Raw genomic sequence first — 121,896 nt, 5'->3', positions numbered from 1 at the left:
TAAGTGAGAGGCTTCACATATATAACTATAGGGAGAGGGGGGCTGCACATATATAACTATAGGGAGAGGTGGGCTGCACGGATATAACTATAGGGAGAGGGAGGCTGCTCAGATATAGCGATAGGGAAAGGGGGCTATATATATATATAACTATAGGAAGAGGGGGGCTGCTCAGATACAACTATAGGGAGAGGGGGGCTGCTCAGATACAACTATAGGGAGAGGGGGGCTGCTCAGATACAACTATAGGGAGAGGGGGCTGCTCAAATATAACTATAGGTAGAGGGGGGCTGCATATATATATATATATATATATATATATATATATATAAAACAATAGGGAGAGGGGGGTTGCACATATCTAACTATAGGGAGAGGGTGGCTGCTCAGATACAACTATAGGGAGAGGGGGCTGTTCAGATACAACTATAGGGAGAGGGGGGCTGCTCAGATATAACTATAGGGAGAGGGGGGCTGCACATATATAACTATAGGGAGAGGGGTAGCTGCACAGATATAACTATAGAGAGAGGGGGTGCTGCACAGCTATAACTATAGGGAGAAGGGAGGCTGCACAAATAACTGTAGGGAGAAGAGGGCTGCACAGATATTATTATAGCTAGAGGGGGACTGTATATATATAACTATAGGAGAGGGGGAGCTGCACAGATATAGCTATAGAGAGAGGGGGCTGCACAGTTATAACTATAGGGAAAGGGGGGCTTCACAGATATAACTATAGGGTAAGGGGGGCTGCACAGGTATATAACTATAGGGAGAGGGGGGGTGCACAGGTATATAACTATAGGGAGAGGGGGGCTGCACAGATATATATCTATAGGTAGAGGGGGGTAGGGGGAGCTGCACAGATATATATCTATAGGGAGAGAAGGGGACTGCACAGATATATATCTTTAGGGAGAGGGGGGCTGCACAGAAAAAACTATAGGGTGGGGGAGGCTGCATATGCAAAACTATAGGGTGGGGGGGTCTGCACATACAAAACAGCTATAATGTGTGAAGCAAAGGAAGGGGGTGCTATAATGTGTGAGGGAATGGGGGGGCTGTCTTAATAGTACATGAGTGTTAGGTTTAGTGGTGGAGTTTAGGTGGGAGCTAATTACTTAATGGGTGCTATTTCATTTGTGTGATGGTGGGGCAATTTAATTTATTGGTGGGTCCTATTAAATTAAGATGGGAAGGGACCTTTAATTTAATGCTGGGGTGGATAGTTTGGAGAGGAGGGCTATTTAGTGGCCTAGTGGTTAGCACTTCTGCCTCACAGCACTGGGGTCATTAGTTCAATTCCCGACCATGGCCTTACCTGTGGAGAGTTTGTATGCTCACCCTGTGTTTGTGTGGGTTTCCTCCTGGTGCTCCGGTTTCCCCCCACTCCAAAAAAAATATACTGGTAGGTTAATTGGCTGCTATCAAAATTTAACCTAGTCTCTGTGTGTGTGTGTGTGTGTGTGTGTGTATGTTAGGGAATTTAGACTGTAAGCTCCAATGGGGCAGGGACTGACGTGAATGAGTTCTCTACAGCGCTGCGGAATTAGTGGCGCTATATAAATAATTGATGATTATGGTTTATTAGATGTGAATATTAATTATTTAATGCCAGGATGGTTGTGGTATATGGTTATATTAAACTTAAATGCTATTAGTTTATTTCTTGGGCTGTTCGGATGGAGAGTAAAAGGTCTATTTATTAAATGGGAATACTATAAATTTAATGTTGGGGCTATAGAGAGGCTTGATTATTAAATGTGGGTGTTATTAATTTAATGCCGAGGTTTGATTGGAGTTTTCTAAATTTCATTTACCCATTTTTTTTTCAAATAGGGCCTCCAACATTCCAGGATCCAGACAAGCAGCAACTGATCTAAAGAAACCAGAAGCCACAGGTGGTGAATGTGACAACAACAGGTAGGAAAGAGCAGGACAGTCTGCCAGCTGTCCTGAATCTGGTAGGACAGTCCTGAATTTGTGTGACTGTCTTGCTTAGTCAGAATTTGGCCCGACTGCAAGGACAGTTGGGAGGTATGTCCCACTTCACTTCACAGTGTACTACTTATGAAGGTAGAGCTGCGTGCACCTAACAGTAGTGCACACAGTTTTGCCTGTGTGTTTGTCTAAAATGTATCTAAAATAATAACCCCCCTATTTTAAGAGCCCCAGGCCCCCCAGAGCCTTAATCCAGCTATGATGATATTTTAGTGGTTCTTGCATTGATTCAATTGCTTGCCTTCTATATTACACTGATCCCATTCTCAGATCACTTTGTTGAACATATGACCAGCCCCCATTGAACAGACAATATCATTAACCCTGTCTCCTTTGAACTTAGTATATCAGTTTAATCATAAATGAAATGACAATAAGTGACCAATTATATCATCATATAAGAAATCACTGATGACCTCACAATGGGTGACATCAAAGATGACATTACGATAGGAGACATCACAAATTACATCACAATGGGTAATATCACTTAAGACATCATAATAAATAAAAATTATAGATGCCATTGCAATAGGTGAGATCAATGAGGACTTCACAATGGAAGAAATAATAGATATCACATCTGGTGACATCAAAGATGACGTTAGAATAGGTGCCATCACAACTGACAAACCAGTAAGTGATATCCCAATAAGTGACATTATTGATGACAAAATTTGTCAAATCATAGATGACATAACAATAGGTGAGCTCACCAATTAATTCACAAAATGTGAGATCATTGATGATCTCACAATGGAGAAAATCAATGACAAAACAATTTGATCACATCTCAATAGGTGATATCACAATTGTTAACATCATAATATTTCAAATCATAGAATGCCTTACAATAGGTGACAACACCAATTACATTGCAAAACATGAGATCACTGAGGACCTTACAATAGGTGAAATCTTTGACATCACAGTGTGTGACATTATAGACAGCATTACAATAGGTGACATCACTAATGACCTCACAATGGCTGACATTAAAATGGGTAACATCACTGATGATATAATGTATTAAATAATAGGTGACATCACAATAAGTGATTTCACAAATTTTATCACAGATGGGCACAACATCCATGACATCACAATTAGTGACATCACTGATAACAACGTGTCAAATCATAGATGACATCACCATTTACATTACAATGTGAGGGATCAGTGATGATCTTTGAGAGGATGAAATCTTTGACATCATAATGTGTGATATCATCGAAGACATTACAATTGGAGACATAACTAATGACCTCACAAAGGGTGTCTTCACAAATTACATTACAATGCGTAACATCACTGATGACATCAGAATGTGTGAAATCATAGATAATATCAAAATGGGTGACATTAAACAATGCATCACAACGGCTAGCCATACACTGGGTTACATAACAAATGATAATGACTGATAATGAGTGAGATTCCTAATGACTTCACAATACTTTATGTCCCTGATTTTCTCTGATTTCCTCAGAATGGCTGACAACAGTGATAACATCACAACAAGTGACATTAATGATTACATCACAGTGGGTGACATCAGAATTGATGACAATATATATGACATAACAATGAATAAGATCACAAATTACATCACAATACGTAAGACCATTGAAGACCTCACACTAGTTGACATCAGAAAAGGTGACATAATAGATGACACAACAAGAGTTAACATCACAAATGATATCACAATGTCATTATTATAATAAGTGAAATCAGCAATCACATCACTATACATGAGATCAAGGATAACCTCACAATGGGTGACATAATTGACATCACCATCTGTGAAATCACATATGACATTACAATGAGTGACATCACAGAAAACATCATAATGGGAGACCACACAATGCATGACATCACTGATAAAATATTAATGTGTAAATATATACATAACATATATACATTACATTAGAATTGGCGAAATCACTAATTATATTCCAATACGTGAGATTACTCATGACTTCACAATGGGCGACATCACAGATGACATAATAAGTGACATCACTAATGACAGCATAATTGGTGAAGTCACAATGGGCAACATAATGTTTCAAATTATAAATGACATCACAAAATACATCACAATATGTGAGATTACTTATTACATACAATGTGTGAAATTATTAGCATCACAATCTGTGACATAAACAATCACAATATGTGAAATAACTGAATGTGTGACATCACAGATGGCACTACGAAAGGTGACATCAGAAATTGAATTAGAGATATCACAGTGAGTTATATTTCAATGTATGACATAACTGGTGACCTCATAATGTATCAAATCATAGGTGACAAACAATTGGAATGCCACCAAAGGGGCGTGGCCACATAATGTTGGGGGCATGGTCAACGTGGGGCACGACAGGGCTTCTTTAGACAAGACATATTGGGAGAGATTTAATTGCCGACAATGTGGCAAGCAGACATCGTGCTCATTTTTCGTCGCACCACATAGAGGCGCAAGGAAAAATTGGAGGAGATATCTTTCAAATCTCCAAAGTGTCTCGCGGACGTTCTGGAGACACTTCGCTGCTAATTGAATTCCCCCATTATGTATTAAAATGGTGTTGCTCTCACCTAGCTGTAGCTGCAGCTTCTACAACCTAGTACTAGATTCTTACATGGATCCTGGAATGTTGAGACCTGCTGGAAAATGTAAATATAGAAAACCGAGCAATAATAATAATAACACCGATAACATAGATCACACAGTATATAATACATACATTATAATAAAAATATTACATTTTTCACAGACTGCCCAGCCACATCACTCCACCCCCTCAGTTACATCCTGATTCAAGCCATCCCTGCCACATCACACCACGCCACTCCCAGACATATCATCATCACCATTTATTTATATAGCGCCACTGATTCCGCAGCACTGTACAGAGAACTCACTCACATCAGTCCCTGCCCCATTGGGGCTTACAGTTTAAATTCCCTAACACACATACACACACACACACACACACACACACACACACACTTGTTAGCAGCCAATTAACCTACTAGCATGTTTTTGGACAGGGACATTATGACCCCCCAAAACATATTTTAACCCCAAGACACATTATAAATTGCCCCAGGCACAGTATGACACACCCAGGGCTGCCAAGAGGAATTCAGGGCCCCGGTACAACAAATTGATGGGGCCCCCCCTTATAGTTGAGTAAGCAAAAAAAAATTGCGTCACCTAACGGCACCGCAAAATTTTTCAGGAGTGCGGTCACACAATTGGGGGCGTGGCAATGCACCATTGGGGCGTGGCTAGCACAACAAAATCACTGGGTCCTGAATTCCCCAGAGCGTGACATTTGTCCAAGCACTCCTGACTGTCACTCACCAGACTGTGAGTGCTTCTTCCCGTGTATTTAGGAACCGTGGCCGTCCACCATCCTGAGGGTCTGCGCATGCGCAGCCCTTTCAAACCTTCAGTACCTGTTCCTTTAGTTAATTGGCTGATCAGGCAACACTCCCTATTTAAAGCACCTGAGTTCCATACCTCGTTGCCTGATCTTGGAGTCTCATTCCCCATGAGCCTCTGAAGGTGTTCCTGTGTTTCCTCGTGTATTCAGCGCTGCTGATTCCTGTGGTTTCCAGACCACTTCAACTCTCCTGTGGTTTCCAGACCACTTCAACTCTCCTGTGTTTCATCGTGACTGTTTAGCTGATTCCTATCCGCTGCCTCCGCGCACTACAGTCTTCAGCTCACTTCAACTCTCCTGTGTTTCATCGTGACTGTTTAGCTGATTCCTATCCGCTGCCTCCGTGCACTACAGTCTTCAGACCACTTCAACTCTCCTGTGTTTCATCGTGACTGTTTAGCTGATTCCTATCCGCTGCCTCCGTGCACTACAGTCTTCAGACCACTTCAACTCTCCTGTGTTTCATCATGACTGTTTAGCTGATTCCTATCCGCTGCCTCCGCGCACTACAGTCTTCAGCTCACCTCAACTCTCATGTGTTTCCTCGAGACTGCACCAGCTGATTCCTATCCGCTGCTCTCCGTGCTCAACAGTTCCAGCTCAGCTCTACTCTCCCGTGTTTCATCGTGACTGCACCTGCTGATTTCTACCCGCTACCTCCGTGTACCTGCAGAGTCCTGCTGGCTGCTACTCCTCAGCTCTACTCGTGTCTGCAGCAGCTGATCCGCTCTCCGTGCTTCTCAGTGTTCCTGCCAGTGTCTACTCGCCAGTCTGCATCGGATCTACACCTCGCTGCTTTCATCTCGTTTAGACCATCTCTACTCTTCAGGGTCCTCCAGGAGTCCAGTTCTACATACTACTGCTTCCTGAGTATTTGTTGTTATCCCTGTTGGTCTACCTACCTGTGCGCTGCACCTACTTGATTACCGCTTCACCCTCCAGGGACTTCGCATCCTGCCGGCCTCCAGCCGTTCAGGTATCTCTGCACTCCTGTCTGACAGCCTGCTCCTGAACCACGGTATGCATACTTCTCATTGACTGTGCTGGTGTATTGCATATCTTGCTGGACTGAGTTGTTCTCCTCTGGAGCTTACTATCCGCTGAGACTATTGCCATCATTGACTGTGTTATCTTTTGCCCGGATAGTTTCTGTGACTTTGTATTATTGCAGTGCTGTTCAGTCATTACTATATTGTGCTTGTCATTGTGGATCAAGTTCAGGGTGCCCGTGTATCCTCTGTATTGCAGTCTCTCCCCGTGCTCCTCCTCACATATATATTCAGTGGTACAACTTACTAGAGGCAGACCACTGATCCCTGTTCCCTGTGTCACCTGTTCCAGTGTCCTCTCACATAGCAGTGGTACAACTTGCTAACGCAGACCACTGACTCCCCGGATACCTCCACCTGGATTCCATTCCTTCACCTAGACAGCGGTACAACTTGCTAAACGCAGACCGCTGACTCTCATCACCTCCTCGTTGCTGTTGGACATTCCTCTTCACTATAGCAGTGGTACAACTTGCTACCGCAGACCACTGACTACCCTCACGTTTCCTTTGCCCATTCAGTTCCTCGTGTACTACTACATATATATTACCAGTGCTGCTAGTCATAGACTTTCACGAGCATCTCTATCATCTGCTGTCTCCTGTTCCGTGATCACCCCGCTACCAGAGTACCATATTACCATCTATACTGCTCTGGTAAGCCCATCACCTGGTGATCCCTGGGTAAAGACTCCTAGTGCCCGTGACACTGACTTTCAGGACATCTAGCACCCTTGTGTAGTATAGGAAGAATGCAGTGTGTACAGAAAGAGTTTAGTCTTGGCCTGCGCCCACTGGGCTCACCAAACACTCACCAAACATTGGCATTGTCCCTACTACAATCACAACATTTCCCACACTATGCTGCTCTGTCCTACCTGTTCTTCTCACTTTTACCACATGTGGCTGCTGGTTTCTTTAGTTGCAACTTGTCTGGATCCTGGAATGTTGGAGAACCTATTTGGAAAAAAAATGGCTACATTTAGAAAATTACAGCCAGTCCCACCGTTAAATCAATAGCATCCATGATTAATTATTAGGCCTTCCTCCAGTCCCAACATTAAAATAGCATTCCCATTACCCCGCAAACAAAATAGCAGCCATTAATTAGCCACCATCTACCTCACACACACTACATTGCCAAAAGCTCCGTGCCATCACACACACATTACTGTGCCCCTTTATCATCACCATGCTATGCCCCCTTATGATCACACTGCGCCCTCCGAGCTGCTTGTCCCTCCTTTCTTTAACCCCCTGTGCCATGCTGCTTGTCCCTCTTTTCTTTAACCCCCTGTGCCATGCTGCTTGTCCCTCTTTTCTTTAACCCCCTGTGCCATGCTGCTTGTTGCTCGTATTTTAACCCCTCTGTGCCCCCCTCGTTTTTTAACCCCTCTGAGCCCCCCTCGTTTTTTAACCCCTCTGAGCTCCCCTCGTTTTTGAACCCATCTGAGCCCCCCCTCGTTTTTTAACCCATCTGAGCCCCCTCTCATTTTTTAACCCATCTGAGCCCCCCCTCGTTTTTTTAACCCATCTGAACCCCCCTCGTTTTTTAACCCCTCTGAGCCCCCCTAATTTTTTAACCCATCAGAGCCCCCCTCATTTTTTAACCCATCAGAGCCCCCCTCATTTTTTAACCCCTCAGAGCCCCCCTCGTTTTTTAACCCCTCTGAGCCCCCCCTCGTTTTTTAACCCCTCTGAGCCCCCCCTTGTTTTTTAACCCATCTGAGCCCCCCTAGTTTTTTAACCCATCTGAGCCCCCCTCGTTTTTTAACCCCTCCGAGCCCCCCCTCGTTTTTTAACCCCTCTGAGCCCCCCCATTTTTTAACCCATCAGAGCCCCCTCATTTTTTAACCCATCAGAGCCCCCCCCCTCGTTTTCCTCCCTGCACTTACCTTTTGTTCTCTCTTCTTTCTTGGTCATCTCTGCTGCTCTGTGCTCCATTGCTCCAGACTAACTGAATGCTGGCTGTGACACCCAGCATTCAGTCAGTCTGGAGCAATGGAGCACAGAGGAGCAGAGAGGAGGGACGCCGGCGCCGCGATCACGTGAGTATGTTTTTTTTTTTATTTTAACTACCCTGCTCCCCCCATCCAACGACCGAGCCCCCCCCCCCCCAAAAAAAAATAAGCAAAAAAAAAAATCATCGGCGCTAGGGCCCGGGCCGGGCCCCCTGACATGCCCGGGCCCAGGTAATTAGTACCTGCCCCCCCCCTCTCGGCGGCCCTGGACACACCCCCCAGCCCACTGTACTTACCTATGCTGCTGACAGAAATCCCTTATGACTTCACAATATTTTATGTACTGGATTACCTCAAAAGAACTAACAACAGTGATTCACAATGAGTGACACCTCTGGTGACATCACAGCGGGTGACATAAAAATTGGTGACATATGACATCAGAATATGTAAGATTACTGAAGTCCTCACAATAATTGACATCAGAATGGGTGACATAACAAGAGCTGACATCACAAATGATATCACAATGTATGATATCACAATGAGTGAATGGATGACCTGACAATAGATGACATCACTGATAAACTCACAAAGTGTGACACCACTGATGACATCAGAATTGGTGACATCCACATTTACATCATAATGCGAGTATCAGGCACAGAACCCGCTGACCACCTGGTTGGGATGTGGAGCTCCCACAAACCTCTGACCACCACTCTCCTCTCTCAGTGGGTCCCCGGGCTTGCTCTGGCAGGCACTATCAAAACCATCCCTTTTCAAAACTACTTCCATTCACCTGATTGATTGAGTGCCTGTCAGCCCTGTCTATTTAAAGCACCTGTCTCCTTACCTGAGTTTCAGTCTGGCTCCTGTTCTCCTGGTGCAGAGTATTACCACCTTTACCTGCTTCCAGTTCTCCAGTGTTACAGCATTATCCTGCTGCAGAGTATTACCACCTTTACCTGCTTCCAGCTCTCCAGTGTTACAGCATTATCCTGCTGCAGAGTATTACCACCTTTACCTGCTTCCAGTTCTCCAGTGTAACAGTATTATCCTGCTGCAGAGTATTACCACCTTTACCTGCTTCCAGTTCTCCAGTGTTACAGCATTATCCTGCTGCAGAGTATTACCACCTTTACCTGCTTCCAGTTCTCCAGTGTTACAGTATTATCCTGCTGCAGAGTATTACCACCTTTACCTGCTTCCAGTTCTCCAGTGTTACAGTATTATCCTGCTGCAGAGTATTACCACCTACACCTGCTCCCAGCTCTCCAGTGTTACAAAATTCATCCTGTTTCTACCAGTCTCCATCTCCTGCACATCAGTGCTTCTGTTCACTCTCTATCTGCAGACCATTGGACTTCCTTATGATCCTGACCCTAGGGGCCTCCTAGCTCCACAGGACCTCTGTGCCTCATCTACCTGCAGAATATATTCCTCATTATTACTCCTATCAGCAACCATCCTACTCCTGTGACTTGGTTCTCCTCTTGGTTTTGCTTGTGACTCTCCTTGAGAACTGCGACCTGCGGTTAGGGAGCCGCATAGTCCAAACTCCCTTGTGGGGGTCCTGGGTGAATACCTTCTTTTCCGCTTCACTCCGAGCTTCTTGGAGGGTAGCATCAACTCAAGCAGACCATACGGGTCCTTGCAGACCCTAGAGCGTGACAGCGAGAAGTAATCGATTACATCATAATAGGTGAAATCAACAATCACATCACTATACATGAGATTAATGATAACCTCTCAATGGGTGACATGATTGACATCACAAATGAAATTAGAATAATTGATATCACAGGTGACTACACAGTGGATGACATCATAATGTGTCAAATCATACGTGACCACACAATGGGTGATATCATTAGGGTCACAATAGGTGACATCACATATTACATTACAGTAGGTGACCTCACTAATGACATAATAATGTGTCCAATCATAAATAATATGTCAATAGATGACATCAGCAATTACATCACAATGTGTGAGATCACAGATCATATTATAATAGGTAACATCTTTGACAACCTCCATTGATGAAATCACAGATGGCATCATAATGGGTGAAATGACAGTGGGTGAAATCATCAATAGCATCATAATGTGTCAATTCATAAATGACAACACAATAGGTGGTATCATATATTATATTACAGGAGCTTTTATGTCACAATTAATAACATTACAATGGCAATAAAATAGACAACATCCCAAATTACATCACAGTGGGTGACATCAAACTAGGTTATGACATCACAATGTATCACATGATAACATGATAGTAGATTACATCAGGAATTACATCACAATACGTGATATCACTAAATACCTTACAATAGTTAACATCGCAATGGGTGACATAACAGATGACATAAGAGCTGATATCACTAATCACATCACAATCGGTGCCATCACAATGAGTTACATCCTTATGACCCCAAAATAGATCAATTCTATGGTCACCTTAGAATGGGTGACATCCTTAATGACATCAGTCAGTGACATCACTAATAACATAATAATGATAAACTGGTAAATTGATGACATCATTGACCTCACAGTGGGTGAGTCATCAGTGATATCATGTATTTTGCTATAATTGGCAGTTTCACATATTGTCATGTAATCTATTATTTCACACATTATGATTTGATTAGTGATGTAATCCACTGTGATGTCACACATCATGAGGCATTCAGTGTTCAGCGTTAGTTCCCGACTCAAGCGGCCTTTTTAATGTGTGTTCATGAGGTAAAATGTCACGGGCACTAGGAGTCTTTACCTAGGGATCACCAGGTGATGGGCTTACCAGAGCAGTATAGATGGTAATATGGTACTCTGGTAGCGGGGTGATCACGGAACAGGAGACAGCAGATGATAGAGATGCTCGTGAAAAGTCTATGACTAGCAGCACTGGTAATATATATGTAGTAGTACACGAGGAACTGAATGGACAAAGGAAACGTGAGGGTAGTCAGTGGTCTGCGGTAGCAAGTTGTACCACTGCTATAGTGAGGAGGAATGTCCAGCAGCAACGAGGAGGTGATGAGAGTCAGCGGTCTGCGCTTAGTAAGGTGTACCGCTGTCTAGGTGAAGGAATGGAATCCAGGTGGAGGTATCCGGGGAGTCAGTGGTCTGCGTTAGCAAGTTGTACCACTGCTATGTGTAAGGATACTGGAACAGGTGACTCAGGAAACAGGGATCAGTGGTCTGCCTCTAGCAAGTTGTACCACTGAATATATATGTGAGGAGGAGCACGGGGAGAGACTGCAATACAGAGGATACATGGGCACCCTGAACTTGATCCCACGATGACATGCACAATATAGTAATGACTGAACAGCACTGCACAATAATACAAAGTCACAGGAACTATCCGGGCAAAAGATAACACAGTCAATGATGGCAATAGTCTCAGTGGATAGGAAACTCCAGAGGAGAACAACTCAGTCCAGCAAGATATGCAATACACCAGCACAGTCAATGAGAAGTATGCATACCGGGGTTCAGGAGCAGGCTGTTAGACAGGAGTGCAGAGATACCTGAACGGCTGGAGGCCGGCAGGATACGAAGTCCCAGGAGGGTGGAAGCGGTAATCAAGTAGGTGCAGCGCACAGGTAGGTAGACCAGCAGGGATAGCAACAAATACTCAGGAAGCAGTAGTATGTAGAACTGGACTCCTGGAGAACCCTGAAGAGTAGAGATGGTCTAGACGAGATGAAAGCAGCGAGGCGTAGATCCGATGCAGACTGGCGAGTTGACACCGGCAGGAACACTGAGAAGCACGGAGAGTGGATCAGCTGCTGCAGACACGAGTAGAACTGAGGGGTAGCAGCCAGCAGGACTCTGCAGGTACACGGAGGTAGCGGATAGAAATCAGCAGGTGCAGTCACGATGAAACACGGGAGAGTAGAGCTGAGCTGGAACTGTTGAGCACGGAGAGCAGCAGATAGGAATCAGCTGGTGCAGTCTCGATGAAACACAGGAGAGTTGAGGTGAGCTGAAGACTGTAGTGCACGGAGGCAGCGGATAGGAATCAGCTAATACAGTCACCATGAAACACAGGAGAGTTGAAGTGAGCTGAAGACTGTAGTGCACGGAGGCAGCGGATAGGAATCAGCTAATACAGTCACGATGAAACACAGGAGAGTTGAAGTGGTCTGGAAACCACAGGAGAGTTGAAGTGGTCTGGAAACCACAGGAGAGTTGAAGTGGTCTGGAAACCACAGGAATCAGCTGAGCTGAATACACGAGGAAACACAGGAACACCTTCAGAGGCTCATGGGGAATGAGACTCCAAGATCAGGCAACGAGGTATGGAACTCAGGTGCTTTAAATAGGGAGTGTTGCCTGATCAGTCAATTAACTAAAGGGACAGGTACTGAAGGTTTGAAAGGGCTGCGCATGCGCAGACCCTCAGGATGGTGGACGGCCACGGTTCCTAAACACACGGGAAGAAGCACTCACAGTCTGGTGAGTGACATAAAATTACCTCACGAAAATGAGTTTGACCCCTCAACTCGTAAATTTAGCCTTTACTACCCCTCCCACGGGGGGAAGGGGGGATGATGGAAGTTAACTGACTTGACTATTCTAATTTTTTTGTCAAATAATGTCAGTATACCAAATTTCAGGTCAATTGGATGAGCCCTTTCTGAGAAAATAGTTTTTTCCACACACACACACACACACATACACACACTAACACACGCCTCTACACATGTGTGTTCATGAGGTAAAATTACCTCACGAAAATGAGTTTCAGCCCTACCAAATTTCAGCCCTTTTTGAAATTTTTTTCCCACACACACTAAGAATTTAGTAGGTCAGTGTATAACTCTGCCCAGCAGGTGGCGCTGCAACTTGGGTTTTTTTTTTCACACACACACAGACAGACAGACGCCACTAAGCATTTATATATTAGGTATATATATATATATATATATATATATATATATATATATATATATAATTAAGTCTCATTTTATGATGCAAATGTAACCCCTGGGGATGCTGCAGTTGGACTTGTACACCAAGTGTAAACTAATCACAAATGCATCAGTATGAAAATAAATGGCCATTTACCAGTTCAGGAAGAGAAACTACATCTCCCACAAGGCTATTGTGAAAAGGGGATGCTGCCTACCAAGACTGTGAAACTCAAGGGCAGGGGAGGAGATGGAAGGAGGAGGATCATGAGAGAGACTGAGCTGTGAGACCAGTCCAGATAAAGTGACCCTAAACATAAGGGCACTGGATTGATGGTCTGAGTAGAGAGAACAGACAGTCTTCAGAGATACCAGAGCAGAGTGGAGTCTTGACAGAACCTGTTGGGAAATCACAGTTTGAAGCTGTAGGAGGAGACATTTTGCAAGTCAGCCATTTTGTAGTAAATCAAGTTCATATCCTGTGACACACACTGGTGCAGATAAGTAACTGGTTAATTTACCTGTCTGCTATTATTCAAATGGGGTTTGCACTATATCTGACCACAAGGGCTGAAGAGTCATGGATAGATGTGTGGGCAAGTAAATGTGGAACAAGTGTTGTTTAATGAGCATTTGAACTTATATCACAAGGTGATCCCTCTGGTGTTAAAAAAAAGGTGTGGAACTACAAGTCCCAGGATGCAAATAAGTAAGGATACAAGCTGAGGATTTTACAGTTGTTGCTACAGGAGGGTTTGCATACTGTGACTGCTGTACCTTACTGCAAGTGATTTAAAGACCTCTACAAGCTGCAAACTAGATACATGCTGTTTCCATGCCATGCTGACATTCATACAGAAGGGCACAACGCGCAGTGCACTGCTCCATCTGTGTGGTGTGTTTGAGTGCTGCCAGTGTGTGTGTTTGGCAGTATATCATAAAATATAAATAAATTATATATGCAATTACCCCTTGAGATAATTCCAGTATCAGGAGCCAATAAGGTTAAAATATGATATATTGGTCCAGTGTATAAGGATGTGACAATGTTTATGTCTTATACTGTTGATATTATTGATTTATTGAGAGTAATTGTTAACCTGCTGTTCATAGTAAGAGTCAATGCTCTATTTTCATCCACACTGTTTTGTATTGTATAGTTCACATTTTTATTTAAAACTATACCAAAGTCTTATTTTTCTATAAAATCACAAAAGCTGCATTCAATGATTCCAGTTCAATAAATGTGCCGGATTGACTTCTGCAGCACAGAGTATGTCACAGCGTGTTAGTACTGGGCAGGGGGTTTCCCGAATCTCCCCCTGGTATATTTCAAGAACACCCCCCAGAAGAAGAAATCAGTGATTCGGGTGGAGGCACTGAAAACAAAGTACAGAGGTGAGAAGCAAGTACATTACTCACTCTACATACAGGCTCATAACGCATAATACCGAAGGGGGTGTTACACTAATATCATATTAACAGTAATGGTAGTGCCCCAGCTCACATCTTGCCTCATAATTGTGCCCCCAATTCATATTATGCCACATAGTTGTGCCCTCAATTCATAGTATGCCACAGTTGTGCCCACAATTCATAGTATGCCACATAGTTGTCCCACATATTCATAGTATGCCAATAGTTGTCCCCCATTTTCATAGTGTGCCACATAGTTGTCCCCACTAGTCTTAGTATGCCGCACAGTTGTCCCCCCTAGTCATAGTATGCCACACAGTTGTCCCCCCTATTCATAGTATGCTACAGTTGTCCCCCCTATTCATAGTATGCTACAGTTGTCCCCCCTATTCATAGTATGCCACATAGTTGTCCCCCCATTCATAGTATGCCACATAGTTGACCCCCCTAGTCATAGTATGCCACATAGTTATTTCCCCTAGTCACAGTATGCCACATAGATGTCCCCCCTATTCATAGTATGCCACATAGTTGTCCCCCCTATTCATAGTATGTCACATAGTTGCCCCCCCTATTCTTAGTATGCCACATAGTTGCCCCCCTATTCATAGTATGCCACATAGTTGTCCCCCCTAGTCATAGTATGCCACATAGTTGTCTCCCCTAGTCATAGTATGCCACATAGTTGTCCCCCCTAGTCATAGTATTCCACAGTTGTCCCCCCTATTCATAGTATGCCACATAGTTGTCCTCCCTATTCATAGTATGCCACATAGTTGTCCCCCCCTAGTCATAGCATGCCACATAGTTGTCCCCCCAGTCATAGTATGTCACATAGTTGTCCCCCCTAGACATAGGATGTCACATAGTTGTCCCCCCTAGTCATAGTATGTCACATAGTTGTCGCCCCTAGCCATAGTATGCCACATAGTTGTCGCCCCTAGCCATAGTATGCCACATAGTTGTGCCCCCTAGTCATAGAAATGCCACATATATGTGCCCCCAATTTTTAGTGCCGCTTTTACTTACCTTTTGAGACAATCATCTTTCTCCCCAGAAAACAGGGAGCTGCTTCAGTAAAGCAGCCGATGACGGCCAAAACAGAGCTTCTGCGCATACGCAGAAGGGTGCTTTTGTGAGACAGCTGCAGCGCCAGTGTGCCAGACTGAAGTGGTCCGCGTGCCAGACTTACCTAAAAAGCGATGAGAGTGGCATGCTGACAGGAATTAATTCTGTGTACACAGCTGTCCGGCACTTGACTAGATAACTGTGAATTTAAAGTGGCAAAAGGTCTATCCAGGCAGCAATCAGGGCTGGTCAGGTCACAGGCAGAGGGCAAAACCGAGTATCGGACAGGAGCAGAATAATCTCAGAAACAGAAGCACAGAGTAGCAAGTGCAAGTGTTCAATGAAGCTAACAGGTATTTAAAGCCGTACTAGCCAATCAGGGAAGGTGTCATATTGGGTTGCAGGTGAGTGGAGATCATGTGATCACACCCAGGCTGACAACTGCAGCAGCAGTTACCTGTTCTTCCTAACAGAGACATTATAATATGTAAATTATAGATGACATCACAATATGTGACATCACCAATTATATCACAATTTAGTGAGATTACTAATCCCCTCAAAATTAACATCACAATGGGTGACATCACAAATGTCTTCCCAATAGGTGACATTACAGGTGACACCACAATGGTTGACATCAATGATGACATCATAATGTATCTAATCATAGATGTGAGAATAATGAGTCACATCATTGATGACAGCTCAAAGGGTAAAATCATACACCTCAAAATGCATGGCATCACAGATTACCTTAAATGGCTGAAATCACTGACAATAACACAATATGTCAGATCATATATGACTTAAGAGGTGACATCACTTATTCCATTTCAATATGAGAGATAACTGGCAACCTCATTATAGTTGACAGTATTGATAGCACAGTTGGTGAAATCACAGATGACATTACAAAAGCATACATAACAAATGATCATTATAATGTGTCAAATCATAGATGACATTTCATGTTACGGAAGATAAACCCTCTTGCTTCCCTGCTTCCATCCATATAGAACATACAGACACAGCTCCTAGTACAACATGCTGGAAACTGTAAGTTGAATGCAATAGAGGTTTGTGATTATGTGAAGTGGCCTTGAAGGCACTTTATAGTAGAGACTGGCTGTATGAAAAATGGATTGAATTGAAAGTGGTTGAATCTGAATATGTATAGTTTTGTGATCACTTGTCTTTGGGTTGCAAATGTTTATAATGTGTAACTGCTTGTTTGTTAGACAATGTAATATTGTAGATGTGATAATGGAGATTGTGTGATTAATATGTGACTGTGTGGATTGATTTATTGATAGGAATTGTATACATTTGAGGTGGCACTGTGGGTGAGCATTGTGGCTGGATGTAGTGGAAACTTGACTGACAACTTGACTGACTCATGCAGTGCAATGTGGGAGTGACTGTGCTGCATATTCCATTTGTGAGACACTGTGAAAAAGGATTGTGGTGTTTGAAATATGTAAAGTTTGTATCCTTTGTCTTGGTTTGCGCTGTGAATCCTAGAGTTCCTGTGATGTTTGGAATGGATTGTAGAATGACAAAGTATTATTATTATTATTATTAATTTTTATTTATAAGGCGCCACAAGGTGTCCGTAGCGCCGTACAGGGACAAACGAATTACAATATAATGGGAGACAGCACAGTACAGTAAACAGTAAGCACAGTAAGCTCAATGCACAGCTAGAGAGGGCAGGGAAGGAGAAGGATCCGCAAATGATGGGGCCCAAGAAGGAGAGTGTGGAAGACAGGGAGACCCCCAGAGGGGGGAGGAGGGAGCGAGGGGGGATGGGGGTGGAGGACCCTCGAGGAGGAGGGCTAAGTAGCTGGAGAGCAGAGTTAGAAGTGGTGGAAACAGTAGGAGATATGGCCCTGCTCAGAGGAGCGTACAATCTAAGGGGAGGGGTGGACAGACAGAGAGACGCAGGGGAGAGAGGGAGAGTAGGGGGATGGAGGCAGAAGATAAGGTAGGAAGTTAAGTGGGAGACTGAAAGGCTTTAAGAAAAAGGTGGGTTTTTAGGGCCGTTTGAAACTGGACAGATTAGGGGAAGTTCTGATGGAGGGAGGGAGCTTGTTCCAGTGGAGGGGAGCAGAAAGGGCGAAGTCTTGGATACGTGCGTGGGAGGAGGTTATAAGGGGGGAAGAGAGGCGACGGTCAGAGGCAGAACGGAGAGGGTGGGATGGAGCATGAATAGAGAGGCGGGTGGAGATGTAGGGCGCAGTGGAGTTGGCGAGGGCTTTGTAGGTGAGTGTGAGGAGCTTAAAGAGGATTCTGGAGGGGAATGGGAGCCAGTGAAGGGCTAGGTAGAAGGGGGAGACAGAAGAGGAGTGGCGAGAAGTACAATAAGCCTAGCGGCAGCGTTAAGAACAGATCGAAGGGGAGCAAAATGAGAGTGGGGGAGGCCAGTGAGGAGGAGGTTGCAGTAATCCAGGCGGGAGATGATCAGAGAGTGGATAAGGCATTTGGTGGCATCTTGGGAGAGAAAGGGCCGGATGCGAGCGATGTTACGCAGCTGGAAGCGGCAGGATTTAGCAAGAGAGAGGATGTGGGGGCCAAAGGAGAGAGAGGAGTCGAGGATGACACCAAGGCAGCAAAGTTGGGGGACAGGGGAGATAGAGGTGTTGTCGACAGTGAGGGAGAGGTCAGAAGGGGATGAGGTATGAGAGGGAGGAAAAACTATGAGCTCAGTTTTGGGGAGGTTAAATTTGAGGAATCGAGAGGACATCCAGGAGGAGATGGCAAAGTAGTTTATAATGTGAATTTTAAAATATTGTGGTTTAATGCTGGAGAAATTGAAGTAGTTTTTATGGCAGCAAAGTGATATACAATGTGTTTAGAGCAGGCTGAGTTTCAGACAATAGAGAAAATGGAGCTTGATCTAATCCATCCATGCCTGCAAGATGGCTACCATTGTAAACTAATGTGATCATTGTGATTAGACAAAATGGCTCATGTGTGAGGTAAATAATGTCTTTTCTGTGGTGCTAGAAGTTTCCATGTGAATGGAATGTGAATAGTGAGTAATGGCTGAATAAATGGTAGAAGTTTATATGTGAATAAATGGTAGAAGTATATGTGAGATAAATAGAAGTTTATAATGTGAGATATTATGAAAATAATGGAAGAGTGAAATGCGTTTTGAATGCTTAAAACACAGTCAAACCTAAGGGTCTTTATCTCTCTTTCCCCCCACAGTTCTCCTATTACCCCCACACACAGACACACACAGTACAGTCACATACTGTTAACAATAGATGAAGCTGACTTACACACACCCTTAGCTGATCAATACACACACAATGAATTGTATATTTATAAAACAGGCAATGAATGTAATGTATTGTATGTACATCTATGCTATGCCACCAATGTTAATTGAGTGAACAAAACCTGTTGAGTTTATATAGTACACTCTGTATAGTATTTTATAATATATATATTATTTTTACAATTATAATGTTAATTAAGAATGCAATTTAGAATATAAAACATTTTAAATGAGTCTACATCTTGTGTTCAGTTTTACTTGAAGATAAGCATAAGTTACTTCATAAATATTGGTCCTATGGATTTAGGGGAAAATAAGAACTATATTTCTTAGGTTAAATCAAAACCCTTTGTATGGAGTTGGTTTATGGTAATAATCATCATAAATAACATTATTAAATGGTCATCCATACATTTGCCAGACTATTAGGATACATATAACCCCTAGTAAGCACCCATTTACATTGGTGCCCCAACTAACTCTGTCTTAATTATGCTTTTCAAAGGTCTAGAGAATCCATAATTAATTGCAGTGAACCCAGCTATGAATATGAATTCTAATTTTCATAATGGTTTGGCAGATGGATGTTTAATAACGGGAATATATATCTTGCCTGTTGAACTATTCTGTATTCTGTATCTGTGGTAGTATGTAAAGGATTATGTATGATCTCAAAGTAATCTGATAGTTGTTTCACAATAACTGAAAAAATGATGATGGTATTGTTTTGTCTTCAATTATAATAGTGTAATTGGAATGTAGGATAGGAGCAACAATAGGAATGTGAAATTATTGACTTAGCGATTATATTTTAAATTTGATTCTGTGGACTGGTGGGGACAGATAGCAAAAGTAATATGCATAGGACAAAATTATTATTGTTTTGTTTTTGTAAATACAATATAATCCCAACTTTTATAATCAGGACATTTTGTGTTTAAAATATCTGAAATAATATATTCCCCTCCTTTTTAACCCAGTAATTCAATTTAGCTATAATGTTTCATGTGGCAACTAATAACTATACAATTAGTTTGCATCAAAATAATACTAATTAATTTAATGGGCCTGAGTCATTAACAAGAGTAAGGCAAAAAAAGAAATAAATTTGATCCTGGACAAACCATGTTACAAATTCCAATACATGGGGTGCAAATTAGTTTATTATTTTGCACATAAAGAAAATACTGCTGTTTTTGTCATGTAACACACAAATTTATGATAACTTTATTTTTATACTGAAATTCAAAGTTGATCTAGGACATTTCCTATCCCAACTATAAATATGGCCCACATTTTAATTTTACCTCCCCTCCAGTGCGACATGGTGTTGCCCAGGTGCAAAGTTACTCCTTTTTTTGCATTGCTCTCCTTTTTGCTCTCCTTAATTACTCAGGCCCAATATGTTTTATATTATACGATAAAGTGTTAAAATGCAAATTAAAATTAATTTCACTCTAAACCATTCCAGTTCAGCATTGTTTGTCCCATAGACCTCCTTATATTATAGAACACGTGGATTACTGATAAGAATTTGTTGCAGCCCAGAGATTGACAGAGTGCCATAACCCATAGACCTCATTTATGGAGTACACTGCATGTTTACTGGTGTATATACTGTAGATCAGGGGTCGGCAACCCGCCGGGGGTGGCACGCAGCCCCCTGAGTCCTGGCACGCCGGCTGTCCGACTGTTCTAAATGACAGCCGGAGAAGAGCTGAACTACTGCGCAAGCGCAGCAGTTCAGCTCTTCTCCGGCTGTCATTACTTCCCCGACACAGAACTGCTGCGCAAGCGCAACAGCTCAGCACTTCTCCGGCTGTCATTGATTAAAAATGCCGGCTGTGCAGTTCCTCCCAAGCACCTTTGCGGACAGGATCACTGCTAGAAGAGGTAAGTATAAAATTATATAATTTTTTATTCATTTATTAGTGTCCTTAAAATTTTATGCAATTCTGAGGCCATAAGAGTCAATGGGGGCATTACTGTGGCATTAAAGATATTGGGGGCAACTGTGGCATACTATGTGTTTCTGGGGCAACTGTGGTATACTATGTGTTTTTATGGGGCAACTGTGGTATATTATGTGTTTCTGGGGGCAACTGTGGCATATTATGTGTTTCTGAGGGCAACTGTGGCATATTTTGTGTTTCTGGGGGCAACTGTGGCATATTATGTGTTTCTGAGGGCAACTGTGGCATATTATGTGTTTCTGGGGGCAACTGTGGCATATTATGTGTTTCTGGGGGCAACTGTGGCATATTATGTGTTTCTAGGGGCAACTGTGACATACTATGTATTTATGGGGGCAACTGTGGCAAAGTATGAATTGGGGGCACAACTATGTGGCATAAGATGAATTGGGGGCACAATTATGAGGTATGATGTGAACTGGGGCACTACTGTGCGGCATAACATTTTTTTTTGCTGGTCCCTTACTGTTAATATGATATTAGCCTCATAAAATGAGAAATAATTATATATATATATATAGCCGCTGAGAGGGGAGGGGGCGGCTACAAATTGCCTGGACCTGCATGGTGGCCCGAGTCCCCTCTGGAGACCTAATTTTGAAAAAAAACCCTAATATTTTAAAAGTACTTTTTATAAAAAAAAATTATTGAGTGCAGGGGGATCGGTAGTGGCTAAATCCCCTTCAGCTCAGGTACCTTCAGACGCCAGGTCATGTGACTGCAGTGGTCACATGGTACTCGGTGGGCTGCTGGATATCTTCCCATGCTGTGCAGTGGAGAATAAGGTAAGATGAAGGTGTGATGGCGAGGGGCATGTGTCACTAAAGGTGCTGGGCAGAGGGGGGGCAAGTGTGATTAAAGCATGTGGGCAGAGGGGACATATGTGAGCAAAGCTGCAGAGCAAGGGGGCATGTGTGAGTAATGCATTTTTCTGTAAGAGGGTGGCCTGGTGCTTTTCACCTGCTAGACATGCCCCCAATGATGTACTTCCACACCCCCAATTGTACGACCACTCGCATGGGAAAAAAATGTTGTACCGCCTTTGCGGCGGCACAACATTTTTTTAACTATGCTTAACTATAAGGGAGGACCCATGGAGTTGCTGTACTGGGGCCATGAATTTCTCTAGGCAGCTCTGTATGTATGTATGTATGTGTATATATATATATATATATATATATATATATATATATATATATATATACACACACACACAACTGGCACACCTGGGCTTGACTAGATTTTAGCCGGCACTCCGATAGAAAAAGGTTGCCTACCCCTGCTGTAGATAGTCTGCCCAGCAAACATCAAGCTGCTTGCCTCTGCTCTCCAAAGACAATTTTACAGTGTAGAACTACCCCAAGGTTTGTGAAGAAGGGGCACTATTGTGTAAATGTCACTCTAATTTCCTACTTCTTTAGAACCACCCATTTTCTTAAATAAATATTTTGTTTCTCCTAAAATACTGCTCAATTCAGGCTTATTTATTTGCAGATGAGAAATGACATCGAGCCTTTATTATATGTGTATTTTTTGTGTTGAAAGTTATTTTTATATTAAGTATAGTGCATATAGAAATGCCCTTCTTCACCAAAGTGCAACTGGAAGGGGAAAAATACATTCTATTAAAAGTAGAGGACAAGATCTGATCTCCTCTAGCTCTGAACTGTTGCAAAATTCAAGTCCTTTTGTGGAGTGGATATGGATATGGACCACATAGCAAGAAATGCCCCTCTCCGCACACACAATGCACAATGACTGACTCCCATTCATGAAACTGGTGTTGACCAAAAAATATGTAAAATTTGAGAATATATTTATTAAATGTGTTTATTGTAATAGTTTCTCGTTGTCCAATGACAAAACAATCACATTTAAAAATAACATATTGGCACACATGATGTGTCAGGTTATACAATAAATCGGACACATTTAAAACAGTTATTTACAATAAGAATTAATATTTGCTTTTGTGATATTTATCCAATGTCTTATCCAATAACCTAATATTAAGTAGTGAACATTTCAGCATCTACTCCTAGGGCATTCCATAACTTGATATATCTTTGGTATATAAAAATCTAAAATAAAACTTGTCTTACGGACACATGTAAAACACTGGTTCAAATTTGCTCAAGTGGGCAATAAAAATACATCATAAAAACATGACTGACTTGTAGACATAACTATGGAATCATATTTCAGAAACTTGGTGATAAGAATTCAGACATTTATAAGAGATAGCAGATTTCCTTCAGTGTAGCTACATAAAATACAACAACAGTATAGTCCTTCATATATAGCAGTATTTGATTTTTGCAGTAAAGGCACCAACAAAGTTGCATTCCATTATTAAACATACCAGGATCAATTCTACTTGGTATTATAGGTGCTGTACAGGTAAGACTTGTGTTGTGTTGTGCTGTGTTTTGTTGTGTCATGTTTTTAAAAATGAGGCACAGTGCTTGCGTTGAGGTCCTTACAAACCTTGAGTATATATACAGTCACCCACAAATCAATCTCAGTACCTCCATAAGTATTTATATTTGTCAAGTGCTTTGTTTTGTTCATAGACGAATACAAGAATAATCAAGAAAACTGAATGGAGATTCTTCCTGAGCAGTATTTAATTGAAGCTGGAGAAGCGAGTATATATTTTCAAATGAGTCTCTCTAGTGGGGGTGGCTGAGCAATGTTCCACATCTCTACTCGTGACCCTTCTTTCTCCTGTCTGCTTGGGCTATAAGTTCCTTGGCTTGACCTCATTCCAGCAACTGCAATGAAGATACACAGACCAGCACAGACGGCAAAAAATAGTGCAACGACTACAGAGGCCACAGCGGTGAAAATTCCAGGAGGTATTAAATCTGACAACTGGAGAGAAAATACACAGAATTTATTAACAATTAACTTTTATACTTATCCTAAATAAAAATGTAAATGTTATATTCCCCACATATATTTACAAAATATAAATACATGTAACACCCTTTTGGTGTTTTTGTTCACACCTCGCAGTGACAATGTGTGGACCCAGAGGGGACACACCAGGTACAATTGCTTAGCAACATAAGGCTGAGATGGGCTTAGGCAAAGTGTATAGTGAGAGGATTAAGAAAGAGAAGAAGTACGGTAAAGGGAGAGAGAGAGCAAGAGACAAAGGAGTTGTGAGGTGCTGACACCTGTGGTCCCAGGACAGTGGGGAGGAGGTCCCGGGCTCCCCCTGCATTGCCTGGGGATAGGTGCACTGTGCAGTATCAATATCCCCTCAGGTGGAGGGAGACCTCTGCCATGTAAGACAGGGGAGAGTCCCTATGTTAAGAGGGGAGAGCGCTGTGAAACCTTCCTGACATGAAGACAGGGGACCCCCCAAATAGGAGAGGTGGACACTGCCCTAAACAGCATGGCTGCAAGACTAAGAGAGGGGAAGGGTCCCCATAAAAAAGAAGAGTAAGCGGAGGGCTGAATAGCAGTTGAGCAGTGTTGAGCTGCATAAGAGAAGCTGACCCTGGATGAGGGGTAAGGTTTAACCTGTCAGCGCACAGTGAAATCCAGCTGAGTACTGAAGTACAGGGAGCCAACATGTGATGAAGGGAAGAACAGGAGTCTAAAAGTGTACCTGCAGATGGAGAGCAAGGAGAGGCTGAGTGATCTGGAACTACAGTGCCCAGGGTGGTATGTAACGTGATTAATAACCTGGCAACTGACAAAGATTTGTGCAGGAGTGACAATAGAGCTGTACATAGCACATTTGCAACACATTACCATGCTAGAGTGAAGAATGTGTTTAAATGACAGAGGTTATTTTATAGAGAAGGAGAGATGTTTCCCATAGTTACCAATCAGATTCTAGCTACCACTTATCTTGTACATTCTAGAAAATGATAGTTATAATCTGATTGGTTGCTATGGGCAACATCTCCACTTTTCCTTTTTAGAAGGTTTGATAAATCTACCCTTTGGTCATCAACATCCACTCCCAGGAGCTAGAGATGGTGGTGCCTAACCTGTGCACCTCAACACTACACACAGTGACAACGGTAAGTATTCTCATATATTATAAGTAACGCTAATATACATAGAAATTCCTGTAAATTATATCTGTATACACAGTGAGACCTGATGTCATCACTTATAATCGATGAGTTCTGATTGTAACCTGCAGAGGCATTACCTGGTCTGCACCTCTTCCTCTATTCTATTTTGTAGCCTGAAATTGTAGCTACATGGTGGATTTGTGGCTGCTGACATCAGCAGTTGTTGGATTTAAGTACGTTTGCTGCATGTTACAATGTCTGAGCAACAAGAAAACATTTTTATTCTGCACTGCTGCTTATCTATTTATCTGATTGCCAATTGATAAGTTGGCTTGTTCATGTACATCCCTGTCTGCTTGCTACCCTGAAGTATGGCGTTTACTCTGTCCTGGAACCTGTGCTGCTGGTCTTGACCTTTGACCTGTGCCTGACTACATCCGTGTCTTGTTCTGATGCCATCTTGCTAGTGTACTGTTTTCTGCTAACTTGTGGGGTTAACCTTAGGGGCTGCAAGCTGCGAGTAAGTTGTAGAAATGGACATTTACTTTTTTGCAGGGCACCTAGTGATGACTGGTCACCCATTATACTCCACACCCCAGGTGAGCCAGCTTCAACTGTTAGCAGCACAATAAGGCCACATCCACAGTCACTAACATCATTCACAGTGTGTGAAACTAATGTCATCACTTCAGTGTTCCTTGGGGAATCTTGTGTAATATTATGTAATATAGAGATTAACGTGTCCTGACTGTAAATTATAATGGATATTAAAAGTCACCTAAGTCTTCCGTGACCTGTATAAAAACACTTAGTCTATGGACACGTCTTTACAGGGTCATGGAACTCCTCAGTGACTTTTGAAATCCTTATAATCTACTATTGGGACTGCATTATCCCATATATAATCACAAGCATGGAAATCAGAAAGGTAGAAATTCTTACTGTACTCTTTTTCCTCCAACTCCTCTTTGTCACATTGCAAAGATTAATATGAGACCTTCTAGGAAATTGACAAGTCTTGTTGAGGGACATATTTACTTCCTTTGAGATATATTTTATTGTATGCTTTTATTTGTATACATTTTGCCCATGAAAACATTGATATTATTATTTAACACTTCACTATTTAGAAAAACAACAATATTGCCAACCTTTGGGTAATGTCATCATATTTTCCGATGCTACAGTAACTACAGAATGCTCCCTTTGGATATAGATATAAGTTGAACACTGCTAGAATTCCCTACCCACTTTTCCTTCTTTTCATGAAAATGGTTCTACTTCTATTCATTCCGTATTGTCTGCTACCTGTTCCTACCTTATTAATTGCTGTCGTCCCCCAAGACTGGTGAATGACAAGCTGAGAACGACCTCCCTTCATCCAGGTGTTCATCTGGAGTGTGAATTCTTAGAAAATGACACATGATAACCATGACATGAGGCTGACTCATATTTCTTCCTTCCTTAGCAAGCTGCTTCATTATCCACTTCACTCTGTAGTGCCATCTCTTCCTCCAACTCTTTCCTACACTAACATTAATATAAACCATAATCACACAATAGTACCATGGTATACAGGTATGTGGCCTGTTATCCAGAACATAATGCTGTTTTCTGTCATTTAAACCACTATGCCAAAATACATGAAATACATACATTAAGGGGGATGTTCAATAGCCAGTGATGTGGTACATGGAAATCACTGCAATATCCGTCTACCCACATTGCCGACTATTATGGTAGGAATCTCCACTCATCTTTGAGATTCCAACCATAAAAACGGTGCGAGGTGTCTCCGCGGAAGTTTCGGAGACACCTTGTGCCAAATTGAACCTCCCCCTAAATATATTTAAAAATTACCACTGTCTTTCCCCACACTACATGTTATTTTCCTTTTAATAAATTGTTTAGCAGTGCACCTCATTGTGATGGTAAGAGAAGCATTTGATGACTATATCTGTAAGTCTTAGATTATCAGTGAAAAGTAGTGGCAATTCCCTTTTTTCTTTCTAGTTTTCAGAACTCTTTGAATAAAGGGTTTCCCAATAAGAGTTCCCATACCTGTATTTTGATGCTACACTACATGCACAGCAGAGGTGTATTCTATAGTTTTAGCTTCCACCTACAGAAGGCTCCTGAGACCCCTAGGTCACTTTCTCGTTCAGTTTGAAATTTACAACAGCTGTTTATTTTTTTCTAACAACAGGGTTTATGGGATAAAATATCATAAGAAAATATTCAAAAGTGCAATGTAACAAAATAAATGCAAAAAAATCTATCCACCAGTACAAGGAAAGACATCATGTTTAATAGGTAAAAAGCCATTTTGTATTGTATGAAAGTCAAAAACAGCTTAAATAGTGTGGGATCAATAACAGCAGTAGAAAGCTGGATGACAAACTGGTATCTGTGTAATAATAAAAAACAAATAATACAAATATCTGTCAAGAAAGGAAGAAGAAAAAAAGAGATAGATAGGTAAAGAGAAGGAGAAACAAACAAATAAAAAAAAGAAAATAAAAAAAAAGTGAAAAACAGAAGGGTAAATAAGAAAGCAGACGAGTAGAGTATCTAGATTTTATTGCAAGTAACTTTTCATTTTATAGCTACAAAACATCTTGACGCCACAAATATAACCAATCAGTTTGTACACTGATTTCTCAAAAGTTGTGGGGGGATTATCTTTTGTATCCGGTAAAGTCCTAATGAAATGTGACAGTTGTTGGTATCTGAAAAGCTCTTGAAAAAAGGGGGAGAGATAATAGGTGAGAGTGGGTGAAAGAGAAAGAGAGAATTGGGAGAAAGAAAGAAGGAGGGTTGAGAGAAAGAATAAGGGGATAGAGATAAAAAAAGGTAATGAAGAGAGGGGGAAGGAGAGAGGAAAAAAGAATGATGGGGAAGGAAGCGGGGTTAAAAATGAAGGGGGGGAATTAATTCAATTAAACGGTAGAGCCTGAATTAAAAAGACCTTGGGCTAGATTTACTAAACTGCGGGTTTGAAAAAGTGGGGATGTTGCCTATAGCAACCAATCAGATTCTAGTTGTCATTTTGTAGAAGGTACTAAATAAATGAAAGCTAGAATCTGATCGGTTGCTATAGGCAACATCCCCACTTTTTCAAACCCGCAGCTTAGTAAATCTAGCCCCTTGTGTAATAGAAAATGTCTAGAAAAAATAAAGCTCCAGTGTATAGAGAAGATCTCACCAGGAGTTCAAGTGGTCTGCCAAACCAGATTGGAGGATGACTTTAAGGCAGGGCCGGCACCACCATTAGGCAGCTTTACACAGCAGCCATGGGCGCTGGGCTCTTGTGGGGGGGTCTCTGTAGATAAGTAAACACATTATTAACTTAATGTAGTAGAGTGATTGTCCAGGGCTGACACCCGCTCACTACTTCCCTGTCCCCAGTGCAGCTGCAGCTCCGCATTATAGCATCTATCCGGCTCCCAGCAGCATCACAATGTCATGACACTGTCAGTGGAGAGGAACCAAGAGGAGTCAGGCAGCCAAAGAAGAAACAAGAAACAGAGAAGCATGCAAGAAGAATAAAGAGATGAAGAAAAAGTAATTAATTTATTGCAGAGAAAATGGGTGGAGAGGAGGCTACATAAAAGGTGGGGGGGCTACAGAAAATTTAGCGGCAGTGGTAAGGAGGCTATAGAAAATGGAGAGAGGGGCTAAAGAACACAGGAAGGGAGGAGGCTGGAAAACGGGGAGATGTGGCTGGAGAAAACTGGGGGAGATGTGGCTGAAGAAAACTGGGGGAGATGTGGCTGGAGAAAACTGGGGGAGATGTGGCTGGGGGAGATGTGACAAGTGAAAACTAAGGAAGATGTAGCTGGAGAAAACAGGAGATGTGGCTGGAGTAAATAGGAGAGATATGGCTGGAAAAAATAGGGGAAAAGAGGGAAGGGGTATGCACAGAAATCCCCATGAGTTACAAACTATTCATTTAAAGGAACTACAGAGTTAAGCAACCATTTATGTGTTTTAGTATTTGCTCTGTATTTGACTCTCCTCTGTTGCTGCCTATTGTAGAATTAATTTTAAATCTACAGAATACATTAACACAAGCAAATGCATAACTAAAGGTCTAGATTTTCTATGTCATTTAGATTACCTTGCATTTTTTATAGTATTTTGTAGATGTAAAATTAATTATACTAATAGAAAGCAACAGAGAAGAACCAAGTCGTTGGCAAATACTAAAAAAATAAATGACTGCTCAACCAATAAGCATTAAGCTCTTTATTAAAAGTTTGTGGGCAAGAGGGTATGTGAGAAAAAAGCTGGTTTGCTAGGGGGCAAGTGATAGGAAAACGGCTTTGCAGGGGAGCATGTTTTAGAAAAGCAAGTGTGCAGGGAATGGTGGGCAGAGGAGCATGTGTGAAAAAAGCTGGCTAGGGCACCTAGGGCAGGGGTGTATGTGAGAGATAAGCTGGTGGGCAGGGGGGCATGAGAGCAAAGTTGGTGTAATGCAGGTAGCATGTGTGACAAAAGCTAATGGACAAGGGGTGGCATATGTGAGAATAGCTAGTTGGCAGATGTGCATGTGTGAGAAAAGTTGGTGGGGGGGATAGGTGTGTGATGTCAAGATTTTTTTCGTTTTGTTCTGAAATCTAACACTTGGAGTCTCCCATCTAGATATCCTGTGTTTGTAAGTGGGCAACAGTGGACAGCATTCTGCATCAGACATTAGTACATCTGGACTGCAGCCTAGCCAGCCAGACAGCCAGGAGAAGTTAAGAGTTATTATTTTTATTTTACAAATATCAAGTATGTGAGGGGCTGGGAAGTGAATATTGTGGAGGGGAGGTAGGCTGAAGCTTTGCCTATGGCACCGAACAACCTTGTACCGGCCCCAGGTTGAGGAACCACAGTTGTGAGAAGAGATCACCATAATGGAGTTAAGCCAAAGAAACGTGCCAGGCTGAAAACAATTGTCCATTACAGTCTATTGTCAGTTAGGAAGGAAATCCCTAAATATATGGAGACTATGATGACTCAGATGCTCTGTACACAGTTTACAATTAATCAAGAAAGAAAGGAAAACATATTTTCTATTTAATAAAGTGAAAGAGGGGTTTAGGTGGCCTTTATTAAATTACAGTTTATTTGAAAATTGTGTGTGGGGGGAGGTTTATAATAGGAAAGGGTTTTAGGGTCCTCTGTCCATATTATTGGTACCCTTCAGATGGCAAAGCTACCACTCCAGTAGTCTCTATCTTTTTAATTGCCCCAACCCCCACAGCCCAGGGAGTTGGGAAACGACCTGGTGCCTCTGATAGGGGAGACGGGGAGGCTGTTTTTTTTTTACTATAGCACAGGGTCCTCATACGTGTGGTTTCCCTGTTTTAGTGTAAACCAGTCAATGCTGTCATTGGGGCTGGTTGGTGATTGCAAGTTGGCTTACTGCCATTTTTAATTACAATACATTATTATTGTTATTAATATTATTACACAGTACACCGTTTGGTTTCATTTACAGTAGAGGTTGAGATATAATCTCCACCAGCATACATTATATCCTTTCCCCCCAAATGTTGCCCTATTACTCCGCAAACCTGTGCTCTATAGTGGAAATATAAAGCACATTTGCACAAATCGAAGAACTCAGTAGGTCCAACATTGGATTTGCCTTGTGGAGCAGCCATTATTCCTTTTATACATTGTGTCCATAGTTTTGGGGGGGGGGTTTGGAAGACAAAGTACTTGCCAAAAAGCTATGAAGTAATTGCAGTGAATTACTTGCCTTACACACTCCTACAATAGGCCCCTCATCCTTACAGGGATCTCAACTGAATCCAAAGATGCTGTGAATGGCAAAGTGCTATTATCATTCTACTCACATGCTGATAGCTGTGTGTTGGTGATATCCTGTGTAAGCTACCTGTAGGAAATATTGAGTATACCATCTCCTGTAAGATATAGTCCTGCACAGATCTGCTCCATCTTGGACACTAAATAGAGCTGTGCTGCTTTCAGGTCAGTTCTCACTCAGGAGGGGGTGACAATGACACTGACTGTGAGTGTGTAAGACACTTATATAGACATTTAGGGGTGGAGTATGAGCATACTGCCAACATGTTGGGTTCTTATCCATGATGATGATTTAGGGATGTAAGTCACTGTTCTTCCAGGACAGTGTCATTTTTCTCCACCAGATAACTCCAACTAACAGTTCTTATCTCCCCATAATTGAGACACCTGCTGCACTCAAATATTTTTTATCTACATCTCAAATTAATGTAATATACCCAAATCAGTGATACTTACCTTCCTGGTTTCTTGTTTTGTGTATGAGTAACCCCCATGAAGTCTTTGAATGTTTCTGAACCGCTCCATGAAATGAGTGTCCCAGGTCATAACAGTACCTCTGATACCTTATTCAGGGCCGCCAAGAGTAATCTTGGGTTCGGATGCAGCTGTGTCTTGCCCGCCCCTTTGTGTGCACTTAGGAAGGTTGTGACCATGTGGACCAGTAGAAAGCTATTGGTCTGTGCAGTCACTTTCCCTAGCCTATAACATGGCTTAGATTGGGCAATGGCTGGCCACCTGCACCCACCCTAATCTGCCACTGTCTGACCCCCAAGCAGGACCCGGGCCTAGATACATTGTACCTGCCCTCAGGGCCGGATTAAGACACTGTAGGCTCCTGGGCTAGTGGTACTGTGAGGCCCCCATTTTTTATGTCCCCAGGCCCAGCCACAATCCATTTGAATATAATAAAACATATCTTTTTCCCTCCCCCAAGTCATGATAATCTCCCTCTAGTCATAATGTATTAGCTGTGCTCCCAACTCCTCCTCTAACCACCCCGAGCGCTTACCTCCTTCCTTAGCCCAGAAAGCCTACGGGTTACTCCGGCCCTGCCTGCCCTACCCCATCATTCCCAATTTTCTTTACTGACAGAAAGTTACTGTTGGTTGGCAACCATGTCACAGCTATCAACATTCTCCATCTTTAGCTCCTCTTGTCACAGTTACTCTCCATTACAGGATAATGATGTTACGTAAAAGATGGAATCCTTAGTCTTTCCTCACTTGAGTGTGCGCTCCTGCAACCAAGTCTCTGCATGCTCCAGGAACATTTCCTAAAACTGCATTTGGGAAGTAAACAGGCAGAGGTGCTCTCTCTAGACTGTAGCAATTTTCAATTTTAAAGTAAAATAATTCTTGCTAGGGATTCAGTTAGGCTTTGGAGCTTTGGTACCAGCTTTAAATTCTAATATTGGGGCTCTTGCCTGGGTTTGATGTTTAGGTTACAATTCGTAAAGGAGCTTAATAAACACCCCCTAGCATAAACCTATAAACCTTACCCTACAACTGAGAATGCAACTGTCTGTCTCCTTCACATAGGCAATGTCTCTCAGAAGCATGAAAAGTGGACTTTAGGAGCCCGATTCATCAAGGCATGAATCTGCCGATTTTGAGCGTATAGTACGCAAAATCACTCAGCCCAGAATGCAGCTATGCCCGCTGCATCTTCGAACACAAATAACACTTACTATGTCCTATGATTTCCGGGAGTGAATGGGGCAGGGAAGGGGCATTTTACCGTAGTCAATTTACATTAGGGGCATACCAAACTCAAGCGCACGCACCACGTCTGAATCCAGCTTAAGCTATCTCAAAGTTACTTGTTTTTCTGTTGTCTCTTTTGCTCCAGCTAAAGTCCTGATCAGTAGTGATGACAGTCTTATATGCATGCTAGAACATGTGTTTGCAATCATGTGCAACTGTATAAATAAATGTATTTTATGCTCAGTAAACATTAACAACATCATAATACATTTATTTCATGGGGGATTCTTTATATTTGTTTTTTAACTGTTTTATCATTAATGCCTATATCATTATCAGGAACCATTAATTTAATATATTTTTTTCCTGTGTATTTTTTTGAAAATGTATAATCCACATAGGTATTGGACATATCATGCAGCATTTTGAATAGTAGAGTACAGCAGATCTACACCTGATTTCAACAGCACACGTATCTTGAGATCTGTATCTTGATGATTTCAGGAGAGCGCAGAGCCTAAACATGAGAGTTTAATACTAAACGCGGGTTACACTCAGTATACGTGACTAGATGAATCAGGCCCAGGAGAGCACAGACAATGAGTGAATGTTAAGAATGCCAGTCTCACTATTCATGACATTCATAATGTTCAGAGCAGCATCTTAGTGTAGTGACAACTAACAGTTAGGCTGCAGAGTTTGGGATGGTACAGCACCAGACATAGTGGAAGACAAGGGACCAGAAGACTGAACCAAAAGAAAACAATTTCCCTTAGAATACTAGAGATTTCAGAGGCTTGCATAATCAGCATAGGTGTTTTATGGCTGGCTGCATACTGTAGTTGCAAAATTTCCATAGATTCAAGATGCATCACTGAAATTTTCCCCTGAAAATATCCCTGTTTTCTTATTACTAGCTAATGGTGCCTTATAATATGCTTTCTCTGTATACTGGAAAAACTGGTAAAGTCATCTGCAATGTGAGGATATTGACCTGATTTCATAGTGTGGGTGCCCCTATAATTCATACAATGCTTGATAATAATCGATCAGGTCATTATTGTGCTTGAAAAATGTGTACAGAAGATGACGACTATAAATCTCATTATGCAGTTAATTTCCGACCTCAATAGCAGACCCAACTGTAAGCCAGAATTGTGCCTGGCTCTAAGAACATGTGTTTGGCCACATAGAACAGTGATTCCATTACTCTACTATGTATGTCCAGCTTGTATTGCCATCTTCAGTGTCTAGTATAATCCTGTGTGTTGTATAAATACAGATTGAAGGAAAGGGTGTTTAAAAATATAAATAAATTGTATTCTGAACATATTCCGTAGAAAAAGGCATGAAAGGGACTATAGTCATATTTGCCTATCCTCCCAGAACGTCTGTGAGATTCCCAAATTTTGGGAAAGTCTCCCAGATTCCCAGGAGAGAGGGCCACCCTTCTGCATCCCTCCCACTTCCTTAGTGAAGTTGGTGAGGCATGAGCTTTGATGTGATTCACTGTAAATTGCATCATCATGGCCCCACCCCGCTATATGATGACCTGAGTTGTGGCATTGCACATCAGGTGACAGGGCAGTTATGATGCAAACCAGGTCACCATGCACCCTAAGAGGAGGTCAAAAAAAATCTGCAAGTGTAGGTATATTAGCATCCCCATCACCTTTATATAGTGGATGCCACTACCCAGATGCAAAGTGTCCAAGGACATTGTAATAAAATGTTTATAACTTTGCTGGCAGATTATTCTAAGATAGGGCTAATTCAAAGGAATTGTAGAAACACTTTTAATGTAATATTTGCCATTGTAAATATTATGTATAATGTTACATTTGTATTTCAATATAATTTCTGACAAAGGGAAGTAGTTGATGATTCAAAGGAGATATTCTGTCTTGGTGATCATGATGATACAATAAAAACATGATTAACAAACATTGAAACAAAGGGAAACATGAGAATACATTTTAATGTACAGATAATAAATAAAAACAACACATAACATTAACAATACAAACAGACAGTACAAAAGTGATGAATATAGAATGAGATGTTCATTTTTAATTTCCTAAACAGATTTCATCTCTGGGTGAGCAGGAAACAGAAAGGGACTTATTTAGAGTTGGCCGCATTTTGCAGCACATATATGCATAAAAATTATGTCCAAAACAACAAACATACTAAAGTGTAAATATTGAGTTGCACAATTCTCAGTATATGTCCAGCTCAAAGCACAGCAGCATTTCTGGGGCCACAAGCCTAAGATAGGCACAAATCTAGATATGGACAAGACTTAGGGCTAGATTTACTAAGCTGCGGTTTTGAAAAAGTGGAGATGTTGCCTATAGCAACCAATCAGATTCTAGCTGTCATTTTGTAGAAGGTACTAAATAAATGAAAGCTAGAATCTGACTGGTTGCTATAGGCAACATCCACAATTTTTAAAACCCGCAGCTTAGTAAATCTAGCCCTTAGTTTGCAAATGCATATATTTACGTTGCCTGCTTTTCCAGGAGTCCAGGATTGTGTTTTAATACACAAAATAAATTAGTACATAAAAGTAATAGTGTTTCCACAACTGACCAATACCTTCTTGAGATGTCCGTGATGTATATTTATGCAATGTTAGTTTATTCTCTAATAGCTGCATGTAATATTTAATATCACATTCAATAATATATATATATATATATATTACACACACACATATACATACACACACACACACTGGTAAAAGTGAAAATGTAGAAGAGGCTGTATTAAAAGTTAGTAGTGGCGGTATGGAAAATGTAAGTGAATGGATTTTGATCATTTTACATAACGGAAGAGGAGTAGCAGTGTGGCATACCGCCGTATACCCCCCACTGTAGAACAGTAGCCCGTAAAAAAGGTCCTTGGAGGGCACCTAGACATATATCACTTCTCAGTTGAGTACATAGCTTTATACTTTTGGCGTTTTCTCAATGTCATAATCGCAATAAATGCTGTGAAACAAGAGTGCAGGTTTCCTGGAATTTACTAGGATGGAAGTTTGATTTACAATTTACCTGGAACTCATATTTGCGAGGAAAGAGAGGGAAAGAGAGAAACAAATAGAGCCAGAGAGAGCTCATAGGGGCATATTCAATTAGCTTTTGGATTCGCGGTAACGCGCGTTGCCACGAAAAGTGCGCGTTCTTGCGAGTATTACGGTACCGCATTAACGCGGATTTTCGTTCGCAACCCTGTGGGCTGCGAACGAAAATCCACGTTATTGCGGTACCGTGTATTACGTTTCGCGGCTGTTCCGGCGCGTTACCGCGAATCCAAAAGCTAATTGAATATGCCCCTAATAGTGATATAATGATAATTTTCAAGTATTGATTTGAGTGGGATAAGAAAGCATTTTAACTCCAGATAAGCTCATTTTAACATATTAATTGTACACAGTTTATATCTGAGATTTACACAATATATGGTGCATTAGCATTATCACACTATGAGCGTTCTCCGGCTCTATTTGCTTGTCTATCTCTAGATTACGCCCCTGCTGGATGGGGTGTCCGTGCTGGAGTAGCTGCTATCAAATTTATGGATTCACTGTTTTGAAGCGCTCATTACAGAGCTTTTCTCGTACAAATATATATATTTGCCTATGACAGGGTTACTGATCCTCATATTCCTGATCCCCCCACTCCACTGCTGGTTCATCATCCATGCGCAGAATCAGGTAGGACAACAGTTGGAAAAGGTTCTGCCATAGAAGCATAGACACATAGAATGACATATCGCTTACATCGATCTCGCAGAACTCCCCAGCATAGTTTAAGTCACAGAAACAGTGGAAGCGGTTGGGCAGGTTCTGGCAGAGACCTCCGTTTAGACAGGGATTTGACTCGCACTCGTCAACGTCAATCTCACACCTGAAACACAAAAAAAAGCACAATTACACACTTTGAACACATGTCCTCATATCATTAAATACTCCTTAAGTCTAAAAGTCCTACATTACTATCATTACTTATAGCTTTTTATTCATACCATCTCCATTGTATAACATTACCTAAAACTTTTTATTTAGAAATCCACCATCATACATCAGTATGTGTTATTTTGTATATAATTTCCCAAAGTTTATAATTACCAATGACTTTCTAGAATAAAAATTTATATATAACTTATTATTATTATTATTATTATTATTATAATTATAACTTTCATTATCATCTATTTATTTATATAGCGCCACTAATTCCGCAGCGCTGCACAGAGAACTCATTCACATCAGTCCCTGCCCCATTGGGGCTTACAGTTTAAATTCCCTAACATACACACAAAGACTGACAGAGACTAAGGGGTATATTTACTAAACTGCGGGTTTGAAAAAGTGGAGATGTTGCCTATGGCAACCAATCAGATTCCGGCTGTCATTTTGTAGAATGCACTAAATAAATGAAAGCTAGAATCTGATTAGTTGCCATAGGCAACATCTCTACTTTTTCAAACCCGCCGCTTAGTTAATCTAGCCCTAAGGGTAATTTTAACCATACTTGCCAACTTTTCCCCGTTGACTTTCAGGGATATCACGGGGGAGATGGGCGTGCAGGGGCGGGGCTCGACGAATCGCATCATGTTGGCCCCGCCCCTAAACGATTGTCACAATTTTGGCCAATTACAGTAGGGGGAGGGGCTAAGATGACACGATATTTGGGTCATTTGTGTAACTTTGTATTTAGAAATATATTGCATGTTAATGCATCTGATGTTTTCTGATTGGGATGCTAAGTTCATTCACATAAAGATGCTTGGTGGAATTCACTACTTCACTAGAACATACAATTAAGTTCTAATGTGGCTGTTCATATGACCACATTCGGTTCCTGACCTGGTGTAACTTACCTGTTTCCCACAAATCCTGGTTGGCAGGAGCAACCCAGGATCCCTTGCTCATTGGTGCAGTTACTGAAGTTATAGCAAGTTATGTTTTTCTTATCATCTCCACAGAAAGTGGAAGGCATTCTGTTAAATCTGCAATGATCAAAGAGACTATGTCATGCATCTAAATAATAGCACACGCCTCAAAAAATAAGTAAAATATATGTAAATCATTGATAATGGCCAATAACGTTGGCCTTATAATAGTGTGTATGTGGTCTAAATGTATAGGACATAAAATACCCCATGGTATTACAGATTTTTTTGCTTATATGTACCTCCATGTTTCTTCTTTGATGTTCAAATATTCCGTATTTGTGGTATGATTGCAGAAAGCACAGAAATGAGTGACCTTATTTACTGCACAATCTCACTGCGCACCGCAAATCACATTAGCTTTGCACCGGTGTGCCTAGATTGGTCTGCCTAATGCACATCAAGGTGTAGGCATACTTACTGGTCTTTGAAGATGCCTCTATGAACTACAAATGTAAAGATCACATCAAAGTCCAACCTCCTACCACTTTGCAAAGTTTATCCCTATACAGATATAGGATATGAACCCAATCTCCACCACATCTAATCTGGTCAAAAATCCGCTTCTAAAAACATGTCCTCTGCACCCCATGATCTGATTTTTTATATCATCATTCCAAAAATGAAATCTAATTTTTGCACTACTTCGCAGAACGAGGCATACCTATCTACTTCATACTTGGCACAGAATACTTCCGGTCTGTGCAATTACTATCCTCAAACGGTGCAAACTTCTGCTACTGTGCAGAAGCTGCCATTTTGCTCTGCAACCTAGTGCACTTTGGCGGAAACCTAGGTGCACAAGTACAAATCGATACAAGTGACCTATGAGAATTTTTACACTGTGTGTCTGCAAATTTGCCCATTAGAAATTACCCGCAGTGTGTGCATTAGTATTGAATGTTTGCTGAAATGCAAGGTGTGACCTCAACACCACCACTGTCACAAATACTAATAAAAGCCAACATAATTAGAGGAAAAACTCTAATTCTGTTAAAAATCCTATTGAAAAAAACATATGTTATTATATTAAGTTAGACTTAAATCAGAAAACATAAAAACTTGTACATCATTGTCTGAATCAAGTCTATCTATTTATCAGCCCATTGACCGAGTACAACCCTCAAAAGCTCTTCTGAGCAGGGCGAAAACACCCTTCTTTTATACAAACTAGACAGAAGCCCTCACTCAGTCTGAATGGGGACCCAGATTCCAAAGTGTAGGGACTGGTGGAGGGATATCAAAGTTATGCTGTGGCACTATTTTCTGAAATGTGGGAGCTGGTGGGAATTATTAATGTTATCTGGTGGCTTTTTATTTACTGTAGGGGCAATGTAATGTGGGGTTACAGGGCTATTAAAATATTGCAGGGGCTAATAATATTATTAATATGATGTGGAATCTCCATTAAATGTCAGGCTCATTGGGAGAAGCATATGTTTTAAATTTGAATGCTATTACAGACGTGGCCAAAAAGATTGGCACCCTTGCAGGTTTTTTTTTAATAATGCAGAAAATTGTTGAAATTAAAATGTTTTTTTTTTTCTACATATGCATGAGGTCTGCAATGGAATAAAACACATGAAGAAGGAACATTTACTAAGTCACAGCTTATTCCACACAGAAATCCTTAAGAGTCAGATAAAACCATTGGCACCTTTTAGAAGTAGTTAGAAAAAAATATTTTTCAAGAAGGTGACTTTCCTTCACTTTGGAACGGAACTTACCTGTGGAGAGTAGAAGGTCATTCTGTGTACGACAATGAGCATGGAGAAAAGAAAAAAAGCCAGGGAAGTTTCAGTGAGGTCAGACGAAAGATTGTAGCAAAGCATGAACAATCTCAAGGCTGCAAATCAATCTCCAGAGACCTTGATATTCTCATTTCCACTGTACATAATGTTATTAGGAAGTTTAAGGCCCAAGGCACTTTAGTCAAGCTCCCTGGACATTGCCGCAAGAGACAACATGATTGAAGATTGCAGTGCAGGATTGTTTGAATGGTGGAGAAAGAATCTTGATCAACTGCCAAACAGATTTAAGCTGACCTTCACACATGACCTGTGCAGCATCCATAGTCAATTCAATGAAAGGGGGTTATATTGTAAAAGGCCGAGGTGGGATCTACTACTGAGAGAGACATAAAAAGGCCTGAATGGAATTCGCCAAAACACATCTGAACAAGCTAAATTCCTGCTGGGAGAATGCTTTGTGGACAGATGAGACCACATCATCCCTTTGCTTACAGAAGCCAATGCAAAAAGAGCAACTTCCCTACAGCTAAATACGGATGAAGTTCACTGATATTTTGGGGTTGCTTGTGAATGGTAAAATCTGAACATTACCAGGCCATTTTGGAGCGCAATGTTGAAAGCTGGGTCTCAATCTAAGGTCATGGGTCTTCCATCAGGACAATGACCCCCAAACACCCAAAGCAACCAGGAATCATTCAAGACAAGAGCCTGGATGGTACTTTTATGTTATCTGGAGCCATTTTTGAATTTATGCCATTTTTAAATTTACTTTCCGGGGACCAGAAAATTTTAATTGCGTCCAAAAGTGACTCGAATACGTTGTCTTCTCTGACTTCCAGTCTCCAAATGAATTCGGCTAAATACGACTTCAAATGCTGCCGCGTTGATCTATTTTGTTTATTCCGCCATTTAGCAGATCCCCACATTCGTTTGATGCTCTGAGTATGGACATCAGTGTCAGGATTGACTTTTAGCGATGATTTACTTTGAAGTGTTGAAATCCGGCCTTTTCCAGTTGCTTTGTCTGGTAGGCGCGCCAACTATCTAAGTAAATTATAGAGCCTCTTTCGATATTGTCCAAAATCGCAGTCATTAATGTTTACGACTTGCGATCATCCACATTTACCGAAAAGCACTTGTGCGTCTCCCGACAGAGTCCTCCGAAGAGCCACTGCTGAGGAAGCACTCGGCTGGCATTATTCTTACGCTTAGTGAACAAGTTCTCATCGTTTTCGACGATTAATCCTTCACATCCGATCTTCTGCTTTGGCTGTTGATTGAGGTACTCGGTGCAGATTTCTCGCATGTAGTTGTTCCAGTCGACGGTTGTATTTCTGCTTATGCCCAATTCCTCTTTGTACAATTTGATCGATGTCAAATCCATGGCCCAGCAATAGAAGAAGCAAACGGCTGTCACGAATGGTAGACGACTGTCAGTGAACTAATTTCCCTGGCGGATGTTGACCTTCTTTCGACAAGTAGATTTTCTACAATTCCAGAAAATACATGAACCAAAGTAGAGCTTCATTTCATGATTTCTTTGACACAGCATCTTAGCCGGCAGTGTTCCTTTCTTTTGGAAAAATGCCACAGCCTCTCTTTCGGTAGAAGGCAGAGTGAATAAATTAATTTTTAAATGTTGGTTGTATTTTATTTTTTCAAATGGCTCCATGGCTCCAGATAACAGTAAAGTTTCAAATGTCGGTTGAATTATTTTTTTTAATTTGAAAAAAATAGCCATTTTTTTCATTTGGCTCCAGATAACAGGAAAGTATTATTTTTTCAAATGGCTTAAGATAACGGAAAAGTACCGGTTGGACTTTTCTGAAGTGGCCGGCAATGAGACCAGGTCTAAATCCCATACTCCGGTGGAGAGATTTGAAAACAGCAGTTGGAAGAAGAACCTTCAAATCTGGGAGAACTGGAGCAGTCTGCACAAGCAGAGTGGACCAAACTGCCAGCAGAGTGGTGCAGGAAGCTCATCCGTGGCTATAGGGAACAGCTGAACGCAGTTGTTTTCACAAAGGCTGCGCTTCCACATATTAAGTCCATACTTACCTAGCCTCCCAATCATACTCCTGATCCTACCCACTTCCTATTAAAGATGTCAGGACAGGGGCCTTAATGATGTAATTTCCCGCAAATTATGTGATTTTCAGCACTACATTATCTCTGTACTTGCCACTTGACCTCCCATCCTGGATCTCCTGAAGGAGGCTAATTTATTAAACACAAATGCTATTATATTTAATGTTGGGATTCATTGGGGAGAAGGAGGCATAATAATTAAAGATGGTTGTTATCAATGTAACTTTGTGGCTGTTTGGCGGGAGGAGTATTCTCTACTTTGCTTGGCTTTGATGGAGGTGAATAATACCTATCCCTTTTCTAAACCAGCCCCAAACTTTCCAGGATCCGGCCAAGCAGCAACAGAGCTTAAGACACCAGCTGCAGAAGTAGTAGTCAAAGATTCAAAAACAGACATGAGATTGTCCAATTTTGGGTGCCCGTCACGCACATTTCAGGACTTTTGTCCCAGTTGCAGAGACAGCCGGGAGATATGACCCACTTCACAGTGCACTGCTTCACACTGATCGGCTCGTTAATGGGGAGCCGCATGTACCCATCCCAGCCCTGCCAGCAGCTATACTTTATGGTGCACAGCATTGGTATGTGACTGCAATCAGCCCACAGCACTACAGAAATAGTTGCTTGTAAGTAGAAGTAGGTAGAGCATTTTTAATAACACTTAAATGTCAGTATAAATCAATTAAAGGAGATTAAGTAGACCAGTATTATGCAACCTGTTGCCCTCCAGATGTTATGGAACTACAAGTCCCAGTTTGGTAATATGGGGGTTGTAGCTCTACAACTGCTAGATCATTGTGGTGGGGTGGAAGGGGAGATTTATTTGGGCATATAATGATGTCTGACCGAGTGTGTGTAGAGGGACAAAGATCTATGTTTATGAAGAAGGTCCTAAGTGTGCTCAGTGCTAGCTGTTTGGATATAGATATATATGTTTCATAATATTGAATATAAGGAGGAAAAGAGTGAAATGTTGGGGGCATATACACTGTAAGCACTATAGATAGAGTGATATGGTGGAAAGGTGCTGAGGAATGCTATGGAAAAGGAATTGTGGCACGGACAGGTCTGAGAGGGGGGAGAGGGAACAAGCCGGTATCTTGCCTTGGGCCCCATGGGGTCTTAATCTGACTCTCTTCTGAGGCCATAAGATTCTCTGTGAATATTGTAACCTGTGATGTATAAACTACTTATAAGTGTAGTTGTTCATGAAAACATATTTATATAACTTCTCTGGTCCATCCCAATAAATTATTGGACAGTACTGGTCTAACGACACACACAAAGCTACTCATTCTAAACTGCTCACCCACTTTGTAGCCTATGTACTTGATACATCTGTACATCTATTGTTTTGCAAATTACAACAATAGTACTGCCAAAATCTATACAGCAGTACAAAAACATCTCAGGTTCATTTGAAACCACCGATAAGTGAATTTTTGTCTTGTATTAGGAAGCTCTTTTATAACAGTGACAATATGTGCAATATTGCTATCAGCAGCTGCATGTTTAACCTATTACAGTGAAATGAAAACATATATGTCAGGACTTGAATTATTTTCTTCTGCAATCCAATGATCAATAGGCAACCTGAAAATGATCCTCTAGCAAAGGTTCTCAACTGTACTAAACTCATCCACATCTAAGAATTTTGGGGGGGGACTTTTTTACCATTACTTGATAAGAGCAGCCAGAGGGCACTGTTTCTCACTATAAGAAGCAGACATCTGTCAGCTCTAAAAAAGCCAAGCCATTATATGAAGCAAGTGTGTACTGGATATGGCACCTAATTGGACAACCGTGGTTCTGTGTAATCAGGTTTCCACTTCAATTTTTATCATGTAAAAGTTTTATGGTTCCCCATAAAACTCTTGCACATAGAATTCAATTGATAATTGGGGGCGATGGATAACTTCTTTTTAACATATAGATGAAAGTCCTTACTGGAGGATCATTTTGTGGTTGACCAATGACCATGACTAAAATACCTGTTGGAGAAGAGATGAGATTAAGTACTTTCTAAAGTAGACAAATAACTTTAAGATTCCTAATAGCGAGAGGACTTCAACCAAGCTATGTACAGTCATGGCCAAAAGTGTTGAGAATGACACAAATATTATTTTTCACAAAGTCTGCTGCCTCAGTTTTTATGATGGCAATTTGCATATATTCCAGAATGTCATAAAGAGTGATCAGAGGAATTGCAATTAATTTCAAAGTCCCTCTTTGCCATGACAATGAACTTTATCCCAAAAACATTATTTCCACTGCATTTCAGCCCTGTCACAGAAGGACCAGCTGACATCAGATCAGTGATTCTCTTATTAACACAGATAAGAGTGTTGAAGAGGAAAAGGCTGGAGATCTGTCATGCTGATTGAGTTAGAATAACAGACTTGAAGCTTTAAAAGGAGGGTGGTGTTTGAAATAATTGTTCTTCTTCTGTTAACCATGGTTATCTGCAAAGAAACACGTGCAGTCATCATTGCTTTGCACAAAAAGGGCTTCACAGGCAAGGATAGTGCTGCTAGTAAGATTGCACCTAAATCAATCAATTATCGGATCATCAAGAACTACAAGAAGAGAGGTTCAATAGTTGTGAAGGAGGATTCAGGGCACCCAAGAACGTCCAGCAAGTGCCAGGACCGTCCCCTAAAGATGATTCACTGCGGGATCAGGGTACCACCAGTGCAGAGCTTGCTCAGGAATGGCAGCAGGCAGGTGTGAGTGCATCTGCAAGCACAGCGAGGCAAAGACTTTTGGAGGATGGCCTGGTGTCAAGAAGGGCAGCAAAGAAGCCACTTCTCTCCAGAAAAAACATCAGGGACAGACTGATATTCTGCAAAAGGTACAGGGATTGGACTGCTGAGGACTGGGGTAAAGTCATTTTTTCTGATAAATCCCCTTTCAGATTGTTTGGGGCATCTGGAAAAACACTTGTCCGGAATAGGAAAGGTGAGCGCTACCATCAGTCCTGTGTCATGCCAACAGTAAATCATCCAGAGACCATTCATGTGTGGGGCTGATTGTCAGCCAAGGGAGTGGGCTCACTCACAATTTTGCCTAAGAACACAGCCATTAATAAAGAATGGTACCAAAACATCCTCCAAGAGCAACTTCTCCCAACCATCCAAGAATAGTTTGGTGACGAACAATGCCTTTTCCAGCATGATGGGGCACCTTACCATAAGGCAAAAGTAATAACTAAGTGGCTTGGGGATCAAAACATTGACATTTTGGGTCCATGGCCAGGAAACTCCCCAGACCTTAATCCCATTGAGAACTTGTGGTCAATCCTCAAGAGGCGGGTGACCAAACAAAAGCCCACAAATTCTGACAAACTCCAAGAATTGATTAGGCAAGAATGAGCTGCTATCAGTCAGTATGTGGCCCAGAAGTTGATTGACAGCATGCCAGGGCGAATTGCAGAGGTCTTCAAACAGAAGGGTCAACACTGCAAATATTGACTCTTTGCATAAACTTAATGTAATTGTCAATAAAAGCCTTTGACACTTATGAAATGCTTGTAATTTTACTTCAGTATACCATAGCAAATCTGACAAAAAGGTCTAAAAACACTGAAGCAGCAAACTTTATGAAAAACAATATTTGTGTCTGTCACGAGTCGCGGTGGTGCCTCAAGCCACCGTGACTTACTTTGCCCGCAGGACGCGTCCCCGCCATCTCCATGACGACCGGGTCGACACTTCCTGTTTTCTACCCGGCCATTGCCAGGGCAACGGTCGGAATGCTGTAGTTTCTAACACCGCGTCCCAGCATTAGGGGCAGCCGGGCGCGTGCGCAACTGGTTAATTAAATTATATTATTTATCAGCCCCTAAGACTGATTACTCCCTGCTGGGCTCCTCTGCTGCAATTGCCCAGTCTCTGTATATAAGGCAGGGAGGGCTTAGCCTCCCTGCCGGTTATAGTTCTCAGTCTGCTGACCTGACCTGCTCCTGTGCTCTGTATCTACATTTGGATTGGATTTCTTGTGTATGACCCTTGGCCTTGTTTATTGGACTTTGACTCTTTGCCTGTTGCCCTGACCTTTGCTTCGTTTCTGGACCCACCTCGTTTGCTGCCAGTCCTGACATCTTGCCTGTTTCTGGCCTCTGTACCTGCTTCAGACCTAAGACCTCGGCCTGTTTCCTGATCACGCTTGATTCACTATTCCCCGCTACGCTGTGCTACGATATGTTTATAAACCTGCTCTGAGTTTAAGACCTGGGTGGCATTCGAGTATCTTTGAGCATAGTGAGCTCTACGGGGAAGGCGGCTGCTATAGGTAATGACCTCAACATCTTGTTCTACAAGTTTATGATAAGACCGCTAGCCATCACAATGTCATTCTCAAAACTTGTGGCCATGAGTGTATATACTAAGAAATGTATATTCTGTGTAAAGATGACCAACTCCAGATTACATAAATGGCTATACTTCTGCATCCTAAGGTTTCAGAACATATTTAAGATTATTTATCTTTCATGTTGACAAGTAGATCTAAAGCATACAAACTCGGGGTTGCAGCTGTAAAGCAGCGATTCTGAGGCTAAGGCATCTCTAAGCCACACATATACACACATCACTTAGAGATAGGTGATACATACATTCTTACCAAACTGAGAGGTGATGTTTCAGACAATGACAACAAACTGTAAAGAACATAAGAATGAAAGATATGTTAATACATACAGATGGACATTAACTTCATCCTACCATATGAATGAGAGAGAAATAAAAGCCTTAACAGGATGGAGAACGTAGTGTGTTCCTAAATACAGTGCCATAGGCCATAGCAGTGTCTTAGTTCTCACCTGCAGTGCTGCCCCGTGAAGTTAGCTGGGCAGATGCAGAGGTATCCTGCTGTTCCCATAACACAGGTTCCACCATTAGCACACAGATGACCATGGCAGCTGCTGATGTCACAGTTAGTTCCAGTGTAACCAGATTCACACTCACATTTATAACCACCAGGTTCAACAGTGCAATTGCCGTGTACACAGGGGTTAGGCAGACACTCTCTGATGTCCTTTTCACAGAAGGCTCCAGTTCTCCAGGCAGGACAAGTGCACACTGCGTGGGTGAACACATCATGGCAGCTGCCTCCGTATAAACATGGGTGAGAGGCACAGGGGTCAGACACCAGGCATCTGATGTCAACACTTTCAGGGGATGTTTTTACAAACTGCTCTATTTGTGGTTTAACCACTAAGTAATCTGAATCTGCAAAATATGGTAAGTGTATTCCTTCAATCAACACTGTGCCCAGGCATCCGCTAAAGTTCCTCTTTATACCATCAATGTCTACACCCAGATGAATATCTGTGCCTTCCCTGAGAAAATTCAGGTTTCCTGTTGCAAGTGAACTGATTATTTTCTCTGGCTTTCCATCAATTTCCATCTGCCATGTAGAGGACTGAGATCCAGGAGCTGTCATTGACAAGGTCACAGTGTGCCACTGGCTGTCGCTCACCGACTCCATGCTTAGTAAACTCACTGCACTGAGGTCATTGCCACTCTGTAGATGAAAATGCAGTAATTTTCTGTGGATGCCAACAGTGATAATTTCTGGTTCTCTTTGTGCATGCAGAAGAACAGACTCAGAATCAAGTGTGCGAAAACCAATTGTTAAGTTGGTGAGGTCTCTCATTATCTTTCCATTACTCCTAAAGGTGATTTCATGTCCTTTCCCACTGAACAGTGCATTGGAAATACCTGTTATAACAATAATATATGAATAAGGGACACAACACAATTTTTATGACTCACATAACACCAACACAAAACGAGAAGACATACAAAGATTCACTACTATGGGGCTGATGTTCTGCCCACAAGCAGGGCCATACACATCTTAATATGAATCTGGCTCCATATTGGCAGCATATGCACCTGATATATGAGCAGTGTGAATTTGCGCAATATACACTAGGCAAACTGGCATAAGTTCAACTCAGCATCAGGCCCAATACTTTCAAATGTTCTCCTTCTAGAGTGACTGACACGTTTGGACTTAAATCCCTTTGATATTACTATTACTACTAAAAACTGTATACTAATATTTATAAATACTTATCTGCCACCCAAAGGAGCTCATTGCTCCTATTTAAATATGCTTACTGAAAGAATTGGTTCATCTACCAAGATATATGTACATCAACAAAGCCATCATGTTTGTGCACACTGTTAACACAGTGTACAAAGGCAGGTACAATGGCATCACAAACTTGCACCAAGCTGGACTTGATTTGCTTGTGTAAAAGAGCCTTCATGCATTCTGCAGTAACTAGATTAATACGTGCTCATCCAGATACCTGTTTAACCTGGTTCCACATTAATAAGTACTTGTTTACGTACATTCATATCCACCGGGCACAGGCTGGCACACAGATCCAGGAGGGCACTGAGTGAACTGGCACCACTTCAGGTCTTTACATGTCTTTCCTGCAGTATTTGGAGGACAGGTGCAGTTATCCCTGACATGACAAATACCTCCATGCTGGCAAGGGCTAGACTAAAACAAGAACAAATATAAGTCATAAATATCATTAACCATTCCCAAAATGATAAACAATAGCTACTTATGCTTCATATGTGTTATGCCCACATTTCTACTCTTTTGTCCTATAAGCTATGTGGTCTTTCCTATTTTTTCCATATTGCTTAATGATCTAATTAACCCTGTCATCTCCCATTTTGCAGTATACTATTTATACTATTCCCCTTTCTATGTTTAACACCTATACGAAGTATTCATTCATTTGTGGTAGCTCACCTTGCAGAGACTATTGTTTTTGCAACCTTTTGTCACATTGTTTAAAACTGTATTTCCATTAGTTATTGACTCAGAATTGGGGAAGAACTCCAGAGCTGAGTCCCCAATCCTCAGATCTTGAACACAGCCCCTAAAATACCCTCCTCTCTTCATGGTTTCCAATGGGTCCTCCAAACCTCCCACATGTAGAAAAGTTGGGTAATGTCCTCTCTTGATGTCCATAGATATCAGGTCCAGTGATGAGGTAAACAGCTCCAGTTTGTGCTGACTCAGCTTCAAAGAAACCAAATGAAAATGGTCATCATTGATACGGTGTTCTCCCTTGGATATGATGTCCTTCCCAGTGTTTGCTGTCAATTTACCATCTTCCAAAGATACTATGACTTCATAAAAGGTGGCGTTTCCCAATGCGAACAACAACCCTGAATCATGCTGTGTTCTGACAAATGCAGAAATAATGATGTCATCACTGTGCTTATCCCCAGTTTGGAAAATGGCATATGATGTTACATTTCCATGTCCAAACCTGGCAGCTTCATATTCTGAAAGTAACAAAAAAAAAGAAGTGGTTTTATCAGCAGGATTGAAAGCTAACTGCATCTAATATCTACTATATAAAAGCCTAGTGGCTTGTGTCTGTGTGTGGAAAAAAAAACCAAGCTGCAGCGCCACCTGCTGGGCAGAGTTATACACTGACCTACTAAATTCTTAGTGTGTGTGGAAAATAAAACTCAGAAAGGGCTGAAATTTGGTATACTAAGAAGTTTTTAATTTGTTAATTTAATTTGTTAATTGTTAAAAGTGTTTATAAAGATTTTAAAAAAATATATATATATTTCTTGAAGGAGAAGTGACAGTTGGGAGTGGTTGGTGGTTGCCGGGGGTGACAGTGGGGAGTGGTTGGTGGTTGCCGGGGGTGACAGAGCGAGAGGAGTGTGATACTCAGGACCGCTAAGAGAGATCCCTGTGTCTGGATAGACATCTGGATAGATGTGGCGATAAAGATGAAGGATGAGGTGATGGAGAAAAATGATGAGGTGGTGACATGTGGACAAAACCACGTTAAAAAAGGGCGCTTACGTCGGGAAGTAACGCTCTTCCCCTGAGGAGGCCTGGCCTAGCCCCAAATGCATGACAAGAACCTTTTTAACACCTTAAGTAGCTTGATTTAACTAGAATGCATGAGTATCATGCACGGGTTAACTTGTTATTAATAATAATTCTCACTATATGCCACTGGCTGCAATAACCTAACAGAGATTGTGGCTTATGCACTCGGAATAATTTATTCTGTACAGTAATGTACTGCTTTGCCTTCAGTAACCTCACATGGTAAGATGTGTCAGGGCCATATTGGACAGATCTGGCTGTTCAGTGCCAACGCTGAGAAACCAGATCACATTGAGACATATTTATTGTGGTTTGCAGTAGAGATGCTTGAAAAAGTAGAATACAATCAAATTTCATTTGTTCGAAGGCCGCAAACATGATCGTCAATAGACCCAGATTTAAGTTTGCAGTTTGAAATTGCAAGGTTTTCCATTTACATTTGAGATTTGTCATTTGTGAAATTAGTATTTTAAAAATATTTATTATTGAACACTATTTAAATAATAATAATAATAATAATTTAAAAGTTTGAGTTTTGTGTTCATAATTAAAAGTTTGCAGAGGTTCTCCATTAAAATAGTTAAATGTGTCAATTTAAGCTCAAACATAGTCAAACCGACTTAAAAATGATCTAACATGATCGATTTAGTTTAATTCTTTTAATCTATCTAGAATTTGAGAAATTCCAGTAAATATTGAATATATGTACCAGTTCAACGAACTGGTATGACAAACGAATTGTCACCGGTTTGAGCATCTCTAGCAGGCAGCTAGAGTTCATTCCTGCTTTGCTCCTATCTAACCACTTTGACAATAACACAATTTGTGTGGCCAGCATTATTAGTGGATTATTCACATAACTTGTTTTAGCTTTAGTTCTGATTTTTTTAATTAATTCTCTCAAAACAAGGAACATAACATTTATCTCAATGTAGTGAAATAAGTCTGCGGGCAGCAATAATCCACCAATATAATGAGGCGATTAGCACCACAATAACTGATTCCTTTTATGAAATTTCCAATTACTGTGTTTGTGCTCACTTGATCTAGATATTTAGATGGAGTAAATATTCTTGAATGGAGTCTGTGAGACTACACATGTATTATTAATAATGTAACATATCTCATAGAACTGAATGATTCAGCAATTGTATTTTATTTTATGATTACATATTTGTTCAATCCTATGGAAGCATATATAGTTTTTAGGGCTATATAGCTACATTTATGACTACATAGTAAATAATAAAGTAATAAATCTGTATAGTAATATTACTGTATAGGTAGAATAAAACACACCAGGCAGGAGGTTATGATCTCTGATGAAACTGCCTGGAGGCGATGAAACGCGTAAGTGCATGTTTCTTTTTGCTATTCAGGTATATGTCCACCTACAAATTCTATGAATTACGGTTTGTCTATATTTGCCACTTTATCCAAATACTATTATCAAACATCCTTAGTACTGAGGAATCAAGAGGGAGAGACGCTGTGAAGCTTATCTCAGCTGCCCCTTAAGAACCACTGTGCTCACAGATTCTTTGGACATCTCCACTCCATAAATGTCAATCAGACCAGTTGAACTGCTCTGTGTTTCATGCTGTGAGAACTCAGCTGAACTTGTAGGACTGCTACTATTCCCATGAAAGGACAACAGGTAAAAATTTCACTGCCTATTGCCATACACATCGGGGATCCCTCAAACCCTAAACATCAGGATTAAGCTAGGGAAACTTTTGATGTAAAAGACTGAAACTTCAAGTCTATTAAACTACTACCTGGGTTGGATAAATTCCACATTGACAGTTTGCTTGTAAGCAGTACATTGTAATTGCTTCAATACCTGTGTTATCAAACTGAGAAATAATACTGAATGGAAAGTGGCTGATATTTAATTAATAGACAGAATCATTTAATTTCCATAATTGCCTACTATTGGGAATTCTTGACCATTAAATAAAGGACAAATATAGGTTGACATTGCATACAATTACCCAACAGTGCATACAGAGTTCATTTATAAGTATTGATTCATGTTACCCAATTAATGCGATTTTTGTAATCATATGTTATGTATTATATTTAACATGCATTTATCTATGAGCTCATAATAGTTAATTATTAATGGAATTTTAGGTTTAATAAAAGGTATAAATTATCAGCAGATCCCTGACTTATTTATGGTTCTAAAGATCTATTGGAAAACATTTATTACTTCTTAGGAGGTAATGGGGCTGATGTAGAGTTGAACGCAACCTGGGAGTAATTTACATCCCAAAAATGTACACTCAAAAATATTGTATTTCAGGTCATATGGTGAATCGACGTCCAGCTCTGCTTACGTAGCCGTGCTTCTGATGGTCATCATCAAATTTGTTTTCATAGGAAAAATGTGCTATTAACAGCATCGGACTGGCCTGCCGGGGTATTCCCCGGTTGGCCCTGATGCCTGTCAGCTGCGTGGGGGGGCGGGGTAGGTGCATGCAGGGGGAGGGGGGATTAACTATAAAAAAACATTGGTGGTCAGTGGACAGCAACAGGCAGCCAATCACTAGGCTGCCTGTTACTGTATAGGGGCCCCACAATACTGTGCAGAAGACAGGAAGCAGGAAGTCTTCCCTTTATGTCTGCTGATCTGTGGAGAGGAGTAACACCAACCAGCACTAATAAAGGTAAGTGAGGGGGCTGTACCTATAAAGCTATAGGAAGTAGGGAGAGGCTGTACCTATTAAGCTATAGGGAGAGGGGGGCTGCACCTATTAAGCTATAGGGAGTGAGGGGAGGCTGTACCTATTAAGCTACAGGGAGGGGGGGCTGCAACTACCAAGCTATAGGGATAGGGGGCTGCCTATATCAAACTATAGGTAGCAGGGCTGCCTATATCAAACTATAGTGAGAGGGACTACCTATACCAAACTATTGGGAGAGGGCCTTACTATATTGTGTGATAGGAGGGAAGGGAGGGGGGCTGTTTCAATAGCACATCGGTGGAAGGTAGAGTTTAGGTAGGGACTAATTATTTAATGGGTGCTATTTTATTTGTGGGGTGATAGTGGTGCATTTTAATTTATTTGTGGGGCGGTTTGTGGCTATTAATCGAATGTGGGCAGTGTTTGGGGAGGGGGGCTATTTATTAAATGTGAATATTAATTATTTAATGCCGGGGGTGGTTGTGGGAAATAGTTATATTAAACACAAATGCTATTAATTTATTTCTGGGGCTGTTTGGAAGGAGGGAAATAGGTTTATTTATTAAATGGGAATACTATTACTTTAATGTTGTGGTTGGTTGAAGGGATATGGATCTATCTATCAAATGGGAATACTATTATTTTAATGTTAGGGCTGGCGGAAGGCCTAGTTATTAATCGTGGGTGCTATTGATTTAACGCCGGGGCTGGTTGGAGTTCTCTAGATTTCATGTACCCATTTTTTTTTTCAAAATAGGGCCTCCAACATTCCTGGATCCAGACAAGCAGCAACTGAGCTAAAGACATCAGCAGCCACAGGTGGTGAAAGTGACAAGAACAGGTAGGAGAGAGCAGGACAGTCTGCCAACTGTCCTGAATCTGGTTATGCAGTCCTGAATTTGGGTGACTGTCTCACTTAGTCAGGATGTGGTCCGACCGCAAGGACAGTTGGTAGGTATGTCCTGCTTTACATTGTACTACTCATGAAAGGCAGAGCTGCATGCATCTAACAGTAGTGCACACAGTTTTGCCTGTGCATTTGTCTAAAATGATCACCCCCCTGTCTTAAGTGCCCCGGCCCCCCCCAGAGCCTTATTCCAACTCTGGTAAAACTTTAGTGGTTCTTGCATTGATTCCATTGTCTTCCCTCTACCTTGCATTGGTCCCATTCTCAGGTCACTTCATTGAACATATGGCCAGCCCCAATTGCATTGACAATATCATTAATCCTTCTTCCTTTACATGTATTACATCACCAGCAAACCCTTGGAATAGCTCTACCCTTCACTTATGCCATTGTCTGCCAACCCACCCTGCACTGTTATTAATTCAAACACTCCCAATCACAGGGCACATTTAGAAATCTTTAAGAGAAAATAAAGTATTAATGAAAAGTTGAATTTAATCGACTGCAGGACAGGACAGGGGAGAGGGATTTGGTCTGGTTTCTAACTCAATATAAAAGCACTACCAGTAGTCCAAAAAATAATATACTGTTAATTGGGAGGGGGGGGACTCTATCACAATTTAAAAAGCACTACCAGTAACCAAAAAATATATATACTGTTAATGGGGAGAGACATAAGCCAGCAAATGAACGTGAAAAACACCCTACTAGAAAACAATATATATACTATCTTTGGGGTGGGGGTTGTCTGCCATAAGCCAGAGCACAAATCTAAAAGAAATGAAAGTCTTATTCCTAAGTATCGTATATATTATTATTATTATTAGGGGTGGGGGTTTTTGCAGGGCCTGATTATCCAACAGGTTGACTAGGCTGCAGCCTAGGGTGCAAAATTGTGACAGAGAGGTATAAACTGAAGTTCACTTTAAAATATAAGGAAATATTTGTTCTCAAAAGTAAAAAGAAAACATGAAAGAAAAATGTAGAAGGTTTTAATCTTGACGCATTCCCATGGTAAGAGCTGTAGACAATGAGACATCTTTGGGCAGGTACTTAAGCAAGTAGGAGAGACAGGGACGGTGACAGGTGCAGAAGTGATGCCTCCATTCTGCTATACAGTTCTGATTTTACAATGACAATGAAATCAGTGACAAACATTGCTGTGACCCAGTTAAAAAAGCCTAGTGTAGTTTCAGCTCTAGTTCTTTTACATGATACATGTTAAATTGGCCTTATTTGTAATGTCCACTTTTTCTTTATGAACCACACTATGGTGCTATAATCTGTTCTCAATGGGCTGACCACACCCCCTTTAATGACTGACCACACCTCAATGTAGTGGGCCCCTAACACTGCATTCCCCCGGTGGGCCCTTCAAGGCCCAGTCCGACACTGGCTATTAAGCTTCATATAATACAGCAGACATAACCTTCCTTCGAACGTACAAATTAATTATTTTTTTTTTAAAATATATATATAGACAGCATCTTATAATATATGCATGATCAATGAATAAAGCACCCAGTAACTTCAGAGGTGAAACCACAATCAGCCAATCAGAAGCAGTTAGTGCTGGTGATCATCATCATCAGCAGCAGCAGCAAGTATAATGCTGCTGTAAAAGGTGTATCTACGTTCAGGTCTGCATCAGGCTGCCATTCTGCAAACACACCTTCACTGTATTTAGCCTACATTAGTATGCACCTTCTCTCCCTGTCACTCCCCTTCAGGCGCAGCCATACACAAGTGTGGATGTGTGCATAGGCGTAGGGACTTGCTGGTGTTTTTTAAGGGCACGAGTAGAACAAAAACACGCAATTTACACTATTCAATTGGGTAAAATGTTCAACTCTGCATCAGGCCAAATGCAACTATGAGATGTTTCTGGTTTACGCTGTTTTTCTACCAATTCTCTGGCAGAAGTTATTTTTGATATGAGAACCTAATTAGTCTAATTAACTTTTGGCAATGCATTTATCATCATCCTAGAAATAGTATTTATTTTGGTTCTTTTAGTAAAAGGAGGAAATGTATATGGCACCGTGATTGAGGTACCATAATTGAGGTACTATAAAGTAGGAATGTGTGTGCTGGGCAAACAGATGTCATAAAATTCAGGTAGAGGCATAGAGGATGACAAGTAGTCTTTCTCTGACAAGCATCTGGGGTAACTATATATTATATATAACCAACTTACATTTTTATGATACATTATGTGTCACATTTCATCTACATTGCAATTAATCATATAGCTAACAAATATTTTGGAGTTTTAAATGCCATTGATGTAGATTGATACTTACCTTTGGAGCAGTTGTTCCCTTTGTAAGGTCTGTAGCAATCACAGTAGTAACTGAGCCATAAATTAATGCATTTGCCTCTGCTTCCACATGGGTTACTCTCACAATGGTCTTGTCTCTTGCAGCCAATTTCAATGCCTGCCAATTTCCCATCTTCCTCGCTGAATACTACAGAACCCACTTTGATGTCCTGCATGCAGCCCACAAACCAAGATTGCATTCGCACCACGTCATTGAAATTATTCCATTCTCTGGTCTGTGCTGGCAGATCCCCTCCCAGCTGAATTTCCTGGAACACAATGTTCAATGGACCATCATTGTGAGACTGGTCCACACATGTAATACCACAAGAAGGGTCAAGAAGTTTGAGCAAGATATTGTCTGCAAAGGTTATTTCAACTGTATGCCAAAGATCATCACTAACATTGCGAGATAAATGTAGAAGTGTCTTCAGCTGACTATTGCGGAGAAAAGATAAAAATAAAAAACCCTTTTGTAAATATAGCCTCAGGGATAAAGCCTGGTCACCCAAGTGGATTATAGTAGCGCTGATTTGTGCAGTCCGGAAGCTCAGAGACAAATTGAAAAATTCACCTCTTTGGGGATGAAAACTAATATTCCTAAGAGGAAGAATAGTCGTACCATTAAAAGAGAATGTGGTTTTTGTCTCACAATCAGTGCCTATGAATCCTGAAGGACATAGGCAGTTGTGGTAGTGTTTTCCGTCCATTAAAAAAGGTATGCATGACCCCCCATTATGACATGTCTGCTCTTCACAGCCGATAAGCACCTCGATACAGTCTGGACCTCCATAATATCGCCCTGTGGAGTCCTTGTCTGAAGAACACTGACAGGTGTAACTGCCAACGAGATTCTCACAAATGCCTTTATTTTGACAAGGATTTGACTTACACTCATTGATATCTTTTTCACAATGGACACCTAGTAAATGAAGAGAAAACAATATTAGTGAAGGCTGAATTGGTCATCTCCCTTTAGCTCTGTCCAACGTTCCTCATCATGTCATTCAGAAAAATAAAAAATACAATCAGAAACAGAAAGTGGGAGAATAAAGATGAAGAATCTCATGACAATATGTCCTGGTGAAACATTATTGATATTCTCAATTAGGAAAATTCATAAGTTGAAAACCCACTTTAAAGGCTGCCTCTAAATGTGTTGTCAATGCACCCCAAGCCTCTAGATGAATGAAACCTTACCCAAATGTACCAGAAGTGACGAGAGCGAAATCCATATTACTGGACAGAGCATTCTCAGAGCTGTCCCTTGCACTGGTCATTAGCTGTATCTGTGTGCATCGTGATACCTGGATTCCGTCACTGGATTACCATTCTGCACAGACTGTTTTGTTCAATCTGATAAAACCAGCTTAGTCTAATTCTCATTATCAGTGGTTATACAATGAGTGGGGTGAGAATAGTGTACAGGGAACTCACTGCTCACCTCAGTGTGCTGAAATCATTGATTACCCCCAACATTTATACTTTTCTACTCATGGAAGGTGTACAAAGTTGTTATTTAAACATCTTGGGCCTGATTCATTTAGGAAAGTAAAACAAAAAAGGAGTAACTTTGCACCTGGGCAAAACCATATAGCAAGGAATTCGTAAACTTAGCCTTCTTTGAACCGCAAAACTTTCAACCGGCAAAATCAAGGAACGACTGGGAACAGTGGAAGTCGGCTATAGTTACAAAGGGCCCGAGTCATTAAGGAGAGCAAAACATAAAAAAAAAGGAGTAACTTTGCACCTGGGCAAAACCATGTTGCATTGGAGGAGGAGGTAAATTTAAAATGTGGGGACAGATTTGGGGAGGGCATGTTGTAGATCAACTTTAAATTTCAGTGTAAAAAAAACCTATCAATTATTTGTGTGCTACATGAATAAACAGCTAGTTTTTTGTATACATGCAAAATGATAAACTAATTTGCACCCTTTGCATTGTAGCATGGTTTGTCCAGGAGAAAACTGACTCATTTTTTTGCCTTACTTTCGTTAATGGATCAGGCCCCTTATGTCATAAATATGGATAAATGTGATGCTATGTCAGCAAAAATGGGAAGTCTTAGGAAATCATTTGGCTATATATAATATAAATATATAAAAAACAATGTCTCTTGCAGGCATTCTGCTGCGCAAAGGCTTTCTTATGTGTTACTTTGTTTGTGTGCTATCATTACATGCCGTTACTCAGGGCCTCATTCACCAGAGTCACAGGCAGCCATTTTTCCCTGGTCTCCGTGGTTTGTCTCACAGTCCAGCCAAAAACCAGGATTGTGTGAAACTGCGAATGAGACTGCAGTTTCTGATAGCTCTTACCGCTCACAACCCCTACAGCAGCCTTTTTAAAGAGGTGAACTTTCTGGTTCCATATTACAGAAACTAAGGAGCCCTGTGAAAAATGGCTGCAATAAGCAGATGAATAAAATGTATTTATGAGGTGGCAATGCAGCTTTACACCAGACAGTAAAAATAACCCCTCTTGTAGTTTGCACAAGTGCAACAACACTCACGAAATGATAAAATCCCTCTTTGGAGGTCGTGTACATCTGGATCCAGATTTCCACATAGATTTACGGAGCAAATGAGAGCATTTGTGCAAGAGCAGAAACTTGCACCAGCTTGGCTTTGAGGAGCAGGATTAGATGTTCTTTGCTGAGTGAGATTATTGAAATGACATAAAGGTGTATTTTTAGATGTGTACCCTACCCGTGCCCATCTCCCTATAAATGGACAGTAGTTTTTTACCAGCTCAGATTGGGTGTCTTACTTTTAATACTTTCATTCTTTCATTGGAGAAGGACAATTCTCGGAACAACTTGCTCACAAAGCTTCAAACACACATAAGTGCCATATACAATAATGACAGTGCCAATTTCCTTTCAGGCTCCTCATTAATTCAAGCCACAAAGCCTATATATATATATATATATATATATATATATATATATATATATATATATACACAAACACACACGCACACACACATAGTATGGCAGTATGTCAATGTAAGTGAATGGAATTTGATTTGATTTGACTTTTACAATCAAAGCAGTAGGAGAAGTGGCATCATGGAGTCACACCCTATATCGGCCCACTTTGACCACTATATAAAAATATGTTAAACTAACAAGGCTATTTATTTTAGTTGCAAAGGCAGTTCCTATAGGTGTCTGTGGGGACTGTGAAAATGCCCTACTTATAACTCGGACTTGACCCTGACAGCTATCGCCAACGAGCATTAGTGGTTCTATCCTATGGGGACAGCATCGCAGGCTCCCCAGCAGGCTTTGTGCACCTCTCCATCGCAAATAGTGCAAGGCCGCCTATATATTATAAGAATGTAAAACTAAGTACTGTAATCTGGCAGGTGGTATTTAGACTACATAAACCAGCTCCAAAGAAACCATCTACTCTCTTGCACTGTTGGCTTTTCTTCAGAAAGTTTAGCATCACTTTGGGAAAATTTGGGAATGCTATGCCGTATTCAAGTGCTGCTGTTCAGGAAACTGGACATGATTAATCTGGATAGCGGATGCAGTTCTCAGTATTGCAGCTTAATATATGAAGACATAGTACCAACTCTGGATGCAGTTCACAATGTCTGTTTATAAATCTTATTGCACAGAAACCACTCCAGCAAAAAGTGGTGAACTTATTCTGATGCTTCGAAACCGCAGTTCCTTTGTTAAGGAGTTTAACACACCAGTGAGACCACAATGTTTGTATATATATGATACAAGTGCTAATTGTAACGCCCTCCTTTAATGTATGTAGTGGCATATTCAGGGTATGCCCAGTGCACCTTCATGGTAACTAGACATGCTGCACAAAATAAATTCAAATTGTAAGGTAAAAGCAAAGTGCAAAATAGTAATGCATTTTCTTCTATATGCCATGCCACGTTCATACATAGATCTCTAAGCCTGCTGTTAAAATATAGGTGTGTAAACTAAAGCATGTATCACAGCTTATACAACCTTACAAATGAAATCAATTTGGAGCACGATGGCTTTGTGGTTAGAACTTCTGCACAGCTCATGAGACCATTTCCTGACCATGGCTTTATCTGTGTGGAGTTTTTTATGTTCTTCTCGTGTTTGCGTGGGTTCCCTCCAGGTGGTCCGGTTTCCTCCCACACTCCAAAAACATACTGGTAGGTTAATTAGCTGCTATTAAACTGACCTTAGTCTATTGGTCTGTGTGTGTATAAGTTAGGGAAATTAGACAGTAAGTTCCAATGTGGCAGGGACTGATGTGAGTGAGTTCTCTGTACAGCCCTGCGGAATTAGTGGCGCTATACATAAAGAGCTGATAATGATGAATCTAAGTGATTGCAATCACTTTATTGTAGGCTATTCGCCAGGACAGGCTCCTATCAGAGCCACTGATCCAGATGAAGAATTTGAATACATAAATATGTTGAATAATTTCTTATCATTGCAATACAAAATGATAAGTAACATGACTAAAATGCAATAGGTCTTTAATAGGCCCCTAAATCTACAATCACTCTTCATACTTATTCAAGTCAATTGACAAATGATATGGACAAAATTGAAATAAGGTTAAATGACTTTAAGTTTTTATCTCAGAAATATATGTCTAGGTTATGGTTTGTTAAAACTCAAGGGAAAAATCTGAACTTAGGCAGGAATCACTTTGTTCCTTCCGATGGAAAGTGCTGGGCTTATTGAGACATTACTTTCTGAAAATGGCCAAGGAGCATGAATGCACCTCATTGGCACCTACATGTAAAAATTAAATTATATGTTGTTGGACAAGATATTTAAGTAAGATTCAAAGGATGGACTTTGAGTATTTAAAGTGTAAATCTACCACCATAATAAATACATTAAAAAGATTTTCATGTGTCCAGTGTCAGACTGGGGCATGAGGGGCCCACCGGGGGACTGCAACAGTAGGGGCCCACCAGAGTGGGTGTGGTCAATTACCATAGAGGCAAGACCAGATACTAGAGGGGGAGTGGTCAGCCCATGACAAAAATACTGCCATTATATTTTATTCAACCAATATTGAGACATTTAGAAGAATTATAGGTACAATGTTGTAGGTGTGCACACAAATCTGCTGTTACTTAAATAGTGATCCAGTGATGGTGAGTTCTCATAAGGAAGAAAATGTATGTCCACTTATAGGACACAACCTTTTGATACTGGTTTCAGATAGAGTTCACCATAAAAATTAACTTTAGTGCAGTAACCAACCACCACCACAAATGTACAAATGTTCCCTATTGGCTAAACTCTGATGGATGGAAAGTGTAGGCTGTACAAAGATGCTAGGTATCCCATACTCTATAAAATGTTGGACATACAGAGAATTTTATTAGTTTTGACATGTAAAAAAATAACATAGTTTACTGAAAAAAGTATAATGGTATTGCAGAAGAACTGTACAAGTCCTGCCTGGCGACAGATCTGTGCTGCAATCTCATTACGGGGGAGACCTGCAGCAGAGAAGATGGGGATTTTCTGGCCACGAGCGATACTATTCATGCCACCGATGGCCGAGATTACCGTCTGGATCATCTCCTCAGGATAGGATAGGTATGTCTATCTATCAAGACCATGTGAGTTTGAATATTACTTAAAAAAAATTATCTATTGGGCAATTTATCAATAAAAGGTTGATGATCCGTGGCGATAATTCTGGGTCCCTCTGCCCACGAACCTTCCCAATCCTTGTTATACAGGCTCCTGAAAGCTATCACTGGCGAATGTAGGCGCATCTCAGTCTACCGGCTACGATAGCAGCGCTGTTTTTTCCGGGCGTTGACCGCTTGATAGATAGGACGAGGCACCAGTATAACACACGTTTGCGCCGGAGATTCGACTTTTCACCCTTTAGCACATAGAGCCTTAAGACTGAACACTGCATTTTGAATCTCTAAACCTCATCTATGAATTTTTCTCTTTTCGGGTAAATGCGTCCTTAAATATGATGAGCTAGATTTAAGTTCAGAACATTATTATTATCTTGCCTTATACTTCCCACTTTCCCACTTTTCTCCTGGATTATTTCGGTGATAGATAGAAGACAAGACAATAATAGTCCCCGGGACCAATCTTCTGCATCGCCGACTGGAAGCAAATCTGGTTTAATTTACCAAAAAGAAAACGAAAAATGGCAGTTTTATTTGATGGGTAATTACACGTGTTTAAATCCTGACTACCGCGTATGGTACGTTACATTAGAGGGCTGTCGATAGATGATTTGTGCGATTCACCCAGAAAATATTTCAGAAATATTAAATACACATTAAACAAACACACACGCTTACCTTGTCGGGCTTCCTGCAGTGCACACATGGGACGGCACCTGTCACATGGTGCGCGTCCCATTTGACTCCTGAATGGAATAAGCTACGCACAGGGGGAGGGGAAGGGGGGTCGCCCGCTGGCCCCTCCCTCTTCAAAAACAGGGTGTGGCCTTAAAGCGTCGGGGCCTACCAGTGATTCTTCCGGTACCCCGGTGGGCCAGTCCGATGCTGCATGTGTCACATTACAAATGTGACACATTAAATCAAACCATCACAATGTCACTTTCCTCGCATTACTTATTTAAGATATAAATGTGTCTTGAATGAGCAGTATTTTGGAAAAAAAATTGTACTTAAATAGGTAGTCTTAATGTGCCAGCAAGCAACACATTTTTTTTTTTTTTACCGAAACAGACGGTACTTTCTGTCACCATAGAGCCAAAAAGTGAAAACATAAAAGCGAAAACACAAAAAGTGCACTGTGGTGCAGCAACTGCAGTCCCACCTCAAAATAGGAAGAGTCTCTCTATCCCTAAATGCTAGAACCATAGGTTCCTCTAGGGGGCAATAGTCTTCAGATCTTCCTTTGTCACAAGGCTAGGGGAGGTCCCTTTTCCCCTGGTTTTACCCTGGGCACCAGAATCTTCTGCCTCCCTCTTCAAAGGGAAGAGATGTAAGGAGTTTCAGGATGGTGGGAACCTCAGTGCCTAACTACCACCCCTAGATCTTGGGAATCGGAGCCCAAAAGGGCGCCCACACTCTGCCATCCGTGAGAGTTAAACCAAAATATAAGTGCAGTGACAAAACAAGGAGAAAAGAAAATGCTGAAGTGACACAGCACCAGCCTTTAATCTGGCAATATAAAAATTGTCCCACCCAGCCAGAAGGTCAGAGCAAAGGAGCAATGTGCAAACAAAAAAAGGGAGTACCATGCTTGTGCCCTAATCTGTCACAGTGAGGGTGCCCAGTACCCATGTGATTTTCAGGCACCCCAGGTTGCTACTCTGGATGCACTTCATCCAGAGCTAACAGTTATATGTTCATTTCTCATGTTAAAATCTTTTAAAACACAGAAATACTTAAATTACACTATCAGGTTACCTTGAACTCTCTCCTTTTACATATTGTTCACTTTAATGACATTACAAGGTTCTTAACTCCTATCTGCTATTAATGAACTTTTCAGCCTCTAGCACCTTAACACTTTGAAAATAGGATGCAAAGTTTGTCATGGACCTGTTCCCATGCATTAAAAAACATTAACTTGACCTATTTCTCATGCGACAACGCTCGCTAGATTGTACTGGTAAAAGCGGAATGTGTCGTGCAACACTAAAACACTTCTACAGAGCTTTAGTTTACCTGTGTTTTTAAACCATTTTCCTAGAGCATACGTGTGAAGTCCTATTTCCAAGAATGCCAAGTATAAAGTTACATTAAAAAGCCACCAACAGCGCTACTTCATACAAAAAAAGGTTTACTGCCAACCATTAAATAAGAAATAAAAAACTACTACATGATTATCATCTTGTAAATCAAGGCCCTTTTATTTACACGGACTAAACTTCTTCATTTCAACTAATTTGCATATACACTGCATTGCCTACTTAGAAATTACAGTATTTGGCATTAGGCATGTGAACAAAATATAACTAAGCCCTACTGCACTGTTTATTTAATATGTGTGAATACATGACTAATCTGGTAAACCTAGATACAAACAACACTAGCATATATGCTAAACTTTAACGTAAGTGAAGGTCAGTTTGGGTCAACATGCTGTCACCACTAGATGGCAGTAAAATATTTTTTATTTATATTTTTTACAATTGCCACAGCTAGAATTTGCTTGATATACTCTCTCAGGCTCACTAATGACCATGCAAAACCGCAAATCTGCAGCTCTTTTGTTACCACACGCACCTAACTTTTTGCAAGTGCAAACAATTTAACAGAAATCCGCGCAAATTTGCAGATCCTAATGGTGCCAGCCGTGGGGTGGAAAGGTTTGCACTTGACAAAGGTAGGAGTTGGGCAGATCAGGTTGTGTTTTGTTAAGTACATATTAGGTGTGTGAGTGCTACTAGTTATGTACACAAGAGGAAAAATAATGCCGGGATGTAGGACATGATTATTTAAATGAGATGGTGGGGTGAGGAAGGTGAAGCATGCTCATTGATGGTGCAAACCAGACTTCATCCTGTACATTACATGGGACACATTTTGTACAGTATGTATGCTATCATGACTAATTTAAGACATAAATTAGGTTAAACCAAGAGTTATAACAGGAAAAAACATACAGTTAAAAAAAAAAGGTGTTAAAGTGGAAGTAGATTGGACGGTGGTGATGTTTTACTGTTTTTACCGTGAGCATTCTCCACAAAATGCAGACAAACATCTGTGCAGGCAAAGGTAGGCAATTACCAAAGACCAAGACTTGGGCATGCACCTTGAAATGCGCTGGAAGACAATTAGTATGCATTTCATTGATCACTTCAGAAGTGTGTATTCCATGTCCTCTGCACATCCCAATTAACAACTAGTTGTATGACTTATATTAACGCTATGATAATGATTAGTGGTGGCTGATTTTCCTGGGCAAGCAGTAGGTTTCTGGAGGGTTTATTTATTTATTAGTGTGGAAAACATGTGACATGCACTAAACTATACTACAAATACATTCAGTCATTAAACATATATTGTATATTTGGCCTATAATGAATATAGGATACACTAAAGAGGTACATTAGCCAAATGTGTTGGCTGTATTCCAATGAAGTCCAAGCAGCCCCTTAATAATTAATGATAACTTAGTTTTACTCTCTCAAATCTGTCCTTAATGTCGTTTGAGTTTGACACGTCTGATATAGAGATACTTTTGTTGCTGTTTTATACATATATATATATATATATATATATTTATATATATATATATATATATATTCTATTCATTGAATGGCTGTATAATCTGTAAACAGAGCAAGAAGCAGCTACTGCTTTTTCAAACACCTGGGAGTTGGCTTATAATTGAGTATTTTATGAGTGCTATGGTTGTCTACACATTGGTTCTACCTCACACACAGAATCCAGAAGAGCAGCCAGTAGTAACACAGATGTCTCCAAAAACAACCCACTGCTTGACTGGACCTCAGCTAATACCAGTAGAGCTATCTGTCTACCACCAGGGCCTGATCAGCCAACAGGCTGACCAGGCTGCAGCCTGGGGCACCGGGTCGGGGGGGGGGGGGGGGGGGCGCAGCAGCGCTGGGTAATAAAAAGATTTTTTCTTTTTTTTTTTTTTTTTTTTTTAAAGATTTTTTAATTTTTAATTTTTTTTTTTTTTCCGTTCAAACCCCGCCCGCCCGCGAAAATCTTTCCTAACGGGGTCCCGGGTCCGCCTGTGGTGTATGGAGTCCACCTATGACTCCATACTCAGGCCATAGTATATGTTGAAAGGGGCTGTCAGCTGCTGCCGTCACTGCGGCCGCGGTGCGCTGTTCAGTGTGGTCACGTGAGATGTTAACATCTCACGAGACCACACTAATCAGACACACCGCGGCCGCAGTGAAAGAAAAGGACAAACACAGCCGGACGACGGAGAACAACAGAGGATCATTTCACAGGAGGCAGGTAAGGTACTTTGACTCAATGGCTGCCCGGGGAGCATTTTGATCAATAATATGGGGGGGAGCAGGAGAGCATTTTGATCTATAATATGGTGGGGAGCAGGAGAGCATTTTGATCTATAATATGGGGGGGGGGGAGCAGGAAAGCATTTTGATCTATAACATGGGGGGGGGAGCAGGACAGCATTTTGATCTATAATATGGGGGGGGAGCAGGAGAGCATTTAGATCTATAATATGGGGGGGGGAGCAGGAGAGCATTTTGATCTACAATATGGGGGGGAGCAGGAGAGCATTTTGATCTATAATATGGGGGGGGAGCAGGAGAGCATTTTGATCTATAATATGGGGGGGGGGACCCGGAGAGCATTTTGATCTATAATATGGGGGGGGGAGCAGGAGAGCATTTTGATCTATAATATGGGGGGGGGAGCAGGAGAGCATTTAGATCTATAATATGGGGGGGGGAGCAGGAGAGCATTTTGATCTACAATATGGGGGGGGAGCAAGAGAGCATTTTGATCTATAATATGGTGGGGAGCAGGAGAGCATTTTGATCTATAATATGGGGGGGGGAGCAGGAAAGCATTTTGATCTATAACATGGGGGGGAGCAGGACAGCATTTTGATCTATAATATGGGGGGGGAGCAGGAGAGCATTTAGATCTATAATATGGGGGGGGGAGCAGGAGAGCATTTTGATCTACAATATGGGGGGGGAGCAGGAGAGCATTTTGATCTATAATATGGGGGGGGAGCAGGAGAGCATTTTGATCTATAATATGGGGGGGGAGCAGGAGAGCATTTTGATCTATAATATGGGGGGGAGCAGGAGAGCATTTTGATCTATTATATGGGGGATGAGAACCTGGCATTTTCTGGCACAATGGGGGGGGGACGGGACTGGTGCTGGCAGCATTGAAGGATTATCATATTTTTAGGCACAAATAATTAATGGCGGGGCAGTGGCACAGATCATGACGCAGGGGGGGTAAGCTGCAGAGGGATAAATATTTTTCTCTATATGGGGCCAGAGGTGCGATCATGACTCGGGGGGGGTGGGGAAATAAGCTGCAGGAGGCCTAAAAATTATAAATTGGCCAAGGGCTGGGGGGTTAATTAACTGACTGTCAGTGGTTGGTAGATGCTAGTATATGATTATAAATAATTTTCATATATTTTATTATCTATATATGCCTGTACTAAGGGGTTGTTTTATTTGGTCATAATGGGGTGTTGTGTTTGAATCATTCTGGGTTTGTTAACATTTTGCATTTTTGCACATTTGCAATCTGACAACAATACTTCAAGAACAAACAAGAGTAAACATCTGGTGGTCTACACTGCAAGATCAGGTAAGAGAGAACAGCAAAATCTGTCTAACAATGAATGTGGATTTTTACTTTAGTGACATTTTAATGTTTTTTTTGTTTTATGTGCTATAGAAAACATTACCCTGTGCGTTATTATTATTATCGTTTGCTTGTAATTTGTAGATTTGGAGAGTTTGACTGTTTAATTTATAATTATTTATAATTTTCTACTGTTGCCATTCTTTGATATTTCTAATTTACTGCAAGCAGTAAATATAATTTAAATAAAAATACAATTTGTACCAGTAATCATCATTTGAATTTGTACTAAATCTAGACATAATTGCAGATTTACAGTTCAAAATGTGCGTTAATTTTGGTTTGGGGGGGGCGGCAAAGGGTGTGTTAGCCTAGGGCACCTGGAACCCTTAATCAGGCCCTGTCTACCACCCTAATTGCAAAGTTACTTCTGTAGTTCAAATTGTAATGTGTTTTTTCGTATGTTAACTGCCGTAATGTTTAGACATTTACAAATATAAATTTAACACTTTTTTATCGATTGTAATAAAAGTTGTGTTACCATATTGCAACACAGATCCAGAAGTTGAAACAATGTAGCACTGCTACCTGGGAAGTCTGCAAACCTGTACAACGCACAAGACTATATGACAAAGCATAAAAACAGCAAAAGTCTCCTTCTCAACAAGTTTCCCACTGCACTGTCTCACTATTAAACTCAGTTTAGTTGTGGACCAGGACCACAGGTATCCAAGACAGGGGCAACTCCCCCTCTATAAAAGCACACAGTCTAATACTTCAAAGATACATTAATATCCGTTCAGCCACAAATTTATCTATTTCACATACTGACACATACTGTAGTCCGATCAAGCTCTCTGGGTATCAAGCCACATGGAGAGACACATAGCCGCCTTTCCCTATCGTAAAGCTTCATCTTCTTTTCTCAGGTTTCCTAGAACTACTTAAAAATCTCTGTATCCTTTCTGCCTAAGACTGTGTTTCCATTTCCTAAGACAGTCCCCTTTTTTCCATCCAAAATATTGAATTCATAACACTTATTTTGTTGTAAGTCAGACTCATGATGTTCCAAAATTAACTGGATTTATGGAAATAGGTACATGTAACTGATTTACATTATTTAAAAATAGCTTAAAAAATAAAATTAAATGGTAGATTTTATGAAATGGGAAACTTCCATTAACATGAGTGTCCCAGACTTTTATTTAAAACATATAGTAGCCATATAATCATAAAAAGAGTCATATTGATTTGTTTACATAAAGAGACGTGATACATAGGGGTCTATGCATTAAGCTCATTTGGCACTAAAAACGTTTCCGCATCTTTTAAGTTCAGTTGCTATGCAATACATGCCTAATAGAGGAGATTTTACAGAAATCTCCTCCTTTTAGGCAAATACCGTGCAACATCGGAGTCCCCATTGATTAATATGGGGACTGTGATGTTCTGCAATGCATGAAGCTTGATAAACTTTGCATTGCGCAGACAGGTAACGCCATCACAGGATGGCGTTACCTGTCATTTCCTATGGGATTCTGCTGAAGCCTCTCTGGCTTTGCAGAATCTGGTACAGTGGGAGTGCTGTACTTCCTCCTATCTGACGGTAAATAGGAAAATCTGAACACAGCACAGGGTCTCTTTGCCGGGGCCCCTAGAATAACCTTGGTATGGTGCATTGAATATGCATCACTGCGATTTGCAGCAATGCATATGGAAGCATCAGCAATCCAGGTCTGAGAATACTGTTCCCAACACTTCCCACAATAATAAACAATAAAGTCAGTGCCTGCTGCCTGGCTGCTAATATGAGACATTAATATCATGGAGCGATATATGATCTAAATTACATGTATGTATTATATAATGGCAGCATGGTGGCTTAGTGGTTAGCACTTCTGTCTCACTGTCTTCCGTTCTTGTATGTTCTCCCCGTGTTTGCGTGGGTTTGCTCCCACACTCCAAAAAAAACATAATTGTAGATTAATTGGCTGCTATTAAATTGACCTTAGTCTCATGCAGACTGTGAATGTTATGGAATTTAGATTGCAAGCTTCTATTGTGCAGGGATTGAGTGAGTTCTCTGTACAGCATTGTGGAACTAGCGGCGCTTTATAAATAGCTGATGATATTTATTATGTACCACTTTTTTTGCCATGATCATTTTCATTCTTTAATGCAATGGTGAGCATTTATTAAAAGTGTTCTGCAGGTACAGCAGTCACGATAAATGTCTGTCCTGGTGAGCATACAATTTAGCTATGTCCTATGTCTTTCTATGGTCACTATCGCAAACTGGGTACTTTGTGATAGTGACCCGAGGGGAGAGCAGGTAAGAAGCGGTGAGGGATCCGAAGATCCCTCTACCGCAATGTTCTCTCCATAGGCTTCAATGGCTAACGCCATCTTCAGATCCCCATCTTCGGGCACAAATTTTCTAAAATCCAGAATTTGATAAATGGTGCAAAACAGCAGCCCCCATAGAAAGCTATGGAAATTGCGTTTGCATTCGAAGACACTGGGGGCCTGTATCATTGAGGAAAGTAAAGCAAATAAAGGAGTAACTTTGTACCCCTTGCATTCTAACATGGTATGTCCAGGAGCAAATTAGTTTCTTATTTTGTACATAAGTTAAATACTGTCTGTTTGTCATGTAGCACACAAATACTTGATAGCATTATTTTTACACTGAAATGTAAAGATGATCTAGGACATGTCTTACCCCAACTATAAATCTCTCCCCACATTTTAAATGTACATCCCCCTCCAATGTAACATGGTTTTGAAAGGTGCAAAGTTACGCCTTTTTATTTGCTTAACTTTCTTTAATGACTTATCTCCAATATCTGCTGTGATGCCAAAATAATAAATTTAAACAATCCTTAAATTTGTGCCTATTCCCTGAAAACTGACAATGATGTTTTGGGGGATTTTAATGAAAAATAGGATTAATAAATATGCCCCATAGTTACTAAGTTTTGAATATGATTTGCAGAGGCCATTTACTACTTGAAAGGTGCACTGAAGCACATATATGAAGACATACAGTATATGAAGACACTAACCCGCCAACATGAAATAACCTGGGAACATACTCATAGGGCCTGAGTCATTAAGGAGAGCAAAGCTAAAAAAGGAGTAAATTTGTTCCTGGAATAATCATGTTACAATGAAAGGGGTGCAATTTAGTTTATTATTTTGCACACACAGAAAAAAAATGGCTTTTTTGTCATGTAGCACCAAATACTTGATAACTTTAAAGTTGATCTAGGACACGCCCTAGCCCAACTATAAATCTGTCCCCACATTTTAAATTAACTCCCCCTCCAATGCAACATGGTTTTGCCAAAGTGCAAACTTACTCCTTTTTACTGCTTTGCTCACCTCAATGACTCAGGACCATATTGTTATTTTACTGTATTCAAAAGACCCCATTTCAATAAATATTACGTTACATAGCATCCAGAGTAATAGGGTCGCTTTTGTTAGCAGTGAGAATCGAATACAGTATGTAAAACAAAATAAGAGGTTCTTTAGCAATATAGCAAACTAAATGTCCAAGTTTGTAGATTTCTAAAACCAGACTTTCTCTAAGAAACTTCATAAAGTAAGTTTTTTGAGTACAATGCAATTAATATTTATTTCTGTTATTTTAGTACATACCAGTTAATCCATTTCCACATTTGCAAATGTATCCTGTGAATTGCTCCTGCTCTTCTGTCCTTCCTCCTATAGACGTGTTGAACGACATCAGCTCTACACACTCCATACCGTACATACACGGTTGGCTTCTGCACATGTGCATATCGATCTCACATAGAGAACCTGTGTAACCTGCAATAACAGGAATGGTTTTTAAGGAATTAATTGGAAACAGACATAGTTTATTTAAACTACTGTAGGATAGGGGTCAGCATGCACACTCTGACCAATCTGCAGCTACGCAGCCCTAAATGCAGCAAGCTACGATGCAGTGTTGTTCTGAAACCTTTCTATCATAGCCAGCAATACCTTATTTATCAATTGTGCTATATTAGCTCTTCTGTGGGATTGGACCAAACAGACTAGCCTTCACTCCCCACGCGCATCAATGAGGCTTGGCAGCCCATGACCCTGTCGATGGTTCACCTGTTGTCCATCCTTGGAACACTTTTGGTAGGTACTAACTACTGTATACACCCCCACAAAACCTGCCGTTTTGGAGATGCACTGACCCAGTCGTCTAGCCATCACCATGTGGCCCTTGTCAAAGACTCTCAGATCCTTATGCTTGCCCATTTTTCCTGCTTCCAACACATCAACTTCAAGAACTGACTGTTTACTTGCTGCCTAATATATCCCACCAATTGACAGGAGCCGTTCTAACAAGATAATCAATGTGATACACTTCACTTGTCAGTGGTTTTAATGTTGTGGCTGATCAGTGTATATAAGTACACTTCAAAATATAGAATGTGGCATGCATTTTTAAATGCATGCAGCAGACAAAAAGACATATCTATGCTAATATTGTGCCTTGCACCTCTGCTTTCAGTTCACACTTGATTGTGTTGTAAGCAGGGGCAGGCTGGGTTGGGGGGCAGGGGGGCACTTGCACCCTAGGCCGGTCCCATAGTGTCTACGTTGGGCTGGGTCACTGGACCACCTGCATTTTTTTTCCATTTGAATTGTTCCTAACAGGCTGCTAAGTAGAGTCTTCCTCCTGGGCTAAAATTTATCAGCCCTCCCCTTGTTGTAAAGCATAGTTCATTATCATAATTAAAAAGGTACCTGGCCAGCAGAGACATTTAAAGCTCCCAGAACCCTCTAGGCAGGTGGCATTATTTTTACATGGCTGTGACAAACACAGAGGTGCAGGGGCTTCACAATGCAGACCAGTGAATCCTACCATGCTGCAATCACAGTTATACCTGAAAGACATCACAAAATGACAAATTAGAACCATACTTGAAACCCTGATTAAATGTTTCTACAGTGATTGACAAACCATGTAATTAAAAACATAACTCACCTATTAATCATATCGAAACAATGTCCCCCATTAAGGCACGGAGAACTAGCACACTCATTAATGTTGACTTCACAAAGGTCTCCACTGAAGCCTACTTGGCATATGCAAGAAAAAGATCCCAAATAGTCCAGGCAAGTGGCACCATTAAGGCAAGGATCTGAGAAACACTCATTAAACTCCATTTCACAGTTTGTTCCTTGAAAAGAAACAAGATTATTTTTTTTTAGGAAAAGTAGAAATTAAATTAACAATACCTAAGTTACTTATACCATGGGTGCTAAATAAAAATAAAATAAAAACCAAGATAAAAAAAAGAAATCTTAACGATTTAGTCATAGGTAATTTGCATAATGTAGTTAGAGTTCTATATATCATCCTAATGGTTATCACAACCCAAAAGTGTAATTATCTCAGCCATAAAAATTGAATTTAAAAAAGTGATTTATCAACGCAATTTACCATAATTTTATTAAGGTAGCAGTTGAGCCACAGTGAAATATATCAAGTGAGATAAGGGTTACTTCTCAATCTGGAACCCAATCTTTAATCTGCCCTGCTGAGTATCCTCAGGAGCCCAGAACATGTGTGGGCCTGGAAGCCAGTCTCATTGTTGTCTTATGGTTTATTCATTTATATTCAGTTAGACCGAAAGTTGATTCCCCATGGACTTAGAATACTAGTAAAGAGGTAAATGAAGGATTTTGGGGAGTTTTTATTTTAACTGAGAAACTTATTCAATTAGTTTCTGTGTTTTTTTACTATTAGGTATTGTCATGGCCGACACTGACATTTCCAAAGCGCCCCTTCCAGTTGTCTGTGCATTTGCAGTGAAAACCCCTCATGGCTTCACTGCGCATGCGCCACCCTCATACCCAGGCGTCTATTCCAACCACTGCTCTATTCAGGAGACCAAGGGGGCAGGCAGCCGTGCCAGAAAAAAAATGTTTTCAGGGCAGGCTGATGGGTTGCCCAAGTAAGTACAGTCTTCCACGCTTATCGGACTTACCCAGTTCCGCCAGCCCCAGTACCGTTGTGGAACTACTTGTTCCAGTGGTTTCCACAAGCTCAAGCAGACTAGAATCCATAGGCTTACTGGCACCTGTATTTCTACAACAATACTTAACCAATATGTTTATTATATGCTACTATTCTGGCACCCACCACCCAAGGTGTGTCAGGATGAGCCCCCACAGAGTATTGGTTTTGGCATGGGGGGCTGGTTTCACATTATGACAAAGAGACCCCACACCGCAGGTCTTCCTGTCACAGTATAACCAGCCAAGTTTGGCATAGAGGACCCCACACTTGTCATCCCCATGCTTTAGTGGGTAACCAGTTCAGGCTATAGAATTAAGGGTGTGCACCGGGCACTTTAGACGAAAGGTTTTGGTTCTGATTTAGGGTTTTGGGTTCTGATTTATTTTTTTTAAAAAAAAAAAAGTGCTAAAATCTAGTTTTTTGTTTGTTTTTCACTCCTACGCTATTATTAACCTCAATAACATTCAATAACAATCATTCCCACTAATTTCCAGTGTATTTGGAACACCTCACACCTCACAATATTGTTTTTAGACCAAAACGTTGGACCGAGGTAGCTTTCTGGACTGCGTAGTGGAGTGGGCCCGGTACCCAATTTGGTACCGGGGCCACAATATATCACCCTCAACTGGTCTGAATTCCACTGCACAGCTGCCTGCTCCTACATCCTCTGCAGCATATACAGGGTGTAGTTCTAACGCGTCAATACATCTTGTTTTTGACGATGACAGGTCATTTTAATTAATTTTGGATTTGGCCCCAACATTGAATGTAGTTTAATATCTGATACGCATCTATCTGGACTGCGTAGTGGAGTGGCCTCGGTACCCAATTTGGTACCGGGGCCACAATATAAAACCCTCAACTGGTCTCAATTCCACTGCACAGCTATCTGGACTGCGTAGTGTAGTGGCCCCGGTACCCAATTTGGTACCGGGGCCACAATATAAAACCCTCAACTGGTCTGAATACCACTGCACAGATGGCGGACACCGGATGCACGTCTAACACCAACATAGCAGTTAAGGCCGCAGTTGTTTTTTTTTGGAGCTACAAAAAAAAAAAAAACGTAGCAATAGAAATGGCAGTTTCTCTTTTTTGGAAATACAGAAAGAAAGAAAGAAAGTAGTAATAGAAATGGCAGTTCCTCTTTTTTGGAAATACAGAAAGAAAGTAGTAATAGAAATGGCAGTTCCTCTTTTTGGAAACTACATAAAGAATGAAAGTATTAATAGAAATGGCAGTTCCTCTTTTTGGGAACTACATAAAGAAAGAAAGTAGTAATAGAAATGGCAGTTCCTCTTTTTGGGAACTACATAAAGAAAGAAAGTAGTAATAGAAATGGCAGTTCCTCTTTTTGGGAACTTAACAAGAATTAGAGCATTTTTTTTTATTCAGAAATGATGAGTCTTTCTATTAGAGTGTAATGCCCCTTAAAACTCCTTTAAATAAAATAGTACGTATTCTAGGAGACCCTGTTTATATATTTAAATTGGTTCTACAAAAATATGCATGCTGATCACTGTACAGAGATCTGTAATAGAGCAGCGATTAAAGTGGCCTGATTAAAGGTCATGTAAGATCTTAAAGCACTCACAATTATATAGATACTGTATTCTCGTTAAAGACGCTGCCTAACGTGTATAAAAGTTGGCACTTATATAGCGCTTGCTTCACTGGGTGATGTGAGCAAGCGGAGTGTGTTAATATGGAGAGACCCTATCTAAACATTAATATGATAGAACAAATAGCAGCGCTGTATACGCTGTGTGTAGGTAAGGTAGGGATCTCAAATACCATGACACTCTGTTTAGCCTAATCCCTGACAATGTAATATCACGGAAAGCCTATTTGCTTATCAAGGGCAATGCCAAGCTTCTGCTAAATCAGACAGAGTATGCAGCGCACGTCTAACACCAACATTGCTGTTATTGACGCAGTTATCCGCTTTGCCATAGGATGACTAGTGTCGTACTTGGTGCTCATGGCAAACGATTGTTGGACGGTCAACTGTTTGGTGAAAGACGTAGCGTTCTTACGACTTTCCCTCTGGGAAGATGACCGACTACCAGCAGCAACAGCAGCAGCGGCAGTAGTAGGCGTACCGCTGCAGGATTCCTCAGATGAATCCCGTATTGAAGAGGACTCAGTCTGGCTGGTGACATGGCCTGCAGGACTAAATCTGATGGAGATCGTGGAGGAAGTTGACGAGGAGGGTGTTGGTGGTCTGTATCCAACAGGACCAAGGGATTTAGGTGTCCCTGGACTGCTGACGGTCCTAGCCCCAGTTCCTGAACTAATCACTGAACTATGAAGGTTATTCAGGTGACGTATAAGGGAGGATGTCCCTAGGTGGCCAAGATCCTTACCCCTGCTTATTTGAGCTTTACATAAGCTACATATGGCCATACATTTGTTATCCGGATTGGAGTAAAAATAACTCCAGACAGAAGAGGTGCATTTCTTGGTCTTCTGACCAAGCATGACGATGGGCTTTTTCGTCCCATGGACATCCACTTTTTCCCCCCCTGGTGCCTCATTTAAAATAACTACATCAGCATCCTCCTCGTCAAGTTCCTCCACAACGCCAGCTACATCAATAGCCTCCTTGACACCTTGATTATCCAAATCTGGATCTACACTGTGGGTCATCCTTCCAGCATATGCAGAGGGTGTGCTGCAAATGGTGGATGGAGTCACCTCTTCCCATACAGTGATGGGAAGGTCAGGCTTCGCAACCACCAACACCCTTGGACTCGCCTTGGGGATTTGTGATGTCATCTGTTTAGAAGGCAGAGTTGTTTGCTGTGTTGTTGCTGACAGCATAACTCTTTTAAATTTTTTGGAGGGGGGGGGAGGAGGAGGGCTTAGATCCTTGGGTGAAGCTGAACCACTAGTTCTGAACACGGGCCAGGGCCTAAGCTGTTCCTTGTCACTCCGTGTCGTAAATGGCATTTTGGCAAGTTTACGTTTCTCCTCAGATGTTTTCAATTTTCTTTTTTTGCTAATTTTAGTGAACTTTGGGTTTTTGGATTTTACATGCCCTCTAGGAGATTGGGCATCGCCCTTGCCAGATGACGTTGATGGCATTTCATCGTCTATGTCATGACTAGTGGCAGCAGCTTCAGCATTAGGAGGAAGTGGGTGTTGATCTTTCCCTACTTTATCCTCCAAATTTTTGTACTCCATTATATGCAGCACAAGAGAGCCCTAAACCACACACACTCGGCAAAGCCTTTACAAATTATCTGCGGCACAGGAGAGTACCACTGGACTAGAGTTATACAACAGTACCTAGTATTTTTAAAATAATTTTTTTATATTTTTTTACAATTATTTTTGGATAATTTTTTATAATTTTTTAATTTATTTTTTCAATTTATTTTTTATAATTTTTGTATAATTTTTAATTTCTTTTTTAGCAGAACAGAGCACAGGACACAGGCAGCACCACTGGACTCAGCAGGACAGAGCACAGGACACAGGCAGCACCACTGGACTCAGCAGGACAGAGCACAGGACACAGGCAGCACCACTGGACTCAGCAGGACAGAGCACAGGACACAGGCAGCACCACTGGACTCAGCAGGACAGAGCACAGGACACAGGCAGCACCACTGGACTCAGCAGGACAGAGCACAGGACACAGGCAGCACCACTGGACTCAGCAGAACAGAGCACTGGACAAAGCACAAAAGTACCACTAATATTAAAACAAGGACAGGAGCTCCCTAACTGCAACCTCTCTCACGAGTGATCGCAGCCAGAATGAAGATGGCGGCCGCTAGCGCTGAATTTATGACATCCGAGTCTCGCGAGATCCGACGCGAGACTTGGATGTCATAGCATCGGTTTGGCTCCGTTTGGCGCCCGGAAGTTCCCGAACAGTGCTCGGATCCCATTGGATCCGCACTGTACGGGTGGGCTCGGATTTCGGAAATCCGAGCCCGCTCATCTCTATATAGAATAGTATGATATATGCTCATGTTGTATCATGAAGTGGCCATAAATTATCACTGTCTTTAAATATAAACCTCAGGCTGCAAATTTGCATCAAAAGTTTACACCTGCTTTGGTGATGCAAAATTACGGCCTGCTCTAAATGAGTTTTATACAGTGCAAATTCAGACAAGATCCAGGACAGAGTCATTTGGTCAACAAATTTAACACAATCGTTCCATACATTTTACTTACTTTGTTTCATTTGTATCATTTGTAAGGCAAAGCTGAAATATAGTTATTCCCAAATCATTTTATTCTCTCCTTCGGTGTTTGTAAATTACATTTTAGAATGCTGTATTCAGAGGTGAAAATGAAAAGATAGGTGTGCTGGGTGTCCAACCACTGAGATCAAGATCGCATCTGAGGCTTACATGCAACCCTTCATAGTTTTTTAGATAGAATAATTTGTACTTTGGTGATTCTAATATGGTTATTTGTTGTTAAATCTGGCAAAGGATAAGACTTATTTATTCTGTTGTCTGAAGAAAAGAACAGATGGGCTGATGCTGAGTTTGACCTATATGTATCCAAAAACAAAGTTTAAAAAAGCGCATGTAAAAATATGCTCAGTCAGACAAATCTCAAGATGTTGGACCCCCTGGCGCAGAGATGTGAGGTTAGAGTACTAAACTGTGTTTTTGAACACAGGCTTATGTATATAACACAGTATAATATTGCAGTTTATTGCATTCAGGCACTGATATAAACAGCTTAAAAATAGTACTGTAACCTCATGGTCCAACATTGTTATCTTACCTGAAGGGTTGGAACTCCCCTCCCTCCACCTCCTGCCCACTATAGCAGCATGTTTGTGAGTTTCTCTATACCTACAGGGAGTGCAGATCCCTAATATTTTTATTTTTGCATCTCACGATGTGTCCTGCTCTGTACCAGTAGCACCAGGTTTATGTCAGGCGTATATCAGGTACCTTTATTCCACAAATTTGTGCATTGAGAATGCTCAGTGACTGCTTCATTTGTAAACAATCTTTTTAACATTTATTTTGATTCCCTATTAGGTTGCTTTCAATCAATAAACCTTCTGTAATATAGCAGGTATAATCTTCCTTCTCGTGTACCAATGAAAGTAGCAAAACTTTCCTGGTACAATAAACCTTCTATAATATAGCAGGTATAATCTTCCTTCTCGTGTACCAATGAAAGTAGCAAAACTTTCCTGGTACAATATGTCCACATAGCCATGTCACATAGTCATAAGCAAAGAAGAAAGCACTCAGAGGCTTCAGAGGTGAATCCACCCACAATCAGCCAATCAGAAGCAGCCAGCTAGTGCTGGTGTCCATCATTATCAGTGTGTATTTGCACCAGTCCTCAGGTGACATAGCTATTGACAGGAATAGCTGCATCACGTTCAGTCACAATTATGTGAACTCGCCCTTAATGTACTCTGAATGCGTTTAATCGCCACGTTCCTCCACTAACTCCCTTATCCAGTCGAAAGGAGTCATACGTTTATTTGTGGAAATGGGCAGTATTAATTTGCATATTTTATACTAAAACCTCAAACATCCAGCTCAATATTAGCTCCAGAGTAACCTGTACTATATAAACATCTTTTTAGTACTTTTACCTTCCATTACCTGAAATAACCATAATTATTGCTATGTAATACATGATAGGTGTGAATTCGTCAACAAATAGTCTTATCTTTGTCAATATATGACATCACTAGTCATCAAAGTGTATACAGTGGCAACACACTTCATACATACCAGAGTTACACAGAAAATACACTTTTCATATAGATTGTTTGAACAATATATACAGCCAGGAGCGGAATAGTGTATCGCCAGTTCCCATAGTAAAAATTGTGTAGGGGCTCTGCATGTCACTGTAGCCTCTTGGACCCCCGCTCTGCTCTGAACATGTGCAGTCTGGATCCCTATGCTTTTATATGTACATGGAACACCTTCTGTGTTATCCCCTATATAATTTATTCCTATAGCCTATAAACTCTTGTGAGAACGATTCTAATCCTCCAGTGTATATATGCATCTATCCGTCTATCGGTTTCAAATCTTGTGAGAGGTTGAGATGGGTTCTTTTACATTAAATGGGAGTACCTACTTTTCTATTATCTTTTTTATGGGAGGGTTTTGTGTAGATTCAAAATGAATTTAAGATGATAGATAAATACACTATTCACATATATTATTTTTCAGCTATTACAGTTCCCATTGAGTTTTTTATACAATTGACAATAGTATCTAAAAGTAGATCTTGTGGCCTCTTTACCTGTATACTCCGGCAGACAAACACATGTGTATCTTCCAATTTGGTTCAGACACTTGCCTCCATGTTGGCAGGGGTAAGAGATACATTCATCCACTTCAATGTCACATAAAGCCCCCTGGAATCCAGGCACACAGTAACATGCTTGTCCATTCCCCCTGTCCCTACACACAGCTCCATTCTGGCAGGGATTCCAAAGGCACTCGTCTTCAGGAGCCTCACAGAATGTTCCCTTGTAGCCGACAGTGCAAAAGCATGTGGGACCTCTGTCAGTAATATAACACTCTCCTCCGTGTCTGCAAAGATTTCTGAAGCATCTCTTCATAGGGATTTCACAGTTTCTTCCCTTAAAGCCTGCAGGACAGCGGCACTCATAGGTCTCTGTATTAAGGGTTACCTGGCATGTGGCATTCCTTGGGCAAGGATTTGAGAGGCAAGGATCAAATGAGCTCCCACAGCCTATTATCGATGAACAAGGCAAGACTTCCGTACATGGAGGAGAAGAGCAGTGTGTTGTGTTCCTGACACAAATTGTGCCTAGAAAGTACAAAAGAGACATTTAAGAGAGCATAGCAACATTTCACATATTAATAGGCCCTTGACATCCCAGGTCCGAAGTTTTTATTCACTACGCTACATTTTCAAAACCTACAGGCCAACATGATTCACCTAAAAAATGTGTACATTTTCTGGTGAGCCCACTAGAACAGGGTCCACCATTATACTTTCTTTTTTAGCAATGGAGTCTGAAATGGAAAGCTTCTATCTCAGTTTCCTGGTGTCTTAGGGCCTGAGATATTAAAGAAAGCAAAGCATAAAAAAGGAGTAACTTTGTACCTGGGCGAAACCATATTGTATTGGAGGGGGAGGTAAATTTAAAATGTGGGGACAGATTTATAGTTAGGGTAGGGCATGTTCTAGATCACCTTTAAATTTCAGTGAAAAAATAAAGTTTAAATAAAAATACAAAGGTTAACCTTATAATACAAATACTGACATTTTCATTGACTTTCCATTAGCCCACATCCTATATCTATACCTACATCAAGTTCAAATAGTCCCAAGCCCTCATGCAAGCCTAGCCATAAACCTGGTTCATCCTCTAACATCATCATGGGCTTTAAAAGATCTCCTATCTTATTGCTCAAATTCTTAAAATAGGGCTGGCAGTCTTGTGCTAATTCTGCAGTCACATGGTACTGTGTTATATAGATAACACACAAACAGGAGAGCTCCCTTGCTTTCACACAGCAGGAATCATTTTAATGGTCAGTTCCAGTTTTTTCCACATATTTAACTATAAACGCTTTGGAAAAAACACTGTCAACAAGAATGAATCAATTTGACACTGATTACAACAGCTAGAAAATAAATAGGAAGAACAGGAGAAGACCATTGTGTATCGGATGAAGGGGATCATATTAGAAGGTATGTCATTTATAAAAAGTGCACCTTGGTTTTATGGCTCTGGTTGTGCAGTTAGATTACTGATTACTGGTTTATAACATATTTAGTGTTGTGGGGAAGCTGTTTAAAGTAGATTTTTTTTTATAACCAGCAACTACACAGCTGCGTAAGTGCTATAGTAGAGTATTGGACTTAAAACTGTTTTCTTTAGTGCTAACAACAAGAGAAGTAAAACCATTTCTAGAATAAAAGCAAATCTTCCCTACTTTGGTTCATATTTAAACTTACTTCCACCCCTGAATATGAGGTGGGTGGTTAGACTCACTTACAAAGAAACACAGTCTTTATGATGCACTAATTAGGCACGCTGTAGCTTCTGATGAATAGCACAGGCCTTTAGGCAGCCCCATGAAAACCACAATAATTCTCACTACTAACCTTATGTGGATCCATTTCTAACAGGCCACCAGTCAATTCCCAAATAGACAAAGAAGCTTCTTACTGCGTCTGATAGTCTTTGAAGGATGGCTTACCATGCTGGTAGCTTATGACTTTGTTTTTTGAGGAAAGCTCAAATGACCCTTGGTACTGAATCATATTTATAATAATAGACTATTGGGGATGAAATGTTTAGGAAGTGATTCATGACTCCGAGTGCCGTATTTAGGATATCCATGGTTGCTGGAGCAAAACTTTGTTGCAATCAGTTCTGCATTTTAATGTGGTCATCAGAATAGGTCCTGCATTGTATAAAGGTGAATATAATGGGCTCTGCATATTATCAACATCATAACATGGGCTTTGAATTTACCATGATCATCGGAAAAGGCTCTGCATTTATGGTGAGCATCTGAATGGAATCTGCATTGCCCAGTGGATATCAAAATTGGCTATACTTTTTGAAATACTGCACGCTGTTAGCATTTACTTAGTGGCACACGGCAGACATATCACTTCATCAAGTATATCCTTTCTGCACAGCATGATGTACACATTTAAACATTTTTCACAACACTGGCACCTGTCTGGTTTTGCCCTGAGCAAGCATGAGGCAACACTAGTGTTGAATTGTTATCTCAATCTGTATGAAACATCTAGGGAACATTTAGGCTATCACCAGTACACTAATTACCTTTTTAAATTCACAGACACAACTTCTGCTGGGCTTCATAAGGATTTATATTCACAAAGATAAGCACTGACAATACCTTTGTTTTTAATGTATCTGTAAGGTACTAATGTAGAAATAGATGCAAGATGTTAAGTAGAAAGTAATTGGCCACCAGCTGCTTTCATGTCTTTTTGATGCTTTACTGAAATTTACTGATGGGTAGGATTTGGATCTTTGGAGTCCAGGCTACTTCAGAATGTTATTTTTACAGTGTATCCCAGGTCATTGTTCAGGCTTAACTACCTTTGTATGTCGGTAACTTTATAGCCGACACCTCCTCAGACATAAAGTGAAAACCCATTGATAGCTGAACTTTGATATCACAGACAAAACAAAAGACTGTGCTCTTCCTTCAAACAACATTTATATTCACACAGTCCTATCCTCCTCTTAGGCCATCTTCCAGGTCTCTTATACAAAAGAGTGAGAAGGAGATGGCCCAATACTGATCCCTTTGGTAGACCACTAATAACTTTAGTGTGAATATGTTCCATTTCTAACTACTATGTCTTCTATCCTTAAACCTATTCTCTACGCATGCTCATATTTTTTTCCTAGTTCTAGTACTCTAACCTTATCTACTAGTCTGCTATGTGGAACAGTATTGAACATTTTGCAAAATCAAAATATATATATTAACTGCCAATGCTACTTACCTCCTTATACAAAACTAATCATATTACTTGGTACATTCATACCTTCATTAGACCATGTTGATACTGTATTATTGATTTATTTTCTTAGCATCCTTTCAAATATTTTACTCACTAAAATCCAAGTTTCAAGTCTATGGGCATTATTAAGGAGAGTTAGGCAAAAAAAAAGAAGTAAAAAAAAAAGAAGTAAACTAGACAAACCATGTTACAGTGCAAGGGTTGCAAATTAGATTATTATATGGTTTTCAGTGCGCACACTTAGGGAGGGGGGGTTTCCAGTTGCTTAGAAGCCCTTACAAGCAGCCGGCTGGTAACGGTGAGATTGAGGACCCAGAAGTATGTACAGTGGAAGATCAATACTTCTTTCCTGTGTCTGCTCCTCTCACACTGCGTCCTGGTGACTAGCCCCTCCCCGTCACCTGCCAGCGTGACCACACTGCGTGCAGCCTAGTGCAACTGTCTAATATCCCGACCTGCTACAGGTGCCCAAACTCGTAAGGACAGTGAAGCGTGCTGAAGGTGTTACCAGGTAGAGTATGTCTAAATAGTTGTTTTTTTCAGTTGAAAGCCAATTTCAGTTCTTTTCCCAGTGGAAGCCAAATTGATATGCACATAGCACAGCAGTGTCATTAAATGCCTAAATGTGACAGATCTGACAAACAGCCATTTTCCCTCCACATTTCGCTATGCGGGACAGTCAAAGTACAGCTGTTTAGGAAACTTGCTAATATGGGAGCTATATTGTATAGGTAGTAGGTAGATATGACTTTGCACAACCACATGTTTCCCCCAGGTCCTGATCCATTCCTAACATCCCTTCTATGTGTGCCTTCCCCTCTCTCCCATTCTGACAGTATGTCACAGGTGGGGTGCGCACCTCCTTACATCAGTGCCATCCCATGTGTGCACGTAGGAGAATAAGACAGAACATACAGTGCCAGATGGAAAGGTGAAGACAGCAAAGGAGGACTATTATTTGTGAAATTATGATTATTGTCTGAGCTCTTTATGGGTGAAATAGGTTTATTTATTCAATTTAAATACTATTAGGTTAAGGTTTGGGCTGGTTGGGGCAATATGTATATTTATTAAAATAAATAGGGAGGGTTGTCTAATTGTTAGGTATGGTTGCTACTGGCTTAATGTCAGATTCGGTTGGGTGGTGGAAGGCCTAGAGTGTTTACTCATTGCTAGACTTTACTTATTTCATGTACATCTCATTTCTCCAAACAGGACCTCATCATTCCAGGATCCAGACAAGTAACTGAGCTTAAGGCACCAGCAGCAGGCAGTAAACACTACAAGAACAGGTAGAGAACAGGATAGTCTGCAAACTATATTGATTCTGGTTGGAAAGCCCAGATTTTGGGTGACTGTAAGTTAAGACTTTGTCCCGACTGCAGGGATAATCGCACTTCATACTGCTCTGCTTTTTGAGAGGGTTGGATAATAATAAAACTAATAAACCTCTGCTTACAGAAAGCACAATGAAGCATCATCACCATTCATCATTATCACCATTTATTTATATAGCGCCACCAATTCCGGAGCACTGTACAGATAATATTTGTCTTTCACGTCAGACCCTGCCCCATTGGAGCTTACATTCTAAATTCCCTAACACACACACACACTAGTGTTAATTCTGTGAGCAGCCAGTTAACCTACCAATATGTTTTTGGAGTGTTCAAAGAAAAGAACACCTTCCCTACAGTTAAGCACGGAGGAGGTTCAGTGATGTTTTGGGGTTGCTGTGCTGCATATGTGTACCTTGAATGCACGCAGGGCATCATGAAATCTGGAATTACCAGGTAGTTTTGGAGCGTAATGTTGAACCTGTTGTCAAAAAGATGGGTCTCCATCAAAGGTCATGGGCCGTCCAGCACAACAATTACTCCAAACAGACTTCAAAATCACCCAGGAATGGTTCAAGACAAAACACTGGACAGCTCTGAAGTTGCCAGCTATCCCTTCAGATCTATATTCCATAGATCTGAAAACAGCAGTTGAGAGAAGGTACCCATCCCATCTGGGACAACTGGGCAGTATGCACCAAAGAGAGATGCAGGAAACTTATCCATGACTATAGGAAGTGGTTAATTGCAGTTATTTTCAGCAAAGGCTGTGCTGCCAAATATTAAGTCTAGGTCAGTAGGTGTGTCAATGCCAGTTCATTCCACTTTCTAATTTAGAAGGAAATACAGTATGAAATTCAGAATAGAAAACACTTCTGTAAAATTAACAGAGATACAATTGTGGAGGCCAAACACTGTTGTTAATGTCAACTTATGTTTAGAGGAAAGTGTGAGTTACTGGAAAAAGTGCAATGGTGGCAATATTTTTGGCCATGATGGAAGATGAAAATGTAATTTCATGAATTCATGAAATGTAAAACCATGTGGAACACAAAAATACAAAACCAGAATACAGAAAACATGGTGATGTAATATCAACAACAACAAAGGATATGTACCTTGGAGGTATAGGTTTTTAATTATATGAATGTAAGTGTGCAGTGTAGTAAAAACAGTAAGAAAATCCAGTGGCATACTTGTGTGTATAGGAAGAGGTATTACTAACAATTAGGTATAGGTAGGTAATAATATATGCCACTGGTAAGCACCCACCTTAAACACTGTATACAGGGTTGGGGGCTGCATAACAGAACTTAAATAGACATTATGAGACGTACTGTCTTTTGCAAACTATTTTTCAGTTCCTATGTTTGCTAGCCTAATCTCCTATTAACTAGGGCCAATGGTTTGGAAGGAAGTCCCACAATCTTGCATCAGCCCTTTGTCAATTACCTGATTCGGCACCCCACCGCAGCGCTGGTTTACCAATCTAGTGTATAGGAGCGACTGTGTGCATCTCTTGCTTCTTTATCTCTGTTCTGTAGTTTCGGTCAGGTGACGTCACTAGCATGCCGAATTTAAACCTGGTGCTTGTATTTAAGGAGCACTCTGAGCAATTCTCAGTGCTAGTATATAAGGCTCAATCTTTGCTTTAGAGTTTTGTGTTACTGACCTAGGCTAGGTTTGACCATTCATCTGATCTCTGATTGTGCTCTATGCTTCTTTACTATCCAGTCTGCTTAACTTGCCCGTTACACCAAGGGGCATATTCAATTCTATTTTTTCCACGCCGTGGAAAAACTATTACCGTTAATACGGTAATAGATAGCTGGATTTCAGCTCGCAGCTCAGGGAGCTGTGAGCTGAAATCCAGCGAGTAAATTACCGTATTAACGTTTTTTTCTGCGCACGATTACAGTAATAAAGGTAATCGTGCACGGACCGCGAGATTTTCGGCTTTTCCGCCGAGAATTGAATATGTCACCAAGAGTCAGATCTGAGGGCCGCGATCTGCCGATATCCTGCAGCTAAGTCCAAGCTCCCTTGTGGGGATCCCTGGTGAATACTAAGCAGTCTGTTAGACTCTGCACCTCTAGTCTGCCAGTACTCATCTACACTAAAAATCCACCACCTCTTGACCCCAATGTGTATCAACCTTTAAACATATTTTGTTACACACCCTGAATTTACATAATGACTTTTTTCCCTCTAATATTTTCTCATCTAGAATTAGTTTATTTTTGTCATAGAAAGTCTGTTGTCATAAAGTATGTAACTAACTATCATCTCACAAAGTGGCATAATTAGGGCTGCCAAGAGGAATTTAGGGCCCGGATACAACAAATTCATGGGGCCCCCCTCATAGTCGAGTAAGCCCTAAAAAAAATTTGCACCGCCTAACGGCGAGGCTAAAAATTTCGGGGGTGTGGTCATACATTCAGGGGCATGTCAATGCGCCGTTGGGGCTTGGCTAGCCTAACGGCGGTGCAAAAATTTTCGGGGGTGTAGTCATACATTTGGGGCGTGGCAATGCGCAGTTGGGGCGTAGCTAGCCTAACGGCGGTGCAAAAATTTTCGGGGGTGTGGTCATACATTTGGGGACATGGCAATGCGCCGTTGGGGCGTGGCTAGCACATCAAAATAACTAGGTCCTGAATTCACCAGAGCGTCACATATGTCCCAGCACTCCTGACTTTTAAGACATCTAGCACCACAGTGTAGTATACAAAGAATGCAGTGTGTACACAAAGAGTTCAGTCTTGGCCTGCACCTTACATTGGGCACAACACTCACCAAAAATTGCCATTGTCCCTACTAGAATCACAACATTTCACACACTCTGCTGCTCTCTCCTACCTGTTCTTCTCACTTTAACCACCTGTGACTGCTGCTTTCTTTAGTTGCGGCTTGTCTGTATCCTGGAATTTTGGAGGACCTATTTGGGGAAAAAATGGCTACATTTATAAAATTACAGCCAGCCCCAGCGTTAAATTAATAGCACCCACGATTAATAATTAGGCCTTCCTCCAGCCCCAACATTAAAATAATAGTATTCACATTTAATAAATAAACCTATTTCCCTTCCTGCAAACAGCCTAGCAATACCTATTTCCCGCAACCATCACTGCCATTAATAAATTCATAGTCACATTTAATAAATAGACCTCATTCTCCCTAAACTCACCCCCATATTCAATAGCCCCCAAACCACCCCATCTTAAATAGTCCCCACAATTAAATGTGCTTCTCTCCCCTTTTTTATTTATTCTGTTTCTCTCCCCTTTTTTTTTAACTCTGTGCTTCTCTCCCCTTTTTTATTTATTCGATGTTTTTCTCCCCTTTTTTATTTATTCTATGTTTCTCTCCCCTTTTTTATTTATTCTCAGCCTCTCTCCCCCGTTTTTTTACTCCCCCTTCTTTATAGCACTGTCCCTTTCCTCCCCTTGCCTCTCCGTTTCTTTACTTACCTCCTGTCAGCTTCTTTCTTTTTCTCTTCTCTTCTCTCCTCTTCTGTCTTCTCTTCTTTTTTCTGGTTTTGTCTTGTCCGGCGCTCCTCACTGACTTACGGGCGTGACTTGATGACGTCACGCCCGACAGTCAGTGTGAATGGAGAAGAGGAGAGGAGGGACGCGGCGCCGCGGTCACGTGAGTATTTTTTTTTTGTTTTTTATTGTTCCAGCTCCCCCCACCAACGAAACGCCCCCCCCCCCCCGCGGAAAAAAAAAAACATTCAAAAAAAACCGCAAGATTAAAAAAAAAAAAATAACAATTAAAAAATTAGAAGCGTGGGCCCGGCCCGGGCCCCCTGGCAAGCCCGGGTAAAATGTACCCGCCCCCTCTCGGCGGCCCTGGGCATAATCCGTAATCACTGTTTGTCATAATATAATTGGTGTGTGTGTGTGTGAGGGTGGCTGTTTATTCACTCTGCTCTTCTGAGCATATGTGGGGGGCAGTGCACACACAGTGAAGCCCTGATTTGGCATTCACTTAAAGTTACAGCAGATTAACTTAACAAAAATGGTAGGTCCAATATGAAAAAAAAAACTATCAATACAGGTAAAAAGCTAAACTACACAACATAAGATCTAAGTGTGTTACTCAAGTCCTTTATACTCATTTGAAACATAAACACCTGTGTTATTCCTGCATCAGAGCTCTAATGTTGTCAGTGACTTCAACATGGAATTAGTTGCCATAGAAACCTGTTGATACTCATCAAAAGCATTGTCATGGCAACTAGAGACACAAAAGAAAAACATCCATCTGTCTTATCTTTGGGTACCAATCCTGTGTGTCCCACACATAGATAAACACACAAACGGCAGACAAAGCCTTCTGAGCCTATATCTTACAAGAATTCCTGACATGCAAGTGATATACTCAAAACCATACAATAAAGAACAATAAGAAGATTTACTAGAAACATTGGCAGCTAAAGAGTGAAAATACTGTCTGTGTCATGAAATAATAATATTAAAGGTATTAGGTATGTTTATGGCTGTCTTTTGATAATAACAGCTAAACAATGTTATGTCTGTAACAAGGGAGATTAGCACAAACTTGTATCACCATTTCATGAGCCAAAAGAAAGAGTTTTGGGATTAATCTTTGGCATCCTGTGAATCTGTACCACCTAGCGGGAGCTGACAAAAGTTAAAGACGAGATCAGAATGTGAACTGACACGGCAGAAAATTCAGTTGCTCAAGCATAATTTAAGGAGCTGAACAAATTAGCAGAAATTATAGTAAACATGGTCATTAATTTGAGGCATCAAGCATAAATGTAGTCAGACATTCAACTACTGGCATAAGAATCTTTTCCAGTACATTGTATCATCATCTTTATTTTATCCAGGCAGCTGGAGATGGCCGAAACAGAACTATTGACAACTATGTGGAATACTTTGAATTGGGGGATAGCTATGTGGCATACTTTGAATTGGGGGGCAACTATGTGGCATGCTTTGAATTGGGGGGCAACTATATGGAATACTTTGAATTGGGGGACAACCAGTGCTCGAAGTGTGCCGGTATGAGACGATGAGTCAGCATGTCATACCGGCACTTCTACTTATATTATGTGTGTGTGAGGGGTCAGTGTATTTATATTGTGTGAGTGTGAGGGGTCAGTGTATTTATATTGTGTGTGTGTATGTGTGTGTGTGAGGGGCCAGTGTATTTATGTTATGTGTGTGTGAGGGGCCAGTGTATTTATATTATGTGTGTGAGTATGAGGGGCCATTGTATTTATATTATGTGTGTGAGAATGAGGGGCCAGTGTATTTATATTATGTGTGTGAGAATGAGGGGCCAGTGTATTTATATTATGTGAGTGTGAGGGGCCAGTGTATTTATATTATGTGAGTGTGAGGGGCCAGTGTATTTATATTATGTGAGTGTGAGGGGCCAGTGTATTTATATTATGTGTGTGTGAGGGGTCAGTGTGTTTATATTATGTGAGTGTGAGGGGAGTTTTAATTTCTTGCTTATAATTGCCAACTCTCCCAGAATGTCCGGGAGACTCCCGCATTTTCCGAGAGTCTCCCAGACTCCCGGGTGAGTGTGGCAATCTCCCGAATTCTGCCCACTTCACTAGGAAGTGCCTTACTTCCTAGTGAAGTGGGCAGAATTAGCTTCCCGGGGAATTGCGGCGTTTGGCCCCACCCCCTGCTGTCAAATGACGCGTTTTGCGTCATGCCATCGTGGGGGCGGGTCCATAATGATGCTCATTTTGAAGCCCCGCCCCCCATCACGCCCACCTCCCAACACAGGCTCCCGGAAACCAACTATTCAAAGTTGGTAAGTATGGTCTTGCTGGAGGTTGAACCCCTTTCTGAAACTGTTAGAAGCCTATTTAGTGTTGAGAGACAAAAGGTATTAATGTAGTTTGAAAGGAGGCAATTGAATGGCAATGACACATAACAGGGGTCAATGAGGACAGTGAGGATGACAGTGAGACATGGCAGTAGGAAATGAGAGATATGAGAGGGGCAATGACGATGGCAATACGAGAAGGCAATGATAGATACGAAAGGTGGTTATGAGAGATATGACTGTGGCAATATGTAATATGAGAAGGTGCAATGAGGATGACAATAAATTATATGAAAGGATGACAATAAGCAATATTAGAGGAAGCAATGAGGGTGACAATGAGCGATATGAGAGGGGGCAATGAGGGTGGCAATAAGAAATATAAAATAGGGTGCAATGAGGGCGACAATGAGCGATATGAGAGGGGGCAATGAGGGTGGCAATAAGCAATATAAAATAGGGTGCAATGAGGGTGACAATGATAGGCATGAGATTTATAAAGGTGACAATAAGGGTGGCAATGGGACATATTAAAGGAGACAATAAGGGTGGCAATAAGAGGGGGCAAATAGTATGGCCAAAAAAGGCATTAGGGGGACAATGAGGGTGGCAATGAGGTAAAAGAGAGGGATATGAACATAAGAGGGGGCGTTACATAGAAAAATAAGTGTGTTAAATATTATATTTTCTCACATATATTGCAACCTCCCTCTATAAATCATATACCCATGTCTCTGCCATCTCCTTTGGGCACTGTATTAAGAGTGTCAGCTCAGCTTCTGTATCACAATAATAAGGATTAAAACAGACAGCTCTCTGAAAAATAGAATTGCTGTAAGAAGGGAGTTACAGTGAAAGATTAAGTATTCTATTGCTGCTCCTTCTATTATGCAAAGTCTGAATCAATCCTACGTGCATTAAAGATACAGTATCACTTTTCAATGTATAGACATAGGTCATATATCATAAAGCAATCTTTCTAAAGTAATTCAGATCGTTTTGTACAAAATTATTAATTTATATTAACATATGTGTGTTTATTTGTTTTACTAGTATTTGGGGATCTCATAAAATGTAAGTCGGTAGCTTTAGTGACAGAGACAGAAGGTGACCTAGATTACATGAGCCCTTTCAGTATTTCTTTGTCCTGCTCTTAACCCCTTGTCTGCCCGGGTACTGACATAACTACTGTTCAAATGGGCACATGTACACCAAGATGTCTCTAGAAGCTTTGTAGTTGAATGAATGGCTAGAATCACTCCTTTCAATGTTATATGCCTCTTGAATTTTTTTACTAATTCAGACTTTTATTGTATCAGAGATACATGCAAATTATTTAATTTCGAATGTGTGTCTGAGCAACTTTTTATTTTACTTCGCCATTGTCCATAGACAAGGACAGAACAACCTAGAGCCAATCAGATCATCAGAATGTTCACAGCAGCACAAAGTACATTAGGAGAAGAGTGCGCTAAACTTGTGGGAAGCAGTGACCTGCCCATATGAGTTATGTGTGATTATGTAAGTGAGGATATAGCTGCATGTGACAGGGGCAGTGTCATGATATGAAGAGAAAGATGGAGAAAAGCATGAAACACAGACTGATTGTGGCAGAAGCAAGCTCCCCCAAAAGCACCAATGAGGCACCTATCAACCTGATCTGGGAATATTCTTTGTATATACTACATGATTATATAACAGAAGAGGTCCAAGTATTATCCCTTGTTTATAAACATGCGTCACACAAAATCATCAGTCAAGCAAGTTGTACAGTAATTTTTACAAATGTATGTTCAAACATCTTCAGGGAACAAACAGAATACATACTTCTCAGTATAAATGTCTATGTTAGAGTATATGTACATGGTAAGGGTTCATTTATAACTTAAGTGAACCTACCTCCATTTAAAATATCATATTGGTAGATTTAAATTGATCCCCATTGCACTTTCTCTTTCAGTTTCTGATCATTTTTTTCTATATGGCTACCACAGATGTTCTCACGTGCTTAATGGTTAGAGCAGTGGATCCCAAACTTTCTCAGTTCAAGGCACCCTTAGAGTGTCCATAATTTTTTCAAGGCACCCCTAAGCCAAAATAATTACCAAGTAGACCCCGGCCTTGCTTACCACCGGCCCTGATCACGGCACCCCTGTGACATCACTGCGGCACCCCAGGGAACCGCGGCACACAGTTTGGGAACCACTGGGTTAGAGGGATTATGTGGGGAGGGGGATTTAATGCACAATGTAATGCAAGCACCAAAAGCCATATATCTATCCTTGTTACCATCCTCCCTTATAAATAATGGCTTTGGATCCACTACTATCCTTCATTTTAATTAAGGGTGATAACCATGGATACCCTTTTCTGCTAAAAATTTGACTAACCCTTCTTTGAACATATCAATTGAATCTGCCACCACAACCTTCCCTAGCAGTGACTTCCATATCTTGACTGCCCTTACTGTAAAGAACCCCTTCCATTGCTGGTTGTGAAACTTCCTCTGCTATAACCTTAGGGGGAGACCATGTGTCCTGTGTACAGTCCTTGGGTAAACAGTTCCCATGAAAGTTCTCTGTATTGACCCTTAATATATTTGTACATTGTAAAAATATCCTATTTTATATGCCTCTTTTCTAAAGTAAACATGCCTAAACTGGCTAACCTTTTCTGATAACTTAATGACTCCATACCCTTTATCAATTTTGTCACCCTTCTCTGAACCCTTTTTAGTTCCAAAATTAATTTTTTATAGAGTGGTGCCCAGAACTGTACTCCGTATTCAAGATGAGGTCTTACCAATGAATTATACAGTGGAAAATTACACCTTCTTCCCTTGCGTCTATGCCCCTTTTTATGCATGACAATACTTTATTGGCCCTTGCAGCTGCTGCTTGACATTGAACACTATTGCTAAGTCTACTGTCTATGAGCACTCCCAAATCCTTCTCCATTATAGTTTCCCCTAATTTTATCCCATTCAATTTATAAATTGTGCGCTTGTTTTTGATCCCTAAATACATAACCTTACATTTATCTATGTTAAACTTAAATAACCAAATTATTGCTATATGTCCCAACATATTTACGAATGATGCTCGTGACATTAAATGGTAGCTGCCGGTAAATGTGATGGATCATAAAGATAAAAAATAAAATAAATAACTAAAAAATAAAACTTTAAGGTCAAAAAGTCAACATGTTAAATCTGTGATGTATGATATAAAATATGATATAATCTGGAATTAAAAGATATGTATCCATGATAAGTCTACTTTAAAGAGCTCTCCAGTGAAATAGAACATTACTCCACCGCCCCCCTTTATAAATCCCTATAATGATCATTTGTCTTTTATTTACAAATACCATATATAATAAATTGATGACCCAGCATTAAATGAGTGGTGCACAGAAATATACTGCTTAGCTATGCCTGCATAGAAAAGAATCTTACAGGTAGGTAGACCTATGTTTCAATACAGGCATCCAGTATTTTAATACAGTGCAATTTGTTATATATATATATATATATATATATATATATATATATATATATATATATGCACTCTGATGCAATCCATGAAAAAGTTTTACCTAGTACTTGGGCTTTGTGATCACTTCAGGTTGATGCTTTGGTGCACTGGTCTCATAATGTGATCCAATGCTTCTCAGCAAAGTCCAGGTGGAATGTATTAAGCTCTGATTCTAGCAGATCACTGATATTCAGAAACTTTGCTGGCCAAATTTAAAGCAGCAATTTATTTAAAGGCAAGTTTAATCGCATTGCCGTTTTCGATTTGGACGGCAAAGTCGCAGAATATCAGCGATTTACTAGAATCGGACCTTAATACATTTACCCCCCTGGACTAAGTACCATATATGGAGAAAAATGTAATGCTGATCACCACTGCAACCTAGGGGTATATTTACGAAAGTGCGTGTTTGAAAAAGTGGAGATGTTGCCTATAGCAACCAATCAGATTCTAGTTATCATTTATTTAGTACATTCTACAAAATGACAGCTAAAATCTGATTGGTTGCTGTAGGCAACATCTCCACTTTTTCAAATCCGCAGTTTAGTAAATAAACCCTCTAATCTTCAAAGCTAAAATTGCAGAAATGATGTAAGTCTCTCAGTCTAGCTATAGATCTATCTCATGCATTTTTACTTTGAGGTAGGATTACTATTAAATGAATAAATGTGCTTAGACCTTCCATGCACTGAGTTTAAATGTGATTTTGTATTTTTGTGTATAGTGTACAGTTTTCATGATATTTTATGCTCCAATCATTCTAACTACATATTAGGTCAAGTTATTGAACCTGATTTCTGAACAACCAGATCTGTTTCAAATTGATATACACACGTGGATGACCAGATGGGATAGATCTCAGTGTTCAGTGTTTAGGTGAACAACTGAATGACACAGGGCTCAGTCATTGCTGTCAATCAATGACCGAAGTCTTCATGTGTTTATTCCCGGGCCAACAGCAAGAATTTTCTACTAAATTATATCTGATTTTTACTGTCCTTGGTGAATATTGGCGATAAGTGAAAAACCAGAGACATGACAATTATGGAAGCTTTTTCCTTGACATAGTTTATGACTATACATAAATCATATCAGACATGAATAAGATCCCTATTCTTGAAATACAAAAAACTGGGAAAACTCTGTTCCCATAAGCCACCCCTGGCTACTTTCTGGGTGGAAAATACAGTACTACAGTTCTAGATATTTGATCAGTCTAATATCCATACAGAAGATGCATCGGGAGAGGTGTAAAGATTAAGCATGCTGATATAAAGATTTTTAATGGGACAACCAAGATTGTCCTAAGAAAGTAACTGCACCTGCTGTAGAGAATAGTAAATCCATAAGTATCCAGCAGTATTGCATTAAGCCCGGCATGTCTCCCAAAAAGTTGTAAAACTTCCAAATGCAGGGTACAGGTTGCACATTTTTGAGGTAGAATCTCATCCCCTTATACTAATGTCTATTGAATTCTCTAAATTTGTAAGCATTGTAATAGTTTGCTGCTATACATGCCTGCATGCAGTATGCACATTTTTGTGTTGCTCCGAGTCCTAGCACATTATTTATGAATGCGCACACATTTAGCCTACAATTATCTCTATTGTACAGTGTTATAAAACATATTTCTAGTTCATAAATATATATGGTAATTACTAACAAAGATTGTGGTTTCCAGATAAGTGTAAAGTGCATCTCTTTCTATAGGAAAGTGTTACAGTTATGTTGTCCCGAGTTTATAACATAAGTAATTAGTGATACATTATTTACTGTTGAAGTTCAATAAAAAATGAATGGAACTCACATCTGAGCTGAAGGAACATCAGGACAGCTAAAGAGAGACTGCATGTCCATAGGATTCGTGGCTGTTCCATCATCCAGCACTGCTCTATAGTTCTCTTCACATTACTCCATTCACTATGCTGGGAACCATATCTTGTACATATGCACAGAGCATCACTTCCACAGCATGTACACAACAGCACAGACACACTCTGCTCTCATTGATAGAGCAGCTAGGATGCTGGTACAAGAGGTCTGGGTGATGTGTAAAACCTGGTGTAGATGATTGAAGATGCATGGAGTGGATTAAGGGAAGGGAAGGAGTGAGCCTGCAGAGAAGCTGATTAACCAATATATTACTCTACAGTCTGCACTGAACTTGTTTTTTTCTAAGATGTTCAATGCACAATCACATGGTTGTAATATCTGACTGTTATTATTATTATTATTATTATTATTTATTTAGTTTTTACCATTTTATTATTATTTAAAGCTGTGAACCAGGCAGATAAAAAATAAAATGACATATTAATGACAAAATACAACCAAGCAAGCTATAATTTTCAGGATTATTGAAAATATGCTCCCAGCATCCTTTTACAAATATTACAGTTAGATAATTCAACAGAGTTTTAAAGACAATTAGTTATTAAATGACTTACTATATTAATACTACACCCAGACATTATTTTTTTCCTTTATAGATGTCATAGGTAATATCTTTCCTCAAAACCCATATATGAACATGGAAAATGAGGCAGATCTAAAATATAGTTGAAATATACTTTTTAAATTTGCAAAAGAACGCAATGGAAAAAAAAAATTAGTGAATTAATGTCACATGTTAATAATATAGGCATTAATGCTAAAACAGTTTAAAAAAGTTTTTTTTTTAATACATTTATTAGGAAGCTGTTAAAGTCTACTGAGCATAAAATACATTTATACAGTTCCTCATGATTGCAAACACATGTTCTAGCAGGCATACGAGACTGTCATCACTACTGATCAGTAATTAGACTAGCCCTTTAGGTGGAGTAAGAGATACGACAGAAAAACAAGTAACTTTGAGATGGCCAGAGCTGGACTCGGATGTTGTTGTGTGTGCTTGTTTAGCAAATCACGTACTGTAAATGGACTAAACGTCCTTTCCCCGCCCCACTTTCTCTCCAAAATAGTAGGCTATATTAAGAGGGCCTGATTCATTAAGGATCTTAACTTAAGAAACTTCTTATTTCAGTCTCCTGGACAAAACCATGTTACAATGCAAGGGGTGCAAATTAGTATTCTGTTTTGCACATAAGTTAAATACTGACTGTTTTTTCATGTAGCACACAAATATCAGCTTTAAATTTCAGTGTACATATAAGCTATCAAGTATTTGTGTGCTACATGAAAAAACAGTCAGTATTTAACTTATGTGCAAAACAGAAAACTAATTTGCACCCCTTGCATTGTAACATGGTTTTGTCCAGGAGACTGAAATAAGAAGTTTCTTAAGTTAAGATACTTAATGAATCAGGCCCAGAGTCCTTTGCCTTTGAAGATGGAGCAGACAGGGCTGTCTTCACGGACGTATTTCCCGGTTCAGGCCATGATTTTGCATACCATACGCTCAAAATCAGCAGATGCGTGCCAGGATGAATCAAGCCCATGGAGTTCATCCATGAAGAAGCGACTTTGATGCTTCATTCGCATCCTGGCAGTGATATATGGATTCTTTCACATGATATGTCACACTTTTGTTTATTCATTTTATTTTACTGCATTTGATTATAAAGGTTATTCTTGTTCCCCTGTACTGGTCTTTCTATTACCAGTGATAGGAACACTGCTTTTCACCAGGACCCCCACAAGGGATTAATGGACTACTTTAGAGGTCACGGTTCCCAGACCAACTTCACTAGACATCAGCTTACACTACAGATAGAAAATGCAGAACAATGAAAACACAAGGGGAGGGCAATGGCTGGCAGCCCATACAACAGACAAAACACAAAGCATGACTAGTCAGGGAGCTAGGTGATAGACATGCGCCCAAATGTACACTCACACGTCACCTTAAGCAAATTTATACATTTGCATGTCTTACCAAGATTTTATATTGCTTTTCTCCAGCTATCTACTTATTGGTGACTCATTACTTCATGAAACAATTTTCCAATGAGTCACGTGAACCAAGTGGGTGGCTGTTTTTCTTAACTACAAATAGAATCAAGCAAGTGCAGAATGTGCTTCTTGCCTATGGAAAAACTCACCTAGAAAGCGGAGAGTGAAGGTAGTAGGAAAGATAGTGAACACACAAATGTCCTTTTTACAGTAAGTTGCCAAAACTATACCCCATATGCAAAATATGGTCTAACTAGTGCGTTAATATTAATACTATGCTTGCATTATATGCATTTCTTTCCCTTTTTTACATCTAAGAATTTTATTCACCTTTGCAGCCACTGCCTGACACTGGGTGTTGCCATTCAGCCTTATGTAAACTAGTAAGTCCTTTAACATTTACATTTTGCCCAACTGTATTCCATTTAATATGTAAGTGGCATAGTTATTACCAAGGTGTATAACCCTACATTAAGTAAATCTGTGTATATGTGGTAACTATGCAATCAGCACAATCTGTATTTTCTGAGTATTTTATTTGGTAAATAGAGTTTATGTGAGATCTTCTGTTGCAAATAATTTCTTTTTATAGTTTGTTTTTACAAAAGTAAAGTTTTTAAGCCAGAAAAACCCAGCAATATAGTTTGAATGACAAAACTGTTAAAACCACTCTTAAATTCTTTATGGTGGGTTGTTTAAAAAACAGTTTGAGGGGTCACAAGAACTCTTTATGTAATCTTCCAGTTCCTTCATGAAGAACATTTTTGCATGTAAGTGTGGGTACAGAAACACAATCAATTGTGGGTCACAATCAGAGAGAAACACACATGGTAAGACAGAGACAGATGGGGACAGACTGATTCACAGACAAAATTGGAGACAGGGGTATAGACACAAAAAGGGGGAATAGAGAGACAGATACACAAAGGGGGTGACAGCATGCACACACACAAAAATGGGGGTAGCAAAACACTAAAGTGACTGGTGTTGGGAGTGTGGGGAAAGCGTGTCAGAGTGAGTTTATCAGCACCCAATCAATAGGCTGCTTCACACGTGTATAGGCAGTGAAGCCACTGAAGTAAGTGCCATTTTTAAAAAGCAAGATAAGGTAACAGAGAAGATCTGGAAGGAGCAGCAAGAGGCCTATGTAAAGCTGGGTACACACCTATACAATTATTATGCAGATCACACGATTCACGACCGTTTGGTCAGTTACTGCAAGAGTGTGTGTGCTCCCACAATCAAGTTTTATCATACTGAAACACATAGCATCTGCTGATTTGCTTTTATAAACTTCCTAAAAATCACGATCAATGACGAAACAATGCCTTTACAGCAGATGGTTATGAGGGATGATGATCACAGATTTGAAGGTAAATTGTATACAGTAATGGCCAAAAGTTTTGAGAATGACATAAATATTGGTTTTCACAAAGTTTGCTGCTTCAGTGTTTTTAGACCTTTTTGTCAGATGTTGCTATGGTATACTGAAGTAAAATTACAAGCATTTCATAAGTGTCAAAGGCTTTTACTGACAATTACATTAAGTTTATGTAGAGTCAATATTTGCACTGTTGACCCTTCATTTTGAAGACCTCTGCAATTCGCCCTGGCATGCTGTCAATTAACTTCTGGGCCACATACTGACTGATGGCCGCCCATTCTTGCCTAATCAATGATTGGAGTTCATCAGAATTTGTGGGTTTTTGTTTGTCCCCCACATCTTGAGGATTGACCACAAGTTCTGATCCCCGCGCCACTTAGTTATCACTTTTGCCTTATGGCAAGGTGCTCCATCAAGGCATTGTTCATCACCAAACTGTTGTTGGATGGTTTGGGGAAGTTGCTCTTGAAGGATGTTTTGGTACCATTCTTTATTCATGACTGTGTTCTTAGGCAAAATTGTGAGTATGCCCACTTCCTTGGCTGAGAAGCAACCCCACAAATGAATGGTCCCAGAATTCTTTACTATTGGAATGACACAGAACTGATGGTAGCGCTCACCATTCCTTCTCCGGAACAAGCGTTTTTTCCAGATGCCCCAAGCAATCTGAAAGGGGATTCATCAGAGAAAATGACTTTACCCCAGTCCTCAGCAGTCCAATCTCTGTACCTTTTGCAGGATATCAGTCTGTCACTGATGTTTTTCCTGGAGATAAGTGGCTTCTTTGCTGGCCTTCTTGACACCAGGCCATCCTCCAAAAGTCTTCGCCTCACTATGTGTGCAGATGCACTCACACCTGCCTGCTGTCATTCCTGAGCAAGCTCTGCACTGGTGGTGCCCCAATCCCACAGATGAATAATCTTTAGGAGACGGTCCTGGGACTTGCTGGATGTTCTTGGGTGCCCTGAAGCCTTCTTCATAACTATTGAACCTCCCTCCTTGAAGTTCTTGATGATCCAATAAATGGTTAATTTAGGTGCAATTTTACTAGCAGCAATATCCTTGCCTGTGAAGCCTTTTTTGTGCATAGCAATGATGACTGCGCGTGTTTCATTGCAGCTAACCATAGTTAACAGAGGAAGAACAATAATTTCAAGCACCACCCTCCTTTTAAAGCTTACAGTCTGTTATTCTAACTCAATCAGCATGACAGAGTGATCTCCAGCCTTGTCCTCATCAATACTCTCACCTGTGTTAACGAGAGAATCACTGACCTGATATCAGCTGGTCCTTTTGTGACAGGGCTAATATCCAGTGGAAATGTTTTTGGGATAAAGTTCATTGCCATGGTAAAGAGCGACTTTGAAATTAATTGCAATTCATCTGATCACTCTTCATGACATTCTGGAGTATATGCAAATTGGCATCATGAAACCTGATGCAGCAGACTTTGTAAAAAATAATATTTGTGCCATTCTCAAAACTTTTAGCCATGACTGTGTGTGTGTATGCATGAAGCTCATTGGGACTTTCAAACAGTGAAATCATTAAAGACATTGCATCTGAAGTATGATTGCATAGGTGTGTACCCAGCTTAATTGGGCAAATGCTGCCTCTCTAAGGCTGGATACACACTACAGAAAATTTCTCCCGATGCGATATAGTTAACTGAAAATAAAAAATGTCCCGATCAGCATGTCGATTCATGTCTACACACTATACATGTTTTACAAGATTTACCTTCAGATCTGTGCTCTTCATCTGTCATAACCATCGGCTGAAAAGATTGTAACTCTGCACGCTACATAGAGAACTATGGACACTGCGGGTAATGAGTGCATACACACTGCAGTATTGGAACGACATTGTTCCATCGTTAAAAAAGATTTTTAGTTAGGTTTAAAATTAAATCAAACGATACGATGTGCATTGGAACGATAATCTTTCAAAGCGTGCACACTAATGCAATATCGGGCCGAACAAGCGTTTATCGTGTGATTGGCCCCATAGTCAGATGAAAAACCTGTAATGTGTACCCAGTCTAAGGCAACAGGAAGCGTGCGACCCTGCCTATAAAAATTCTGGCCCAAAGCATTGCATTTGGAACCAGCCCAGCCCAACTCGTTGTGGAAGCTGCATTGACATGGCATTATTGTAGTTGGGAGAGCCAGACTTTTAAAATGTACACTATTGTTAACTATTAGATCTATTTATTGAACATACTGAACTAAAATTTAAGAAATCACAATCTTTTACATTTAACTTTAGACGCAATAATAAAATCAGTTTAAGGTACAAGCAAAAAGCTGCACTTGCCCTGGAAAATAAATGTACACTTTGGGCTTCATTTAGAGTTGGATGTATGTCGATTTTTGTAGTGCAAACATACGCATTTCAGTACTAGTCTTGCATCCCAAAATGCAGCCCCTTATGCCTGAAGAGGCGAAACAGGACAGTAAACATACTCTAAACTGAGAATAGTATGGACATACACAAGCGTGGCACATCCCCCAGAGATGCGACCTAATAAGTCTTAAACGTACTGGAGGGTTGATGTTAACATATGTGATGATGATGACATCTAGCAGCTTCTGATTGGCTGTTTGCATATTGTCCCCTCCGGCTGATTAATTTCTAGTACTTAATTCACTAGTGTTTTAAGCTATATTAGATACATGGCAGCTGTCTGTTCAAATTACTAACTTGTCATTTTTATCTACTGCATGAAAAAAAAGATTCAAAATGAATTTATAAAGGTGGATGTGAAGGTGTATTTCATTACATTTCATTTGGAAAATGTGACTTTCGTGTTTATTAGTAACACTGTTATGACGTTATTCTCTCTTGTGTATATGATAAGTCATTATATTATATTGTGCACAAATAGGGTAATGATACTTTCACATTGGTAACTAACACTGTCACATTATAATTTTTGCGCGTACGTTCAGAGACAAAAATGTGTCAAAGTCTAAATGAGGCCTGTTCTGTGTAAATAGAAACAAAAACGAGGCCTAAAATAATGTATACCAACATCCTGCAAAATGGCTCAGTATCCTAAGGTCACAACCTACTGGTAGTAAAAATGTTAAATCTGATTGACTGGAAGAAAACTGCTCCAAATAATGCACTGAGGCCTAACAGGACATTTTTTGAATAATTTAAATGGTTACTGTTGTAGGTAGAATTCTAGGAATAAAAAGAGACCAATGTAGCTAAATAGGAAAGTGATAGGGAAAAAAGAAACTTGTTAAAAGTAGAGAGAACAGAAATGTCAATATAAGAAATCTACGAAAAAGGATATCAGGAGATATGTTCTTTCCATTTGTGTTTAGAGAGGAAGACACAATGCTAGGAAACATGTTGCATCGCAATAATTCATGCACATTATAAGATATTACTGGGATAATCCAAGAGGAAATACATTTACAGCTAAACAGAATTCAGATTGATAAGGCACCAGATAGTACCTACCTATGTGTGCCAAATGATTTATATTCAGTTACAACAAAGGTATAACCCCAATATTTAATAAGAAAGCAAAGTGGACCTTTTGAGACTGCAGACCACGAGTCTAACATCAGTGGAGGATAACATGTTAAAAGAAATTATAAAGAGATAACATCTAGAAATATATTAATGAAACAAATTACAATCTTTGGTCCTGAGTCATTAAGGAGAACAAAGCAAAAAAAAGGAGTAAATGTGGACCTGAGAAAAACCATGTTGCATTGGAAGGGGAGGTAAATTTAAAATGTGAGGACAAATTTATATAGCACGTCCTAGATCAACTTCAAATGTCAGTGTAGGTGTAACACCTCCTTCTGTATTATGTGTTGTGAGGATGTACATGTGTTGAATGATGCAGATGCTTCTCACCTCTGTACTTGGTTTTCAGTTCCTCCACCTGAATCGCTGCTTTCTCTTCTGGGGGGTGTTCTAAAGATACACCAGGGGAGGTTCGGTAAACCCCTGCCCAGTATTAACACTCTGTGATAAACAGTGTGCTGCAAAAGCCAGCCAGGCACATTTATTGAAATGGAACCACTAAATGCAGCTTTATGATTTTATAGAAAAATATACTGTGGTATAATTTGAAATAATAGCGTGAACAATACAATACAGTAATAAGACAGTGTGGATGAAAGTGGACCACCACTTCTTACTATGAACACCAAGTTAGCACAATAACTCGCAATAAATCAATAATATTAACAATTGACTATTATATAAATGTACTTGGACACCAACTTATCAAACGAATAATGATAATGTTTTGAGCACACATTGGGTCACAGATTACCAAGTACCAAGCATTTCGCTTGAATTTTGAAACCGTACTTTTCTGACTGCATGTGACAACATACAGCGTGGGTGGAGGGAGACAAGCGGAACCGGAAAAGGTTGCCTGAACTTACACGCAAACTGTTCTGTCGTATTCAGTGACGTTTTAAGTCATTTAGTTAAATAAAATAAAACGCGGGCCACATTCCACATGTTTTCCCATAGTAATCAGGGGCCAGAACAAAAATGTGTGTTAGGGCTGCATGTAGTACATCTACTGTTTATTAAATATAGGACAGACAGTGCAGCACATGTAAGCTGCACCTCCATGCAGCATCCGATATTAGCACAGTCACTCACATACACAAACTACTAACATGGACAGAAGCACTGGTCAGGCACAGGAAGGAAGGGGAAAGCCTCTGTGCATGCGTAGTAGGATAAAACTGACAGGACACGGCGGTGCCCGACTTTCGCCACACTGGACCACAAGGATCTGGAGACAGCGCGTAGCGCATCTCCTTTATCACTGTGCATGTGCAGAACTTGCCTCTGTATTGGGAAGGAGGATCAGGGACATCAGTGTGCAAGTGTAGTACAGTAAGGTTGTACAGACAGAAGATAAACTTGTTTTTTGGTATGCGTTTTATTTTCAGTTATGCAGAACTTAAAATGCTTTAGCTATGAGACATTTTACACTAACATAAAGTATATACAAGATTTTGCGAGTTGATTATGATTGTTGCATCTTTCCTCCAGACATTTCTATTCCCTAGACTTAAGATTTCAGATATCTTAAGATGCAACTTCCCCTCCCCATGTGATAAATCCTTCCCTCTTCCCATTTCATTTCTGTACCCTTTTACTTATGATTTTTGCAAACATTAATAAAAAACCTTCTCAGTTAAAATAAAATAATATCCAGAGGTTGAAAGGCTGGTGTGCAGATGCATTTTGCTCATATGCAAATAGAGCGATTTTATATTCCCTTCTAAGTGCATATTTAAAACATATTATATAGTACATTACATGCTTCAAATTTGTTAAAAAAAAAAAAAAACCTTCTGTGTGGATATAGCACAAAATTATTCCATTCTTCTTTCCTTCCTCACAAAAAAAAACAACACTGACTGGGGCAGTCTAGTGCATTGGAGCAGAATTGGAAACAAGATTAAAATTTCAATGATATCTTCCTGCTTTGTCTGGCAATGAATGGATTAAAATATCACTCAGCAGTGTAACCATAGAGATGTCCCTCTTTCTGTAATAGCACTTCTGCCACTTGAATTTTGAATCATCTGAAGGTCTTATCACTGATGTTTTCACAATTTTTGTTCTTTCAGTAATATGTGTTACAACTGCCCCCGCAGTTTTTATATCCTTTAATCGGATGTAAAAACTGCTTTTTATATCCGATTAAAGGGTGTAGAGATGTAGATGAACGTATTATTATCTATTTACACAATCAAGATTTTGAACATTAGTGAACATGTAGCAGAAGATTTTTATCTCAAAACTATAGTGAATATTATTTTTATAAATATTCCTCACTGCCAACTCTGCACTTACTCCTTAAAGAGGTTCCTGCTGTCTGAACAAACTGACATAAGCTGTACCTGTTCAAATTGTTTATGGTTTAAAATGGCATTTCACTCATACCACATCCCCAATGATGTTACTGAACACATTTTGAAAAATGCAACTTATTAGTTAATAAGGGTGTGATCCAAATATCTAAACATGCAGTGTTTTTAAAGAGTCATAAAATCACCAATTCTCAGAGAGATATAGATAAATAGATAGATACACTATATGGACAAAAGTATTTGGCCACACCTGTTGACTATTGAATTGAGTGTTTCAATCGTTTCAATCAGACTCGTTACCAGAGGTGTATAAAATCAAGCACCTAGCCATGCAATCTCCATTTGCAAACATTTATGATACAAAACGGGTTGTTCAGAAGAGCTCAGTGACTTCAAGCGTGGTACTGTGGTATGATGTCACCTTTGCAGTAAGACGGTTCGTGAAATTTTATCCCAGCTGGATGTTCCACAGTCAACTGTAAGTGATATTATTAGAAAGTGGAAGCATTTAGGAACAACAGCAACTCAGCCACGAAGCAGAAGATCACGTAAATTCACAGAGCAAGGTCAACGACTGCTAAGGCGCATGGTGTGTAAAAGTCGCCAACGCTCTGCTGATTCCATAGCTGAAGTTTTGAACTTCCACTGGCACTAATGTAAGCACAAAAACTGTGCAGTGGAAGTTTAATGGAATGGGTTTTCATGGCTGTGCAGCTGCATGCAAGCCCCACATCACCAAGTCCAATGCCAAACGTCAGATGGAGTGGTCTGAAGCATGGCGACACTGGACTGTGGAACAATGGAAACGTGTTCTGTGGAGTGACAAATCACACTTCTCTGTTTGGCAGTCAGATGGGCGAGTCTGGGTTGGCGGATGCCGGGAGAATGTTGCCTGTCTGACTGCATTATGCCAAATGTGAAGTTTGATGGAGGAGGGATAATGGTATGGGGCTGTTTTTCAGGGTTTGGGCTTGGCCATCTTATCTCCAGTGAAGGGCAATCTTAATGCTTCAGCATACCAAATCATACAATGCTTGGTTTGATGAGTTTGGTGTGGAAGAACTTGATTGGCCCACATAGAGCCCTGACCTCAACCCCATCGAACACCATTGGGATGAACTGGAATGGAGATAGCAAGCCAGGCCTGCTTGTCCAACATCAGAGGTGGTTGTGAGTGGTGAGACTGCTCAAACTGCATGCTGTTTGAGCTATTTTGCCATTCAGAACATAAGATGAAGCACCATTCACATTTAAATTATTGGGGAAATTATTATTTAAAATTAATTTTAATTATCTTATGGAGCAAATTTATTTTCCTTTATTTTAATGGTGGATATAATTATTTATGCTGCACAATTTGTCATTACATAGTGACTGAGTAATATAATAATTCAATAATTTTGTCCCCTTAATGTAATGAAAAATAAAATGTGCCCCAATAAGTTTATATTAAATTAATTTTGCCCTGTAATCAATAAATTCAGAAGCAGGTATTAAAAAAATTGTCCATTTGTAGAATGGCTGCATAGTTAGTGTGTCTAGTTCTGAGTGTATAGTTACAAGTGTAAAATAATTTAAATAGCATAATTCGGAGTTATGTCGGGCTTCTTATTAGTTATCAGTTTCCTCTATACCAGGCTATGAGAAATGTCTAATCACTGCTGCCTCTGTTTCATCAACAGGTAATTACTTCAAGCTTATTGCACCAGAGTTTGATCTGATTTAAGAAAGTGAATTTTTATTTCTAATGGTAATTACTTCAAGCTTATTGCACCAGAGTTTGATCTGAGTTAAGAAAGTGCATTTTTATTTCTAATGGTATACTGTCCTTTCACTGTTTACTTGTTTGTTTAAACCTTTTATTGCTGGTGTTTATTGGGGGAGTTTATTGAGGGCTTGACTGAAGAACACTGATCACATGTGTTTGTTAACCTTATATATTCATTGTAGAATGGCTGTAAGCCAGTGATGGCTGCATAGTTAGTGTTTCTAGTTCTAAGTGTATAGTTACAAGTGTAAGATAATGTAAATAGCATAATTCGGAGTTGTACCGGACCTAAACAAGAGGAAACAGGAGAAGAACATTCTACCTATTACCACAACTCCACAAGGACAACAGTCAGTATTCACCTGCAACTCCATATTCTACTCCTGATGTTTTCATCTCCTCCTGGTTACAAGCTTCACACAACATGAGGACTGTTTTGGAGTCTGCTCTTATTGTCTACTCAGCTCATGAACGTTTGTTTTATCTGACAGTTTATTTTCCTTGCAAAATCCCCTTTGTTTAATCAGCCTGCTGTGCTACTTGCTCAGCCACTCCCTACCCATGCTACAGCTATTTCAGTTCCCTATCTCATCAATGTACTTTCAATTCTACTTAAATCTTTGTCTGCCATCACAAGTAGGAAGAAATGATACTGACTTTAAAACACTCTCCTCTCTCAGCTACTGAATCCCCTGCTCTTTATTACTCTCCATTGAACACTTCCACCGACTCCCCCACATGGCTCCCCACATCATTACTCAAAACTATCCAGACATCCAGGAATAAACTACATTTGCTACAGCCTAGCTCTGCACTACTTCTCTGATTACACAGGACATTGCAATTAGGTGTTACGAGCCGCAGCGGTACGCCGCATCCTGGCGTAAGGTAGCAGCCGAGTGCGTACATTAGTTTCAATGCACTGTTATATTTTTGGAGGTTGTAAGGACATCCTCCAACTCCAGGGGGAGCTCTCACATGATTCTATTTGTCATTCATACATGTTCCTGGTTGTGATATGCTAGTTCCCAGCTAGTAATTAATCAGCAGCCTCCTGAGGCTGATTATCAGCCCTGTCCTCCTCATTTCTGATTTGACCATCATAGTATTTAGTAACATAGTAACATAGTTGATGAGGTTGAAAAAAGACACCAGTCCATCAAGTTCAACCTATTTTGGATCTCCTGCGATCCTGCACTTATATTTGAAATTAATCCAGAGTAGGCAACCGCCCATCTGTTTCAATTTTGAAAATCCCCCCAGACTCAATATTGCAATCCAATTTTACCCTATATCCACTACTATCCTTTATTTTAAATTAACGGTCGTATCCCTGGATACACCTTTCCGCTAAAAATTTGTCTAACCCTTTCTTAAACATATCTATTGAATCTGCCATCACAACCTTCCCTGGCAATGAATTCCATATCTTGACTGCCCTTACTGTAAAGAACCCCTTCCTTTGCTGGTTGTGAAATTTCCTCTCCTCTAACCTTAGGGGATGACCACGTGTCCTGTGTATGGTCCTTGGGGTAAAAAGTTCCCATGAAAGCTCTCTGTATTGACCCCTAATGTATTTGTACATAGTAATCATATCTCCCCTTAGACGCCTCTTTTCTAAAGTAAACATGCCTAAACTGGCTAACCTTTCCTCATAACTTAATGACTCCATACCCTTTATCAATTTTGTCGCCCTTCTCTGAACCCTTTCTAGTTCCAAATTATCTTTTTTATAGAGTGGTGCCCAGAACTGTACTGCATATTCAAGATGAGGTCTTACCAATGATTTATACAGTGGCAAAATTACACTGTCTTCCCTTGCATCTATGCCCCTTTTTATGCATGCCAATACTTTGTTTGCCCTTGCAGCTGCTGCTTGACATTGAGCACTATTGCTAAGTCTACTGTCTACGAGCACTCCCAAATCCTTTTCCATTATAGATTCTCCCAAATTAATTCCATTTAATTTATAGATTGCGTTCTTGTTTTTGATCCCTGAATGCATAACCTTACATTTATCTGTGTTAAACCTCATATTCCATTTAGCCGCCCAATCCTCCAGTTTATTTAAGTCCCTCTGTAGAGAAGCTACATCTTGCTCTGATTTTATTACCTTACAGAGAGGACCAGTAGGAAGCTGCGAGAGGACTTATTCCTAGCACAACTTTCACAGGGAAGCACAAATTCTCTGGTATCAGCGGATAAAGAAGGCCACCACACCGAACGGGATAAAAAATATAACAGTGCATTGAAACTAATGTACGCGCTCGGCTGCTACCTTATGCCAGGTTGCGGCGTACCGCCGCGGCTCGTAACATTAGGTAATTCCTTTAATTCCCTAATTTTTGCTATTTTACTTATAAATCCCAATGCTTGCCAAATTATTTTTCTTTCTCTCTTTTCATGCCATTATCTTTAGGACTATATCATCCCTCACACATCCTGCAACACACACCTCTGTCCACATTGCCCCTTCATTACTTCACTCACCTCTACTGAACACTCATGAACTATTTTCCTATTTAAATTCAATAACTTTAACAGCCTCACCCTATCGCCAGAAACTAAAAAGACACACATCTTACAATCATCTTTCCTACCTTTCTTCCTTCCTGCTTCTATTAGTTGGTGATAAATCACCTAATCCAGGTCCCCCTCAATTCTCCCATACACTTTTATGTGAACACTACAGAAATTCAGCAAACCTCAAACACATCATCTGTCTCCCCTCTCTTCCAAAGTCCTTTAAATGTGCCCTTTTGAATGCACGCTCTGTTTGTAACAAACTTACCTCCGAACACGATCTCTTCCTCTCAAACAGCCTCAACCTTCTAGCAATAACAGAAACATGGCTCATGCAATCAGACACTGCCTCACCTGCAGCCCTTTCACATGGTGGTCTTCATTTCACCTACATCTGAAGAGCAGGAAGAAGACAAGGAGGGGTGTTGGACTACTTCTCTACCCACAGTGCACAGTCACAGTTCTACCAAATGTCCCATCACTCACGTTCACATCTTTTGAAGTACACGCTGTTAGGATTTTTAACCCATTCTCTATGCGTGTTGTTCTATCGCCCCACTGGACCACACCAACAATTTCTTGAACACTTCTCTGCGTGGCTCCCTCACTTCTTATCCTCTGACATCCCCACCATCATCATGGGTGATTTCAACATCCCTATTTCTAATCCACGTTCCAATGCTGCTGTCACGGGCACTAGGAGTCTTTACCCAGGGATCACCAGGTGGTAGGCTTACCAGAGCAATGTAGATGGTAACAGGGTACTCTGGTAGCGGGGTGATCACGGAACAGGAAACAGCAGATGATGAGATGCTCAGGAAAGTCTATGACTAGCAGCACTGGTAATATGGAGGTAATAGTACACGAGGAACTGTAGGACAAGGACACGTGTAGGTAGTCAGTGGTCTGCGATAGCAAGTTGTACCACTGCTATAGTGAGGAGGAATGTCCAACAGAAACGAGGAGGTGATGAGAGTCAGCGGTCTGCGGATAGCAAGTTGTACCGCTGTCTGAGTGAAGGAATGGAATCCAAGTGGAGGTATCTGGGGAGTCAGTGGTCTGCGATAGCAAGTTGTACCACTGCTATGTGAGAGGATACTGGAACAGGTGATACCGGAAACAGGGATCAGTGGTCTGCTACTAGCAAGTTGTACCCCTGAATATATATGTGAGGAGGTGCACGGGGAGAGACTGCAACACAGGATATACACAGGCACCTTATATACGATCCACAGTAACATGCACAATATATATATAAATGACTGAACAGGTCTGCAAATATAGGAAGTCTCTTGAAGCAGTCCAGCACAAGTTAACACAGTCAATGATGGCAATAGACTCAGCGTATAGCAGACTCCAGAGGAGAACCAACACAGTCCAGCAAGATATGCAATACACCAGCACAGTCAATGAGAAGTATGCATACCGTGGTTCAGAAGCAGGTAGTCAAATAGGAGTGCAGGGATACCTGAGCGGCAGGAGGCCGGCTGGATGAGAAGTCCCAGGATACCTGAGGCAGCGGTCAGTAGGTGCAGCGCACAGATAAGTAGACCAACAGGGACACGAATCCACAGGAATCAATAACACGTGGAACTGGACTCACGCAGAACCCAGGAGAGTGGAGATGATCCAGCAGAGGAGTAGTAGATGAAATATAAATCCAATGCAGACAGGAGGGTAGACCTGCGGGACACGTGAAGGCGTGGAGAGCGGATCAGCAGTAGATGGATGATAGCGCGGTCAGCAGCAGCAGGGCTCTGCGGTACACGGAGGTAACCAGTAGCAACCAATAGTTGTCAGTAGCGATGGCACACGGGATAGCAGAGCAGACCAGGAGCTGTTGATCACGGAGAGTAGTAAATGGCAATGAGAGCAGCAGTCTCGAGGAAACACAGAAGAGCTGAGAAGAGCCTGCAGTGCACAGGAGCAGCGGATAGGAATCAGCTAACTTGTCACGATGATGAACACAGGCGAGTTGTAGGCTGGAGGCTGTAGTGCACGGAAGCAGCGGGTAGACATCAGCTAACAATCCCGATGATGAACACAGGCGAGTTGTAGGCTGGAGGCTGTAGTGCACGGAAGCAGCGGATAGACAACAGCTAACAGTCACGATAATGAACACAGGCGAGTTGCAGGCTGAAGGCTTGTAGTGCACGGAGGCAGCGGATAGGAATCAGCTCACTGACTTGATGAGGAACAGGTGAGTGGATGTAAAGTAACGGTTGGAGTGCACAGAGGCAGCGGGTAGGAACCAGCAAACAGTCACAGTGAAATATAATAGCGATGAAGTGCATTAGAGGACTGAAGTGCACGGAGGCAGCGGATAGGAATCAGCAAACAGTCACAATAATAAGTAGTAGCGTTGAAGTGGTTTGGAAGACTGTAGTGCACGGAGGCAGCGGATAGGAATCAGCTAACAGTCACGATGATATAGTTGATGGTAGAAGTGGTATGGGAACCACAGTAGTAGCAGTGGTTTGGAAACCACAGAGGTAGAAGTGGTTTGGAAACCACAGGAATCAGCAGCGCTGAACAAACGAGGAAACACCTTCAGAGACTCATGGGGAATGAGACTCCAAGATCAGGCCACGTGGTGTTGACCACAGGTGCTTAATATAGGGAGTGTTGCCTGATCTGCCAATTGAGTTAAAGGGACATACACAGAAGTATAGGAAAGGGCTGCGCATGCGCAGACCCTCAGGATGGAGGACGGCCACGGTTCCTAAATGTCCGGGAAGAGGCACTCACGGTACGGTGAGTGACAGCTGCTTTCAAACTACTCTTTCTAGCCTCCACACTTGACCTCTCCCAGTGGATTGAATCCGCTACTCATCACTGTCTTGATCTTGTTTTCTCTACACTATGCTCAGTTTCTGATTTCTTTAACACTCCTTTCCCCCTCTCGGATAATCATCTTATTAGCTACTCGCTAAACCACCAGTTCTTTACCCTCCCTAGTGTGAAACTCTTCCAAGCCTCCGCATAACCACAGTAATATCAACTCTATTGATCTTCAACAGTTTTCCACCTCTCTCCAACACCTTCTCTCCCCAATTTCTACATTCTCCTCCCCTGATCGGGCAGTACCCCACTTTCACCAAACCCTAGCAACTGCCCTCATCCTACATATCTAATCACTCTTTCAGTGTTAATTTCTCTGGATCCACCTCTGCTCCGCTTCCTTTATCAGTTGGAGTACCACACGTCTCAGTCCTAGGTCCTCTGCTGTTCTCTATCTACTCCACTTCTCTTGAAAAACTAATAAGCGCCTTTGGGTTTCAGTATCATCTCTATGCGGATGATACACAAATTTATCTATCCTCTCCTGATCTTTCACCATCTGTGTTGTCTCGCATTACCGACTGTCTTTCTGCTATTTCATCTTGGATGAACTTCTCGCCAACTCAAACTCAATCTTTCAAAAACTGAATTAATAATATTCCCACCCAAAAACAGAAGCTTCCTGCCTGACATTTCTATTTCTGCTGATAACATGACCATAAATCCCACCCCGCAAGCTCTCTGCCTAGGTGTAATCCTTGACATATAACTATTGTTTATTCCCCACATCGACACTATATCTAAATCATGTTACATACATCTAAAGAAAATTTCCAGAATAAGCACATATCTGACACAAGACACTGCAAAAACCTTAATTCATGCACTCATTATCTCCCGGATCGACTATTGCAATTCCCTCCTTACTGGTTTTCCCAAAGTCAGACTTTAACCCCTACAATCTATTTTGCACGCAGCAGCTAGATTGATTTTCCTTGCAAACCGTTCTTCCTCTGCTGAGCCACTCTGTCAGTCTCTACATTGGTTGCCTGTATTTCAACTAGGGATGTGCACCGGCGACTTTTGAGGTCTCGTGTTTTGTGTTTTGGATCCGGATTTTCGTTATTTTTGGGGTTCGGATTTGTCTCGCAAAACACTTGACGAAAGGTCTCGGTTCGGATTTAAGGTTTTGGATTCGGATTTTTTTGGAAAAAAACATAAAAAGTTTAAAAATCAAGTTTTTGGGCTTATTTTCACTCCTAGGCTATTATTAACCTCAATAACATTCAATAACAAGCATTTCCACTAATTTACAGTGTATTCTGAACACCTCACAATATAGTTATTAGTCCAAAACGTTGCAACAAGGTATCTTTCTGGACTGCGTAGAGGAGTGGGTCACCACAATATATATTAAAAACCCTGAACTTTTATGATTCGCACCAATAAATGTACCTGGACTGCGTAGAGGAGTGGGTCACCACAAGATATATTAAAAACCCTGAACTTTTATGATTCGCACCAATAAATGTACCTGGACTGCGTAGAGGAGTGGGTCACCACAAGATATATTAAAAACCCTGAACTTTTATGATTCGCACCAATAAATGTACCTGGACTGCGTAGAGGAGTGGGTCACCACAAGATATATTAAAAACCCTGAACTTTTATGATTCGCACCAATAAATGTACCTGGACTGCGTAGAGGAGTGGGTCACCACAATATATATTAAAAACCCTGAACTTTTATGATTCGCACCAATAAATGTACCTGGACTGCGTAGAGGAGTGGGTCACCACAAGATATATTAAAAACCCTGAACTTTTATGAATCGCACCAAAAAATGTACCTGGACTGCGTAGAGGAGTGGGTCACCACAATATATCTTAAAAACCCTGAACTTTTATGAATCGCACCAATAAATGTACCTGGACTGCGTAGAGGAGTGGGTCACCACAATATATTAAAAACCCTGAACTTTTATGAATCGCACCAATAAATGTACCTGGACTGCGTATAGGAGTGGGTCACCACAAAATATATATAAAACACTGAACTTTTATGATTCGCACCAATAAATGTACCTGGACTGCGTAGAGGAGTGGGTCACCACAATATATATTAAAAACCCTGAACTTTTATGATTCGCACCAATAAATGTACCTGGACTGCGTATAGGAGTGGGTCACCACAAGATATATTAAAAACCCTGAACTTTTATGATTCGCACCAATAAATGTACCTGGACTGCGTAGAGGAGTGGGTCACCACAAGATATATTAAAAACCCTGAACTTTTATGAATCGCACCAATAAATGTACCTGGACTGCGTAGAGGAGTGGGTCACCACAATATATCTTAAAAACCCTGAACTTTTATGAATCGCACCAATAAATGTACCTGGACTGCGTAGAGGAGTGGGTCACCACAATATATATTAAAAACCCTGAACTTTTATGATTCGCACCAATAAATGTACCTGGACTGCGTAGAGGAGTGGGTCACCACAAGATATATTAAAAACCCTGAACTTTTATGATTCGCACCAATAAATGTACCTGGACTGCGTAGAGGAGTGGGTCACCACAATATCTATTAAAAACCCTGAACTTTTATGAATCGCACCAATAAATGTACCTGGACTGCGTATAGGAGTGGGTCACCACAAGATATATTAAAAACCCTGAACTTTTATGATTCGCACCAATAAATGTACCTGGACTGCGTAGAGGAGTGGGTCACCACAATATCTATTAAAAACCCTGAACTTTTATGATTCGCACCAATAAATGTACCTGGACTGCGTAGAGGAGTGGGTCACCACAAGATATATTAAAAACCCTGAACTTTTATGAATCGCACCAATAAATGTACCTGGACTGCGTAGAGGAGTGGGTCACCACAATATATCTTAAAAACCCTGAACTTTTATGAATCGCACCAATAAATGTACCTGGACTGCGTAGAGGAGTGGGTCACCACAATATATTAAAAACCCTGAACTTTTATGAATCGCACCAATAAATGTACCTGGACTGCGTATAGGAGTGGGTCACCACAAGATATATTAAAAACCCTGAACTTTTATGATTCGCACCAATAAATGTACCTGGACTGCGTAGAGGAGTGGGTCACCACAATATATTAAAAACCCTGAACTTTTATGAATCGCACCAATAAATGTACCTGGACTGCGTAGAGGAGTGGGTCACCACAATATATATTAAAAACCCTGAACTTTTATGATTCGTACCAATAAATGTACCTGGACTGCGTAGAGGAGTGGGTCACCACAAGATATATTAAAAACCCTGAACTTTTATGATTCGCACCAATAAATGTACCTGGACTGCGTAGAGGAGTGGGTCACCACAATATCTATTAAAAACCCTGAACTTTTATGAATCGCACCAATAAATGTACCTGGACTGCGTATAGGAGTGGGTCACCACAAGATATATTAAAAACCCTGAACTTTTATGATTCGCACCAATAAATGTACCTGGACTGCGTAGAGGAGTGGGTCACCACAATATCTATTAAAAACCCTGAACTTTTATGAATCGCACCAATAAATGTACCTGGACTGCGTATAGGAGTGGGTCACCACAAGATATATTAAAAACCCTGAACTTTTATGATTCGCACCAATAAATGTACCTGGACTGCCTAGAGGAGTGAGCACTGGGCACCACAATAAAATATATAAAAAACCTTCAACAGGTCTGCATTACACTACACATACGGCTGCTCCTCCATCCTCTCCATCATATACATGTTGGAGTTTTAGCGTGTGACAACCTCTTGTTTTTGATAATGTCAGTGCATTTTGAATATTTTTCAATTTGCCCCACACCACTGAATGAACTTTATCTATGATACGCATCTATCTATCTTGACTGCGTAGTGTGGTGGCCCCGGTACACAATTTGGTACCGAGGCCACAATATAATTAAAAAACCCTCCACGTGTCAGAATTCCACCAAAAAAGGGTATGGACTGCGTAGTGTGGTGGCCCCGGTACACAATTTGGTACCGAGGCCACAATATAATTAAAAAATTGGGCATCAACAGTCAACGTTGTTTAATATCTGATACACCTCTATCTGGACTGCATAGTGGAGTGGCCCCGGTACCCAATTTGGTACCGGGGCCACAATACCTCCTCCAAACATGGTACAGACAATTCGTCATTGAGATCCCATCAAGTATGTTAAAGACAGACAGGGTCGAAGTGTTATTCGTTGACTTTGTAAACCCAAAAAACTGTCCCTGTTGCACATAGTCGTGCAATGAAGACTGACTTTTTCATTTAAAGGCACGATCTTTCAAGTGTAGTGTTTGTAAGTCTAAGTCATATTATACTTTTGGTAAAATTGGTTTATTTTGTTCCTCTTTATGGTAATTAGTCATAGAATTAAAGTATGAAATAGAATTAAAGTATGAAATAGAATTAAAGTATGAAATAGAATTAAAGTATGAAATAGAATTAAAGTATGAAATAGAGTGGTATAGAGTTGTAGTGTGGTATAGATAGAGTGGTCCACACAATATAATAATAAAACCCTCAACTGGTCTGAATTCCACCAAACAAGTATCTGGACTGCGTAGTGTGGTGGCCCCGGTACACAATTTGGTACCGAGGCCACAATATAATTAAAAAACCCTCCACGTGTCAGAATTCCACCAAACAAGTATCTGGACTGCATAGTGGGGTGGCCCCGGTACCCAATTTGATACCGGGGCCACAATACCTCCTCCAAACATGGTACAGACAATTCGTCATTGAGATCCCATCAAGTATGTTAAAGACAGACAGGGTCGAAGTGTTATTCGTTGACTTTGTAAACCCAAAAAACTGTCCCTGTTGCACATAGTCGTGCAATGAAGACTGACTTTTTCATTTAAAGGCACGATCTTTCAAGTGTAGTGTTTGTAAGTCTAAGTCATATTATACTTTTGGTAAAATTGGTTTATTTTGTTCCTCTTTATGGTAATTAGTCATAGAATTAAAGTATGAAATAGAATTAAAGTATGAAATAGAATTAAAGTATGAAATAGAATTAAAGTATGAAATAGAGTGGTATAGAGTTGTAGTGTGGTATAGATAGAGTGGTCCACACAATATAATAATAAAACCCTCAACTGGTCTGAATTCCACCAAACAAGTATCTGGACTGCGTAGTGTGGTGGCCCCGGTACACAATTTGGTACCGAGGCCACAATATAATTAAAAAATTGGGCATCAACTGTCACCGTTGTTTAATATCTGATACACCTAAATATGGACTGCACAGTGGAGTGGCCCCGGTAGTAAATTTGGTGCCGGGGCCACAATACCTCCTCCAACTTCCAAGTGTAGTGTTTATAAAGACAGACAGCGTCGAAGTGTTATTAGTTGACTTTCTTAACCCTAAAATTGTCCCTGTTGCAAATATTCGTGCAATGGACAGTTACTTTTTTATTGAAAGACTCAAGCTTTCAAGTGTAGTGTTTATAAAATATAAACAACAATACAGTAGTTTTAGAGCACGTCAATACCTCTTGTTTTAAATTATGACACGGCATTTTACTTTTGGTTTAATTTCTTGTATTTTTTTAAATTTGGTTTTACTTTTTGAACATGGCAAACGACTGTTGATTGGTCATATAATGCAAAAAAAAAAGTTCCAAGATGGAATTGTCCTTGGGCCCTCACACCCACCCTTATGTTGTTTAAATAGGACATGCACACTTTAACAAACCAATCATTTCAGCGACAGGGCCTACCAAACAACTTTGGCTGAAATGATTGGTTTGTTTGGGCCCCCACACCAAAAAAGCTATTCATCTCTCCCTGTACAGACTAAACAGGCTCTACTGAGGCAAGATGTCGTCCTCATCCTCAACCTCTGATTCCTCTCCCCCTACAGTGTGTACTTCCTCCTCATCACACATTATCAATTCGTCCCCGCTGGACTCCACAACCACAGGTCCCTCTGTAGTATCTGGAGGGCAGTGCTGTACTTCATTGAGGAATTGATTATTCATTTTTATAAACATCATTTTTTCAACGTTGTGAGGAAGCAACCTCCTTCGCCGCTCACTGACCAGGTTCCCCGCTGCACTAAAAACTCTTTCCGAGTACACACTGGAGGGGGGACAACTCAGGTAAAATAGAGCCAGTTTGTACAGGGGCTTCCAAACTGCCTTTTTTTCCTGCCAGTAACAATATGGACTGTCTGACATGTCTACTTGGATGGTGTCAGCAAAGTAATCATCCACAATTTTTTCTATTGTGACAGCATCCAATGCAGCGAGAGTAGACATGTCTGCAATGGTTGGCAGGTCCTTCAGTCCGGACCAGATGTTATCAGCATCCCCGCCAGTGCCTCTTTTGGGAAAACTGAGCTTTTTCCTCGCAGCCATAGATGTGGAAGAAAATGAGGGTGGAGCTGTTGGCATGTCACGGTCCTCTTCAGAGGACAATCTCCTGACCAGCAGGTCTTTGCACCGCTGTGGACTTGTGTCCGCCGGAAACAGAGACACAACATACGCTTTAAACCGAGGATCGAGCACGGTGGCCAGAATGTATTCCTCTGACTTTAAAAGAGTGACCACCCTCGGATCCTGGCAAAGCGTACGAAGGGCTACATCCACAAGAGCTACATGCTTGGTGTAATCGCAATGGCTTACCAGCTCCTCCCTCACTTTCTCCAGCTGCTTCTGCAACAGCCTGATCAGGGGAATGACCTGACTCAAGCTGGCAGTGTCGGAACTGACTTCTCGTGTGGCAAGTTCAAATGGCTGCAGAACCTTGCACAACACGGAAATCAGTCTCCACTGCGCTTGACTGAGGCGCATCCCCACTCCTTTGCCTATGTCGTAGGTGGCTGTGTAGGCCTGAATGGCCTTTTGCTGCTCCTCCATCCTCTGCAGCATATAGAGGGTGGAGTTCCAGCGCGTCACAACCTCTTGTTTGAGGTGATGGCAGGGCAGGTTCATGCTTTTTTGATGTGCCTCTAGTCTGCGGTAGGCACTGGCTGAATGCCGAAAGTGTCCAGCAATTTTGCGCGCCACCGCAAGAATCTCCTGCACACCCCTGTCACTCTTGAGGTAATGCTGCACCACCAAATTAATGGTGTGGGCAAAACATGGGACGTGCTGGAAATTGCCCATATTTAATGCCCGCACAATGTTACTGGCATTGTCTGACACCACAAATCCCCATGAGAGTCTAAGTGGGGTAAGCCACTGGGAGATAATTTCCCTCATTTTCTCTAATATGTTGTCAGCGTTGTGCCTCTTATTAAAGCCTGTAATACACAATGTTGCCTGCCTTTGCATGAGCAGCCATTTTGTAGATGCTGCTACTGATGCAGCTGTTGCTGTTGCTGCGGAAGGGGATGCATCTACCCAGTGGGCTGTCACAGTCATATAGTCCTTCGTTTGCCCAGAACCACTTGTCCACATGTCCGTGGTTAAGTGGACAGTGGGTACAACCGCATTTTTAAGAGCACTGAGGACACTTGATCGTACTTCTCTGTACATTTTTGGTATCGCCTGCCTAGTGAAGTGGAATCTCGAGGGGATTTGGTACCGGGGACACAATACCTCCATCAACCCTCTAAATCCCACTCCACTGATGGCGGACACCGGGTGCACGTCTAACACCAACATTGCAGTTACAGCCGCAGTTATACGCTTTGCAATAGGGTGACTACTATCGTATTTTGTGGTCATGGCAAACGACTGTTGGACGGTCAATTGTTTTGTGAAAGACTTAGCGGTCTTACGACTTCCCCTCTGGGAAGATGACCGACTAACAGCAGCAACAGCAGCAGTGGCAGTAGTAGGCGTACCGCTGCAGGATTCCTCGGATGAATCCCGTATTGAGGAGGACTCAGTCTGGCTGCTGACTTGGGCTGCAGGACTGAATCTGATGGAGATTGTGGAGGAAGTTGACGAGGAGGGTGTTGCTGGTGTGTATCCAACTGGACCACGGGATTTAGGTGTCCCTGTACCGATGAGGGTCCTAGCCCCAGTTCCTGAACTAACCACTGAACTATGAAGGTTATTCAGGTGACGTATAAGGGAGGATGTTCCTAGGTGGGCAAGATCCTTACCCCTGCTTATTTGAGCTTTACATAAGCTACATATGGCCATACATTGGTTGTCTGGATTTGGATAAAAATAACTCCAGACCGAAGAGGTGCATTTTTTGGTCTTCTGACCAGGCATGACGATGGGCTTTTTCATCCCATGGACATCAGCTGTTTCCCCCCCTGGTGCCTCATTTACAATAACCACATCACCATCCTCATCATCAAGTTCCTCCACAGCGCCAGCTACATCATCAATAGCCTCCTCCCGAGCCACCTCTTCCCGTACAGTGATGGGAAGGTCAGGCTTGACAACCACCAACATCCTTGGACTCGCCTTGTGGATTTGTGATAATTTCTCTTTAGAAGGCAGAGTTGTTTGCTGTTTTGTTGCTGACAGCATAACTCTCTTCAATTTTTTGTAGGGGGGAGGAGGAGGAGGGCTAAGATCCGTGGGTGAAGCTGAACCACTAGTCATGAACACGGGCCAGGGGCTAAGCCGTTCCTTGCCACTCCGTGTCGTAAATGGCATATTGGCAACTTTACGTTTCTCCTCAGATGATTTTAAGTTTCTCTTTTTGCTACTTTTTCTTAACTTGGGCTTTTTGGATTTTACATGCCCGGTACTACGAGATTGGGCATCGGGCTTGGAAGACGACGTTGATGGCATTTCATCGTCTATGTCATGACTAGTGGCAGCAGCTTCAGCATTAGGAGGAAGTGGGTCTTGATCTTTCCCTACTTTATCCTCCAAATTTTTGGTCTCCATTATATGTAGCACAAGATACTGCAGAATGTGTGAACTTGGTAATATTGCAGTACCAATGGACTTATACTGCTGGATTGGTTTTGCAAATTTGGTTATAATTATTATATATTTTTTTTTCTTTAAATTTTTTATTTTTTTTTACTTTTTTTTTATTTTTAAAAAACTTGGGAATAGTGGGGAAATAACTATGCCCTTAGAAGCACAGAGCACAGGACACAGCACCACTGGACTGAACAGGACACGGCACAGGACCCAGCAGCACTACGGAACTCAGCAGGACAGAGCACAGGACACAGCACCACTGGACTGATACTGCAGAATGTGTGAACTTGGTAATATTGCAGTACCAATGGACTTATACTGCTGGATTGGTTTTGCAAATTTGGTTATAATTATTATATATTTTTTTTTTTTTTTTATTATTTTTTTTTTTTTACTTTTTTTTTATTTTTTAAAAACTTGGGAATAATGGGGAAATAACTATGCCCTTAGAAGCACAGAGCACAGGACACAGCACCACTGGACTGAACAGGACACGGCACAGGACCCAGCAGCACTACGGAACTCAGCAGGACAGAGCACAGGACACAGCACCACTGGACTGATACTGCAGAATGTGTAAACTTTGTAATATTGCAGTACCACTGGACTTTTACTGCTGAATGTGTGAACTTGGTAATATTGCAGTACCAATGGGCTTATACTGCAGGATTGGTTGTGCAAATTTTGTGGTAATTAAAAAAATTTAAGTAGTTTTTGGTATTTTTTAAAAAAACTTTTTTTTATTTTTTTAAACACAGGGGAATATTGGGGAAATAACTATGCCCTTAGAAGCACAGAGCACAGGACACAGCACCACTGGACTGAACAGGACACAGCACAGGACCCAGCAGCACCACTGACCTCAGAAGGACAGAGCACAGCACACAGCACCACTGGACTGATACTGCAGAACACAGCACAGCACAGCACAGCACAGCACAGAACTAAACAGCACAGAGGACCACCTAACACACCCTCCCTCTACCCTGATCAATGCCCGAGTGAAGATGGCGGCGACTAGCGGGGAATTTATAGGATCCGAGTATCGCGAGATCCGACAACGGGATTATGAGTCAGAGCCTCAGTTTCACATTTGAATTTGGCGCCAATACCCGGATCTGTCTCGGATCCGACTCGGATCCGCAACGTTCGGGTGGGCTCGGATTTCATAAATCCGAGTGCGCTCATCCCTAATTTCAACGAATCCAATATAAAATTCTTCTATTAACACACAAGGCCGTCAACAAAATTCTCACTTGTCTCAAAATATCTCCCAACTCGACACCTCAGTTCTGCACAAGATCTGCGTCTCTCTTCCATTCTCATCACATCCTCCCATTCTCGGTTACAGGACTTTTTTCGGGCTGCACGCACTTTGTGCAATTCCCTCCTCGCACAGTAAGACTTTCCTCTAGTCTTCAAACCTTCAAGTGTTCTCTTAAACTCACCTCTTCAGACAAGTTTATGATATACTCAACCACCATCTTAATCTCCCTAGGTTACCCTATTGCCATCCTCTACACAGCTAACACAAGACAACAACCCTCTGACCAACATTGCTACACACACAGCCCACTCAATACTTTTACCTTTGCATTCTAGCTGGTCCAGTGTGCAATATGATGTAGCACATGCTCTTGTGTTTCAAACTCCCATTGTCCTATAGATTATAAGCTTGCAAGCAGGGTTCTCTTACCTCTCTGTCTGTATGTATTACCCAGAATTGTCTTATTAATGTTTGCTCCCAATTGTAAAGCGCTACGGAATTTGCTGGCGCTATATAAATAAATGTTGATGATGATGATTATGATGGATGGCAGTTTTGATGGCAGTGTTAACCAAACCTCCAGCGGTTTAACTGTTTTTAATCCATTACATATCTACAGCCATTTTACATTGCACCCTCAAACCGCCCTATATTAAATGCAGTGGTTTTGGACCACTAAACTGCC

The 121,896-nt window shown here is 40.8% G+C and overlaps 1 protein-coding gene across 3 annotated transcripts; it reads right to left on the bottom strand.

Moving 5' to 3' along the window:
* Positions 1-22,974: 22,974 nt before the first annotated feature.
* CRB1 (crumbs cell polarity complex component 1) lies at positions 22,975-94,886 on the bottom strand. 3 transcript variants are annotated; one of them, XM_075182583.1, is made up of 13 exons: positions 94,639-94,884; positions 78,896-79,429; positions 71,600-71,795; positions 71,359-71,498; positions 70,252-70,422; positions 55,309-56,247; positions 48,299-48,840; positions 47,881-48,037; positions 46,338-47,238; positions 46,131-46,175; positions 37,608-37,736; positions 36,505-36,631; positions 22,975-24,034 (listed from the first exon to the last, which is right to left on the bottom strand). In XM_075182583.1, exons 1-13 carry the CDS (start codon positions 94,709-94,711, stop codon positions 23,819-23,821), a joined length of 4,170 nt encoding a protein of 1,389 aa, XP_075038684.1. In that variant the 5' UTR covers positions 94,712-94,884; the 3' UTR covers positions 22,975-23,818. The 3 variants fall into 3 exon arrangements, with proteins under 3 accessions (XP_075038684.1, XP_075038685.1, XP_075038686.1); XM_075182584.1 differs by lacking the exon at positions 46,131-46,175; XM_075182585.1 differs by lacking the exons at positions 22,975-24,034; positions 36,505-36,631 and having other exon boundaries at positions 37,606-37,736; positions 46,139-46,175; positions 94,639-94,886.
* Between the last annotated feature and the right edge of the window lie 27,010 nt (positions 94,887-121,896).

The sequence above is a fragment of the Mixophyes fleayi genome, chromosome 8, assembly GCF_038048845.1.
Source record: "Mixophyes fleayi isolate aMixFle1 chromosome 8, aMixFle1.hap1, whole genome shotgun sequence".
Classification (NCBI taxonomy): Eukaryota; Metazoa; Chordata; class Amphibia; order Anura; family Limnodynastidae; genus Mixophyes; species Mixophyes fleayi.
This window is presented reverse-complemented; position numbering and strand designations above follow the sequence as displayed.

What these genes read in the sequence shown, in the direction of transcription:
- CRB1 (XM_075182583.1), bottom strand. Translation starts at nt 94,711, where the DNA reads ATGATGGAACAGCCACGAATCCTATGGACATGCAGTCTCTCTTTAGCT. An exon ending in AGGGAACAACTGCTCCAAAG is followed by an intron (nt 48,841 to 55,308) that starts GTAAGTATCAAT and finishes TGTTACTTTCAG; the next exon opens with AATATGAAGCTGCCAGGTTT. An exon ending in CCTCTCAGTTTGGTAAGAAT is followed by an intron (nt 37,737 to 46,130) that starts GTATGTATCACC and finishes TGATCATTGCAG; the next exon opens with ATTTAACAGAATGCCTTCCA.